We start from the raw sequence: 144,179 nt of genomic DNA, 5'->3' as shown, positions 1-144,179 counted from the left end.
CTTTCAGAAATGAATTATGGGCCAGACACACCTTCACACGGCTACAGAATCTGCACAAACGCACCGAGAGGAAAACTCCAACACTAATTCAGTCGGATGTGTCCTTTGTGGGAGCTCTGGTGAAAGTGTGACTTATTTATTCCCTCTGAAGATGATTTCTCCTCTTCCCTCTCCCTCCCTTTTTTGTGTTGTGAGTGAGGGATGAAGGTGCAGAGGGAAGGAGATTAAAACAGTTTTTTTACCGTCCCTGTGGAGGTATAGGAGGTGTGCTGAGAGGGCAGAGTTTTCACTGAATGCTGTCGCTGTTGCATTATTTATGGCCTTGTGTGCTCCCATTATCTGTGTGTGCACCCTTCACTGCAGCCAACTGCCACCCAGAACACACCTCCATATGTGTGTGTGTGTGTGTGTGTGTGTGTGTGTGTGTGTGTGTGTGTGTGTGTGTGTGTGTGTGTGTGTGTGTGTGTGTGTGTGTACATGAAGGAGGCGGACCAAGATAAATGCATGTGCCTGTTATGTGAACAAATGTGTTGTTGCGGATGTGCACATGCATGTGTTTGTATTGCGTGATTAGGTTGTTTGTGAAGTGACCTACAGACTGTGATTTCCTTGTTAGAACTTGTTTACTTCATATACTCTTGTCTTTGTCTTCTTTATTTTATACTTTATTTGCAACTCCTAAAATCTAATACAGCACATTTGTTTGCTGATTCAAGAACCGTATAATTAAATCTCAGTATCTGTGAGGTCTTTATCCTTAAAGGGATATTTCACCCAAAAATGAAAATTCTGTCATCATTTATTCTGTTGAACACAAAATAAAGATTTTATAAAAAGTCAGTAGCCAACAGTTCTGGTTACCATTGATTTCTATTGTAGTCTAATAGCATCTTCTTTTTTTATTCTGCAAGAAAGAAAGTCAAATACGTTTGGAATGAGGGTGAGTAAATTATGATAGCATTTTCATTTTTGGATGATCTATCACTTTAAGACTTTTATTTTGTTTTCTCAGTAGTTTAGTTTTCAAGGATGAATAATGGTCATAAATTAATTAACTTCTTTGACCAATATTCTTTTTTTCACAAATTATAGTTTCTCTTTTATTTTTCTCATCTTTCAAGTTGAATATGGAATAATTGTATTTGAATAAAACAATTAACATCTCACATTTTAATAAGCTTCAAAAGACATCAAAACACTACAAAGGGATGAAATAAATTAAATATAACCCATATTTGGGTTGGAGACATCAATAAGCTTAAATTTCTTGAGATAAGCAGATGTTTTTCTTTTTACGCATTCAGTTGCTCAGCTTCCCATATCCTTTGATATTTTATCTTTATTTATTCATACAAAATCTTATGTAATTCTGTAAGATGCGGTTTAAATGATAAATTCATATAGTGCATTGATAAACACATTTTAGTAAGCCCATATTCCACTTTTAAACAACAGCTTGTTCAGTTGTCTTTTGTAGTATTATGGGCTCTTATCAAGACATATTTCCACTGCATAGGGTTCTCAAATTGCTTCACGATTGTTTGGAGATTAAAAAGTTTTTTTATGTTAGTTCTTCGGATCAGTTTGGTTTTGAAGTAGTAGTGCATAGATGCTTTTCTACCAAACTAAATAATCAGAAGCTCTTTGTGGAAGGTTCTATGATACGAGGCTGTAAAATCTGTTTTTCTCATCTATGAATCTTTATTTATATGAGTGCAGTAAAAAATGAATCTAAGCCATGTACTAAAGGTTATTACCTTTGCAGGCCTATATGAATATTGAGAGCACAGCTGCCAAATAATACAAGACTTTTACTCTGACAGCTAAGACCAGTAAAACATTCTGTACTCAGGGGAGAGGAGCCGCTGAGTCACTTTAATATTTTGGTCGCTTGCATTTTTAAACACCATGCAAGAGTAAAGGGTGCGGTCTGAAAAGAATCATCAGAAGAACTCTTGGGTTTTCCCAGGTATCCCAGAGTACCATCTGCTAGTGCTGTTCAGTCATAGTCAAAAATAAACATGCAGTCATCCAGCTAAAATACTTTAGCATTAGCATTAACTTTTCAAAGGCTTCTTCTAGGAAGATCCAGCTTTTCGCACTCTATGGTGCATTAGAGGCTGCAGAACTGTTATATATAAAATACAATTTCTCATTTGACAACAACCTCTAACTCTCCTTTTCTCCTTTTTCTTCCCACCCCAGACTTTAACATTTCTAGGAGAGATCCATTATTACGGTTACAAAAAAGAACTGAGGCAGCACAATTCTCCAGCTCAATGTGACCAATTTGACCATTACTCCTTTGTATTCCTCCTAGACCAGGAATACTGGTGCCTGATACATGTTTTGGCCATGTAATATTTTAATAAGCATATATGCATGATAGATACAGATGCATCTCAATAAATTAAAATGTCATGGAAAAGTTCATTTATTTCAGTAATTCAACTCAAATTGTGAGACTTGTGTATTAAATACATTCAATGCACACAGACTGAAGTAGTTTAAGTCTTTGGTTCTTTTAATTGTGATGATTTGGCTCACATTTAACAAAAACCCACCAATTCATAGTGAAACAAATTAGAATATGGTGACTTGCCAATCAGCTAATCAACTCAAAACACCTGCAAAGGTTTCCTGAGTCTTCAAAATGGTATCTCAGTTTGGTTCACTAATGCTGCCTTCATGTGATATGGGAAAGATGATGCTTTCCACTTTCAAATTATCAGTGTGTCGTGTTCAGGTGCTTTTGTTGTCGTAGTGAAGAGAAACATGGCGGACTCGCAATTTGTCCTCACGTGCTACTTTGGTAAAACAGACCAAATAAAATAACATGAGAAAATTGCCTCCTTCAGAACACTGTACCGCACAGCACCCTACTGGAGGCGAGCCACGACAAGCTAGCATCTTCTCTTAACGGTATTTTTAAAGAAAATTCAGTATTTAATTTCGTTGCTGTCCGCCATGTTGAAAGGTCAAAGTTTATCCCATCTCGGCAACTCGGGTATCATAAAAAATTTCGAGCTTTCCAGTGGAAATTACAACGTGAGTGGGTGTTCATGTGCAATTTAGATGCCGGATTTTGGTATTTACCATAATTACGATAGCGCATGAAGGCAGCATAAGCTACACAATCATGGGGAAGACTGCCGATCTGACAGTTGTTCAGAAGACAATCGCTGACACCCTTCACAAGGAGGGTAAGCCACAAACATTCATTGCCAAAAAAGCTGGCTGTTCACAGAGTGCTGTATCCAAGCATGTTAACAGAAAGTTGAGCGGAAGGAAAAAGTATGGAAGAAAAAGATGCACAACCAACTGAGAGAACCACAGCCTTGAGAGATTTGTGAAGCAAAATCGATTCAAGAATTTGGGTGAACCTCACAAGGAATGGACTGAGGCTGGGGTCAAGACATCAAGACCCACCACACACAGACGTGTCAAGGAATTTGGCTACAGTTGTCATGTTCCTCTTGTTAAGCCACTCCTTAACCACAGATAACGTCAGAGGTGTCTTACCTGGGCTAAGGAGAAGAAGAAATGGACTGTTGCCCAGTGGTCCAAACAGGGGCGTAGCAACCGGGGGGGACGGGGGGGGACACGTCCCCCTCACTTTTAGAAACAGGTGATTCTGTCCCCCGCACTTTTTTTGACCTAGCGCCAATATTTCCGCCCCTGGTCTCTGATTTGTTACTTAGATTGGAGTGAAGTAACATTTAGCCAATCACAGCGCGAATCTCTTGGGCGTCTGCCATGAGCTTCAAATCTTGTTGCTCTTGTAAACAGAATGTATTATACTGTATGAACATCACAGTCCCTCCAGTTTTTCGCGATTCTGCGATCGCTGAATTTAATGCAAAATCAACAAAATGTCGCATTTTTTTGCGATCCTGCATAATTTGTCATTTAACCGCAAAATAATCGCAAAAAATTGTTATTCAAATATTTCAACAATAAAACGATTTTAAAATATATATATCATGTTGATAAAGACGCTGCTCACATGATGTCTGTGAGCTGTCTGTCTGCAGGGCTCGCAAGATCGACGTCTCGGGGGCTATTGTGTTTTTCAGTCGAGCTACCAAAATGTTTCACTGGCCTGCCACCCGCTATCGTAAAGTAGAGGGCTTCTCTGTTGTTGCAAATGGAACGCCATAAAAGTTTTAAATTTGAGAAAAGTAAGTTTTAAATTATAAGAAAAGTCTTAATTATAATTTTAAAAGTCAGTTAGGGACGGCAAGACGAATCACGATAGGGCTGGATAAAACTTCAATGATGTCATTGAATAAATATGAGCCCTGCACATTTCAAAGTCAAAACGCAGCACTAATGTCTTTAAATGAATGTATCTGAGTAGAACCGACTGTCCTCAGAAACGTGTCGTTGGCATTTTCATTTCATGCCTGATAAAACAGCGTTAAAGCTGATTTGTATACAGCCGTTACTAGGGAAACGAAAATATTTCAGCGCTCTTAAAGCGCCCCCTTGTGACAGAATTTTTCATTTTAATTTTTTAGAATTTTTTCCAATACATTTTTCAGCTGTTTATGTTTTTATGCAGCAAACACATAGGGTTTTAAATGTGAAAAGTTAATGTGCCTTCTAAAAAATCTAAACAATTAAGACAGTAATATTTATGTTTTAAATAAATATGATAAATTATATACTTGATTTATCCCTTTTAATGGTATAAAGGCTGAAATGCCATTGTGTAAGATATTGTTTTTGTGTGAATCTGTATCTGAATTATAAATCATGTCATTTTATGACCTAAAATTCTACCTTACATTGTCCAACCCCAATCATTCTGTTCATTTTACTTGTGCAGCTCTTAAAAAGGACCATAAATTGCTTTAAATTGATATTTAAAAATTCTGCAGATACACTAAAGAGTGAAATAAAATTCCTTCCTTGATATTTGTTTATATTTGTGTATTGAAAACATATTTGATTGACATTTAGACTCCTGTTTGAATTTCTATATTTAAAAAATAAAAATTAAAAAGCTTTTTTATTTGGGCTAGTTCAATTAATTTTTGGGCTACCAAAATCTAAAGAGTACCTGAGACGCGACTGAAATGAAGTAGGCTATGTACAGTATAAATTTCTACACCTGCTGTTAATGTTTACAAAGGTCACATAAGAATATTGCCCATAGGTGATTTTAAAAGTTCAAATGTATCAGAATAAACAAATTTTATGTTTGATTTGTGTTATGTATGATAATTGAGCCTCTAACATAATACCTAATATGGTAAATGTGATATCCTAATTATTAATAAATAAATTAAATAAATCGCAATTTTTTTTCCGCAAATTTCTAGGACTTGCCACCACAAAATTAATCATTTTCATCGCAAAAATCACAAAAAAAAATCGTGAAATCCTCACCTTTGGGTCACATGACCATACTGTCCCCCCCACTTTTAAATTGGCTGCTACGCCCCTGGGTCCAAACAAAGATAAAACCTTACAGTAATCTCACAAAATCATGTATTCCATAAGTATGTAATCATGTCAGTGCAATTTAGACAAGTCCAATGGATTTATAGACCCAGAAAACATGGGGTTAGACACCAAGGCTAGGTCAAATAATGAAGGAGTTAGGATATTTTAAGGGTTTTCTGCCCATCTTGGATGCCATATTGAAAATGACACCTTTCTAGTGGTCAAACTTTGGTAAACTTTTAGCATGTTATTAAGGATACCTAATACTACAAAAAACAGCTGAGAAACCTTTTGTTAGATTTTTTTTAGAGTTAGGTGTTTTTTTCCATTTTCCATATGCAGCCACCTACTACCATGATACCATGTTCAAATAACCATGTTATAAAAAATGATATACTGTGTATACTATATACTATCATTCTGTCATTAAAGGAGTTGTTCACGTCCAGAACAGAAATTTTATAGATAATGTACTCACCCCCTTGTTATCCAAGTCAGATGTTCATGTATTTCTTTCTTCAGTTGTAAAGAAATTATGTTTTTTGAGGAAAACATTTCAGGATTTATCTTCATATAGTAGACTTCTTTGAACGAATGAATGAGGAATTTATATAGCGCTTTTATTGCGTATGGCCGTACACCCAAAGCGCTTTACAATCATATGGGGGGATCTTTTGTCACTTGCATGATGCAACGGCAGCCACAGTACAACGGCGCCAGTGCGCTCACCACACATAGAGGAGAGAATGATAGAGCCAATTCGATCAATGGGGATTATTAGGAGGCCATGATTGACAAGGGCCAGGAAGAAGGAATTTGGCCAGAACACCAGAGGTGCACCCCTACTCTTTACCAGAAGTGTCATGGGATTTTTTATGACCACAGAGAGTCAGGACTTCAGTTTAACGTCTCATCTGAAGGACGGTGCTTGTTGACGGTATAGTGTCTCCATCACTGTACTGGGGCATTAGGACCCACATAGACCACAGGGTGAGCACCCCCTGCTGGCCTCACTAACACCTCTTCCAACAGCAACTCTCCCATTCAGGTACTGACCAGGCTCAACCCTGCTTAACTTCAGTGGGCAACCAGTCTTGGGCTGCAGGGTGATAAGGCTGATATTCTTTGGTGTCTCCGAGTTTTAACTTCCAAAATGCAGTTTAAATGTCAAAAAATTCATTGATATTTTAAGCACTCATTTAATAATGTACACGTAATGTATTAATCATACTCACAGGTTGTGGTTTGGAGACGCTTGTTGGTCCAAATAAAGAAGGTACGGACTTATCTTTCATGGACAAGCGTTTAGTGTACTAAATGCAGCTCTAAATGATCCCAGCCGAGGAACAAAGATCTTAGCTAGAGAAACGATCAGTTATTTACTTTAAAAAAATTGACAATTTATATACTTTTTTTTACCTTAAACGTGCGTCTTGTCTAGCCCTGCGTGAACTGTGTATTCCAGTTAATGACAGTTAGGGTATGCCGAAAAACTCCCATCTCATTTTCTTCTCCAACTTTAAAATCATCCCACATTGCTGTTTTATCTTTTTTTGTAAAGGGCGTTTGACCTTCTTTTCTGCAGTGATTCGGGACACAGAGCTAGACAAGACGAGAGTCTGAGGTTAAAACATATATAAACTGTATATTTTTTAGAAAATAACCAATCGTTTCGCTAGATAAGACCCTTTTTCCTCGGCTGGAATTGTTTAAAGCCCTTTGAAGCTGCATTTTCCTCAAAAAACATAATTTCTTTATGACTGAGGAAAGACAGACATGAACATCTTGGATGACAAGGAGCTGAGTACATTATCTGTAAACTTTTGTTCTAGAAAGTGAACTATTAACTACTTTAATTACTCACTCTCATGTCGTTTCAAACCCGTAAGAACACAATTTAAGATATTTTTAATTAAATCTGAGAGCTTTCTGACCCTGCAGTCACACAACTAACACGTTCAAGGCCCAAAAAGGTAGTAAGGACATCGTTAAAATAGTCCTTGTGACATCAGTGGTTCAACTGTGATGTTAAACAAAAATAACAAATTTATTCATACATTTCTTCTCTTACATGTCAGTCTCCGCTGCCATTCACAAAAGTACATGACGTTCTTAACTGATCCATAGAACCAATATTCTTTTTTTTTTCAAAGAGCATATGGTATTTTAAAGTGCCTTAATATTGTATTGGTGTTCCCTACAACAAGTTTAAATGCATGTAAAGGCAGAAAACATAGTCATTTTCACAGAATATACATTTAATATTAGAATCATTTTGCAATGATTTCGAAACGATTTGTTCGAAGCATTTCTGAGCCTAATTTTGGCATTGTTCACATTCGCTCTGCATGTATAGTGTAGGCCTACTACTTTGCAAGTTTTCTTATAACTTTTAAAAAGCATGTCTAAATTTAACTAGGGGCAATAAACTAAATTCACTGGGCTACATCAGATTCTTTGGGGACACGGGCTGCTCTGCATCGGTTCTGAAAGGTGTTGTCAATGTGAGGAGTCATCAGGTGGCCCACAGGCTATGCTCAGAAATGAAGCCCTCTTGTCTCCCTGACGGTTTTTCAGCACATTCACAGATAATCCAGCTGCACCTGCCATTTATCAGCTCTGTCAGTGATGCGTGAGCGAGGGAAGTACTGGGGAACAACTGCAGAATCAAGCCACAGAAGGGCACACATCTTGACATGTGAAGCCAAGGAGACACACTCTCATAAGGACACATCACACTACATTCACAGAAAATAAAGGTACAAACTGTCACTGGGCCAGCATTCTTTCAAAGGGTACTATTATGTACTTTTAAGGTAGTAATATGTACCATTGAGGTACTAATAAAAGGGTGCCCAAACTCCGTCCTAGAGGGCCGATGTCCTGCTGAGTTAAGTTTTAACCTTAAAACACCTGCCTGGACGTTTCTAGCATGCCTAGTAAGAGCTTAATAAGCTGGTTCAGGTGTGTCTAATGGGACACAGGGCCTCGGACCGAGTTTGGGCACCCCTGTACTAATATCTTTTATGGGTAAATAAGATCTTTTTTCTGAGAGTGTACCAAATTGTATCCTGCGTCATCTCTGGCGGTGCATCCAATATTCAGCATTCATATTTTGGATGATTACTTTACCCAAAGCATTTTTGAGGTACAATGAAATCAGTCATTAATTATCCTCGTATTGTTTCAAAACCAACATCCAAAACATCCACATCCTGTACAAGGGTGTAATCTTGAAATACCATATAAATAACAAGGTGCATACATTTCAGTACCTTGATATATATATCAAAGTAACATGACATTACAATCAGATACCATAAATGTACCATGGTTGTACTGCAGTGCCTTTTGTTTGTAAGCAAGTTAAGAAGAATTTAAATTATTTAAATTTAAATTTAAAAATGTCTACACTACTGTTCAAAAGTTTGAGTTTTATAAATAAATAATTTTATTCAGCATGGATGCATTAAAGGGATAGTTAAACTATAGGTAAAAATGATGCCATGATTTACTCACCCTCAAGCCATCCTAGATGTATATGACTTTCTTCTTTCAGATGAATACAATAATTTATATAATACAATCAGTTATATTAAAAAAATGTCATGGCTCTACCAAGCTTTATAATGGCAGTGAATGGCTGTTCAGATTGAATAAAGTGCATCCATCATAAAAAGTGCTCCACACGGCTCCAGGGGGTTAATAAAGGTTTTCTAAAGCAAATTTATTTGATCAAAGATTTTGACTAAATTGAATAAAGTGCATCCATCCATCATAAAAAGTACTCCACATGGCTCCTGGGGGGGCCGCCTGAAGTGAGCTGATGCATCCATATTTGAAACTTTATAAACCGCAATCTTTAGTATCCACTTATTTAGTGGTGTTTCAGCGAATGACATTGGACGTTGACTTAGTGTAAGCTCCAATGAGAAGTGACAAATGCAAAAAAACAAAACACCAGTCACAAGTTAGAAGTGCAAAACGAAAATTTGTAAAGAAAAATGTTGGAGGATTTCAACATAAACCGAGAGTAGACTGGTTTTCTTTTGCTGTAAACAAAAGAAACTTTGCTTCCTCCTGCTCCTGGTTTATAAGGTTTTAAATATGGATCTTTTTCTTACACAAACGCATCAGCTCACTTCAGATGGCCCTTATTAACCCCCAAGAGCCATGTGGAGTACTTTTTATGATGGATGGATGTACTTTATTGGACTTTGGACTATTGAATCTCAACAGCTAGGACATTTTTAATATAACTCCGTTTGTATTCGTCTGAAAGTACAATGTTGTATACACCTAGTAGCTTAAGGGTGAGTAAATCATGGGGTAATTTTCATTCTTTGGTGAACTATCCCTTTAAATTGAGTAAAAGTCACAGTAAAGGCACATATAATGTTACAAAAGATTTAAATATGATGTTTTATTCATAAAATAATGTTTTGAGATATGGTTTTGACAAGCATACTAATACTTATACTAAGAATAAGAAATGTTTCTTGAACATCAAATCAGCATATTAGAATGATTTCTGAAAAACCATGTAACACTAAAGACTGGAGAAATGTTGCTGAAAATTCAGCAATCACAGGAATAAATTACATTCTAAAATATATTCAAAAAGAAAGTTATTACAAATTGCAATAATATTTGTCAGTGTTACTGTTTTTACTGCATGTTTTGATCAAATAAATGCATCCTTAGAGAGTGTAAGACTCTTGACTAAAACAATTATACCAACCTCAAAATTTTTAATGGTGTATATAATGGCATATTTATTATAATACATTGACATTCACTATATATAATAATATTCTGAACTGTGGTGAAAATGTCACAAGAGTAACAATATTATGGTGCAGTATAAAAATAATGCTACAGCAATGTGTCCCTTATGACTGCCTTAACATTTGCCTCAGATTTCTATTGGACACTGAGCTTGTATACTTAGGATGGCAAGTATCAACGAGATATTGCTGTAGCAAAATGCATCCACTGTGTCTCACATTTTCCCCCCAAAGACCCAATTAGTTTCCCTCCAAGAAGTATGATATTTTAAGCACAGAGTTTTTTGCACTCTACATTTCTTTCCCAGTAAATTTATCCATCAGTCAGAGTCAAAGCATCTAATGGTGTGCTGTATATATTACTTAACTCCACATTTGGTTCTATATCTGCAACAATTTCAACTTTAGAGGGTTAAAGTCTCTTCCAGAATCAGATTCCAGATTATTTATGTCAAACAAGAATTCAAAACTGCCTTTGGGCCACTGGACTTTAGGGTATAAATAGGTCAAATTATTTTAGACAGATTGTGGATGGCTTCAGGCTAGTTTACAACCATGAATTACACATGTGTGAGTGTGTGTCTATAAAGAAAAACATCTCCGGTCACTAACTCCGTAGCCGAGAGGATTCTAAAATGTCAGTCTTTTCTTATTGGAAAGGGTCATCCGTTGACTGCCGTCCCAGCACTGCGTCTGCAACTCTTTGATTAAGATTGACTTCTCACATCTCAACTGAGTACTTTTGCCAAAACAGACAGACACGCGCTATAGTCATGTTTATTCATAACCACACGAACACGAACATTCCTGATGTTCTAGAATTCTAAATATGCAAATTAATTTTCCCACAAGCACTTTAGACGCACAATCTCAAGGCCACTTCAAGCAAATGTTTCCGGCAGTCTCGCAAAGCCAAGCCTTTAAGTGAGACGCCATTATCGCAAGAACACTATTTCAGACGATAGTCCGGATGTCAAACCAAGCTCTTTCAGCAGACGACACTTCAGGGCCAATGAACTGCAATGAATCCCAAATCGCTGGCAATAATGGAACCATTTAATATCCAGTGAGTGCAAGGTTGCATTGGCCTGTTCAGTAAAGAAGAATTCATATATACTGAATTAACACCTCTAGTGTGAGGCACCAAGACAGGGATGACTTTTACATATTTCTCACTTTTTTTACTGGGTCAGCGAATCCAGTCTTAGGCTACGGTTCTCCCAGCAGGAGCCTTTTTTGAGGACTTCCAGTAGGCGATAAGAAGTGATGACCTGGATGGCCACTGCTTTTAGACAGTGCCACACTTAATTAGTTGCAGTGTCGTCCTACCCTGGGCACAGGAAGAGAAGGGAATGTATATGTGTGGATGTGTGTGTCTTGATACACTCCTACTGCTGTATAGATTTTCCTCGCCTGTGGGGAAAATGATACAGTAATTTCTGAACATACAGTATGAACATGCAGTTCAGTCAGAGTACCACTGAGACAAATTATTCAACCATGAACCATTGCTAAGCCAATATTTACCTTGTTTTTCATTCTGCAGTTAGAACATGAAATAGATGTAGACTTCTGACACTACTGAGGATAAGTTTAAAGGTTTAGTTTACTTTCTGAATACTTATTAATTTATTTCCAGCTAATTTACTCACCCCCATTCAAGATTTTCATGTCTTTCTTACTTCATTCGCAAAGAAAGGTTTTTGAGGTAAACATTCCAGGATTTTTCTCCATATAGTGGACTTCAATGATGTCCAACAGGTTGAAGGTCCAAATTGCAGCTTCAAAGGGCTCTACGTGATTCAAAACGAGGAATAAGGGTCTTATCTAGTGAAACAATTTTTCATTTGCTTAAAAAATATACAAATTTATGTACTTTTTTTTTTTTTTTTACCATTTTTCTCCATATAGTGGACTTCAATGATGTCCAACAGGTTAAAGGTCCATATTGCAGCTTCAAAGGGCTCTACGTGATTCAAAACGAGGAATAAGGGTCTTATCTAGTGAAACAATTTTTCATTTTCTTAAAAAATATACAAATTTATGTACTTTTTTTTTTTTTTTTACCATTTTTCTCCATATAGTGGACTTCAATGATGTCCAACAGGTTAAAGGTCCATATTGCAGCTTCAAAGGGCTCTACGTGATTCAAACCGAGGAATAAGGGTCTTATCTAGTGAAACAATTGTTGATTTTCTTAAAAAATATATACAAATTTATAAACTTTTTTTTTACTATTTTTCTCCATATAGTGGACTTCTATGGTTTCCAACAGGTTGAAAGTCCAAATTGCAGCTTCAAAGGGCTCTACGTGATTCAAACCGAGGAATAAGGGTCTTATCTAGTGAAACAATTTTTCATTTTCTTAAAAAATATACAAATTTATGTACTTTTTTTTTTTTTTTTTACCATTTTTCTCCATATAGTGGACTTCAATGATGTCCAACAGGTTAAAGGTCCATATTGCAGCTTCAAAGGGCTCTACGTGATTCAAAACGAGGAATAAGGGTCTTATCTAGTGAAACAATTTTTCATTTTCTTAAAAAATATACAAATTTATGTACTTTTTTTTTTTTTACCATTTTTCTCCATATAGTGGACTTCAGTGATGTCCAACAGGTTAAAGGTCCATATTGCAGCTTCAAAGGGCTCTACGTGATTCAAACCGAGGAATAAGGGTCTTATCTAGTGAAACAATTGTTCATTTTCTTAAAAAAATATACAAATTTATAAACTTTTTTTTTACTATTTTTCTCCATATAGTGGACTTCTATGGTGTCCAACAGGTTGACGGTCCAAATTGCAGCTTCAAAGGGCTCTACGCGATTCAAACCGAGGAATAAGGGTCTTATCTACTGAAACAATCGGTCATTTTCTTTTAAAAAATACAAATTTATATACTTTTTTACTATTTTTCTCCATATAGTGGACTTCTATGGTGCCCAACAGGTTGAAGGTCCAAATTGCAGCTTCAAAGGGCTCTACGTGATTCAAACCGAGGAATAAGGGTCTTATCTAGTGAAACAATTTTTCATTTTCTTAAAAAAATATACAAATTTATGTACTTTTTTTTACTATTTTTCTCCATATAGTGGACTTCTATGGTGTCCAACAGGTTGAAAGTCCAAATTGCAGCTTCAAAGGGCTCTACGTGATTCAAACCGAGGAATAAGGGTCTTATCTAGTGAAACAATTTTTCATTTTCTTAAAAAAATATACAAATTTATGTACTTTTTTTTTTTTTACCATTTTTCTCCATATAGTGGACTTCAATGATGTCCAACAGGTTAAAGGTCCATATTGCAGCTTCAAAGGGCTCTACGTGATTCAAAACGAGGAATAAGGGTCTTATCTAGTGAAACAATTTTTCATTTTCTTAAAAAAAACATACAAATTTATAAACTTTTTTTTTACTATTTTTCTCCATATAGTGGACTTCTATGGTGTCCAACAGGTTGAAGGTCCAAATTGCAACTTCAAAGGGCTCTACGCGATTCAAACCGAGGAATAAGGGTCTTATCTACTGAAACAATCGGTCATTTTCTTTTAAAAAATACAAATTTATATACTTTTTTACTATTTTTCTCCATATAGTGGACTTCTATGGTGCCCAACAGGTTGAAGGTCCAAATTGCAGCTTCAAAGGGCTCTACGTGATTCAAACCGAGGAATAAGGGTCTTATCTAGTGAAACAATTTTTCATTTTCTTAAAAAAATATACAAATTTATGTACTTTTTTTTACTATTTTTCTCCATATAGTGGACTTCTATGGTGTCCAACAGGTTGAAAGTCCAAATTGCAGCTTCAAAGGGCTCTACGTGATTCAAACCGAGGAATAAGGGTCTTATCTAGTGAAACAATTTTTCATTTTCTTAAAAAAATATACAAATTTATGTACTTTTTTTTTTTTTTACCATTTTTCTCCATATAGTGGACTTCAATGATGTCCAACAGGTTAAAGGTCCATATTGCAGCTTCAAAGGGCTCTACGTGATTCAAAACGAGGAATAAGGGTCTTATCTAGTGAAACAATTTTTCATTTTCTTAAAAAAAACATACAAATTTATAAACTTTTTTTTTACTATTTTTCTCCATATAGTGGACTTCTATGGTGTCCAACAGGTTGAAGGTCCAAATTGCAACTTCAAAGGGCTCTACGCGATTCAAACCGAGGAATAAGGGTCTTATCTACTGAAACAATCGGTCATTTTCTTTTAAAAAATACAAATTTATATACTTTTTTACTATTTTTCTCCATATAGTGGACTTCTATGGTGCCCAACAGGTTGAAGGTCCAAATTGCAGCTTCAAAGGGCTCTACGCAATTCAAACCAAGGAATAAGGGTCTTATCTAGTGAAGGTCACACGTGATGTAGACGGAAGTACCAACCCAGTGTTTACAAAGCAAACGTGCAAAGAAAGTCCTACCTAGGTTCCCTAGGTAAGACCCTAATTCTTTGGCTGGGATCGTGTAGATCTCTTTGAAACTGCAGTTTGAAAGTTCAAACCATTGGGAACCATAGAAGTCCACTAAATGGAGAAAAATCTTGAAATGTTTTCCTCAAAAATCTTTATTTCTTTTTGACTGAAGGAAGAAAACATCTCGGAAGACATGGGAGTGAGTAAATTATAATGAAAATTTTTATTCTGAAAGTGAACTAATCCTTTGAAGTGTAGTTTGATAGATAGTCTGTTTTCTAACATTATAACATAACTACATATATTGAGCAGTATTGATGACTCATTGCAAGTAGATTATTGTCCAATTGAATTCCCTTTAGAAGGACAATGTCCTTCCTCCTAATACACCTGAATATGTCTAGCAAATCATGGTTTTTGACTGTAATGATGTAATTAAAGCATATTAGCTGTTTAAAAAAGGAAGCCTCTGTCCCTCAACATCATGTAAATGTACAGGGGGAAAAGGAATTAGAGCTGCAGTATTCATGGGGTTTTAAGTGCTGAATGGATAGATTTGACATCTCTTTTGTAACTTTTTTATGTCTCTCTATTATTAGGGGCCCAAGCACTGAAGATGCCGGACATTTTCTTTCTTTTCTTCCTTTGACTTTGACTTTGACTTTTCTTCTTCTTATTATTATTCTTTTTCTAATCTAAAAGTAACTGGCCAGCCAAAATCGTAAATCCTAGAAACACCAAATTTAGCAGGACGGTCCCAAATCACTTAACATTTTCAACATTGATATAATAATAAGATTTTTTTCTTGTGCATCAAATCAGCATATTAAGATGATTTCTAATAGATCATGTGACACTGCAGACTGCAGTAATGATGCTGAAAATTAAGCTTTGACCTTTACATGTTAAAAAAATACTAAAATAGAAAATAGTTATTTTAATTTTTTAACTTTTATTTTTTGGTAATAATATTTCACAATATTACAGTTTTTGATATTACTGTATTTTTTAATTTAATAAATTCAGCCTTGTTGAGCATAAATTACTTCTTTTTTAAAAGTAAAAAAATCTTATAGACCCCAAACTTCTATCTATTATATAACTTTTTTTTTTTACCAAAACATTATGTTTTAGCATAGAATTTAATTGCAAGAGTAAACTGAAAGCAAGCTTGTTATTTTATTTATTTATTTATTTATTGACATTACCATCACACATAATTATGGAAGCCCGTTTCTGACAATGAATTTAAAAAATAAAAAATTATTGCAATTTTTTTCTCTCAAAATTATTTTTTTTCTTATATCTTGCAGATCTGACTTTTTTCTCAGATTTTGATATAAACACAATTCTGAGAAACAAGTGAAAAAAGTCAGAATTGAGTGATATAAACTCACAATTTTTCTCACAAATACAAGGTTTTTTTTATTGTGACTTTTTTCATGCAATTGGAAGTTTATTTATTACAATTCTGACTTGTTTCTTTCTTTTGTCTCAGAATTGTAAATAAACAGTTCTAAGAGAAAAAAGAAATATTCTCACAATTGCGAGTTTATATCTTACAATTCTGAATTAATAACTATACAAACTAACCATATTAACACAACTGTGAGTTATATAGTCAGAATTGCGAGATATACTTTTCTGAGAAAAAAAGCCAAAATTTTGAGTTTATATCTATACACTTATTTCTTTATCTTTATAACTCGCAATTGCAAATTTATATCATGCAATTCTAACTTCATTTCTCAGAATTGCGAGTTTATATCTCACAGTTCTGAGGGAAAAAGTCAGAATTGCTAGATGTAAACTCAGAAGTCAGAATTTTTAGATAAAAAGTCACAATTACCTTTTTTTTTTTATTTAGTGGTGGAAACGGGCTTCCATAAACGTTTTTGTTTGTTTGTTTGTTTGTTTGTTTATTTGTTTATTAATTTATTCATTTTGTTGGCAAGAATTGTTGTCAGTTCTAATTTGTTACATGTGTAACTGCTGAAATCTAAAATCATCTCATTTGGCAACAAGTGCATTAACTGAATGCAGATATTTCTCCCTCAAAATTTAGAATTGATCCACTAATGGAATCGCAAAAGACCAGGAAACGTTGCATTGAATTGTAATCAGAGACAGAATCATTACGTTCCTCATGATGCCCATCCCTACATCAGTATCCTCTGTGTTTTCTCTGATCTCAGGCTGGATATCTGCTATAAAAAGCTGTCCTCCAGGGGCTGCCTTTTTTTACTGCAGCAGCAGTAGCAACAGCCGCTGGGTTTCTCTGGTGGCCACTGGTGCAGAGCGGAGTGCACCTGCCCTCCACACAGCCCCGCATCTGCTCCCAACCCTCCAGACTGGGCCTCCGACTGCCAGAGACACACGCACAAGAGGGGAACAGTGTGCCGAAAGCACTCTAACCTCCTATTTTTCCACCCTTCAGCTGAAGATTGAAACTCAAGGAGAACAGACACATGTCACAAGGTCTGGGTGTGCATGTCCTGACTGTTTCTTTTTGCCAGAAGCTTTGTTCGAGAAAAAGCACAGTGTTCCTCTTAAGGAAAAGAATGGAAATGCCCTGCAGGATGATGTTCTCTTTCTCCCTCCATCTCTCAGTGTCACTCAGTCTTTCTCTTTCGTCCTCGGTTCTCCTTTTTGACCTCCTTTTTTGTACATTTCCACTGTCTGTCAGAGTGATGGTCCAAATGAATGAATGGTCGAACTGAATGGACTACATTGTGAAAGTCAGATGGGAAACAATTTATCTTTGCATTCTCAAAAAAATGACCCAGAATCATCTTGCCAGGAGATCATTACTTCACGACACAACATTTTTTATTTTGATGATAAATATTTTCTCCTTTCCTAGCCTAATATCCACATAGGCTTATTGGAAAAGTGTGCAAAATGTCAAAAAAAAAACTATAATTCACTGCAGTTTCCAGCTGAAATGACAGTAAAACACCAGAAATTTGTTTTCACATTGATTATAAGCAAAGGGGCAGATTATTGATAGATTTTTTTTGTGCTGTTTCTTGCACAATACTAAGGTTTGACCTTAAAGGGGTCATCGGGTGCAAAACTAACTTTCCCAAGTTGTTTGAACATTAATGTGTTTTGGCAGTTTGTGTATACAACCACCCTACAATGATAAAATCCATCCAGTGATATTTTTTTGTAATCTTTAAAAGTAATATCGCCTTTTTAAAATAAGTCATTCTTAGCTTCTTGTTCTTGTGACAAAATACATTTGATTGACATGAGCATCTTACCTTAGACCGCCCTCACCGAGCTGAAACAGTTCAAATACGGTCCTCATTGTGTCGACTCAGGTGCAGAGGAAGACTCTAATTGAGCGATTGAGGTGTTCTGTTGTTGGATGTAATAATGAACATAGCAGTAGTCATTACTACCGACATCTGAGCCGCTGAAGACGCAGAGGTTTAATGTTACTTTCGTTTTTAAATGGAAAGCGCCAATCCCGATCTACATAAGCATCTATCTTCGTGCGAATCGTTCCTGATGCAGCTTCATCCACAGCAGAAGTGAGTATAGGGGTTTTTTATGCATCTTTGCAAATGGCCTTTCTTAATAATGTGCTTGTTGGCAAGTTTCGCCGATAAACGCAACTAAATGCAGCTAAACGCAGCTAAATGTAGGGCTGGAAAGAATCGATTCCGAGGCATTGGGAATCAAGAGTCGATTCCAACGTTTGGAATCGATCCCATTAAGGGGAATCGACTCCTCATTCAGAGCCGTTTTCATTTCAGCAAAACTTATAAATAGGTGCCTCCTAAACGGAAGGCTTCATGCAATAAATGCATGCCCACTGCTGAGCTGTGGGTTATGACTAATTTCATTGGCAATGCAAACAAAATTACAATTTTAAATCAGTCAGAGCTACAGAAAAATCATTTTTTTTTTACAAATGAAGCTTCATATTGTGAGAAGGCAACTTTCTACGACCTTTACATCCTGCATTCATTGCGAAATTAGCTTCATCGGATCCTAAAAACAAGAATCGGAAAAGAATCGGAAAGAACAGTGAGGAATCGATTCTGGAATCGATTCCAATCGATTCCAGAACTAGGAATCGGAATCGGAATCGATTCCAAAAATTTCAGAACCGAACAGCCCTAGCTAAATGCAGCTAAATGCGGCTAAAGTAAACATAATCCCAGAGAGGGGAGGGGCGAGTAGAGCTCGCTGGCATTTAAAGGGGCCATGTCTTAAATTTTGCGGAGCTGATTTTGACAAGGTAAAAGGGTGTTTTTTTTTATGCTACTATTGAGAATTTTTAACCAAAGTATATTAGAGATTTTTCATTAAGACCCTGAAGAATCATATGAACTTGTGGAAAATGGGCATCCGATGACCCCTTTCAAACACTTACCATAGTTCAAGATTTGTAAACTAATAAATTTTGACATTTGTATCACATAACCAGCTCCATATCTACAGCTTTTCTGAGGTTGTAAACTTGCTCGGTAGCGCACCTGGTACAGCACTGAACTTGTGATGCCTAGCGCTCAGGAATAAATCAAAATAGCAAGATGTAAACTCGCAAATGTGAGGAAAAAAGTCAGAATTGTGAGATAAAAAAATTGCAATTACCTTCTCTTTTTTATTCAGTGGCAGAAACCGGCTTCCATAAATGTAAGTAACTTGTTTTTCTTTTTGTTTGTTTGATTTTTTTATTTTTTTTTTGGTGCTGTTTTTTGCACAATACTATGTTTTGACCTTAAAACACTTACCATAGTTCAAGATTTGTAAACTAATACATTTTAACATTTGTATCACATAACCAGCTTCATATGTGCAGCATTTCTGAGGTTGTAAACTTGCTTGGTAGCGCAGGGGCGTAGCAGCCAATTTAAAAGTGGGGGGGACAGTATGGTCATGTGACCCAAAGGCAAGGCCGTAACCAGGGTTTGAAAATTAGTGAGGTCCGAAGTAAGGTGTTAAGAATTGTGCTATAATTACACCCACAAAAGCACTAATAAGCTCTGTTACCATGGTAAATTTGCGCGTGTAATTAAAGAGTGCGCGCAACGAGCACAGTATGGCTGACAGGACTGGAATTTTTTTTTTTTTTTTAGGTGAGGGAATTTTAATTTTATAAGTTATAAAAATAATTTTAGAATTTCACGCACATCTTTCAAAATAATAGTCTAGCGTCAGAAAAAAACAGAATTGCGTTTGTTGTTTCTTTGACTGCACACTCCGCGACCCACTCAAAACGTTTTTGCGACCCACCAGTTGAGAAACACTTCTTTAATTAATGTTTTTTGATGACTTAAGGTTAACTAAAGAGCATGAGACGTCTTCCTGCTGGCCAGTAACGTTAACGTCATTTGTCATAGTAGCCTATTTCATTCTGTAACACACAGATTTGTATTATGCTATTGTTTTTTGATAGTGTTATACATTTATTTCGGATATTAACGATGATCACTGCGTTTGTCTTACCGATTGTGGTATCTTCCTGTCAGCAATTAAGTTACAGATTGTCTATAAGCTTTTTTTATGAATGTACAATGTTGCCAGATATTGCTACGAAAAACAAGCAATTACAAAAAGAGAGAAAAAGATATCTGAAATAAGTTCAAAGCTTGTGTTTTGTAAATAATATTAATATATCACTAACACTAACGTTCAACTTTCCACTTTATAAAGGTCCCAAAGTGTCACACTAAATTGGAAAAACGAGTCAAAAAACACGTATAATAGGTGGATCTGGCAACCCGCGCTCTCACTCAACGCGCTCTCAAGCCCCGTTCACTGCGTTTAGCTTCTCGCAGCAACATGAATTGCAAACACTCATGTGATATGAGGTGGTTTAAACGACTAAATAATCAATCAGAGAGCTTAACATTTTATTTTTGAAAAAAAAAATGACCGAGGTCCGGACCTCGGTGACATACGGCCATGCCCAAAGGTGATGTTCATACAGTATAATACATTCTGTTTACAAGAGCAACAAGATTTGAAGCTCATGGCAGACGCCCAAGAGATTCGCGCTGTGATTGGCTAAATGTTACTTCACTCAAATCTAAGTAACAAATCAGAGACCAGGGGCGGAAATATTAGCGCTAGGTCAAAAAAAGTGCGGGGGACAAAATCACCTGTTTCTAAAAGTGAGGGGGACGTGTCCCCCTCCCCCCCCCCCCCCCCCAGGAATAAGTCATGTGAAACACGAGTCACGATAAAACAGATCAAAGACTTGTAGAAGAAAACTAAAATGACATTGATGATATTTCAGAAATGAGTTTTTATCTCACATTTTAGTGAGGGTGGTATGTTATTTTTAAACACAATAGACCATTATCTTTCTAGCACTACTTAACAGGTGTTTGAAACTGCTGCAATACAACAACCAGCATATTAAAACATTGCTAGGTTTACACTGAACACACTTCTACCATTCACTATTGCCTTTCACTGGACATTTCAGTTCGGAAATGTCACCACAGAGTAGTCACATTTTTTTTCCAGGTAGACTTAACATGCAAAGACAACTTGTGTCATCTATTTAAGTGAGATGTTCAAAGCTGTTCTTAGAAATATTATAAAACTTCGTCATATAAGCAGTTTCTTTTTGAGTAAAGTAGCTTGAAGTGCATGTCCACACCCCCTGCCCCATGCTTCAATGCCTTTTCTGTGGTGCTTCACAGCCAAGCCTGCTAAAGCAAAGAAAGCAGAAAAAAAAAACTACAGACAGATGCTGGAGATAATCCACACTCAAACGCACATAAACAGTTCAAAACTGTAAGCCATCAAAGAGTGAAACACGCTTTCACTCAGGCGGATCTTGCTGCGGGAGGCGTTTTTTCTCCATTCTATAGAACTCACTCATGTGGCTTCTGAAGAGCATAATATTTAATTTGCCATTGCCTTCAGAGAGTATGTATGGGATGATGGGTGGAGGGAGACTCAGCATGTGCAGTCACACACACATATCAGACCTCTCAGAAAAGCCTTTAGAGTTTTAACTGGATGGCCTGCATGCACAGTCCATTACTGTGGACACAGACCAAACTAGCTATTTTTGGAAATGCACTTTGAAGAGATAAAATCTGAGATTATTAGCTCTGGTTTGGTGTGTGTTTGTGTGTTTTATTTGGCTTTTATTTGATAAGTGGTGCTTTTTTCACCAAATTAGTACTTTTATTTACCAAGGATGTGTTAAATTAATAAAAAGTGATAGCATAGATTTACATTGTTAGAAAATATTTATATTTTGAATAAATGCTGTTCTTTTTAACTTGTTATTCATCAAAGAATCCTGAAAAAAAATCACAGGTTCCAAAAAAAATATTTGGCAGCACAACTGTTTCCAGCATGGATAATTCTAATAAATCAGCATTTTAAAATGATTTCTGAAAGGTCATGTGACACTTAAGACTGGAGTAACAGCTGATGAAAATTCAGTTTTGCGTCACAGGAATAAATTATATTTTAAAGTATATTCAAACAAAACCATTATTTTATATTGTAATAACATTTTGCAATATTACTGACTTTTTTCTGTATTTTTGATCAAATAAATGGAGCCTTGATGAGCATAAGAGACTTCTTTAAAAAACATTACAAGTCTTACTGATCCCAAAGTTTTGAGGGGCAGTGTATATGCTGTATGTATGGACCGCAGTGTTGACATAAATTATGTCGTTTGGTCGGTGGCCCGTTACATATATAGTGGGAATGAAAATTAAACAACCTATAGTTTCTTAAATTTCAAGGTCACTGCTTAGTCCTATTTGAAGTTATCCTAACAGGAGTAGAAATCAGTTTTTAAGTGTATTTAATAAATTAATTGTATTCTGAAGGTATTTGGAAAAAGGACAAAATTAGAGAACACTTGACAACTCTATTTAATTGGTGTTAATCTGACACTTAATTATATAACAAACCCTATTTAACTGGAAGCACTTCTCCTTTTTCACTGATTGCAAGATGGCAGGCCACTCTAAGGTGACTGAAACCCTGCAACGACAGTTTGTCCAAATGAAGACCAAAGGCATGACACTTTCAGCCATTGCAAGAGAAGTTTGCCATTCCAAATCTGTAATTTCTCAAATATTTCAGGTTAACAATGACAGTAAAATTAATTCAAGACCCCTAAAAGGCTCGTCATCCACATAAAATAAATGCACAAGAACACAGGATAATGCAGAGACTCTCAATGGGGAATCGGTTCAACACTGCAGCTGGAATTGCTTGTCAGTTCAGAGCTGAAAAGGGTAAGGATCTGTCTCTGCATGTTAAAGAGAAGTGAACTGACCAAAAGTGCATTCAGTGACCAAGCCTCTCATCAACAGAAAGAATTAAAAGGCTAAGCTACGCTAATTATTTCTCTATTTGTTTCTCTGTTTCTGCCATGGGATTTCCATCCCGTGGTAACTAGGAATTAAACGAGATTCAGTCTGGATTCAGAAGAAGAGATGATGCCAACCCCTCAGAGGACCTCAGATGATGCCAGCACTGATACAGACCTACAAATGTTGCTACAAGTTTGATTGCAACACATAATCATTACTATTAATAGTGTTCATCGTCTGTTTGATTACATCATTACTGATTCTAACACACATCTATACCATATGTACATCAACTTGGCATACAGTAGTCACCACTAGTAAGCTACTAAATATATTGTAGTAACCAAAAATTTCTGTACAGCTGCTTTGCAATGATTTGTATCGTGAAAAGCATTGTACAAATAAACTTGAATTGAATTGAATTGAAAGAGAGGAGAACTGGTCTAAAGTTTACTTTAGTGATAAGAGCAAGTTTAATGTATTTGCGTCTGATGAGAAACACTTTGTTCAGCATCAAACTGGGAAAAAGCTAAAGCCCAAGTGTGTAAAGAAGTCAGTGAAAGGTGAAGGTGGAAGTGTCATGGTTTGGGGGATGTTTTCTGGTACATGGCAGGGTGAATGTGAATGTTTATCCTACCTGGTCTCATGAAAAAAAACTTACTTGGGGGCACTTTTAAGTAGCCTGCCAATACATTCATAACACTGCAGTTTCCAAAAGAAATAAACACTAGAGGCAGTAAAACTCTGACACCTTTTATTCCTTTTCACGCAACGTATGAATTACAGAGTTTGATAAAGCCAAATTTTCACACAATTACTTAAAGACTATTATATTATGACTTAAAACAATTTTAATATGCTGGGACATTTGAAAGCTGATGCTTTTGAATGCTAGCATGACATATCCAGCTTCATATCTATGGGTTTTCATAGACAGTAGGTTTGTTCGGTAGCTTGCGCAGTATAGAGATGGACTTGAGAGGTGAAGAGCTCCGGTTTGAATCCTGTGTAAACATGGTTAAACAAAGGAGTTTAAATCTATACAAAAGGAAGATTCAAATGACATCAAGAAATGTGTTTTTATATCAGTTTTGCATTTGTTAACACTATCGGATGGTTTAGGGTTGGGTTTGGTGTAGGGCATATTTCTAACACAATAGAGCATTAACTTAGCAACAGTCCCCTGATATTTATACTCTGAACCGCTGCAATGAGTACCTCAAGCAACGTAATAAAAACACAGCAATACGTGCCTACAGTGGGGCAATAAAGTATTTAGTAAGCCACCAATTGTGCAAATTCTCCCACTTAAAAAGATGAGAGAGGCCTGCAATTTTCATCATAGGGATACCTCAACTATGAGAGATAAAATGAGAAAAAAAATCCAGAAAATCACATGGTCTGATTTTTAAAGAATTTATTTGCAAATTCTGTCAGGACCACTATCGTCAAAATGATAGACTTTAGCATACAATTTTGATTTGGCGGGGTAGTTCTGTTCTGGCACAACTCCCTGCCCATTCATGCAGCATGTCGTGAATGAGCAGGGAGAGCAGCAATAATAATAATAACCCCCCAGGGTAAACAGAACAGAACAAGAAGATATCATCAATGTACTTAATGATATTTAAGTGTAACACATATAGATTGAGATAAAAGGAGACTGATTCAGTGGAATCAGTAACCAGGTCCTGACTGTCGCAAAAGGAGGAGTTGGGGATGGAGGAGGGTGTTGCTCCTGAGCAAGCGAAAAAGCTACTGAATACTAATTGCAGCCTTATATAAAAATGCTGTGATAGGATTAGCATTCCTATAGGTAGATGTGATCAGCTGAGAGTCAGCTGATGCGGGCTTGACTCACGTGACCTGCCAGAACTAACGCTAGAAGCTTAATTTCTGTCAGGACCACTATCGTCAAAATGATAGACTTTAGCATACAATTTTGATTTGGCGGGGTAGTTCTGTTCTGGCACAACTCCCTGCCCATTCATGCAGCATGTCGTGAATGAGCAGGGAGAGCAGCAATAATAATAATAACCCCCCAACCAAACGATAGGCCAGAACCTCCCCCAACCGCAACTGATTGCATATCTGAAAGAACATGTCCTTCTGGATAACAGAGACTGAGACAGTGGCCCGTTACAAAGAGGGTAGCAGCATACGGGTGCTCTTCAAGCAGCTACGAAGAGCATCCGAAGGAGTGTAGCAATGAAGAAGAGCTATTATTTTAAACAGCTAAGTACAGTACCTGAAAAATATTAAAAATACCACTATCGTCAAAACTTACAATTAGCGTACATTTTTAGGTTGGGGGTATGGTTCTGTTCTGATTACTCCCTGCCCTATCCATGCAGCTTAGCATGGATAGGAGCAGGGAGTGCATAATAACCCCCCAAAACAACCATAGGCTGAACGCCCCCAACCACATGCTGACAGCAATCTAACTGAAACGCCTTATGGAAGGAGAGTGCAGCGAAGTGATTCTTCTGCTATGAGCAGGTAAGCAGAGAAGCTTGCCCCTTCAGGAGGATTATAGCAGTGAACATGGATATATATACCTAGATGCCCCACTAGCGACTGTTCTATGGGCCTTTATATGTAGCCGTCCACCACTTGCCGCGGTCCACCTAATGTAACTCACTCGTAGATCTATGTAATCACCATAGTAATCACTGAATATTCGAAATATCACAGTCCTGCACAGCCGTTGGTCTGCGAACCTACAGTATGGTGAATGACGTCAAGTGGACCGCTGCGATGTGGCGGACGCATCCACGCGCTTGGAGGGTTCCAATGGGGCATCCACGCATACATATCCATGGCAGTGAAGGGGTGCTCTTCTTTATGAGCGGGTAAGCAGAGCAGCTTGCCCCTTCAGGAGAAGTGTAGCAGCGAAGGGGTGCTCTTCTTTATGAGCAGTAGAAGAGCAGCAAGCCCCTTTAAAGCAGTACCTGAAACTTTAAAGATACAGAAACCCATTAGAATTGGCATTCTAGTTTACAGCAAACACAGCATACTGCAGCCATAAAAGTAAGCAAAAACTTGATCAGATTGTAAATTTAACATGGCCTAAAGCTTCATTTAAAACTATTACAGCATTCATTTAAAACTATTACAGCAAATATGACTCAAATCAACCCAGTTACAGGTTGACCTCCCATGACATTATGCTCAGTACGAGGTTTTTTTTTTTTTTTTTTTTTTTTTTTATTAAACAGCGAGCCCCTCAAAAACAATCAGATAATTTTAAGTAAGCAAATTGGAATACCCTGAAAGCTTAAGCAAAGACAGGGGCAGCATGGCTTTGCAGAAAAGAGCAGCAGCAAAGGGGTGCTCATCTTATGAGGAGTAAGAAGAGCAGCAAGCCCCTTTAAAGCAGTACCTGAAACCTGAAAGCTTAAGCAAAGACAGGGGCAGCATGGCTTTGCAGAAAAGAGCAGCAGCGAAGGGGTGCTCATCTTATGAGTAGTAAGAAGAGCAGCAAGCCCCTTTAAAGCAGTACCTGAAACTTAAAAGATGCAGAAACATTAGAATTGCATTCTAGTTTACAGCAAACACAGCAAACTGCAGCCATAGAAGCAAGCAAACAACTGGATCAGAGATTGTAGATTTAACATGGCCTAAAGCTTCATTTAAAACTATTACAGCATAATGACTCAAATCAACCCAGTTACAGGTTTGACCTCCCATTGACATTTGTGCTCAGCATGAGTTTTTTTTTTTTTTTTTTTTTTTACAATGAGCTATATTTGACAATAATGTTGCATATAGTAACTAGAATTAAATAAGAAACTTAGCTTGTGAAGATATTCAGCGATGAATAAAGGGAATTTTTTTTTTTTTTTTTGTAGCAGCAAGCACATTTCAAGAACAATCAGATAAATCTTCCCAAGCAAGCAAATCAGAATACCCTGAAAGCTTAAGCAAAGACAGGGGCAGCATGGCTTCGCAGAAGGAGCAGCAGCAAAGGGGTGCTCATCTTTAATAGGCAGCTGAGAAGAGCAGTGTACCCCTTTAATGCAGTGCAGCATAGTCAATACCTGAAGTTAGCAACAGGAATGTTTCCCTTATCCGCATAATCATAAGCATTAATTACATCCTTTGTAGCAAATCTGCATGAGAATCAAGCACGTAACCGATACACTTATGGTGCATTCGCAGGCATGTCTAATTAATTTATAGGAAGTTGATCTTAAATGCTCGCATGGTGCATAACGGGATTGAAGCGACGTTGAGAGCGGCTGAGAGCGTCACGAAGGTTGGCATCCTCAACTACGCAACTAGCGCGCTAATGCCAAGCGACAACCAATTGCTGTGAAGAGTAGCAAGGCAATTTTTTTTTTTTTTTTTTTTTTTTTTTGACGTATGCTTCCTAGTATTTGCTGGATTACTGAGCTGAAATCACGTTCATTGAATCATGCAAAATAAATTCACTTGCATGCTTTATAACATGCCAGTGTTTAGTTTGTGAACCGCCTTTAAAGAAGATGGTGATACGCACAGGGTGTAAACATTGTTTATAAGAGGCATGCTCTGCCCTAAATTTGAGCTGTAGTGAAAACACGCCATTAATTGATTGCTTTGACCAACACCTATCATCGCTAATACAGCGTGTTGGAAATAAATATATTGAATAAATGTAATGAAACAGCACCTCCAACTAGATGCCTTTACGCAGCAAGCCCTGTTTTAAATACAACCAATAGCCTAACAGTGGCAGCGTTTCATAACCATAGGGTATGCATTTTAATTTATTTATTTATTTCATTTTTTTTTTTTTTTTATATATAAAATTAAATAAACTGCATTGTATGTGGCTTATCAGACCCTTGCACTTAACATTTTTTAATATGAATGAAAATCAAGCTCAAATTGTAAGTAGGTTTTGACTAGCCAATGGCGGAGATCTGCCTTGTCTTAGAACGGCTGTATCGAGTGCATGGTGTCATATGCTTTATCAACTACTCGTGCAGCTGTATTGCGCATAGTTCTTGTTTCGCTTGCCAAATCTCATGACGTGAACGATGAAGCACCATATGCAAGTATAGAGCGCTGTACTTATTTAAACGTCAGCTATTAATTTACATGATGCCCGTTTTAAGGCTTGCTTGCGTTCTGCCATGGATGATCGATGTACTTGAATCTATATCAGATACTTTATATGCGAGCGGGAGCGGTACAAACATAAATGTCGCGGCAAGAGCGGGACGCGATACACATCTCAGAATCTTGTGTGAGCTGAAAATCTGCCCCACGCAGGTCTCTAGCCTAAAGGTACAGCTTGCCTACCAAATAAACGAAACACGAGCAACATTTATGACAGTATATTTGCCAACATAGCATAGGCAATGAAAATTGAATAAGAAACTTAGCTTAGCTTCCAGCATGGAAGTAGATCGTGTGTAAATGTTGTTGATCCAGGCACATTAGCGTGACTTCAGCGATAAATTGCGGACAAAGTATATTAATATTTATAAAGCGAGAGCAGTGCTTGCACAGGTTACAACTGAGTCTATCGGCTTAAACAGTCAACGCGGCGAATTCTCGTTCAAGTTCACAAGTACTTAAATTTGGTGAAACTGAGAAACGAACTCCTGTTGCAAAAACCTGATTGACGCCTCTAGAGCGGAATTCGCAGACCGTCTTGTTGCTCCTGAGCAAGCGAAAAAGCTACTGAATACTAATTGCAGCCTTATATAAAAATGCTGTGATAGGATTAGCATTCCTATAGGTAGATGTGATCAGCTGAGAGTCAGCTGATGCGGGCTTGACTCACGTGACCTGCCAGAACTAACGCTAGAAGCTTAATTTATGGTGGAAAATAAGTATTTGGTCAATAACAAAAGTTCATCTCAAAACTTTGTTATATACTCTTTGTTGGCAATGACAGAGGTCAAACGTTTTCTGTAAGTCTTCAAAAGGTTTTCACACACTGTTGCTGGTATTTTGGCCCATTCCTCCATGCAGATCTCCTCTAGAGCAGTGATGTTTTGGGGCTGTCGCTGGGCAACACAGACTTTCAACTCCCTCCAAAGATTTTCTATTGGGTTGAGATCTGGAGACTGGCTAGGCCACTCCAAGACCTTGAAATGCTTCTTACGAAGCCACTCCTTCGTTACCCGGGCGGTGTGTTTGGGATCATTGTCTTGCTGAAAGACCCAGCCACATTTCATCTTCAATGCCCTTGATGATGGAAGGAGGTTTTCACTCAAAATCTGATGATACATGGCCCCATTCATTCTTTCCTTTACACAGATCAGTCGTCCTAGTCCCTTTGCAGAAAAACAGCCCCAAAGCATGATGTTTCCACCCCCATGCTTCACAGTAGGTATGGTGTTCTTTGGATGCAACTCAGCATTCTTTCTCACCGTTCTTGTGATCATTTTGACCCACGGGGTGAGATCTTGCGTGGAACCCCTAGATCGAGGGAGATTATCAGTGGTCTTGTATGTCTTCCATTTTCTAATAATTGCTCCTACAGTTGATTTCTTCACATCAAGCTGCTTACCTATTGCAGATTCAGTCTTCCCAGCCTGGTGCAGGTCTACAATTTTGTTTCTGGTGTCCTTTGACAGCTCTCTGGTCTTAGCCATATGGAGTTTGGAGTGTGACAGGTTGTGGACAGGTATCTTTTATACTGATAATGAGTTCAAACAGGTGCCATTAATACAGGTAACGAGTGAAGGACAGAAGAGCCTCTTACAGAAGAAGTTACAGGTCTGTGAGAGCCAGAAATCTTGCTTGTTTGTAGGTGACCAAATACTTATTTTCCACCATAATTTGCAAATAAATTCTTTAAAAATCAGACAATGTGATTTTCTGGATTTTTTTCTCATTTTGTCTCTCATAGTTGACGTATACCTATGATGAAAATTACAGGCCTCTCATCTTTTTAAGTGGGAGAACTTGCACAACTGGTGGCTGACTAAATACTTTTTTCCCCCACTGTATATCAACGTAATAAAATGTGCCAGGGTTCACGCAATGAACCTGTGTTTTAGCGCCACTCATTGGACATTTCTTTTTAAAACTGCTGCGAAACATGCAGTAAGGTACGTAAAAACGGCACCCAGAGGAACATATATGAGACAGGGTTCATGAGAACTTTGTAAGGCAACATGGAGTTCCTTCCCTGCAAGCATCTCCAAATCAGCCTGCAGTTTTTGTGCAGGACAATGCCCCCATCACACTGCAAAACAGGTAAAGGAGTTCCTTGAAGCTAAGAACACTGAAATAATGAAATGGCTTTGTTGACAAAGTTATGGCTAAGAAACTAACTACAGTTATCAAAATATGGAAGAGAGCGGTATAGGACTATGAGTGGACCAAGATCACAGCAGCGCAGTGTGAGAAACAACTGATGTCCTGCAGCCACAGATGTCCAGAAGTCATTCAAAGCAAGAGCTTCTACACTTCCTACTAATTTCATACAGCTGTAACTCTACAAAATGTAAGTTTTAATGTTCTTTAATGCTACAGTGATTACTGTTCTCTAATTCTGATCACTGTGTTTTCCACAAAATAATGTTTTTGTTGAATTTCTCTATTTAGTCAAACATGTTAGTAGCCTACCCACATCTAATATTTCTTTAAATTTTGAGTGATAAAGAAAAAAAATCATGTATTTATGCTGTTTTGTGATATCTTTATGGTCAGTACAATTCTTGTATTTCAGATTCATAAACTAACATGCTCTCTGTGTTGTGTTGCTTCACAGCTCATGTGTGTGATATCTACATGTCCATTCATATGTATCTTTTTGCTTTTGTTTATGTGTGAAGTATACAGTCAGAGATAGGAAATATTGAAGGGTGTTATTTTTCAGCTCAGTGTGCTATTCTTGCTTTTTCCGTGTGTCCTGCTGAGCCTAACCTGAGGTGTGACTGTTTTTGGAGGTGTCTGGCAGACATTGGGCTGAGACAGTGTCTGGGACTCATGCCGGGCCGGGTGCTGGTAGGGAAGCTGCATTCACTCACCCCACAGCGGAGAGAGACAAACAGCCCAGCACAAGCAACTCATCATTCACACATCCCATAATCCATCACTGTGCTGTGTTTAAGAGGACGAGAGGACTGTGTTTTAGTCCTCTAATACCTAGGTATGCACACACACACACACACACACACACACACACACACACACACACACACACACACACACACACACAAATATTCACTCGAAGAAATGCACACATAAACACACATCCACTTGCTTACAATGCGGAGTCAGCAGCAATAGAAAGCAGTAAGCTGAAAAGATATTCAAACTCCACAGTAATTACAGTGAATATACCTGACTGTGGGCTTTTCAAGTAATCTGGGGTTTATTTCTTCTTTTTAACTTTTATAATATTTCCAAGAAGTGATTATCTTTACTTTTAAGCAGTTTTTCTTTTCTTTTATGTGCAGACTTGTGCGCAAACTGAATATAAACTTATAAAGAAATATTTTCTGGCTATGATGACATCCGTCAGTTTTACATATAATAAATATTCTGAAACATCAGGACACTTAAAATGCTAATCAAATACTAATCTATTTTGTATTATGTTCTACAATAATTAATGCAAATGAGTTGATGTTCAATGACTTTGCGAGTTATTTGAACTCATGTAAATATCAACAGTCTGTTTTCTTTGTCAAAACAAAACGGTGTCTCTCAAGAACATTACGACTGTTTCAAAACCATGATGACAGGAACATGTAAAAAAAGAGACCTTTTAATGATTAAAAACCTCGGCACAGATTGCACATGGTGAGAGAATCTGCAGGGAGTCGAGAAGATGAAAAACAATTAAAAGTCAGATGAAGATAAATACTGAACAGAGCAGTCTGGAAAACCTCACAGGTATTGAAATATTTGTTTAGTGAGATTCATTAGAAGAGGAATTTACACTAGGTTTTTTCAAAAGCGATTTGATCTAGTTTGTCAATTAAACATAATAAATTGGGTGAGTGAAGCACAGCTAAGGTCGCTTGAAGGAAATAACGAAAAGCCTTCTGACATTGTAATATAACATAAAGGGACCTGAGAGATCATGATACTACAAACAAGAATTACATTTAAAGGGACAGTTCACCCAAAAACCTAAAAACAAACAGCTTTTAACAATTAACTCACTTTCATTTTTGGTCCCAACTTCACTTTCTTAATTCTGTGGAACAAAAAAAAAAACGAGATTCTTTTTCATCCAAGTACAGTGAATGAGGCTGAAGCTTTCAGAGCATAAAAGCATGATAAAACTATTATAAAAGTATTCCATATACAACTTTTTTTTTTTTTGACTAAATAGACTGATATTTTAGTTTTTATTATTTAACAAAGAATATTAAATTTTATTATTTAACATAAGAACTACATCACTTTTAGATGACTTATTGCATGATTACAAAACTTCAATTTAGGTCTGTTCATCACACAAACCAATTATATGATTTTTGAAATATAGTGCATTAGTCATCTGAACTAAAGTCGTACAGTTTGGAATTACAGAATGGTATGGAAGCCTGTTTCTGCCACTGAAAAAAAAAATGTTAAAAGGTAATTGCGACTCACAATTCACAATTGCAAGATAGAAACTCACAATTCTGAGAAAAGCTCAGACTTGTGGGATTTGAACTTGCAATTCTGAGGAAAAAATTCAGATTTGTTAGAAAAAAATTAATTCTGAGAAATAAAGTTGAAATTCTGAAAAATAAAGTCAGAATTGCAAGAAATAAACTCGCAATTCTGACTTTATTTTTCAGAATTTCAACTTTATTTCTCAGAATTAATTTTTTTCTAACAAATCTGAATTTTTTCCTCAGAATTGCAAGTTCAAATCCCACAAGTCTGAGTTTCACTTTGTTTTTGTGAGTTTATAACATGCAGTTCTGAAAAAAAGTCAGAATTGCGAGTATTATAAATGTGAGTTTATATTTTCCAAATATTATTATAATATATTTCTCATAATTGCTTATTGTTTATATCACACAATTTGCAGAAAAAAAGTCAGAATTGTGAGTTTATATTTTGCAGTTCTGACTTTATTTCTTGTAATTGTGAGTTTATATCACACAGTTAAAAAGTCAGAATGGTATGAAAGCCAGTTTAAAAAAGATAAATTAAAAAAGCTTATCTTATAAATAAAAATAAAAATGTCTCACAATTGTAAGTTTACAGCTCACAATTCTGATTTAATAACTCACAATTGTGTGGTGTAAAGTCTGAAATGCAAGATGTAAACTCAATTCTGAGAAAAAAGTCAGAATTGGGAGTTTATCTCTTACAATTCTGACTTTATTTCTCAGAATTTCTACTTTATTTTCTCAGAATTAAGTTTTTTTTCTCGCAATTCTTACCTTTATTCTGAGTTCTACTTTGTTATTGTGAGTTTATATCATGCAGTAGAAAAAAAGTCAGAATTGTGAGTTTATATATTCCAAACATTATATTTTGCAATTCTGACCTTATTTCTCGTAATTCCTAGTTTATAACACAATTCGGGAAAAAAAGTCAGAATTGCGAGTTTATATTTTGTAAGTCTCACATTATATCTCATAATTGCGAGTTTATACGCAGTTCTGAGAAAAATAAAGTCTGAATTGCGAGTTTTTATTTTTCAATTTGGACTTTATGTCTGGTTATTGCAAGTTTTTATCCCGCATTTCTGTCTTTAAAATTCGCAATTGCAAGTTTATATTACATAGTTCGGAGAAAAAAGGTCAGAATTGCGAGTTTATATCTAACAATTCCAACTTTATTTCTTGCAATTGCAAGTTTATATCACACAATTTGAAGAAAAAGTCAGAATTGCGAGTTTATATTTTGCATTTCTGACTTTATTTCTCGTAATTTCAAGTTTTTATCACACAATTTTGGCATTATATCTCGCAATTCTGTTTTTTTTTTTAACTCACAATTGCAAGTTTATATGCAGTTCTGAGGAAAAAATCTGAATTACAAGTTTATATATTATAATTGTGAGTTTATATATTCCGAATATTATATTTTCCAATTCTGATTTTATTTCTCGTAATTGCAAGTTTAAATCACACAATGTGAAGAAAAAAATTCAGAATTGCGAGTTTATATTTTGCAATTCGGTCTTTATTTCTCTTAATTGCAAATTTATATCACACAATTTGAAGAAAAAAGTCAGAAATGTGAGTTTATATTTTGTAATTCTGACTTTATTTCTCGTAATTGCAAGTTTATCAGTTTTGAGAAAAAACTAATTCAGAATTGCGAGTTTATATTCTGCAATTCTGACTTTATTTCTCATAATTGCAAGTTTAAATCACACAATTTGAAGAAACAATTCAGAATTGCGAGTTTATATTTTGCAATTCGGACTTTATTTCTCTTAATTGCAAGTTTATATCACACAATTTGAAGAAAAAAGTCAGAATTGCGAATTTATATTTTGCAATTCGGACTTTATTTCTCTTAATTGCAAGTTTATATCACACAATTTGAAGAAAAAAGTCAGAATTGCGAATTTATATTTTGCAATTCTGACTTTATTTCACATAATTGCGGGTTTATATCAAGCAGTTCTGAACAAAAAAGTAGGAATTGCAAGTTTACATCCTGCAATTCTGGCTTTATCACTGTCATGATCTGGGCTGTGGGGTTTCCCTCAGCCACCTGAGGTCGCTGTTTCCCTTTCCCTTGCACTGCACTTCCCTGATCATTTACACCTGTCTTCGTTGTCTGTCTCTGTGTTTCTGGCTCCTGGATCGTTGACCGTGTTTTCAGTTCTGTTTATTTTGTATTGTTTCAAGTTGTGTTGTGCCGTGTTGGCCTTTTGTTCTGTTTATTTGTGTTTATTTAATTAAAACTTCACTTACCTGCATTTGGACCCTGACCTCATCTCTCATCACTCTCAACGTGACAGAATGCAGACAGCACTTATGGGTCCAGCGGGGAAGTTTTTTTCGGAAGCACGCTATGCCCGAGTGGATGGCGTCCATTTACGCTCGTCTGCCGGCGGTGGACGCTCGCTCGGCGGCGGCGGCCGCTCACTCTGTGCCTAACGCGGCGGCGACCGCTCGCTCTGTTCCCGAGGTGGCGGCGACCGCTCAATCTGTTCCCGAAGCGGCGGCGATCGTTCACTCTGTTCCCGAAGCGGCGGTGACAGCTATCTCTGTTCCGGAAGCGGCGGTGACCGCTATCTCTGTTCCCGGAAGCGGCGGTGACCGCTATCTCTTTTCCGGAAGCGGCGGTGACCGCTATCTCTGTTCCCGAAGCGGCGGTGACCGCTATCTCTGTTCCGGAAGCGGCGGTGACCGCTATCTCTGTTCCGGAAGCGGCGGTGACCGCTATCCCTGTTCCCGAAGCGGCGGTGACCGCTATATCTGTCCCAGAAGCGGCGGTGACCGCTATCTCTGTTCCGGAAGCGGCAGTGACCGCTATCTCTGTTCCCGAAGTGCCGGTGACCGCTATCTCTGTTCCGGAAGCGGCAGTGACCGCTATCTCTGTTCCCGAAGCGGCGGTGACCGCTATCTCTGTTCCCGAAGCGGCGGCGACCGCTATCTCTGTTCCTGATGCGGCGGCGACCGCTCACTCCGTGCCCGATACGGCGGCGTCCACTCACGCTGCGCCCCAATGGATGGCGACCGTTTACGCTCATCTGGCGACCGTTTACACTCATCTGGCGTCGATGGACGCTCACTTGGCGGCGGTAGCACGGGAGCGCTCACGTTCCTCTGACGGCGGTGATGCCCGCTGACGTTTCTCTGGCGGCGGTACCCGCGGACGTTACTCTGGCGGCGGTGCCCGCTGATGTTCCTCTGGCGGCGGAGCCCGCGGACGTTTCTCTGGCGGCGGTGCCCGCTGATGTTCCTCTGGCGGCGGAGCCCGCGGACGTTACTCTGGCGGCGGTGCCCGCTGATGTTCCTCTGGCGGCGGAGCCCGCGGACGTTTCTCTGGCGGCGGTGCCCGGTGATGTTCCTCTGGCGGCGGTGCCCGCTGACGTTCTTCTGACGGTGGCGATGCCCGCTGACGTTCCTCTGGCGGTGATGCCCACTGATGTTCCTCTGGCGGCGGTGACCGCGGACGTTCCTCTGACGGTGGTGATGCCCGCTGACGTTTCTCTGGCGGTGGTGCCCGTGACGTTCTTCTGACGGTGGCGATGCCCGCTGACGTTCCTCTGGCGGTGATGCCCACTGATGTTTCTCTGGCGGCGGTGACCGCGGACGTTCCTCTGACGGTGGTGATGCCCGGTGATGTTCCTCTGGCGGCGGTGCCCGCTGACGTTCTTCTGACGGTGGCGATGCCCGCTGACGTTCCTCTGGCGGTGATGCCCACTGAGGTTCCTCTGGCGGCGGTGCCCGCTGATGTTCCTCTGGCGGCGGTGACCGCGGACGTTCCTCTGACGGTGGTGATGCCCGCTGACGTTTCTCTGGCGGCGGTACCCGCGGATGTTCCTTTGGTGGCGGTGCCCGCTGATGTTCCTCAGGCGGCGGTGCCAGCGGACGTTTCTCTGGCGGCGGTGCCCGGTGATGTTCCTCTGGCGGCGGTGACCGCGGACGTTCCTCTGACGGTGGTGATGCCCGCTGACGTTTCTCTGGCGGCGGTACCCGCGGACGTTCCTTTGGTGGCGGTGCCCGCTGATGTTCCTCAGGCGGCGGTGCCAGCGGACGTTTCTCTGGCGGCGGTGCCCGGTGATGTTCCTCTGGCGGCGGGGCCCGCTGACGTTCTTCTGACGGTGGCGATGCCCGCTGGCGTCCCTCTGGCGGCGGTGCCCGCTGATGTTCCTCTGGCGATGATGCCCGCTGATGTTCCTCTGGCGATGATGCCCGCTGAGGTTCCTCTGGCGGCGGTGCCCGCGGACGTTCCTGTAGCGGCGGCGACCGCGGTGCCCACTGACGTTCTCCTGGCAGCGGTGCCCGTGGACGTTTCTCTGGCGGCGGCGCCCGCTGACGTTCCTCTGGTGGTGATGCCCACTGAGGTTCCTCTGGCGGCGGTGCCCGCTGATGTTCCTCTGGCGGCGATGCCAGCTCACGTTCCTCTGATGGCGGTGCTCGCTGATGGTCCTCTGGCGGCAATGCCAGCTCACGTTCCTCAGACGGCGATGCCAGCTCACGTTCCTCTGACGGCGGTGCCCGCTGATGGTCCTCTGGCGGCAATGCCAGCTCACGTTCCTCAGACGGCGATGCCAGCTCACGTTCCTCAGACGGCGATGCCAGCTCACGTTCGTCTGATGGCGGTGCCCGCTGATGGTCCTCTGGCGGCAATGCCAGCTCACGTTCCTCAGACGGCGATGCCAGCTCACGTTCGTCTGGCGGCGATGCCAGCTCACGTTCCTCTGGCGGCTGTGTCAACTCACGTTACTCCGCTGCACGGGCCTGGCCCGCCATCCCTCCCCCTGATTCACCTTCCTCCGTTCCTCCTCCCTCCAGATTGTTTGTTTTGGAAACGTCTGGAAGCCGTTCCCTTGAGGGGGGGTACTGTCATGATCTGGGCTGTGGGGTTTCCCTCAGCCACCTGAGGTCGCTGTTTCCCTTTCCCTTGCACTGCACTTTCCTGATCGTTTACACCTGTCTTCGTTGTCTGTCTCTGTGTTTCTGGCTCCTGGTTCCTGGATCGTTGACCGTGTTTTCAGTTCTGTTTATTTTGTATTGTTTCAAGTTGTGTTGTGCCGTGTTGGCCTTTTGTTCTGTTTATTTGTGTTTATTTAATTAAAACTTCACTTACCTGGATTTGGACCCTGACCTCATCTCTCATCACTCTCAACGTGACAATCACATAGTTCTGAGGGTAAAAAAGTTTGAAGTCTGAATAATCCCTTAAACTTTTTTTTTCCACCAGAACAAAAAGAAATTTTGGAGAACGTCCTCATCGCTGTCTTTCATCCAAGTACAATGAATGGAGACCAAAGGTTTTAGGCATCTGAAGGGAAACAAAATCATTATAAAACTGTTCTAAAAGTGGTCCATATGCAACTTGTTCACTATATCACAGATCTTCCACAGTCATCCTTCTGCAGTCATCAGTCTACTTCTCACTCAAATGTTATTGAACAGACTGAAATTTAAGCCGTTATTCAGTGAACTGCTGCAACCAGATCATCGAATCAGAAAACTGAACTCACTGGATCAGTTATAATACAAATCATTCTGATTTCCCTGCTGAAAAAAACAGCTAATACCAGCCTAGGCTGGTTGGCTGGTCTTAGCTGGTTTAAGCTGGAAGTAGCTGGTTTTAGCTGGTGGTTTCCCAGCCTGACCAGCCTGGCCAGGCTGGAAAAGTGGCCAAAACCCCTCTAAAACCAGCCTGCCTTCCAGCTATGACCAGCTAAAACCAGGCTGGTTGACCAGCTAAAACCAGCCAACCAGCCTAGGCTGGTTTTAGCTGTTTTTTTCACCAGGGTTATGGACTGAATCAACTTGTCTTGAAAATGGACTTGAAATATAGTGTATGAGTCATACAGTATGAAATACTTTTAGGGTGCTTTTGGGTCCTTTTTAAAGCTTGAAAGCTCCTATTCACTGCAAATACAAAATATAAAGCAACTAGCACATTCTTCAAAACGTCTCCTTTTCTTTTCCACAAAAGGAAGAAGGCATACAGTTTAGAATGACATGATGGAGAGAGTAAATAATGACACAGTCTTCATTTTTGTCCACATGATCCCTTTAACTATAAATAACACCCACACTAGGGCTCCCAGGGTATTTGTTTATGGTATCAGACGAACTTTTACTTTGACAGTATTAGTATTTATATTCCCATTGATTCTCAGTCTCGTATTTGAAGATTCATAATGTTGAAAGAGCCCTGCAACTTGTGACAAAGGATTCTCAGCATGGATTTATGAAGACTGGCCTGTCTCCAAGGGTCTAGTGATCAGGCAGAACCAGGGTTTGGTCCAGGGCAAGACTGATTTAGTGAGGAAGAAGGAGATGTTGGCCCCAGGCCTCCTGGTCTCTCATGTCCACTGATCCAGGATAACTATGAGGATTTATGTGCACAGCCGCCTGACTAGTGCAGCTCAGTGTAATAATGAGATCACCTTCAGGGGCCGCAGCTAGCACTCTTCTTTTTACACACATCTCTCTTTCTATGTGTTTGGCTTGAGCGGTTCTCCAAATAGATTCTCGAACTCTTGACAAATTAGCATGTTTATTGCCTAAAGCCAATCCTCTGATACGCACTCGCTTTATTCTTTCAGTCAATGCTCTCCAAGTTAATGCATCTCTGTGTTTATTCCTCATTTTATCAATAAGGAAAGTCATATTGACTGAGTTTCTTTCAAATGAATAAATATGCTAGTTTTTTTATTAGAGGAAATATAAACTGTAATTTGATAAATTGTGATTTATTGAATTTGCCTGGTCCTTGTATAATAATGTTGTAGACGCCTGCAATGCGGTGACACTTTCTTAAGTATCTTTATCAATTTTCATTTGTGTACAATAATTGGGCCTCATTGATCCGAGACAGTTAACATAGCTAAGTGTTTTCCAATGTAGACCCCTCACTTTGTCACATCCTGCTGCATAAAGTGCTACTTACAGCTGAGAGCTTGAACAATGTAGCCTGAGGAGAAAGTTTTTTTTTTCACTGTGCATTTTAATCATGGTAATAAATCTGTGAAAGTAAAAAATAAATGCTTTTTTTTTTTGGTAAATGAAAACATGCCTTACATATTTATTTACAGCTGATTATTTTTTTTAATTATCAATGTTTCTTATAGATACACGACACTGCACCAACATATTTACATCTCTGCACTTTTCAAGTTTCTGGGCTCTCTGAAAAAAAGCCAATTTGTTGTAAAAACAAAGAACAGAAAAGCATTATTTCAAATGTTATGAATCAATATGTGTTAATTTAAGGTTGTTTTTCATTGAAAATGCATTGATCAGAGGTGGACAGTGAAGTGAAGTATTTTTACTTTACTCAAGTACATTTAAAAAGTATCTGTAGTTTTTCAGAGTTTTTTTCTTTAATACTTAAGAACATTAAAAATGTAGTACTTTCTTGTACTCACGTAAATCTTTAAATAACTTTTACTTGAGTAAAAGTAAGAAACAATTATAGATTTCTAATGTAATTAAATGTTAAATGATATTTGCTATGAAATGTAGTGCAGTAAAAAGTACAACATTATGCTTTGGAATGTTGTGAAGTGACGATTTCTATAGAAAAAAAAAACAGTCTTATAAAGTACATACACTTAAAAAGTACTTTTACAACAGAGTAAAAATACTTAACTCCTGTCCACCTCTGCATTGATGCATCATTTTTTATTCAGAACAGGGAAGATTATTAGTTAATATTGATTTAAGTTTCAGTCTGTTCCTCACATAAAGTTCTCATATGACTTTTTAGGATATGAGATATAACACACAAGTTGTAATATTTAAACTGTTTTATATTGTATAGCCCATGGGAACAAGAAGCACATTGAAAGTGTTGTATTGAAAGTGCATTTGTAGTGTACCTTTAATAAAATTGTATATACAAAAGTGCACATTTATGACTGTTTTACTTTTCAAAAGTGCACTTTGAATTAGTTATATTATAAAATTTACTTTAAAGTACATTTTAAACCATTTACTGTCATGTTTTACACAAGTGAACGTATTTTTACTAACATACTAAAGCACATTTTGAAAAGTATTTCATTAAAATGTGTAACACTTTACAATAAGGTGTCATTTGTTAACATTAGTTAATATAACTAACATGAATGAAAAATTACTGTATTTATTAATCTTTGTTAATGTTATTTAATGAAAAACAATGCAGTAATGCATTGTTAGTTCATGTTAATTCAAAGAGCATTAACATTAACAAACACAAATTTTGATTTTAATAATGCATGGGTAAATGTCGAAATTAACATTACCTAAGATTAATAAATGCTGTAGAAATATTGTTCATTCTTAGTTCATCTTAACTAAAGTAGTTACTTTACTTGTAAAACTTTATAGTAAAGTGTTACCAAAAAAGTACATTTAAGTTTATGCAAAAAATAATAATAATTTGTCAATACATTTGTCAGTGCTCTTTAATTGCAAATACAACATAAATATGAATTTGCATATAAAGTCCCACATTAGTGAGCCAAAAAACACTCTATTGAAGTTCACATAACTGTTCCTAATATAAATTTAACCTCCAATAATTTGTATTTGCATTTAGTTGCCAGAAAACGTTCCATTGAGTTTGCAATTTCTGCAGTAAGTACTCTATATAAAAGTATGCTAAAGTGTACTCCTTTTATTTCCTGAAATATGTGACCCTGGACCACAAAACCAGTCTTAAGTCGCTGGGGTATGTTTGTAGCAATAGCCAAAAATACATTGCATGGGTCAAAATTATTGATTTTTCTTTTATGCCAAAAATCATTAGGAAATTAAGTAAAGATTTTTTGTAAAATTCCTACTGTAAAGGTATCAAAATGTAATTTTTGATTAGTAATATGCATTGTTAAGAACCTAATTTTGACAACTTTAAAGGTGATTTTCTCAGGATTTTGATTTTTTTGCACCCTCAGATTCCAGATTTTCAAATAGATGTATCTCGGCCAAATATTGTCCTATCCTAACAAACCATACATCAATAGAAAGCTTATTTACTGAGCTTTCATATTCTATATGCATCTCAGTTTTGTAAAATTTAACCTTATGACTGGTTTTGTGGTCCAGGGTCACATATATGGGGTCTGAACTGTCCTTGAATGTTAAAGTGCATTTTAGGATTCTTCACCATTTCATTTTTGGTTTGCACAGAAACAAAACAACATACTGCAAAAAAAAAAAAAAAAAAAAAAATGCTTTTCTTACTTAGATTTTTTGTCTTGTTTCAAGTCAAAATATCTAACAATTCTTAATTCCAGACGAGTAAAAATTATTGTCTAGTTTTTAGAAAAAGCAAGTCAAAATTAAGTGCATTTTTGCTTGAAATGAACAAAATAATCTGCAAATGGGGTAAGAAAAATTTTGTTTGAAGTAAGATTTTTTGCTTACCCCATTTTTTTACTGAAAACAAGAAAATAATGTTTACTTGTCTAGAAAATTCTTTTTGATTTAAGAATGTTTAGATATTTTGGCTGGAAACAAAACAAAAAATCAAAGTAAGAAAAGCATTTTTTTTGCAGTGCAGCACACAGATTTAGAACAAACAGCATGACGAAACTTTCAGTTTGGGTGAACTATCCCTTTAAATCCAAGCCCTGGAAGTTCATCTAAAAACACCCAATTATAGTATCAAAGTCTGTCACTCAAACTGATGGCTCACGTTGTCATATCTGGGTGCCTGGTTGTGAGTGCCTCTCATAACTAGGAAAACTAGCACCATGCTTTTGTGATATCTGGCACAGCTGGACCGTCTCCCTGTCATATTTCTCAACTATATGCTTACAGTGTGCTATCTCTTGTGCCACCTTGCTGGCTCCACATGAAGAGAGACAGATAAAGAGGGAGGTGGGGAGCGAGGAACGGTGTGAATTTAATTTTATGGTTTATTAATAAAGACGTATCACTTTCTCTGTGCCCACACACCTCTGTTGAGTAGCTGCACCTCCCTCTTCTGCTATCTGGATCTCTCTTTATTAGGAAGACACAAAGCCCTGCTTGCAGGGGATCCAAAGATAGACGTCTGTGTGACAAGCAGTCAACTCTCATTCTGGAGTACGGTAGAGGCTGGTCATTAGCATATGCTGTATAATTGAATCAGCAAATTAGAAACCGCATTCACTGACGTGCCTTCCAAAGTGCTTTCGATGGTTATCTTGTTATTTCGCAAATGATACATTGAAGGCTTGATTAGCCAAAATTAACAAGCAAACTACGTGGTCTACGAGGTTGCTTTTCATCAACAAACATGCGTATACAATAGAAAATGAGAACAGCCGGCATGGTATAATTAAATGAAGTCTAAAGGGGACTTAATCTGTATTTAATCTTAATTACTAGTTGCCTCTCTAATGCTCCAAGCCACAGTAGTACTGTCAAGTGTATAGCCACAATTATGTAGGACTGTTATTGATTAGATGTATGAGAGCGTTGGCAGGCTTAAATAAATATGCAGGAGAACAATTCAGATTTCTATAAATATTCCTAAAGCCTGCCTTCCTTCCTTTGTCTGACTTTATGACTCTGAGAATCCACTGTAGGGCGTAAATGCAAATTTGATCAGATTTAAATCTTTCAAAATGTAAATGACTTTCTTTCTGTAGAAACGCAACTACAGGGTCAGATAAGTACAGAAAACTCATTTCTGTGTAAACAATAAGAGCTGTGTGGCCGCATTGTTACCGAAACATATTGCATATGCCAGATATAGGAAATTCTTGGGGTCACGGCTTACCTTTTGAAACTTGGCACTGATAAATGGTCCTGTATTATTTTCCCATTCTTTTAAACTGCCAAGCTACACAAGATCAGGTTTGATGCTCCTTAAATTAGGAATTGCTGGAAAACTGTAAACCACTGCAGGAAAACTGACATCAGCAGCACTGGTAGGGGTTGCAGATGTGAAGACCTCATGCATTTCATTATTTCACATCACACTAAACTAAGCTTAGTCGCTATTTTTCTATGCATGGAAATGTAAACACACTGTCTCAAGAATGTAATGAAAATCTTTCTGTGTGGCGGCTCTCCTCTGGGGCCCTCGCTGAGTTAATCCAACGTTGCCCCCAAGTGTTCATTGAAAGCAATGCAAACACTGGAGCTGTGCGATAATTTATCGCTACCTGCTTGCAGAGAATTGAGTGCAGGTGCCGCACACTCTGTTATTGCGTCACATTCAATTTGTGCCAAGCCGAGTGCATTAATGGAGTCACAAGGCTGCAAAGACAATCCACTGTGAGCTCCGTATTGCCACATTCAGGGCAGAGAAAATGTATAGGGTCAGGAAGAAATAAAGAAAGAAATAGTGATATAAAAGAAAATGTAGGCCATATCCACGTCCAAAAATATTGAATTATCCACTCATTTTGTGATTGGACCTAATTATAAAGCGATTATATGCAATATTTTTTCAACATAACTATACAGTTGAAGTCAAAAGTTTACATACACCTTGCAGAATCTGCAAAATGTTAATTATTTGAATAAAAATAAGGGGGATCCCTACAAATGCATGCAATTTTTTATTTAGTAGGCCTACTGACCTAAAAACATATTTCACATAAAAGATGTTTACATATAGTCCACAAGAGAAAATAATAGTTGAATTTATAATTACCCTGTTCAAAAGTTTACATAGTTGTTCATGGGTTCCGTGTTCGTCCTGAACAGTTGTTCCTGCTGTTCTTTAGAAAAGTCCTTGAGGGCCCACAATTTTTTTGTTTTTTAAGCATTTTTGTGTATTTGAAATATTTCCAACAATGACTACATGATTTTTAGGTCCATCTTTCACACTGAGGACAACTGAGGGACTCATATGCAACTATTGCAGAAGGTACAAACACTCACTGATGCACCAGAAGGGACATTAAGAGCCAGGGGTGAAAACATTTTTAAATTTGAAGATCAGGGTAATTTTGACTTATTTTGTCTTCTTATATATATATATATATATATCTTAACAACTCTTATTTGTAGTATTTAAAATAACAGTTTTTTTATTATCAATATTTAAAACAGTTGAGTACATTTTTTCAGGATTTTTTTATTTTATGAATAGATATTTGAATGATACTTTTGTTCTTTTTGTATTCTATCTATTTTTACGCCTCTAACACTAGCTTGTTTTTTATTTTCTCTCTCTCTCTCTCTCTCTCTCTCTCTCTCTCTCTCTCTCGCTCTCTCTCTCTCTCTCTCTCTCTCTCTCTCTCTCTCTCTCTCTATATATATATATATATATATATATATATATATATATATATGAAGTCTGAAGTAAAGGTAAAAACGTGTTTCAATAGTTTTCATAAATATAGATTTCTTATAGTTTTTTCTGCAGTTTTGTAATTGGGAAGAAGTGATATAATTATGTTTGTGTTAATATTACTGGGAAAATTCCATAGGCTATAGCCTACATAAAAAAGACATTTAACATGACTTTAAACAAATATATTATTAAATTTCATATTGATAACTAAGTGAAGCAACATATCCTAATAAGCTCATTTTTCTTTACAATATTTGTATATTGTGTACTGACAAGCGTATTTAGCAATATAGTCCATGAAATATTTGGGGGAGAAATATTATCCTGGAAGATTTATAGTATAGGTTATTTTCCTAATATGTAATTAAGTACTAAATCACTCAGACCTTAGAAAATAAAAATATTAGAACGATATAACAGAGATGTAATATTATGTCCGTTTAACTTCTGACACATCCTGATGACGATACGCTCGAGTTCTGCTCGATTCCTCAGCGTTTCGTAGAACACAAATTAGAAACGCTGTCATTAAGTTTGTCTCCTTCGGCTCTCCGTAGATCACCGACATATTGTTTGTGACGAGCAAATTCTGGAAGACAAGGAGAGTGTTAAGATTACAGCGTTGATATAACAAGTAATCAAAGCGTATATCAGTAAATAAAGCACGATGGGTGAGTATCCATCCTATACTGTTTTTTGACTTGTTAGTTTTGTTATTTGCGGTCTTCAGGGACCAAATCTGTAGCTGAAAACCCGGGAGAAGCCACATCATGTCAGTTACAGCATGAGTGTAAAGGGCCAGTTAGCTTAGCACATTGCTGTACTCGACATATATGTTTACAAGTCAACCTGAGAACAGATATTTGAAGCTAAAACGCCTTTAGAACAGGCGCTTGTGAGATTTATTAGGAGTTGACTGAGGTGGAAGGAGGTTTTGAGTCTGTGCCGGTGTAAACGCTTGGTCATGTTCAGCATGTTTAGACAGGGGTTGTGAAATCGTCTCGTGTTTTGAGTCTACACAGTTAATAAAGAGGAAATGCTCTGACGTTACACGTTGAAGAACCTAGTGAACTGTCATTGTTCACATAAACGATGGGAATAAATACTGTTTAGGTAGACACCTGACTTGATTTAACAATTACTTGCCTCCAATGTCAGTGAGTTCACCAGTCAGCTGTAACATGTGACCAACCCTGATAGCTGATAGTTTCTGTTTTAAATCCATTTATCAGATGTGTACCACACCAATTGAGTTGGGCTTTTCTTGCTGTAACCCCTTGGTTATGTTGTCAAGAGCAATAAAGCCTCACTCACTGTACGTGTCTGTTAAATATTACTTGGGTCCTCAGTGTTAGAAAATACTATTGAATGGGCTGTTTGAAGGAAGGAAGAGGTTGGGACAGGAACCATACAGACAGGACGATCAGATAGGGTGTCAGAATCAGACTGCTGCTGACTTGGTTTTTCCGGTCTTATAGGCTTCTATTTCAATGAATCATCACAGTGGAAATTAATGTGATATCTGACAGCTTTTTCATGACAATTTAGAAGTTTTCACACACTGTGGCATTTCAGCTTGCAATTTGAGTACGTTGAAACCAGCAGGTCATTTTAGGCTACAAGTTAGGCTTCTCATGGCTTTCCATGGTGCAAATTAGCAGAAAATATCAATTTCTTTTACTGTAGGCTCAATGCTAAGGAATTGTCTTGGAATTTTTATTTGCTTTTCTAAAATAATCACAAAAAAGCAACATTTGTTGTTTTTGACCCATGTAACCCTGAATTCAAATGAATAATGTTGTTACAACACCAACATTTTAGTTAATATGTTCTCAAATCTATATTTCAATGCCACATTAATAAATACTTCAACTTTTCCATAAGTCAGAAGTTTTTAATGTTTTTTTTTTTTAAGAAATCTCTTTTGCTCAACAAGCCTCCATTTATTTGATCCAAAGTACAGCGGAAGCTGTACAATTTAGAAATATTTTTATTATTTAAAAATGGCTGCTTTCTATTTGAAAATATTTTAAAATGTATTTTATTCCTGTGATTTCAAAGCTGAATTTTAGCATCAGTAATCCAGTCATATGATCCTTCAGAAATGATTCTAAAATTTAGATTTGCTGTTCAAAGTACATTATTATTACTATATTGAAAAAAAAAAAGCTGAGCAGATTTTTTTTCAGGTTTCTTGGGTCAGTAGAAAGAAGAACAGCATTTATCTGAAATAGAAATCTTTTGTAATATTATAAATGTCTTTATTATCATTTTTGATCAATTTGAAGTATTCTTGCTAAGTAAAAGTTGTTGTTTTTTGTGTATTTCCCCCCCCAAAAACAAGTGTTTCAGATAAATGCTGATCTCTATCTTTTTGATCTTTCTATTCATCAAATAATACTGAAAATAATGTACCCAACTGTTTTAAATATTAATAATTATAATAATGTTTTTTTGGGCAGCAAATCAGCATATTAGAATGATTTCGGAAGGATCATTTGACACTGAAGACTGGAGTAATGATGCTGAAAATGTAGCTTTGATCACAGGAATAAATTACATTTTAAAATATATTTAAATCGAAAACAGTTATTTTAAACAGTAAAAAATATTTAAAGAGTCTACAGAGTACAGTAAAAGTCTTATTGTTCAAAAACCTTTAACTGGTAGTGTATAAAACAAGTAAACAGTCAAAAATGAAATAAAAATAAATTACAAACAGAACAGATACATTCAAAGGTACGTATAACAGTAGTATTCAATGCATGCTAAATACTACAGAAATTGATTCAAATTAAATGTAAAAACACAGATAGTACTGTGTAAATGAAATGTAGATGGATTCTTATTCAAGCTACAAAAGCTGTTTAGTCAAGTGCAGTGAGTGATTTTGCAGATTGAACTTTGGATAGTCTACGCCCTGATCCCGTCTGCTGTTTGTCCCCAGCGCTCCGTCTTTAAGCCGTAGCAAACACACTTCTTTAAAATAGTTCTGCGACAGGGGCCCAGCCCACACTGCTATTTGTGAGGCCCATGTGATGGACAACTATGTAATGGAGCCACAGCTAGCTTGTCATCCCATCTAAATTTGTAGAACAGAGTCACTATGATGCTCTTTCACTTTTAGAGGAATAGTTCATCCAAAAATGAACATCCTACTCATCCTCAAAACCGCCTTTCTTCCTTGGGGACTTTAACCTAATGTAATGAAAGTGAACCGGGGCTGTCAAACTCCAGAATAACCACAAACATGCGTTCGTTTCTTATGAGAAACGGATGGATCCATAATCTGGATCATTTGGTCTGAATGTTTGATTTTTCAAATATGATTGAGTTCTCAAGTTTAGCTTATGATTTAAAAATATGGTCTTGATTTTGTCTTCTCTTAAAAGCTTTAATTACCACTCCCCATTTATTATAGTTATGGAAAAGAGCAACCAGTAACGCTACCATTAATACCATTGGTTTTTTTAATAAATAAATGAATGAATGGAATTGTTGTAAAATTGTAATAATATTTCACAATATAACTGATCTCACTGTATTTTTGAGTAAATAAATGCAGCCTTGGTGAGCATATGAGACTGCCAATGTACACTACCAGTCAAAAGTTTTTGGACAGTTAAATGTTTTTTAAAGAAATCTCTTCTGCTCACCTAGCCTGCGTTTATTTGATCCAAAATACAGCAAAAGTAATAATATTGTGAGATATTTTTACTATTTAGAATAACTGCTTTCTATTTGAATATATTTTACATTTTAATTTATTTCTGTGACAAAGCTAAATTTTTAGCATCGTTACTCCAGTCTTTAGTGTCACATTATCCTTCAGAATTCATTTTAATATGCTGATTTGCAAGAAACATTTTTATTCTACATTTCAACATTTATTATCAATATTTAAAACAGTTGAGTACTGTTGAGGTATCTGGGATAAAAAGCTTTTGGGGAGGAAATGATAAAAAAATAATATTTGTATTTAACAGTGATGCTTTAAATTGTTTAAAAGTGATGATAAAAACATTTATAACGTTACTACAGATTTCTTTTTCAGATAAATGCTGTTCTTCTGAACTTTCTATTAATCAAAGAAACCTGAAAAAGTTCTACTTGGCTGTTTTCAACATAATAATACATGTTTTTTGAGCAACAAATCAGAATATTAGAATGATTTCTGAAGGATTGTGTAACACTGAAGACTGGAATAATGATGCTAAAAATTCAGCTTTGAAATCACAGGAATTAAAATAGCAAAAATAGTTACTTTAAATAGTAAAAATATTTAAAAGTTGTACCATTCTTACTGTACTTTAGATCAAATACATGCAGGCTTGGTGAGCAGAAGAGACTTCTTTAAGTCTACTGTAAATTATTCAGTCCTTCTCATAATGGGTTTGGAACAACAGTAAATTATGTCATATGCCATTCTTGGGTGAACTATTCCTTTAGGCCATGGCCTATATTGCTCATGAGCAGTTAAATTGGAATGCAACCTTCCATAAATTGGGAAGAAGTCCTCACCCATCAAACCCATCAGGAAGCCTCATTTCTAACAGCAGTCAAGTTGAAACTTGCGGAAGTTCTTTGCTCCAGAACTGCAGATCTTTACTGTCTGAAGGTTACGGAGGCCTTCACATGGTGCCAATGCTGATTTTGGGGATATTTTCCTCCTTTGAGACACTGTACTATAAGATCATACAGAAAGGATGGGAGCAGATCCAAGATCAGAAACTGTACCCTCAGGCGCTTTGTTTGTTAGTGCCCTGATGTGCTTTCGGTAGCATTAGCCAGTCATCATTCGTAGCCTCCTCTGCTCTCTGTGCCGCACAAATGCTGAGACAGGCTGCTTTAGCTGCTTGCTCATGCAAACAGCGTTTAGACACCCTCAATAAAAGTGGTTTTGCTCACTGACTCCGGGTGGCTCTGTTCAAGTGTGTTGTGCTCAGCACAAACAGACCAAAGTGAGTAATGAAGGTGGAGATAGCTGCTGAGATTGCTGAACAATTTCTCCAACGTTCATTGTTATGCTTTGAAGGGAAGGGTTTAATAAGCTGTGCACTTCCACATTCATTTTCGTCTCGTTACTGACGACATGTGCACTCTTGCAGATGGCACACCAATTGAAATTGTCACTGCAGTTTTGTTTTTCCTGTCAAGATGCTCAAATACATTGGTTTATGTGTCCACCATGGACAGTTTGTGCATGTCTTGCACTTGTAGTTTCCCTACCAGCAACTCATTGACAGAAAAATGTACTTTGCCATTTTTATTGACCATGTGAAAACAAACTCTGCATCCCAATTTACAGACTTTAAAACAAGACCTTTTTTTTTCTTATAAGACAGGTGCGACAAGAAGATTGTTGTGCTGGGTGGTTTGACCAAAAATTTGTAACCCAAGTTTTTTTATTTTTTTTAATGTACAGTCAAACCTGAAATGATTCATACCCCTGACAAATTCTGACTTAAAGTTACTTTTATTCAACCAGCATATTTTTTTTATTAGAAATGACACAGATGTCACCCAGAAGATAAGAAGGCGATGTACAAGAGGCATAATTGTGGAAAAAATTATAACTTATCTTTTATTATTCCAAAATTATTCATACCCTTCTCAAAAATCACTAGAAAAGCCTTTTGGCTATTACAGCAATCAAACTCTTCCTATAATTGCTGACCAGCATTTTGTATGTCTCCAATGGTTTTTTTGCCCATTCATCTTTAGTGATGAGCTCCAATTCTTTCAGGTTGGAGGGTCTCTTTGCCATCACCCTGATCTTTAGATCCCTCCACAGTTTCTCAATTGGATTTAAGTCAGGACTCTGGCTGGGCCACTGCAAAACGATAATGTTTTTGTCTGCTTACCATTTCTTCACCACTTTTGCTGTGTGTTTTGGGTCGTTGTCGTGCTGAAATGTCCACTGGTGGACAAGGCCAAGTTTCTCTGCAGACTGCCTGATGTTGTTGTTGAGAATTTTGATGTATTGCTCCTTTTTCATGGTGCCGTTTACTACGATTAGGTTCCCTGGTCCACCGTAGGCTTGCCACGATAGACGGTGTTGACGGTGTTACCGGTTTTAAGACGCAACACCGGTGACATCACTTTTCCACCGTGACACCGTCTCCACTTTTTTTTTTTTTTTTTTAAGTATTCGTTTTTTTTATTAAATATTTATTTGAATTGAATGGAAAATATCATTCTAAATAATTTACTTAAGACGAGAGCATGCAATATAATTAAAAACTGAACATAGCTACAATGCGTCATATTTCATTTATCACGTGAGGAGTTCGCGCTTACATATAATAAACAGCGTAAAAGTTAAGCATGTTTGGCCGAGCCCGGGGCACTCCCCCTGCCCAGGGAGAGGGATGCTGAAAACAAGAGATGATGAAGGTAAGACTGCTTGGATATTTAAAGGGATTCTCTTGTAGTGCTTGGATACGGAGTGTGATTGCTGATGGTGAATTGGCCGTGTTAATTATCTGTGCGAGGAGTCGAATTTACAGAAAGAGAATGGCGGACGATTTAATGTCCAAAAGCACCTGTTTGGCAATATTTTGGGTTCAAAGTTTTTTTTTTTTGTAGTTTCGTTGTCGTCCATTAAAACAATTGACGCAGAATTGCCAATTCCCGCAAAACTGAAAGTGAAAGTATAATACGCATGTATTTACAAGCTATTTAAAAGCAGAAAAAAAGAGCAAACCCCCACCCCCACGGTGATACCGGTATTACCGGTGTTGTCACGTGCCGATTAACCGATGGGGAAATTTCCTCATCGTCACAACCCTAGTCCACCGGGTAAAAAACAAACAAACAAAACATTAGGTTCCCACCACCATGTTTGACAGTGGGGATGGTGTTCTTACGGTTGAAGGCTTCTCCTTTTTTACACCAAATGAAGGCTTCTTCATTGTGGCCAAACAATTAAATTTGTTTCATCTGACCATAAAACAGAAGACCAGGAGGCGTCTTCTTTCTTAGATAAGCATTTGCAAAGGCCAAGCAGGCTTTTGTGTGCCTTATCTGAAGAAGTGGTGTCCTCCTTGGTCTGCGCCGTGGAACCCAGCGGTGTGCAGTGTCCTTGGGACTGTCTGCCTGGAGATGTTGCCACCAGCAGAGCCCAGATTCATCAGGATGGCCTTGGTGGTGATCCTTGGATTCCTTTTTTTTTTTTTTTACCTTTCTCACTATCCTTCTGGCCAGCACAGGTGTCACTTTTGGCTTCCAACCACGTCCTCTGAGATTTTTCACAGTGCGGAACGTCTTGTATTTTTTTAATAATACTTTGCACTAGGGGTGGGAGAAAAAATCGATTCTCCGATGCATCGCGATTCTCTCTTCAACGATTCTGAATCGATTCCTAATATTTCAGAATCGATTCTGAGCTTGTTTTTTTTCCGCATATGTGCGCGCTAGAGACGCTGCCGGCTTCATTGCACAGCATTTGCACTGTGAGACTCGTGCGCACTGCTTGACATTGATTGCTTCCACCCGCCGTGTTTTACTTAAGTTATGCTTTCATTTCTGCCGTCTGGAATGCAGTACTATTAGATGCACTGACAGACTTTCAAAGCGTGCGCTTTGTGTTTGTTCGTTCTAAAGCTCGATTGCAGATGCGGTTAAATGCACTTGCGTTTTCAAATAGTTTTAAACGAAACTGTACATACAGTCAGTTATGTTTTCAGAGCAGGACAAAACATCTGATATATCGAAATAGATCTGTGCAACAGTGGCGTTCCGTCCATATAAGCTGCTAATGCTCCGCATACCCAGGCTGTCAGAGAGACTGCGTTCACGTGTTAAATAATATAAACATGCTTATAAGTTGATCCCTTATTTGAGATTGAATCTTCCGGGCAAGCAGATTCTCCGCATCTTCCTCGACTCCTCAGAATTGATGCGCATTCTCTGTTTTTCTGTCATGCGCATGACTTTATTCGCGGGGTAAGCTGTCCGCGAAGCACTCGCCCAAGCGGAAAAACGCGCTGTTGCTGCCAGATCCTGATTGCCGAAAATCATAATGCACAACTTACTCGACTAAATCAAATGAAAAACAAAAAACATCCTAACTGTATATTATCATAATTTCTAAACAATTCAAAATGTGAAAGTCCACTGAAAAAAATAGCCTATATAAAATGTCTATAATTTTTTTTAAATGATAATAAACAGGGAAAAGAGGAAATATTAAAATATCATTTCGTCTTTGATTTTATTGGTTTCTAAATAATCTAAAGATATAATTATTTTTGGTATTACTGGTGGTTTTAGCACTAAGCATGCCTGGTTAAAAAAAAAAAAAAAGTCACTGTTCGCCACTGCTGTGCATTAGTTTGTTAAAGCTGCCTGTCTATGATCTCATCAGTAATAATAAAACGGCAGTAATGCTGAGGAAAAAAGAAAAACTATTGTCTGTAAACTTTCAGATACCTAAAGAACACTTATTTTAAATAAGTAATTGTTTTAAAAAGTACCTTGCTTATATAGTTTAAAAAATAAAGTAAAATTGGCACAAAATAAATTTGATATAAAACATATGAAAATGTAGCCATGTGCAGTTCTATTGAAAACTAAGAATGTGAGCATCATGATATTTAGTTAATAATGAAAACGGTAATTAAATTAAATTGAATCTTGAAACCAGTGAAGATTGACACACCTACTTTTACAGAGATTTCAACTATAAACAAAAAGCATATGAACTGCAATTTTACATGTTTTTAAAATTGTAAAGTTGTATTTGCACAGCAGAAGAATTAATTGGGGAAAAAATGTAGATCAAGAATCGTTTTGGAATCGGATCGTGACTCCCAGAATCGGGATCGGATCGGATCGGATCGTGAAGTGCCTGAAGATTCCCACCCCTACTTTGCACTGTAGCCACTGGAACTTCAAAACATGTAGATGTGGTCTTATAGCCTTTTCCTGACTTGTGACTTGTTTTTCACTTGTTGAGTTGATTAAAACAGCTGTTCCCAATGAATCAGGGTAATTAGGATGTTTTAGAACAGCTTGGACTATTTGGAATGGTATAGAACTTTGGATTTTCCCATAGACTGTGACAGTTTGCAAAGGGTATGAATAATTTTGGACATGCCACTTTTTGTTGTGTAATGTAAATAAAAGCTGAGAAATATTTTTTCCACAATGATGCCTCTTGTACATCGTCTTAATATTTTTTTTTTGGAGAAACCATTTCCATTGTTATTTCCATTTAAAAAAAAAAAAAAAAAAAAAAAAAAAAAACTTGCTCATTGAATAAAAGTAACTATTATGTCAGAATTTGCCAGGGGTATGAATAATTCCGGGCTTGATTTTATATAGGATTCTGGATTGTAGAATTTAAAAAAAAAAAATAATTCATTCATACCAGTTTCTTCACATGTCTAGTAATTTATTGTGCAGTTAATTTTCATTGTATTTTTTAGAAAGTTTTGAAATATTTGTGCTTGCTGCAAATTTGTCACTGCGGAAAAGGTACAATAATTTAATTAGAAGGGTTATATTGACGATTTTGCTTACATCTACATTGTAAATTTGTTTTTTGTTGTTGTTTTTTGCTATTTTATGAAAAAAAAAAAATTAAATACAATAAAAATTACATTTAACAATATTTCAAGTGCAATTCATGACATTTGTTGTATTTTGAACTAAATTGTTCTTTGCAAAAGGCAAGAAGTTTTCAAAATTTTCAGATTTCAAAGTTGAGGATTTATTAGTTTGAATATACTATGAAACAAAAAAAATGTGCATGACTGTACTAAAATTGTGATTATTTCTCCCAAATTAAAGGATTATGTTTCAAATTAAGGGATTATTAAATTCCCTTTTGTCACTACCGAAACCTTGATGACATGTTTCGGTACTGAAACACCACCAAATGTTTCTGTAGTGATTGTTTCTGTAGTGACAATTTTAGATACTTCTGAGCCCAGCTCAAAGATGCTAATCAGCGCATGGTTGGCTAGCACAGTTCTGAACAGTTTTACACATATAAAACCTAAATGTTATGGATTAAATCCTAAAAAAAGTATGTTTATATAAATTAAGCTTACTTGCTTGCATTTTATCTTGGATCAAAGCAGACTATTAACTGTCAGTTTTAGAGATGTATATCATTTCTTACTAATTTATTCCATTCTGCAGAGCCTTCAGGAAGTCCTGCCAAGGATAATTTCAGGATGAACCGCTACAAGAACAAAGCCCTCAACCTGGAGGAGATGCGTCGGAGAAGGGAGGAGGAAGGCATCCAGCTGAGGAAACAGAAACGAGAGCAACAGGTGACTGTCCACTTGCTTTTCCTTCTTTGTTTCATTTTTTTTTTTTTGTTCCCTACATGGCCTCTTCTTTAAAGGTAATCTGAAAATATACCCCATTTTTTTTTGTGCAGTTTGTCAGTGTAGTTATTCCAAAGAAACAAAAAAACATATTTCTTCATTATCATATACTGTTCGTATGAGTTATACTACCATTCAAAAATTATTGTGAAATATTATTACAATTTATAATACGTTTTCTATTTGAATGTATTTGATATTGTAACTTACTCCTATAATGCGAACCTGAATTTTCAGTGTCATCACGGCAGTCTTCAGTGACACATGGTCCTTTAGAAATCATTCTGATATCATTTCTTGCTACTCAAGAAACATTTCTTATTATTAATGCTGAAAACTGCTTCTTTTGGATCCTTTGAATAGAAAGTTCAAAAGATCAGCATTTACGTGGATTAAGAATATTTAGTAACATCCCATACGTCCTTTTTCTCATTGACTATCCTGTTACAGAAGTTAAATGGTCTGTGAATGCTGTTTCATGTTAACTTTAACTGTCACATCAATTGATGCAATTTGCACCATTGATTCTTTCTTTTTCTCTTGGCAGCTGTTTAAGAGGAGAAATGTGGAGCTGCTGTGTGAAGAAGGGGGAATGTTTGACAGTCCACTTATGGATTCCTACGTCTCGTCCTCCACAGCACCAGTGAGTTCAAACCCAAATGCATTTTGTTTGCTTTCTTCCGTTATGTCACATACAGGGTGAGGTAACTCTGGGAGTGTTGTTAGTAGTGCATTATGACCCCTTAATTCAATAAGCATTATTGATTTGAACTTCTCAGAGGTGTAAACCAGTGCTGAAAACAAATTAGGCCATTGATCTAGACCAAGTTTGTCCTATGTGTTTTTTAGGATGGAGTAATTACAAGAGACATGGTTGAAATGCTCTTCTCGGAGGATCATGAACTACAACTGGTCACAACACAGAGGTTCAGAAAACTGCTGTCCAAAGGTATCTGACACAAACACATGTTTGGAGTTGCCTACAAGCGTGTGTGAGTTTTAATAATTCTAAATTTGTGTTGTTCAGAACCAAACCCACCTATTGACGAGGTGATAAGCACACCGGGAGTTGTGAATAGATTCGTTGAGTTCCTTCAGAAAAGTACAAATTGCACATTACAGGTGAGATGTGATGAAATAGAACTAAACTTGTACAAAAGTTCCAAAGTCAGATTCTTGAACATGTCCTTTATTCCATTTCAGTTTGAGGCCGCTTGGGCATTGACCAACATCGCATCTGGAACATCTCAGCAGACGAAGTTTGTGATCGAGGCCGGTGCCGTACCTGTCTTCATTGAGCTTCTCAATTCAGAGTTCGAAGACGTGCAGGAGCAGGTACAAGTTATAAAGCTGCAAGGGATAAGTCACCTTGTTTTGTTTGTGCTGAATGAGTATAAATCCCATGCGAGTATGTTAATGAGTCTTCGTGTCACAGGCTGTTTGGGCCTTGGGGAACATTGCGGGAGACAGCGCCGTGTGCAGAGATTATGTGCTAAACTGTAATATCCTTCCTCCTCTACTAATGTGAGTGCTCGTTTTTCTGTTTATCTGACATGGCAATGAATTTAGCATCGTCTGCGGAAGAAACAAATATTTTTTGCTTAAGATAAGGATTGATTGTTTTCTTGATGCTTTTTTTTTTTTATCCCCCTAGGCTGCTGACCAAATCAACTCGTCTCACAATGACCAGGAATGCTGTGTGGGCCTTGTCCAACCTCTGCAGAGGCAAAAGTCCACCCCCAGACTTTGAGAAGGTCTGTACTGCTTATGTCCCTTGACAACACTCTTGTTTTCTTTGTTTAAAGGGATAGTTCACCCAAAAATAAAAATTACCCAATGATTTACTCACCTTTAAGCCATCCAAGGTCTATATGACTTTGACTGTATTCTTCTGAAAGAATACAGTCAGAGTTATATTAAAAAATGTCCTGGCTCTTCCAAGCTTTATAATGGCAGTGAATGGTTGTCGAGATTTTGAAGAAAAATAAAGTGCATCCATCCATCATAAAAAGTTTTCCATATGGCTCTGGGGCCTAAAAATGGCCTTCCTAGTATAAGCTCCGATGAGAATATGCTAGTCTCCAGAGAAGCAATTTTTATTTAAAACAAAGGAAAACCAGTCTCCCTTTTGGATTATATCAAAATCCTCTTACATGTTTCTTTACAAATCCTCGCTTTGTACCTAATTATAATTCATAACTGGCATCCTATGTCAACCGCTGGAACGCCACTCTCTAGTGAATGCATGTACGACAGTTAGCGGAAGCTATAGATAACCATTTGTAAAGTTTTAAATATGGAAAATTTTCTTACACATTCATCAATTCATTTCAGAAAGCCTTTATTAACCCCCCGAAGCTAGGGCTGGGCGATAATGTTATTATTATTTTTTTCTTCCCACGGTTTTGAATAGAAATGTTACCAAACGTTAGAATTAAACACTTTGACAATATGCCAATGATAACAGTAAAGAGAAATGAACGATCCAGTCGCATGTTGGCGCACGATTAACCGCGACGTGGGCAGTGGAATAGGAAAAGCATGCAAAAAGATGGGAGTGAACTTTTTAACTTGCTGTTTAATGCATGAGATGTAAGTGCAACAGTAAAAAAAAAAAAAAAGGAAAAGTAGTGCAATCGAATAAAAGAACTACTATTTTATGCCTGATATTTCACGTTTGCTTCATGGTGACAGCCTGAAAGCTGCTGTTAATTGTTTTTACAGGATATTTATAGTTAAGTCTACTGGTGTTTTACCTTTAGTCATTTTGAATTTGGATTACCTTGACTTTTGTCCTTGTATACTCCTTGTATTATTGATGAACATTAAATATAAGACTTTACAAGATGTAGTTATAGTTCATGCATCTTTTCTGCAAAGATATTTAAGTGATTTGAACATTTAGATCATTTTGACAACTTCATGTGTGGTCGACTTGGAATAGAATTTTCGTTAACTACTTTCTTTAAACTTGAATTGTTACATTTTCAAGTTTACTAGTTAAAAAAAAAATACAAAAAAAATTGAGAATCGGTCATACGTTTAAAAAAAATAATTGAGATTTTAATTTTTTGCCATATCGCCCAGCCCTAACCGGAGACATGTGGAGCACTTTTTGTGATGGAAGGATGCACTTTATTTTTGCTTCATAATGTCAACAGCCATTCACTACCATTATAAAGATTGGAAGAGCCAGGACATTTTTATTATAACTTTGTCTGAAAGAAGAAATCATATAAATCTATGGTTGCTTGAGGGTGAGTAAATCATGTGAATTTCATTTTTGGTAAACTATCTCTTTAAGAAGGTGATTTCCAGGCTGACTGAGATGTCAGAAGTCCAAGCAAATAGATACCAACGTAATATTAGGCACCTATACCTATTTAATTGATCAAAAGATACAGTAAATACATATATAATGTTACAAAATAATTTCTATTTCAAACTGAATGTTTTATTTTATTACTTTTAATAACTTCATAATTACAGTGCAACCAATGTGTGTGTCTCAGTGTCTCATATGACATTGAAAACTGAAGTAATGGCTGCTGAAGGAATAATTGCAGGAATAAGTTGCACTTTAAAAATGTTCAAATAGAAAATGGTTTAAATTATGATATTTCTGAATATTATTGTTTTTACCATTTTTTTATAAAGAAATGCAAATAATCGATGACTGCTTTTTAAACTGTAGTGTACATTTAAGTAATATCTCAAATATTATGTATTAATACTAGGGCCGGGACTTTAACGCGTTAATTTAGATTAATTAATTACACAAAAATAACGCGTTAAATTTTTTTAACGCATTTTAATCGCACTTAGTTTTGCACCGCGGAACGTTTCTCACTGGATGAGATTCGGCGGACCGATTATACTGGAGCACCAACTAGCGTTCAGACAAGCTGCGTCCGTCCTAAATAGTATTGTATGTCCCAAATCGTAGTATGTTATATAAAAGTATGAATATAAAATATTCATATAATAGTATGAATATAAAAGTATTCCAAAGATTCCCGGATGGTCTACTACTTAACGATCAATGCACACTCTAATGGCTAATATTGCCCACAACACACTGCGCCGTGAACGAGGATTCCATTGGAACTACAAACACGCATAAAAAGTGTTAAACTACAAACATGGAGGATATGCGCGACCAACGGACAGGTAGAGAAAGGGGTTTGAGTGATAAATAATCAGTGTGTAACCTGATAAAAAATATTTTTTAAATGTTATCCGCGTTATATTCCATGTGCAGCAACATTTATAATGATAGGTTTGGTCATTAACGTTTAAATGCATAATTAAGCAAACACAAGAGCATGAAAGACTCGTTAAAGAACGTGCCTCTTAATTTCTCTCTAATACGGTAGGAAATTAAATTAAACGAAATGTAGATAATGTTAACTGTGATGATTGACAGGGCAGTTTAAACAGTGACAGGATTCAGGTAACTAAGCAACAGAGCCTCCGTTAAAGAAGCAGTTATGACGAAGTAGTATGTCCCAAAGCTTGCCTACTATTCTGCTACATACTCAAAAGTATGTACTTTTCTTCACAAAAAGAGTACATACTTATAGGGCATAGTATAAGTAGGCGAATTGGGACGCAGCAAAACAAACCACAGTGAACATGGACAAAAAAGCTGATGGGACCGCTTTGGTTGGCCCTGTGGATGGGAAATTTTGTTATAAAAAAACGAATGGATGGAAGCGTGGATAAGAGCATGGTTGTGTGCAAGCTATGCAACAAGGAATTCACATCTCACTGTAGCACATCGAGCCTATTGCTACACTTAATGGCAATATTGCACTGGTCTGTTGGACTTGGTTGAACAAAAATAAACAATATTTTGTTGCTTAAGCTTATGTATTCAGTCATTATTCAATGGTATACTAAAAATCCGTATAAAAAAACTTCTCACTGTTCTCAGGTCAAATATTTATATGCGATTAAAATGCGATTAATTTCGATTAATTAATTACAAAGCCTCTAATTAATTAGATTAAATTTTTTAATCGAGTCCCGGCCCTAATTAATACATAATACTTATTCCATGGACTAGTATTAGCCAGTAATCAACAAATAAACTTTTTGAAGTAAATTCTGTTGTGGGAACTTCTTTAAATCTAGGCATGACCAAGTTGTGTATACAAGGTGTCATTTAACTTATGGACATTTATTGATTTGGTGAAGAAGCACCAAAATGTCAATATTTTGGGACTCACTTGACGCTGAAGCATGTCCTTTTGGTCTGCCCAATATTTAATGTCATGCGACAAAGATTATTATCAGGACAAACTTAAAGACTTGTTTTATAAGATGGGCCCAGAAAAACTTTTACAATGTCTTTCAAAAGTAAATTTAAAGAATCTTTTATAGGATTTTATGTACCCTGTTTTATAATTGCTATATTAAAATTTTTGTATTGTGTACTACTTTATTGTTTTTTTTTTTAATGTATATTCTTTGTTTGCAATAGAATAGCTTTTTGAAGCTGATGTGGCAATAAACTTAAATCTAGGCAAGTATCCAACGGACTTCATATTGAAAGCTGTCTTTTGTATTTGTAGGTGTCTCCATGCCTGCCTGTGCTGTCCCGTCTGTTGTTCAGCAGTGATTCAGACCTGCTGGCTGATGCCTGTTGGGCTTTGTCCTATCTCTCTGATGGCCCCAATGAGAAGATCCAGGCAGTTATTGATTCAGGGGTCTGCAGGAGGCTGGTGGAGCTGCTAATGTAAGTCAGCTGTTATGACTACATTGTCATTTCTAGGTCATATTAAAACTGCTACACTTTCAAGTTGCATAATAACATATTTCAAAGAGAAACTGAATAATCAGCAGGACAAAACAATGGGGGTGTGGGCTTGAATAAATTCTCAAGATTTGACTGTAATGAAAGGGGAAGTATGACATGACTTCTGAGAAACTCAAACATCTTGAACTGCTAAAATCACAAAAGGAGTCATGGTTCATTCATTGTATGTCAGTCCTCCCAGTTTGTTAAGTCTAAATTGGCAGCAATACAGAAAATATCTTAGTCATGTTCCACGCCGTTATATAACTTTAAAACGGATTAAAAAAAAAAAAAAAAAGCATGTGAGGAATAGACTTACAGTCTTTACAATGTCATGCACTGTATAAAATCACATAATTTTAACAACTTTTATAGAGTTTTTGTTTAGAAAAGTTATTTTTCAGACATACATTCATCAGCTAATTAGGATTGGGGATTGTTTAAATTTTATAGATTCCGATTCTTATCAATTCCGATTCCAATAAGATAAAAAAAAATCAATTAAAGTCATTTAGATGTCAAAAATATTTATTCTGTCTTTTGCCTATGTTTTTACTAAAAAATACCACAGGAAAAAACAACTAGACTAATATAAATTTCAAACATTAAATTAGGGCTGCTCGATTATGGCAGAAATCCTAATCACGATTATTAAACACGATTATGACTGGCTCCAAAACTTGTGATTAATTTAAAGATAGCAATACAACAGAAAAAAGATACAAATTAATAAAAAAAAAAAAACACTTTTATGCAAGTCTAAAGTAGTCTAACAGCCTACTACAGAAATTGAATGTAAAATAAAACAGTCTCTTCACTGTAAGAATTAAACATGCTTTGTTTCTTATTTAAAACTACAAAAGTCCTTCATTCAAGAGCAGTGAGTGATTTTTCTCTTTATTTTTTTATGTTTTTTTTATATTAAGCACAGAGATGGCAGAAGGAATCTTATTTGTTGCCGCTTATTTGAGCCACACGGATGCAATATACTGTTACACGTATTTTCAATCTCAACGGGTTGATCATTTAAGACATAACTGACAAGGGTTTACATGAATAATCACCAAGGGCCTCATTTTGAAATATTTTTGTGTGTATTTGACCGTTTAGGCACACACCCTGAGCTCAAATAACTTTACATGTTACATGTCTCTGAGCGCATACATAGAACAGCGCAAGTTGTCTTTCTCGCTTTTAAAAAAAAACAAAAAACATAAAAGAAACATTAATAAATCAAGCACGTCCCGTTTTATGAAAGTCACATTACATCATTACACACAAAGCAAATAGTGCGCAAGTTCTTTTCCTTTCTGCACTTAAACAGTTTAAAAATCACATTAAAATGCGAACGCGGGAATCGTTAAGCAAAATCGAAATGCACGTGTCTTATCGAATACCCGGTTATTGGAGATTTGGAACCGGTTCTAAAATGGAACCGGTTTTCGATACCCAACCCTACAGCTAATCAATCGGTATGTTGTCAAACAACAGTACAATCTATTGAATGCTCTGTACACACAGACTTGTTTTCATTCCTGTCAAAAATTGAATATGGCACTACCCTGACTAAGGTCTATATCAACGGGCCTACAGATATTGTGTTGGACAACAGGGACCTTTTGAGTCATCAAGGTTGAAAAGTACTGGTCTTGATAAATGCCCTGTTTCCTCTTTTCTTGAAGGCACACTGATTACAAGGTAGCCTCTCCTGCTCTGAGGGCCGTTGGAAACATTGTTACAGGGGATGACATTCAGACACAGGTGTGTTTGTGTTTATTCATCTTCATGTATGATTATCTCTGGTTTCCAACAGGAGATGGATAGTCTCCTTATGCTCCTATTCTCTCTGCCCTAGGTGGTGTTGAACTGCTCTGCTCTCCCCTGCCTCCTGCACCTGCTCAGCAGCGCCAAGGAATCCATCAGGAAGGAGGCATGCTGGACCATCTCCAACATCACAGCGGGAAACAGAGCGCAGATTCAGGTACACCCTGACCCACACTCCACATCTGCTGCACAGTGGCACACTCGCAGGGTTCAGCTTGTTTATCACGTGTGGCAGGGTTACGGCTGTGCCCTTAAATCTTCAAAGGAGTTTGTTTGTAGTGTCTACTTGGGATTTATTTTTGGATTTAAGGATGACTTTAATCCTCTGTTCTTTTTCTCACCCGTCATCGTCGTCTTCTGCAGGCCGTAATAGATGCAAACATCTTTCCGGTCTTGATAGATATCCTGCAGAAAGCAGAATTCCGCACCAGGAAGGAGGCGGCGTGGGCGATCACTAATGCCACGTCAGGTGGCACACCCGAGCAGATCAGGTGAGCTCTTAGCGTGCGCTTTCAAACGCCTCATCTTAAGTATTCAGACTTGTCGCCAAGACTGGCATACCATTTGTCATCACTTTAATCAGGTCATTGATATAGAGTTCATTTTTGGCAAGCTACATGCCAAAACATGCAGCTCAAATAACAAGATAGGAAGTGATATCATGGAGAGGACCACTGCATACCCTTATGACTGTGTGTCAAGATTAATAATTCACCTAAAACTACAGATATATGTAATAACAATGTAATGTAATAGACATATGTAATAAGCAATACACGTTTTTCAAAAATGAATAAAAAAAAATCATTTAATATTTCTATATTCAAAATTTTATATTTAAAACATTAATCTCAACATGAATTTATTAATTTATTTGCACTCATGCTATCTCTGAGCCTCATTAAATGTCTGAAAATGCACCTAAAAGCCACTTTTGTGTTCTTCTGTGCCTCGTTTCATACATTTTGCAATCATTGTAATGGATTGTACAATAACTAACAAACTAATAAGATTTTAAAAGTGTTTCATCTGTTTTTTGCCATAATTATTCATGTGGTGAAATACCATCTAGTTTGAGCTTGCCACTTGTTAGCAACTGCTTTCTTCACAGAAGCTTCCTGTTCAAATATTTAAACTCCGATCAAAAGTTTGACTTATCACCTTTTTATTGTATAAAACTGAAGGGCTTTATTTAGTTTATTTCTTTATTTTAAATTATCCCTTCCGTAGCATTAAGCAGATGTTTTCACAAATTTGTCTGAATAGTCTTACTTTAGCTTTGTGAAATTATGCTACATAAAATAAATGCAGAAAAAAACACAGCAGATGGGCTTCATTATAGTACAAGTTCACTGCCAGAACAAAAATGTACAGATAATGTACTCACCCCTTGTCATCCAAGATGTTAATGTCTGTCTGTCTTTCTTCATAACGTTTTTTTGAGGAAAGCATTTCAGGATTTTTCTCCATATTGTGAACCTCTATGGTGCCCCACATTTGGGACCGTTTGAAGCTGCAATTATACTGTATTTTGGAAGTTCAAATTTGGGGCACCATAGAAGTCAATTACATGGAGAAAAATCCTGAAATGTTTTCCTTAAACATAATTTCTTTATGACTTATCTGTAAATGTTTGTTCTGGAAGTGAACTTCTCCTTTAAAATGTAAATTCACTTTATGACCGTAGATGGCGCTTCTGGAACAGAAGCAATACCATAACAAAATGCCATCTAAAATTTCCAGTCAGTGCCCTTCAGAGATGCCTTTATATAAACCTCCACCCCTATTTCTGCATGGTACAATATTTGCTGTTCTGGTGTGTCTGTGCTTTCGTCTTTGTGTCCTATCTTTGTCCTCTGTTAACATATTTCTATACAAACTCTGAGAAATGATTGCAGTGCCGTTAAAAAGATAAAATGAAAAAAAATAATAAAATAAAACAAAAATCAGTTGCGTGTTCGGACCAATTAAAATATCCTACTCAGATTGATGGCCGGTTGACTGGTGCAGCTCTAATATTACATGCATGTCAGATAGCGTCTCTTTGTCTGTGTGGGTGATTCAAGGTCAATAAGCAACAATGCACATAACCTGCTGATCATTAATGTGTCTGGCTTTTTTAGACTGAGACAGGTTGATGGAGAACAGTGATCCACACTCATCAAGATCTAATCGAATTGGAGCTAGCCTCCGAAATAAATTCTCAGGATAGCTGTTTAGAAATTTAGCATGAGAGTCATTTAAAGTGCTCCCACAAGTTGGGTCTTCTCAGAAGGCTATTAGCATGGCATAGCACAAGTGCTAATATTGGAGAAGTTGTCCTGATCACCAGGGAGCACTTGTGATGTGTTTATCCAGATTGAATTGCAGTGTGGTTTTCATGCTGTCTAGTGAGATCACATGGTCTAGAAGTAGCAGTGTGCTTAAAGTGTTTATTACTTACAGCAAATGGCATTAGTTTTTATCAGACATGCACTTATGGTATTTTGCTACAGCCAAACAGTGCGTCATTAAATGCATCAGCCTATAATGTGTGCTTACAGAGTGCTTCCTTTGGCATTAGCATAGCAACAGCTTACCATCTAATTTCACGTTCTAATCGTATTTATAATGTACCAGACATGTTTTTAACTGGAGTGTTACATAAGTGTGGTGTAATGGCTTGACATTATTATTGATGTTTTGAATAAGCCTTAGTTTTGGATTTTGTTGAAGGAATTTTAGTTTATCCTTTATTTAAGGTGTTTCTTAGTCTACTTTTAGACTGAAAGATAGTTTGGCTATAATGAAAATTGGTGTTGCTTTCTTGTCAATCCAGGGTTCACATTGCTTAAATGTTTTCTAGAACAAGAAAGGAAACTGGGGTCAGTTGCTAGCCTGATGTTCACTTGCTGACCTTGGGATGTTTGGCTCGTGTTCATGGCATCATTGTGTGTCTAAATCTGAAATGCAGATTCTGTTTCGCACAGTGATTTGATGGGAAGGGCTTGCCAAATATATTCCCTCATCTTGGGTTATTTGTATTGTGGGAAATTAAATTATGATGTTTATTTTCTGAGAAATTAAGTACTGAAGGACAAATATTGTCCCAGCCGTACTGGTGCATGTCTAGTTTTACAAATTGATTCATTCCACAAATTACACAAAGCGGCAGAAGAGGGAATACATAATATTCTGTGCCAAAAATAAATCAGTTATTGAACTTTATTTTCAAGGGCTTTATTCCAAGTACAGTGTTATTTGGATTGTATTTCCTGTTGAATTGAGACAGAATATGGTGACACATGCTGTTGCTTATTATTTCCCTATCTGTTTCTTTTCTGTAGGTATCTGGTGAATTTGGGCTGTATTAAACCTCTCTGTGATCTGTTGACCGTGATGGACTCCAAGATCGTACTGGTGGCTTTGAATGGTCTGGAGAACATTCTCAGACTGGGCGAACAAGAGGCCAAACAAAATGGCAGCGGCCTCAATCCTTACTGCAGTCTCATAGAAGAAGCCTACGGTAACATTATTTCCACCAGACCACCTCTTACATCAGTATTGTGCTACAATTGCATGTGTGTTTTTTTCTGAGACATCATATCAAAAATATGATACAAAATGGCAAATTATTTGGCTTTTCCAAAGGATCTGGAAAACAGGCACTATTTTTGGAATCAGCAGCCCAAAATTAGAATCAGAATCAGAAAGAGTGTTATTGCCAAGTGTGTTCACACACACAAGGAATTTGTCTTGGTGTTAGGAGCTTCCAGTACAGAAAGTACAAACATAGTGCAGACAATACATAAAGTTAAGGTAATAAAAAACACTAATAATAAAAAAGAAATATACAATAAATTATAAATAACAGTGGCAAGAAAAATATACAGATAAAAAAATTGTAAGAAACTTAATTTAGTAAGCACTATTTACTTTTAACTAGTTATTTATTAGCATGCAATTGCCAGCATATTGACTTTTATTGATGCTTTTAAAGCACATATATGACCCTGAACCACAAAAACCTGAATAAATAAGCTTTCCATGGATGCGTGGTTTGTTAGTGTAAAGGAGGCCAGCTAGTAGGAGCTGCACAGGTAAACCTCACTCCCCTGATCTCAAGAGACGCACTAGCGACAGACGCTAGAGGTTGCAGCCTTTAGCCTCCTTGTTAGTGCATCCGCCTCCCGTGCCGGAGACCCGGGTTCGAGACCCGCTCGGAGCGGGTGCGGTAGGACCCGGGTGTGAGGGGTTACATTAGGTTAGGACAATATTTGGTATTGAGAAAATAGCCTTTAAAGTTGTCCAAAGTTGTCTCCACGTCACCTCCCCTGAGCCCATTGAGTTTTAGCAGACTCCCTAAAGCATGCAGTGGGTTTAGTGGGGGGTAATTGAGAATGAATAGGGAAAGTCACATGAGAGGAGGCAATGCCTGATTATGCCTCCATCACCATATGATTGATTTGCAAACTCAATCTGAATCAACAACACAGGGTGTGTTCACACTTGTCATGTTTGGTTAGATTAAAACAAACTCTGGTGCGATTGCTGTGTTAGTGCGGTTCATCTAAGTAAGTGTGAACGCTGCCATCCGAACCCTGGTGCGCATCAAACAAGTGGACCGAGACCTCAAAAAAGACGGGTCTCGGTCTGCTTCCAAACAAACTCTGGTGCGGTTCAAATGAAATATGAACACATCCTGGACCACATACTTCTAAACCAAAAATAGGAAGTAATGACGAGATGTGACGCTGTGCGACATGATTTCACAAAGACAACAAAATGAGCAGAGGGCAAATGTGGAGCAATCAGTCGAACAGACCTTTGGTGTTTGGTGAGTTCCATCACAAAGTATACGTCATTCAACCTAACCAATCAGGTATTGAACGTATCACTATGCCTTCAGGTTCAGTATCTTTAGGTTTGCTGTTAAAAATGTCAGTGTGAACGCTAAGCGGACCAGGACCAAATGTATCATTTTCTTTTTTGGTCCAGACCACATGAACCAAACAAAGCAAAATACAAGTGTGAACACACCCTAAAAAGGCCGGTCTTGGTCCGCTTCCAAATGAACTCTGGTGCAGTTCGAATGAAATATGAACACAACACAGACCAAATATTTCTAAACGAACCAAAAATAGGAAGTGATGACAAGATGCGACGCTATGCGACATGGTTTCACAAAGGGAACAAGCCGCTTTAAGTCAAGTACACCTAATGCCGTCTGCTGGAATTGGCACTTTAAGTCGAACGCAGCTTTTCCTTTTGTTTGGAGTTTGGCATTGAAGCTGACCAGTCAGGTTGTGAATGTATCACTATGCCTTTAGGTTCGGTATCTTTAGGTTTGCTGTCAAAAATGCCAGCGTGAACGCTAAGCGGACCAGGTCCTTTTTGGTCCGGACCAAATGAACCCAACAAACCAAACTACAAGTGTGAACACACCCATGATGGCATTAATGGGAAGGATAATTAAAAACAAACAAACAAAAATAATTAAACCACTCACACACTTGGATATAACTACTTTGTAACATGAAAATAATACTTAAAATGGCATTAAACGTGATCTGTGAGAGTTTTTAATGAGTAATCAGCTTATTGAAAATCAAGGTAAATCTCTGTGTCTGTGACTGATATTTACCAAGCTTCCAAAAAACGAACAAATTAAATATATTGTTTTAAATTGTTAATGCCTTGAGTTATTATTTTGGAATAAATGTAAAACGCTTAAAAACACTAACTTGATGAGGTTCATATTCTGCTTTTATAAATAGAATATTTGTTACATTGTTAATGTTAAAAAATAATAATAATAATGTTTATTTAACAAAAGAAATCTTTATAAACTCTCTCTCCTTCTCTTTGCCAGGGTTGGACAAGATCGAGTTCCTGCAGAGTCATGAAAATCAGGAGATCTACCAGAAAGCCTTTGACCTCATCGAGCACTACTTTGGAGTAGAGGAAGAAGATGCCAATCTGGCACCGCAGGTGGATGAGAACCAGCAGCAGTTTCTTTTCCCGCAGCAGGAGGCCCCCATGGAGGGCTTCCAGCTATAACCAGCCTTCAGACTCTTCCCGGCTGCCCCCTTATCCTTACACCCATCCCTGAACCACATACCGGTACAAAAACATACGTCGGAAACACTCAGAGCGCAACCACTGATATCTGAGGAAAAAACAAATTTCAACCTATGACCCAGACTGATTCATTTTACACACTGAGGTGTGTTTCACGCAGGGGAACATATCCACTGCCCCGTCACACACGAGAGAGCTGGATTTTAGTTTCTTTAATTTCCCCCTCAACGATGCAGCTAAATAATCATCCCCCTCAGGTAGAAATCGTGGCGCTGTGTCCTTTATTTAGTTTTTTTTTTTCTTTTAAGGGGTGGTATGCTACAGTTTCCCCCTTTCACTGAAAGATGAGATAATTGTTTTCTCATTTATTTAAAATGAGAAACTCCTTTACTTTTTGATCCTGATTTGTTTTTCATCCTCTTGCATTTATAGAATCTTTTTTTTTTTTTTTTTTTTTCCCATTATTCATATCCTGGATATTAAAGCCTGGTTGTGTTTAATATGACCATGCTTTATACATATCTCCAGATGTGTTTCATAAGCATTTAAGCACTCTTCAAAGGCTTTCTGAAGCAGTTTAATTTCTCTTAGTGTTAGTATTGATCATTTCAAACCATGCCGGGTGTGGAGTTCATTTAGAGTCTATTTGATGTGCTGGTGGTGGTGGGTGGTGTTGAAATAATCCAGGTATTTTAGTAAAAGAGAATCCTAACTTAAAGTCATTACTGTTAAAAAACAATGACTAGGGCCTGAAGAGCCCATTTAGTAAAGATAATGCCCAGTTTTCTTTTTGTTTTGTTTTTGTTTTACTTAACCAGTCAAGAGGTGAACTATCTAGTTGTAGGATGTTCGTGGTGTGCAGTGTTATGAATAACTCTTCTTTTGATCAAAAGGCTTTAACTCTGAGGAAATACGCACTTATCTGAGGGCCGGATTGATGCACATGATGGAGTCTTAATTCTGCTCTGTTTTTCTCGTCATTACTTGGAGCATAGGAAATCTGGCTGGTTTATTTGGCGCAGCCCTCAGTATGTGCATGTTGGGGTTTTGCATGGTGTTCTGTTGGTATCAACAATCATTTTGTATCCCTTGCCAGATCTTCATTCAACAATTAGCTCGCGCTCATTAGATCGGTTTCTGTAGTTTTTGCCGGCGCTGTAGGTATGGCAAGGAATACTTATTTAAATAATGATATGTATGGGCAAAAAAAATCTATATAGATATGTTCTATTTGCACACACCTTGCACACATGCATACAAGACCAGCATACACTTCATAAACATGTACACAGCATAAAACTGAGAGGAAATGACTTCCATAATCTCCAGTTACGTTCATATTGATTTGGCACTTGTTTGAGTTGATGCACTAAAAGTTAAACACATCGGGTTTGGTCTTAGACTGCTGTGGATTTTAGATGGAGGTAATGAAAAGTTGATCAACCTGTCGTCCCGTACGAAACTTACTGTGGTTTGCTTTAAAACTGTGAGTAAACGTTTCACGTCATTATGGAAGCATTTTTCCTCCACTTCCATCATACACTGACCGAAGGGTGCTTCTCTGAGTGAATGCTAGGGGTCTTTTGATTTAGGACGGGCTTGTATCTATGAAAACATATCGGATGACTGACGGATGATGTGAAAGGAAGTGATCAGCAGCAGCATCCTGTTATAGAAGTCTTCTCCTTCTATAAATGTCAATCCGATGCGATTCCTGATCAGAACCGACAACCGAAAGGCGGTTTCCATACTAATTCTTTAAAATTGAGACTTGAATTTAACTTTGAAAATACCTCTACACAATCCGATGTACTTTAACAACAGTATCAACCGGGTTTCACTTTAAATCGGTTCAAGTACTAGTTCTGATGACATTTGCTGGAAGTCCATTTCAGAATGAGGATGCTGTCGTCATCCAGATCACATCAGAGAAATAGGAAAAACAAGACTGAGATCATGGAGGGAAGTAAACTATGCTTATTAAAATATATCTATGTTGATCAAAAACGAGAGAAAAAAAAAAAAAAAAAGCAAAGAAATTATCTCTTAATGGAAATGCACTCCTATTCACTAAAGTGCCAATCAGACCAACAAAGACAAGAGGCTGATGTGTATCGATCTGTCTTTGATTTTGTTTTTCCTTTTTTTATTTACTTGAATGTGCACATGTTGTGCGAATATTGCTGCTCTATTTTCTTACCGTACAAATTAGAGGTTACATTGTCTGCCACAGGTTTATTAGAGATGTGATGGTCTGCTATTTGTACACCAAATTGGTAAACTCAAAGGTATAAAGATAAATGCATAATTTATTGTGCTTTGATTATTCTTTTAACCAAGGCCAATGCAATGTTGAAATACTGTCTCAGTGTGTACTGTTTGCTTAGCTTGTGTTCCTTTTGGACGTAATTCTGTTGGCATAGTGAGAAGGATGCAAACGATTGAAGGAGAAACTCTGTAAATTCTTTTCTTGCCCTCGTTGAGTGTTTTTTTTGTGTGTTTGTGTCTTATGAGCGCACTAGCTGACCATGTAGACCCAACTCTGTTGTTTCACTTCTAATTTCCCTGTGTGACTAACCGTAGCACAATTACAGCAAATCCAAATCAGTTCAGGCCTCTTTCGCAGATGTTTTGTTCTCATTTAAGGTCATTCGCTTTGAGAAGCCAAAAGTGGGTGTCATATGATCCGTGTATCTCTGTGAACTACATTTAAACCAGAAATTGAACCGTTGTATTGGTATATTGGCACAATTTAAAGTTGCAGTGCTTGCACTGCTCTTTACTCGTTAAAATAACTTCTGAGAAGTTCAGAAAACAGTGAAATATTTACAAAAGGCCACAAATGAGTGAAATTGGGTCTTTATGGTCTTCCGTCCTAGATCTTGTAGATGTTGACATTTGGAGACTTTTTGTCTCTTCCAAACCTGGAGCCGATGCATATGGCTGTGTCTAGTAATGCTGACTCACCTGTGTTTACAGTGCTACATGTTTAAGTACTTTTCATACACAATATTAAGACTTGCCCAGGTGGATATTGTATCCTGGTTTGGTAATTTCTTTCCTTTTAAATGTATTTATATTTAAATCTTCTTTTTTTTTTTTCCCTTTCCTCCTCTGCCTACAATTGCCCATACTGTGACTGACTTGACTTTACCGACGATATGAATGAGTGACGGATACACAAACTGAACATGTCGCACAAACATATACATGAACAATTCTGAACAAATGTTTAAGAGTTGGTTTTTTTTCTTTCTTTCTTTCTTTTTTGTCCAGATACAAATAAAATGTTTAAACACCACCTGGTTTGTAAACATATTTCTTTAAAGCCAATATAAGGGTGATGAATACAGCTGTGCAAGAAGGAAGGAAGCATGTTTAATAACTCAAGCACTGCGATAACATTTAAAAAGAAAAAAAAAAGCTGTTTATTTAGCTGTTGATTTATCAAGCACTTTCTGACATTTAAGCACATAAAGAGAAAGATATACCCCGGTTTCACAGACAGGGCTTAAGCCTAGTCCAAGACTAAAATGCAAGTCTAAACTGTTTCAGCTGAAAGAAGTTGCATTGACTGATCTTTAAATATATCTGTGGCTTTTTGTCTCAAGATGCACATCAGTAATGTTTGTTTCTAAGGCACATTTATAAAAATTACTTTAATGTCCTGATTTGGAAACTATGGCCTAATCCTGGTTTAGTCTAAGCCCTGTCTGTGAAACCAGGCCGTAGTGTATTATTTAACAAGCCTGTAACCAGCTAATTCAATGATTAAAGGGCATTTTTGGCTCTTCCAGGTAATTTACCGTGTTAATATGATGTTTATTAACATTGATAGCTGTTGTAGCGCCACCTAAAGTTCAATCTCCATGAAACTTTGCATGCGTGTTTAGAATTATGTCACATGTCCTTACCTAGTTTTGGGTTTGAGTTTAGGATTTATAGGCATTTCTGTAAATTTGGACACGCCTTTTCTAAACAATCCCGTTATAGCTACCCAAAGGGTAAAGTTCAACATTTATTTTTGATGATTATTGATCGAGAGAGTCCAGAGAATTCACAGACAGGGCTTAAGCCTAGTCCCAGACTAAAATGTAAGTCTAAGCTGTAAGACCTTTAACCAGCAAATTCAATGATTAAAAGGTGCGTTTTTGGCTCTTCCAGGTAATTTACCATGTTAATATGATGTTTATTAACATTGATAGCTGTTGTAGTGCCACCTAAAGTCCAATCTCCATGAAACTTTGCATGCTTTTTTAGAATAATCTGCCACATGTCCTTACCTAGTTTTGTCAAGTTTTGAGTTTTTTTAGGATTTATAGGGTTTTTGGTATATTTGCGCACACACTTGTTCTAAACGATCCCGTTATAGCTACCCAAAGGGTAAAGTTCAGCATTTATTTTTGATAATTATTGATCGAGAGAGTCCAGAGAATTGTGTTGAACTGCTTCTTTTGAGGGTCAGAAAAAATAAATAAGCTGTTTATTTAGCTGTTTGATTATTGGGTTTCAAGCGCTTTCTAACATTTAAGCACATAAAGAGAAAGCTATACCCCTGGTTTCACAGACATGGCTTAAGCCTAGTCCCAGACTAAAATGTAAATCTAAACTCTTTCAACTGAAAGAAACTTGCATTGACTAATCTTTAAATATATCTGTGGCTTTATTTTTTCTCAAGGTGCATGTCAGTAATGTTTGTTTCTAAGGCACATTTATAAAAATTACTTTAATGTCCTAATTCAAAACTATGGCCTAATCCTGCCTTAGTCTAAACCCTGTCTGTGAAACCAGGCCATAGTGTATTATTTAACACGCCTGTAACCAGCTAATTCGATGATTAAAAAGAGCATTTTGCATTCTTGTTTAGAATCATGTCACATGTCACATTTCTTTAGAATTTATAGGCTTTTTGGTATGTTTGGACACAACCCTTTTCTAAACAACCCTATTATAGCTACCCAAAGGGTAATGTTCAACATTTATTTTTGATAATTATTGATCTAGAGCAGGGGTGCTCAATCCTGTTCTTGGAGATCTACCTACCTGCAGATTTTAGCTCCAGCCTTGCTCCAACACAGCTGTCTGTAATTATCAAGTGCTGCCTATGAGAATAATTAGCTGGTTCAGGTGTTTAATGAGGGTAGGAGCTGAACTTTGTAGGATGGTAGATCTCCAGGACCAAGATGGAGCACCCCTGATAGAGTCCAGAGACTTGCACTGCAGTGCTTATATTGAGGTTCAGCAAAACAACAACAACAACAAAAACTCTAGGACTAGTTTGCAAAAGTAGTTTTTTACATAATTGAAAATATTTAATGAATGATTTGATTAATGGCAGTGGTTCTTGAGGCAAAGTTGCTCAGCATGAGGAGGTCTGTCAAATGATATGAGTGTTGTGTGGATGTGTGGAACACCATGTGATTTTAGAGGCATAAAACTCGTTAGCGCCACCTAGTGGCTGATTTCTTTTGAAAGCCACAAGTTAAAAATGCCCACAGAATTTTGTTCTGATTGGCCTCCATTAACCTTGCCTCAAAAGTACTTAAACTTTATTGGCCAATGGTAGCCATGTTTTTTTTTTTTTTTTTTCCAAGACAAGTTTTCCATTTTCAAGTCGATCAGACTAACAGGTGTGTAATTATAGCATTTTTTTCACGTTATAGCACCACGGAGAGGTCAAAGCTCTTACACACTTGTTCTGAGTTCGCTAGAAATATCTTTCCATTTAAGTTATTCACCTTTTCCTAACCAATGAGCGGTGCAATGATGGATTCTAACTTCCATTTGGGTGCTTTCGTGTTTAAAAAAAAAAAAAAAGATAGACTGAATTGAAACTTTTTCCATAAAACTAAATATAATTTATGGAGATTGTTGGAATATTACTACATTACATTATTACTACATTTTCAGCTACTTTTAACTGGCCTTATTGTTCTACTGATATACCAAAAATATACCATAACTAGTTTCTTATGAAACACCATGCAAGTGCATGCGATACACTTCTGAAATTAGATGATAAAATGCTCTCTTAATTTAGGTCCTGAGTTGAATCAGAGTCATGTTCTATTAATTTTTTTAACACTGTTTCCATGTTGAATATGGAATGTGATAATGTCTTCAAAAGAGCATGTCCAAAATGGCAAGTCTTGTGGGGGGTTCCTGGTATGCAGTGTTTAGTTACATAAAGTGGTGCAAGGAAGGACAACCGCTGAACCCGCATCAGGGTCATGGACGCTCAAGGCTCACTAATGCACATGGGGAGCGAAGGCCTGGTTTGATCAACTGTAGCTTAAATTGCTGAAAAACATGATAGAAAGCTGTAAGTACACAGTGCACCAAAGTTCGATGCACATGGGGTTGCGTAGCTGCAGACCACTCAGAGTGCCCACAAATGGGCATGTGGTCTCTAGGTGAGTTTAGCTCCATCCCTAATAAAACACCAGAACCAGCTAATCAAGGTCTTCACATTAGAAACTTCCATGCAAGTGTCTTGGAGCTGGATGAAGCTAAACTCTGCAGAACGTTGGCCCTCCAGAAGCAAGATTTGACACCCATGTTTTAAGTCCTACAAGATACGAGGTTGGGGCTTCCTTGGGTCAGACTTGTTGATCCAGGATAGATGCTCATCCAGATTGAGATTTGGGGAATTTGGAGGCCAAGGCAACACATTTAACACATTGAACAGTGTGGCAGGTGCATTATCTTGCTAAAAAAGGCCACTGCCATGACGGGGTGTATGTGGTCAAAGTAACATCCACAAGGATACCAAGACTTAAAGGTCCCATATCGTCAAAATCAAAATTTCCTGGCTTTTTTCATGATAACTAAGGTCTAGGGGCTATCTAACTACCATATGAGTTTCAAAACAGTCAATCCACAGTAAACTGCACACAGCCTGCTTAAAGTAGCTGTTCATTTTCACGAGCTGCTGTGACTTCCGTAACGATGTGACGTCCGATCGACTCAAGTCACCGCCTTCAGTCACAAACCAACGTCCCACCCTCCTTTTGTCAAACCCCCAGACAACAACGCATCCATTCCATTGATCAACAACAACAGGAAAACAAGTGGAGAAAACCCTGTTCAGTTGATAGATGTCAAGCTACGATCATTACACAGGCTTCAGAACAACGTTAATATAAGAGACCAGCGGCACGTCAACTTCAGCCTCTTTCACACAGCGATTCCGGTAAATACACGGATAATGTGTCCCACGATTTGTTCCGGAATTGTTTAATTTGGTTCATTCACAGTTGTTTTCCGGAATCTGTGCATGCTTTGCACACAAACCATAAAGACATGTGACATTTGGATGTGAGATGTAATGCGACGCGTACGTTTCACTAAACTGAAACTAACCTGAACAAACTGTGCTTCAGCGCTGATAGTGAGGAGCTGGCTCTGCCTGATGATCGCTGCTTCATTCCACTTTGCACTTAACGTTATTTTTCGTTGTGAAGAGTCGCTTGATAACGTGCATCATTACTACAACACTGCCTTTAGGTTCTGGCTTTGGTTCACACAGTTCCCGTAATTTTCCAGAATCAGCGCGAATTGTGAAAGGGGCTTTACTAAAGCAACAGTTATGTAGCCTACTGCATTCGGTGTTTGTAAAAGAAAAAACATTAATGATCATTCTAAAATATCCTGTTGAGTATCAGCTCTCTCTATTGCTCTGAGCTCGCTTACGCTTACAGCATACATGACCGTAGTTACCTGTGATTGGCCTGGTTGTGCGTCACTCAGAAAACAACAGGCCAATCAGAAGAGAGGCTCATGAATATTAATTAGATGGGCCAAAATCGACCTGTTTTTGACAGAGCTCCTAAAAAAGGAGCTGTAAAAATATATTGAGATGGATTTTGGCACTTATACCGCAAATATATATTCTTAAGGACATCAACAAATAAAATAAACCTCCAGAAATGTGTACGATATGGGACCTTTAAGGTTTCCCAACAGAACTTTGTCCAGAACATAACACTGCATGAATTGGCTTGCTGACTTCCCATACTGCATCTGCTGCCATCTCTTCCCCAGGTAAACAACACAATATGTCACCCTGGACCACAAAACCAGTCATAAAGGTACATTTTTTAAAATGCCTAAATAACCTTAGGACTTGCCGTTTTGGAGATGTTCTGACAGTCGTCTAGCCAACACTATTTGGCCCTTGTCAAAGTCACTCAGATCTTTTTACTTGCCTATTTTTTCTGCTTCCAGTTTTTTTTTCAGCCGCTTTTGCTCATATTTATCAAAGGTTCCAATATTACTGGAGGGAACTGAATATAGAATAGGTTCTATATATGTACACTATATTGCCAAAAGTATTGGGACACCCCTTTCTAATGAACAGGTTTGACTACTTTAGTCATTTCCATGAAAACAAATCTTAAAGTTTAAGCATATAAAGATATTCTAGGCAATTGTGTTCTTTTAATTTTATAGCAACAGTTTGGACAGGACCCTTTTCTAGTCTAACATGACAATGCCTTCAACTTGAAATGATTGATTCAGTCAGTGTGGAAGAACTTGACTGGTCTGCATAAAGCCAAGTCCTAATGCCAGCTGAACACCTCTGGTGTGACTAAAATGCAGACCTTAAACTAAAAACTCATCACCAAACACTAGTGACTTGTACAAATGGGTACAGTCATTTTAGACAAACCAAAAACTGTTGAATCAGAGATAAAAATACAGTTTTTAAATACATTAATTATGTTTCCATATTTGTTGCCACAGTTTTGGAATTGCCTTTTTCTGTTCTAAAGAAGGGGTGTTCCAATACTTTTGTCCATCTAGTGCATGTACAAGTCATTGGTGTTTGGTGATGAGTTTTTTTGCTCAAGGTCTGCATTTAAAGTCACACCAGAGGTGTTCAGCTGAGATTAGGACTTGGCTTTCTGTGGACTAGTCAAGTTCTTCCACACTGACTGAATCAATCATTTCTTTTTGAACCTTATACACTGAGGCACTGTCATGTTGAAATAGAAAAGAGTCCTGTCCGAACTGTTGACCTAAAAATTGAAAGCACACAATTCCCTAGAATATCATTATATGCTTGAACTTTAAGATTTGTACTCATGGAAATGACTTCGGTAGTCATACCTGTTTATTAGAAGGGGGTGTTCCAATACTTTTGGCAATATAGTGTATATGCGAGGAAAAAGTTTTCCATTGCTTGTTATAATGCCATATAAAGTACTGTTTGCATACACATATTTCCTGAAACATATTTCTCAAAATTACAAAATTATAACTCCCATATCTAAACTCAAAAAGCCATCAAATGCACTGAAAACCCATGTCACTATTTTTCTCAAAATCTAAGAAACTACAGCAGTACCTGAATGTCAGTTCAATGCTAACTGTATTACAGTAAAGCAGTCAGAAAAACAATATTTTGAGAAAAACTGCACCCTTTAAATATTTTGTATTAGACAATATTATTGAAATATTTAATACAATATATGTTTTTCACATTTATCCATTTCTGTACAAACAACTAAAAATAAACACATAAATGCATGACAAGGATATGGCTGACAAACTATGTCACAAAATAAATTAATTCCCACAACACTGAAGACTAAAGTCTTATCCCACCAAAGCACTGCACTGGAACTACAGACAAATCATATATACATATCAACATATCTAACATCATTTTAAGGCCAGATTTGGCATCCATGGAACTTATCTGCTATACAGCTCTCAACTTTTTATCTTCATTTTCCCTGAGTAGAAATTGAGCTTGTGTTTCAACTCTTCATTTATGAGTTTTTTTCCATCCAGGTCTTCTAGAAGAGCAAGCACCATGTTCTTTGCCCTTTGTTCCCGTTTCTTCACGTTCCTCATGTCTCGCTCCAGACTCTCCACTCTAGCCAAGGCTTCGCTGAGTCTGGCCTTTAGATTAGTGGGATCTGCAGGCAATGCATAGGAGTGGTCCTATAAGAAAGAAGGATGAAAATGTTTCTATTATGATTATATCACGGTCATATCTGTTTGGTGCATAATCCATACAAATACTCACTACATTAGGCAGAGGTTTAGTCTCTTGTGACTGCTGAGGACAGTCCACTGGTGGGTTCTCTACAGCTTTCCTTGATGTTCTTATTTTCCTGGGTGTCACTGGCTAAAGTTAAAGAATAAAATATATAACGGAGCTAAATGACAAGCTATCAAAAACATGTCATCTAATGGTAAACCTACTCTTTGGTGCATAATTCATACAAATACTCACTACATTAGGCAGAGGTTTAGTCTCTTGTAACTGCTGAGGACAGTCCACTGGTGGGTTCTCTACAGCTTTCCTTGATGTTCTTGTTTTCCTGGGTGTCACTGGCTAAAGTTGAAAAATAAAATATATAACTGAGCTAAATGACAAGCTATCAAAAACATAGATCTAATGGTAAACCTACTCTTTGTAGATGAGCCGGGAAATTAAAGACAGATGGTTTAGCTCCTTCTCGAATCCTGACAATTTGACCTGTCCTGTCCACGTCCTGTGGTTTGAAGTGCTCACTGCACAGAACAGAGCAGTCACTGGCAGAAAAACCTTTTCTTCTTGTAGCTAGTTCCCACTGCCTCCTCAATGCTTTCTCCCTAGGAAACCTTCAAAGTGTCAGAAAAGTTAGATAGCCAGCTAACAACAGTGCAATTTTTTTGCAAATTGTCAGACACTCACCTGGAACAAATTGCTTGTCATAAAAAATCAGTTTAAAGAAAAATGCCAAAATAGATAAAAAGCAGTGATTATGGGTAATTTGGTTTACAATTTAAACTAGTACTTCAAGTTCCAAGAGGCTCATTCTATAATTATACCTACAGTTAATAACTGTCATAGTGTCAGTATACAGTACAGCTAAAATTATTAGACATTTTTCATGTTTTCAGTCACTTGAATGAAAGAAAAGGCTTTTAGCTGTTCCTAAAAGGCTGGGATGTCACATTAAAACTATGAATATTATCTATAGTATTTCTCTAATATACAGTTTAAGCCAAAATATACACCTCACAGAATCGGCAAAATTTTCATTATTTTAACAAAGAGGGATCATACAAAATGCATGTTATTTTTTTATTTAATACTGACCTGAATAAGATAATTTTTTTTACATAAAAGAGGTCCACAACAGAAAATAATAATTACATTTATAAAAAAATTACCCTGTTTTTTTTTTTGTTTGTTTAGTGATAGTCCCTTGTTTGTCCTGAACAGTTAAACTGCCTGCTGTTCTTCAGAAAAATCCTTCAGGGCCCACAAATTCTTTGGTTTTTCAGCATTTTTGTGTATTTGAACCCTTTCTAACAAGGACTGTGCCAGTAACTGATTTTGAGATCCATCTTTTCACACTGAGGACAACTGAGGGACTCATATGCAAGGTTCAAAAGGTTCAAACACTCACTGATGCTTCAGAATGAAACACAATGCATTAAGAGAAAAAACTTTTTTTAATTATGAAGATCAGGGTGAATGTAACTTTTTTTGTCTTCTGGAAAACATGTAAGTATCTTCTGTAGCTTCTGAAGGGCAGTACTAAATGAAAAAAAAAAAAAAGATTTAGGGGAAATAAGAAAAATGTACACATCATTCCGTTCAAAAGTTTTCACCCCTGGCTCTTAATGTGTAGTGCTTCCTTCTGGAGCATCAGTGAGTGTTTGAACCTTCTGTAATAGTTGCAAATGAGTGACTCGGGGTGAAAAGATGGATCTCAAAATCATACAGTCATTGTTTGAAAGGGTTCAAATACACAAAAGTGCAAAAAAAAAAAAAAAAAAAAGAATTTGTGGGACCTGAAGGATTGCTCTGAAGAACAATGGGCAGTTTAACTGCTCAGGACAAACAATGGACTCATGAACAACTATCACTAAACAAAACAAAACACACACACACACACACACACACACACACACACACACACACACAGCTGTGGATCATTCAGGTAACAACACATTATTAAGAATCAAGAATCAACTTTTAAACAGGGTAATTTGATAAATTCAACAATTATTTTCTCTTGTGGACTACATGTAAACGTCTTTTATGTAAATTGCTTATTCATGTCGAAACATGCATTTTGTACAATCCCTCTTATTTTGGTAAAATAATTAACGTTTTGCAGATTCTGCAAGGTGAATGTAAACTTTTGACTTCAACTGTATATTACTTATTATAGAATGCACTAATCAATATGAACATCAGATCAATCTGTTATTTTTTAAATAGATGCCAGCAATCCAGTACATTTTCTAAATTCAGAATATGTTTTAATGGAATTATAGTTTTTCATAGCAGACAAATGCACAAAGTTTAACTTTGCACAATTTAGTAACAGATGTAACGTTAGGTACACAGCTACGTGGCTTGGTGGCGCTGCTCAAAACAGTGAGATGGGTTGTAAAAGTCGAGATGTGTCGAGCTGATTGGACCAATATAATAAATCCATATATAAACTATCATACAGCCTACGACTTTACCGCTAAGATCTCTTATACAGTCTCAGCTTTAATAGTTAGCGACTGATATTGTTAGCCATTAACGTTAATAGTCCGGCTCTGCTAACATAACGTTAAATGACCAACCAGAATGAACTGCTCAGTCTTACTTGTGAAAAGTAATTCCCCGGTATTTGCTTTGGATTGTGCGGCGGTTTTTACAGCCCCAGGCTGCACACGAATCAGGCATATTTTCTCCAGACCAGTCTTCTGACAAAGAGCTGCCCGGTCCAATATGGCGGCGACGCAGATACAAGATGAAATGCGCTTTCGAAACATTTTGTTCGAATCTTTTGTTCTGAATCTTTTGGCTCGGAGCTTGTGATTTTATAAATGGGGCTTTTGTTTTGGAAACATTTCAAACTTGTAATCTCGTGTTTAGACATAATTTTCGTTGCACTTTTTAAAACCATTTTGACTATCAGGTTCAACTAACGTTAGGCTGCTGTGTTTTCAGCGCTTCGAATTTGTGAATCATTTCGAGGAGCGATTGATTCAATTGATTCGAAGCTTCGAAAAGCATCGGTTCCTCCATCACTAGCGCCAAATTCGGCGCTACTGAGAAATATTTTTGAGAAATATTAATTCAAAGCTAACATAAAAACAAAACAAGGGGAAAATAAATATATAACCGCTGTCAGTACGATACAGTAATAATAAAATCATAAACACCGGAAGTTCCAAAGGTTCGACCAATCATCTTCGATTGTTTCCCTGGCATTTCCTGTGTCAGTTGGAAGCAGCGGTGGGAAGGGTAAAGAGTGCTGACAAACATTAGAAGTGGTTTCTTGGACCAAACTAAATTACTGGTATTAATTTAAACGTTATTAGCTGAAAGCACATATGCTTTCAATGTGTTTGTTTTCTGAAACCATAAAACGGTAGAGCGCGTCGATTCGCTTAACGTTAGCAGATGTTTCACTGAGCGTTTGGTTAGCCATGGCTGCTAAACTGGTCGAGCGAGATGTTAAACAGCTACTTCTATGTTTATCTACAGTTATAAACAGTCAGTTAAAAGTAACACGTGTTCTTTGTTTTGGACGTCTGTCAGTTGACATTTTATGATTGACAATCGACTGAATGTCTTAACTGTGGTCTCAAGTCGGTGTTTAGTGATTAGCGTGGATATGTATTATAATGTGTACATGTAATGTGTTAGCCAAGTCATCTTTGTTTGTTTTGCCAGCAGATTCATAAATGTCCAAGTGAACTGAAACCGAAACTGTTCAAGCTATTAATTGCAATATGATGTCTTGTAGTCGTTTACCTGTGTTATTGTTCCTTTTAGTATTTGTAGCAATGCAGAAGAGTGAGATGGAGGATCCAGTAGCTGATAGCACTCCAGATGATACAGAGGAGAGCACTGTTGCATCTGAGATGACCAACAGCCCTAAAGAAACTGTAACACAGCCGGGCGGTACTCCAACCAACAATTCTCAAGCAGAGGAAGGCTGTAAGCGTGCAAAACCTTCTTGTATCTACATATCATTGCCCTATTTCTTCTAGCTCATCTTCTGTTTCTTGTGTTCAGTGGCAGAGGCTGGAGCGCGTGCTTCCTGTGACATGGCTGAGGAACTGAGTAGACAGCTGGAGGACATCCTCAGCACCTATTGTCATGTGGATGGTGGTGTCGGCGGCGAGGATGCAGCGGTGGCCAACGGCCAGCCTGATGGTGTGGAAGTGAACGGGCTGTCTGAGAAGGAGGACGGCAAGCAGGAGGAGGCCAAACTGAATGGCAATGGATGCACGGAGAAGGAACCGAAAAAGCTGCAGGAGAAGAAGAAAGTAAAGGGACTGGGTGAGTCAGTGTGTTTGCTTGAACGCGCAACACATGCTCTTTATGGCGCGGTTAAACAGTGACAGGACACTGATAATGATACAAAAGGTTTCTGCTTCAAATGGTTACTCTTCTTTAAACTTTCTTTTCAGCAAAGAATCCTGGAAAAGTTTTATGTTTTTAACTGACAATAATAAATGTTTCTTGACCAGCAAATCATCATATTAGAATGATTTCTGAAGGATCATGTGACACTGAAGACTGCAGTAATGATGCTGAAAATTTAGCTTTACATCACAGGAATAAGTTACATTTTACAATATATTAAAATAGACAAAACTTAACTTAAATTAAAATGTTACTTTACAAGCTTTTACTGTATTGCTCTGCAAAATGTCATGCATGAAATCTAGTCATTTACTATAGGTATTAGGAGTTTTGCAGGCACGAAAAACTTCCCCTTGCAAGTTGGCCACATGAATTCCCCGCCTTCAGCCAACAAAAAACCTGCATGTTTTTAAAGTGACATCTGTGTAAACAGTGTAATATGGCAGAACTTCAGGGCAGTTTGTATCAAGCCTCTTTCTTTGTGATTCTATGCAATTCAAAGTAAACCCACACACTTGATCTGAATGCAGTTGCTTTTCTACCTCCATTCACAATGGAGTATTGTGATATACAATCAAAATGTCAAATTATCCAATAATGTGTATTTAAAACAAGAGTTTATGCTTTAGTATTGTTAATCGATTATTACGCTTTATTTACTTAAAGCTTGGCTGAAAATATTGATTACCAGATTTCAGTATTCATTTTAACAAAACAATATTGATTCTTAAATTCCAAGATCATTTTTGTAGTTTTCAGTTGATGCATGAATAATGATTTACCAAACATAATTCCTAGTTTGCCTCCCAAAACAGGTTTTATGACAGTTGCTGTTTAAACGTTAAACAATTAATTTTAACGGTGAATTGGAGTAAAACATAACTATATAATCAGACATTTTTAATTTGCTGTTCAGACATGAACTTTTTTTATTTGAGTGTTGATTTCAATGATACCTCAAATTAATAGCAGCTGAATTTGGGATCCGTTGTCAGTTTTAACCAGTAGTGTTTTGTAATGTAGTTGTAGTTTGCGTAATTTAGAATTTCTATTCCTGAAATAATTGTAATCATGATCTGAATCAATTGTGAAATGTTAATAACGCTATTCTTTACCTAAAATCTGTGTTCTGCTTGTGTGTTTTAGGCAGAGAAATCACCCTTCTAATGCAGACCCTCAACACATTGAGCACTCCAGAAGAGAAGCTGGGTGGTCTCTGTAAGAAGTATGCTGAGCTGGTAAGACATGATGATGATCAAAAGATGTCAACATCTTAAATCATGTGTTGTATAAAGAAAAACAATATCACTCTTAGAGTAGGGATGCTCATTTTAACTGGTTATCCATAAACCGACTACAATCAGTTGGTTTAAAAGGTCATTTATTTGTTTTTTATTTTTTTTATTTATTTTTTCTTCAGTAGTTTATCAAAATATTGTAAAATAGTGTTGTCAAAAATATCGATATTTCGATAAATACTGAAATATCTGAACGATACCAATACTAATTTCCCGAAGTATCGATACTAGCCGAGCTGTCACTTTCACTTCTCTGCAAAGGCGCGTTGACAAACACCACACGTGACCGCAGTGCCTGTCTCGTCTCTTTCAAGTGAAGCGAATAGAAAGGCGAGTGCGGCGCCCCCGCGACCGGCTTTGTTTGATAAAGAACACAGCAGGAGTGCTATCTGGAAATATTTCGGATATAAAACAAATGAACATGGAAAGCCGAAGTACACAAGCAAGCCAACATGTAAGAGTTGCTACAGAGCAGTGCTAACAAAAGGCGCTAACACCACTAATTTCGCAAAGCACCTGAAAGACAGACACCCGGATCTATATAAAGAAGAACTGTTCTCATTTTAACATGACTGAATCATTAGATAAGATTGCCTATTATTGTTGCTTGTATGAGCGTTGTCCCGTTTTTTTACCGTAGTTCGTTAATATAATCAGATTGAGGAATCTTAGACGAGTAAATACCTTAACTGCGGTCAAATATAAATTAACTGCGGTTATTTAACTTTATTTAAAAAAATGATTACTTAAATTCTGCAATTTGTCTTAATGTCAGTCCAGTGAGCAACTGAGCATTGTGTGTGATGCACGCATGTTTGCTTGCGTGGATCAGTGATTATGAATCCGGCATTAAAATCTGTTCATCAAATAATGTTAATCTATTAACCAGCATTTATGAATGATGAGTAGGGATGGGAATTGATAAGATTTTTACGATTCCAATTCCATTTTCGATTCTGCTTAACGATTCGATTCTTTATCGATTCCCTTATCGATTCTCATTTGGAAGAAAAGGGACAACAAATTGTTGATTAGCATCACCATCACCATTCACCAATGAAAAAATTTATTAAATAATAAAATAAATATTCTTCTGTAAAATTAACAAAATACAACATAAATTATTTTGTGGCAATTCTACAAGAATGTCCAACATTTTCTAATAGAAATTAAAATTCTCCTTTTTAAAAGGATATATATGAACTCAAAAATAGAACTGTCAGCCAGTGACGCTCCTGGGTTGAGAACCATAGATATACGTTGAGAACTGTTAGTCCGGAGCAGATCGAAAATGCAACATTCTTTTATTGTTATTGCATGCTGTGTGCGCAAATGTTTTAGCATGTTAGTGGTATTTCCTCCCTTTGAGGAAATATCTACGCTGCAAGTATTGCAAGTTGCTCTATTTTCGTCTTTTTTGGTGAAATACAACCGCACTTTAGAGCGTTTGTTCCGCTTAGGCGCCATGCTTACTATTGACTGAGCGTAAGCTACGCAACGTGCGTAAGATACGCAATGCACGTGATGACGTCATTCGTGCCCACTGGAATCGTTAAGGGAATCGTTTGCAAATTTTGCAAACGATTCAAAGGAATTGAAACACTGGGAACCGGTTCTCAACAAGAACCGGTTTTCGATTCCCATCCCTAATGATGAGCAATGCATTTGTTACAGTATATTTGAATCTTTGATAATGGTAGATAATAAAAATACAACGGATCATGTTAGCTCTGGTCCAATAAAAAATATCAACAGATAGAACTTTGGATTTTAATTAGTTCATGTATTAGTAAATTATAGTTTAAATGAACTGTTAACTAAGATTAATAAATGTTTTGGAAGTATTTAGAATTGTTTATTCATGTTAACTAATGTTAACAAATATCTTTTACCATTAACTTAAGTTCTAAGATTAGTTAGTTCAGTTAATTTTAAAAGTGTGGTCTAAAAAGAAAAAAAAAAGTTTACAACCTACACTACCAGTTGTATTTGAACAGCAAAGAAAGTATGAAGCAAACTCAAATGAAGCTAAGAAGCTGAACAGGGCTGTAGCAGTGTACATATGCATATACCTCATTGTCATGTTCTAGACTTGTTATATTTATCTTTAAATTAAAACAGAAATTTACCCCCTTAATAATTCCAGCATCGTGGCAACACTATAGTAAAATAATTGCTGCATGATTAAAGTAAAATAAAATTTGTTTTTGAGAGGAAAAAAAGATAAATTACATACAGAAGTAAGCACTATAAACATAGCTAGACTAGGCTATTTTACTTTGCCTTACTCCACAACAAATCCTTTCAATTTAACAGTATTCAGAAAAAAAAGCAATAATGAAAAATATAAGAAGCTAGGCTATATAAACGACAAGCCAAAATTAATTAATTTAGGCTGAAGCAAAACTGAAACTATAACATTGGGTCTCTCATTCTACACAAATCCGAATGTTTCTGTATTCGAGATGTATTTGAATGCCAAAGTATTATTTATTATTTTAACCTGTTTTTGCTACTTCACTCGCATTCTAATATTCACATTAAACAAATTGTTTGGCATAATATCATGGCAGTATGCTGATAACAATTAACGGTACAGATTATTCAAACTGAGCAGTGTTTTTTCCATATGTTTTGGATGTATTTTATTATGATAACGAAAGGGCTGCTTTGTCAAGTTAGCGATGCTTAACTGTGCACGCACCTGCGGTGCAAACAACTACTTATACAGACATTCGAAACTGTAAAGGTTTGATTTTATTTGAGTACATTCACAATAAAAACAAATCTTTGTGCTTTTGTAAAATAAAGAAAAATGTGATGCCACATTCAGCCGTCTTTGTTTCCATTCACGCACCAGAAAAATTAACCCAAAAAATACTAGCTACTTGTTGCACAGTGTTTTTCTTTCATTTTTTTAAAATTAAGTAAAAATATTTATCGTGTTGGCCCATTCATTCATTATATGTATCCTAACTTTACGATATTTTTCTCCGCCCACAGAAGCACTGCAGGTGCGTGATGTGATGTGACCATGTGAATCATCACATTCTGTTGTTCCCCGCTTTTTGCGCGTGTAAAATTAATCCCTGGAAAACAAATGCTAGTATTTTTAACGGGTCACAGACATTTATCCTTTCTAATTTAATTCGATTCTAATTTAAAATAATTTTGTTGGTTTACAGTTAATAATCGGTTAATTAGCGTTGGCTGTCGATTAGGAAAAATAACCGAAATGAACATTAATTGCAGGAAGAACCGTTTTCATGTAGTGCTAGAAAAGTTGCCGGTGTGTCCTGACTGAGATTAGATGAGCTGATTAAGGGTTCTTGTCATCAGTGCTGCCTACAGCCTTTGCTGAACAGTGTGTTGCCATTTCGGCTTCAGCTCGTCTACATGAATACAATAGCAGAAAATGCATTTGTGTTTCAGCCCACATTTCAACATCAAGAGCCTTATTCATTTATACATTTATGAAGATTCACATCTCGGTGCTATTACTACTGTAAGTACTAGGGATGCACCGATGTATCGGCTTATAATTAGTATTGGGAGTTGCTGTAATATGTACTATTGACCATCTGTCACAAAATGCAATCAATTAGGGCCATTGTCGCCTCTTTCACACAGTAATGCCAGTAAATTTCAGTAAAATTAAAGGAATGACTTTACAAGTAAATAGAAAAATGCAGTGTTTACACAGGCGACAACATAACATCCTTTTACCGGTAAAGCACCATTCACACATCAGTTTCAAAATACCTGTAAATTCTGTAACATCATCAACCAGAAATGTCATCTAAACGGCTTCTCCTCCTGGTGTTGTGTTTTGTAAACATGGAGGGGTAAACGTGGTCAGTGTTTCTGTTGATGTTTATTTTTGTGCCAAGCATTAATAGCATTAGCATTAATTCAGCTGATTTTGGCCCAGAGACATTGTAATAGACAATGGAGGAAATGCATCATTGTGTTAGATTGTTATGATTGGCCCAGACTAGATGTTTAGCTCGTTCTGAACTTGTATGTGCTCATACCAGTAAACTCGTTCTGCATTCACAAAGCACATTACTGGTAATTTACTGGTGATGTTACATATTCTCATACTGGTAAATTGGCAGAACAAATTTACCTGTTCACACATGTTCTCTTAACGGTAATTTACCAGTAAAGACTCTGCGTGAAAAGGGCTTTTGATGCTTTTCAATGTGGTTTGACAGATTTACTTTGTCTGGCTCAGTTCAAGCAGCAGCACAAAGCCTCTTCCACTTTAATACAAGTTATAGCAGGAAATAAACATGAATGAATATCAGAAAGTATGTTGGAAAATACAGTACAACTTACTGAAAAGTATCATGTCACATGTAATCAGTGTTTTAATCACAGAAAAGCTTTTAAGCAACATGTTCCTTAACATTGCATTTATGTCAAGATGTTCAGTTGGTTAGTTAGCTATTAAAACACTGGACTTAATTTACCATTAGTTACATGTTTGTTTGAATAAATCTGACATGTTTTTATAAAAATGTGCTAGTTATTTATGATTTCAGTTTTTATTTTAGTTTTTTAAAAATAGCAATTTAATATAATAGTTTGTTTTCTTAAAAAAAAAACGAAGGTATCGGTATAAGGCATTCTAATGGCATTCTAATCTGTATCAGTGCAGACATTACCATCTTGCATCCCTAGTAATTGACTAAAGCTTGTGAGATTGACTACCTAAATATTGCTGTTGTGACATCCTTAATTTAGAGAAATGCTAATAATGCTTCCGTCCTGCTTCAGCTAGAGGAGCACCGTAATGCGCAGAAACAGATGCGGTCTCTGCAAAAGAAGCAGACGCAGCTGATCCAGGAGAAGGACCACTTAAGAAACGAGCACAGCAAAGCCATCCTGGCACGCAGCAAGCTGGAGAGTCTCTGTCGGGAACTGCAGAGACACAACCGCACACTTAAGGTACACTAACTTGATATGAATGCAAATAACTTCATTTCCATTATTTACGCTCGGAGAGTTTAGCGTAATCCATCATGTGTGTGGTGCCTGCCTCATGCAAAATTACATTTCAGAGGTGATCAGAGTCCTGCCTCAGCATTTTCCCTTCCCTGCTGCTCAAAGTATTGTTTCATCAGTCTGCTCCAACTCTACTTTTCACATAACCAGAGGCTTGTTGCATTATATGTTCCTTAATGAGATAAATGGATTGATGTTTGCTGTACTCGGCAGGAGGATGGTGTGCAACGTGCCCGACTGGAGGAGGAGAAAAGGAAGGAAGTGACCTCACATTTCCAGGTGACTCTGAATGACATCCAAGCTCAGATGGAGCAGCACAACGAGCGTAATGCAAACCTAAGGCAGGAGAACATGGAGCTGGCTGACAAACTGAAGAAGCTTATTGAACAGTACGAGCTCAGAGAAGAGGTGAGATATATAGAAACAGAGAATGAAGATTTGCAGATGGCACGTGGTTTGATGTTTTATATAATGTAATGACTTTTGTTGTTTTGGAGCTACTGTACCTATGAGAGTTGTTTTCTGTCTCAGCATATTGACAAGGTGTTCAAGCAGAAAGATCTGCAGCAGCAGCTGGTAGATGCAAAGCTTCATCAGGCACAGGCACTGCTCAAGGACTCAGAGGGTCGGCATCAGAAGGAGAAAGACTTTGTGAGTTTCTACATCCTTTATGCTGTACTGCAGCATGCAGTCAACTGAAATTACAGAAACATAGAGACTTGCATTGTATATCCATCCAGTGTGGTTATGTCTTCTGGGCAAGAGCTGCCAGTCACTAAATAAGATTAATATGGTTTGTCATTTCTTTCTTTCACAGCTCCTGAAAGAGGCAGCTGAGTCCCAGAGGATGTATGAGCTTATGAAACAGCAGGAAGTCCATCTGAAACAGCAGGTGAGGAACACAGGATAGATCATGCATCTATAAGACAGCTCAACTTATTAGATTATTATTAGATTTTTTTTTCCAAATAAATTAATACTTTTATTCAGCAAGGCTGCATTCAATTGATCAAAAGTAACAGTAAAGATATTTATAATGTTTAAAATATTCAAAATAAATGGTGTTCTTTTGAAATTTCTATTTATCAGAGCATTCTAGGGAGAAATGTGTTGTTGTTTTCACAAACATATCAAGCAGCACAACTGTTTTCAACAATGATAATAAATCTTTCTTGAACAAGAAATCAGCAAATTAGGCTATGTTCACACTTGGCATCTTTTTGACAAAAGAAAGTTGACAAGGGTGCCTTTTTAGTAAAAAAAAAAAAAAAAAAAAAATCTGTCAGCTTTGCAGCTGAGGGAGTTTTTTGTTGCTATAACAACAGCTGCAACAGTAGCCTATGTGGTGCAGAAATGTCGAGAAAAGAGGAAGCTTGCTCTTTTCTTTTTTTGGATTTTCTTTTTTATTTAATAGGACGGTGTTTAGACAGGCAACAAAGTGGGAAAGAGAAAGAGGGGACGGGATCAGGAAAGGTATGCGACTTGAAAAGGGACACTCAAAGTGCAACGGCGCTACTGTACATGTCAATGTGTGGCTCAAGAAGCTATCGGCACTGCACGTCGGTTTTTCAAGTTAACGGGGAGGCAAATGTAGGTTCACAATAAAATAAAAGTCTATCTACCGGCACCTTTCCCATAGTTTCTTGTTGTTAAAGGGGTCATCGGGTGCAAAACTAAAAATCCACCCAGTGGTATTTTTTAATCTTTAAAAGTAATATCCCCTTTTTAAAATCAGTTCATTCTTAGCTTCTTGTCATTGTGATAAAATACATTTGATTGACATGAGCGTTTTACCTTAGACCCGCCCTCATAGAGCTGAAACAGTCCGAATACGATCCTCACTGTGTGACTCTAGTTGAGGGATTGAGGTGTTCTGTTGTTGGAGGTAATAATGAACATAGCAGTAGTCATTTACTACCGACATCTGAGCCGCTGAAGACACAGAGGTTTAACGTTACTTTCGTTTTTAAATGGAAAGTGCCAATCCCGATCTACATATGCATCTATTTTCGTGTGAATCGTTCCTGATGCAGCTTCACCCACAGCAGAAGTGAGTATAAGGGTTTTTTATGCATCTTTGCAAATGGCCTTTCTTAATAAAGTGCTTGTTGGCAAGTTTCGCCGATAAACGCAGCTAAATGCAGCTAAACGCTGCTATATGCGTCTAAAGTAAACATAATCCCAGACTGGGGCGGGGCGAGCAGAACTCGGTGGCATTTAAAGGAGCCATGTCTTAAAATGAGCTGAAATGTTGCAGAGCTGATTTTGACAAGGTAAAAGGGTGTTTTTTTTACTCTACTATTGAGAATTTTTAATCAAAGTATATTAGAGACTTTTCATTAAAGGTGCAATGTGTAATATTTAAGATGATCTCTAGACAGAAATGCAATATAGTATACATAACTATGTTTTCAGGGATGTATAAAGACCTTACTTAATGAACCATTATGTTTTTATTATCTTAGAATTATCAGTTTATATCTACATACACCGCGGGTCCCCTCACATGGAAGTCGCCGTATTGTTTCTACAGTAGCCCTAAACGGACAAACTGCTCTACAGATCGCGTTTCATCACTGTTGTTCTAGCGGAAAAACACTGACACAATGATGAACATGTAACTGTAATATTCACAATAACACCGTTTTATTGAATTAAGTAAATATAATTCCTTAATTTACATTTTAAAAGAAACCTAATTACTCTTTGCTGTCTAAAACGACGACATCTTAATCCCGTGTGGGCCACCGTACCTTCTGTAAAGGGAGGGGTGAGCGGTGGACGGGAGCCGTTGGTTGGAATTCACAATCTCACCGCTAGATGCCGCAAAAATCTACACACTGCACCTTTAAGACCCTAAAGAATCATATGAACTTGTGGAAAATGGGCATCCGATGACCCCTTTAAGGAAATGACAGGTCTAGCTACTCGATTGGTCAGCTGTCAAAAAGGCGCTTGGCGTAGGGTGTTTTCCTCAGAAAAGTTCAACTTTTTTTCAGCTTGGAAAGACACTCTGAGCTGCAGAAAAAGGCACTGGCGTTTAAAAAAGAAATTGCTCAAGTTTTTTTTTTTTTTTTGAAAACTGTTTACTCCATAGGATTATGTGTAATGTAAAACAGACGCTGACAGTTTTAAAAAAGACGGCAAGTGTGAACATAGCTTTTGAATGATATCTGAAGGATCATGTGACACTGAAGACTGGAGTAATGATGAAAATTAAGCTTTGCATTATGGGAATAATTAGCATTTTAAAATGTTAGAATAGAAAACAGTTCTTTTGATTATTAACAATTATCACAGTATTACTGTATTTTTTGTCACATAAATGCAGTCTTGGTGACAAATACACTTCTTTCAAAAACATTAAGAAATCGGCCTCAAACTTATGAAAAGTAGCGTGTGTCACACTTGGCATAGATTTACATTGAATCTGGGATCTACCAGAATTCCCTTGCATTATGATGGTGTTTTTACAGTGGCATTTAGAAACATGCGTTACTGTTTTGTGTGTTTAACTTAAAGGGGTCATGGCATGGATTTTTCTCATTTTAATATGTTCCTTGAGGTTTAGCTATAATGTTAATACATTTTTTGCACTGGATACAGTTTTGTGTACTGTATCCAGTGTAGACAATATAGTGGCAGCATTGCAATTTCTATTAGCTTTTAACGTGACACTCGCATTCAGCGTATTCAATTGATCAGCTGTTAAGCAACTGAATGCCAGTGGGTGAGAAGACCTCTTATATTCCAAAAGATCAAGGCAAATTTGATTTCTTATGTCATGACCCCTTTAACATACTTATTTCATCTTTTATAGCTCTCACTGTACACAGAGAAGTTTGAAGAGTTTCAGAACACACTTTCCAAAAGCAACGAGGTGTTCACAACATTCAAGCAAGAGATGGAAAAGGTAAATGACTGTTTAATAACTATTGGAGATTAGTGTGGACTTCGTGTCCTAATAAAGACACTTTTAGTTTGCAAGGTCTGTACTACATAGAATGTAGGTCATCTTGGGCGTTGTTACAACTTTTCACAACACGAAACATAAATCTCTAAAGCTTGTATGTGAAGGTGATTCAATCTGTATTTGCATTGTGCCGCAGATGACAAAGAAGATTAAGAAGCTGGAGAAGGAGACGACCATGTACAGATCGCGATGGGAAAGTAGTAACAAAGCCCTGCTGGAAATGGCAGAGGAGGTGATTGTACTCAGATCTTTGCAAATTCCAGGGTTTGTAGAAGGTGCTTAAAGTGCTTGAAGTACTTGAGTTTGACTTTTTGAAATTTAAGGCCTGGAAACCCTTGAAAATAGCTATATTCCTGAAGAGGTATTTGAAAAGTTCTTGAATTATTGAAAGACAGTGCATCTATGAAATAAATGAAATGAGCACATATCTTTTCAAAATCACGCCTTTCTTTCGCTTATTTCAGTTACCCCCAATTTCACAGACAAGGCTTAAGAGCCTAGTCCCAGACTTAAATGCAAGTCTGAGCTGTTTCAACTGAGGAAAAAAACAAAACAAAACTTGCACTGATTGATCTTGAAATATGTCAGTGCCCTTGTTTTGATTTAAGATGCACACCAGAATTTTTTTTTTAAGGCGTGTTTAAAAAAAACTACTTTATTGTCTAAATTGAACTATGGCCTAATCCTGGCTTAGTCTAATCCCTGTCTGTGAAACCCAGCCCTTAATGTCTAGCGAGCTAAGCCAGTAGTAATACTGACAATGTCATGTATGGCTGAAGACACGAAAGGATGGTTCGTGATCATTATTCAGATTGGCTTCAGAGCATGGTTCGTGAATCAATTGACTTGGATCGAAACTTTGCGTATCGCAAAGCGAGTTGAGCCGGTTTGCGAGTCTTTCGCTTTGAAATCAGAACTTCGGAGTGTGAAGGTTGAATCATTTGATTCAGTTTGAGACTTTAGAGAACCTATTGCAAATATTTTTTTTAGATCAGGATTTCGGTGCGGTTTTGCTAATCTTTTTTTCTGAATTTTTCTGAAACAGTAAACATCAAACTATTAGGCAGTACAGTTGTAAAAACAAAAAAAGAAAGAAAGTATACACAAAAACAAATCCTTTAAGAAAATTATGTGTGGTTTTACTATAGTAAAAGTGTAGTATATAATACCTTCTTTTGCTTATTTTAGTTAATGTCTCGTGAGCTAAGCCAGTAGTAGTACTGACAATGTCTTTTAAACATGGCTAAAGACATGAAAAGGGGAACAGGTGAACCAAATCAATTTGGTCATTTATGCTGGAATCACTCTGATAGATTCAAACTCGATCATTCGTTTCAAGAGATTCACTAGCAAAAACCAGATCAAATTAAAAGAGCCATTCATCTTCAGATTTTTAACATTGCTCGTAATGATTTAGAAAGCACTTAGTGATGTGTGAAATTAAGCTTTTCGAAACTCTGAATCAGTTAAACTATTGGTTGCAAAACGATTCACGGTTTCAAAGCGCTCCAATCTGTTGGCGCATTGCAAATCATTTGCTTTAGATCTGAATGAGTTTGTGAATCATTTCGTGAATTGAATGATTCAAATCAAATGATCTGTGATACGTGATTTGAAGTTCAGATCAAAGTCAAATGATTTGCGCTCCAAGTCCTGATCTGAAAAGATGGTTTGTGAATCATTATTCAGATCGGTTTCAATTTATTTGAATATTTGAATAACAAATCATCTTATTTTGATCTGAACTGTGGAGCGGGTTCGCAAATCATTCGATTCATATCGGGACTTCACAAAAGCATATCGCAAAACATTTGATTTAGATCGGAACGGGTTCGTGAATCATTTTGCAAATTGATTCAAATCAAACGATTTGCGATATGTGAAGTTCCGATCTCAGTCAAATGATTTGCGCTCCACACTCCAAGTTTTGATCTGAAAGGATGGTTCATGAGTCATTAAGTTTGGCTTTAGAGCATGGATCGCGAATCATTTGATTTAGATCTAAACTTTGGAGCGGGTTCACAAATCATTTGCTTTAGATTGGAACTTCGCCTATCACAAATCATTTGATTCATATCTGGATTTCAGAAAGCGTATCATGAAAAATTGATTTAGATCGAAATGGGTTCATGAATCATTTCACGATTTTAATCATTTAAATCAAATTATTTGTGATGCATGATTTGAAGTCCCGATCGAAATTAAATGTTTTGCGACGCACAAAGTTCCGATCTAAGTCAAATGATTTGGAATGATGAACTCCTGAATTGTAATGATGGTTCGCAAATCATTATTCAGATCGGCTTCAGAGCGTGGATCGCAAACCATTTGATTTAGTTTGAGACTTCGGCGCATGTTCGCGACTCTTTTGCTTTGAAATTGAACTTCGGAGTGCGGAATGCAAATTATTTGTTTCAGATAAGGTTTCGGAGCGATTTTGCAAATCTGCTTTGTTCTGAAATGGTAGAAAACATCAATATACACAATAACAAACCCCTTTAGAAAATGATTTGTGGTTTTACTATAGTTATAGTGTAGTATACTTTGTAATACTTTAGTAATACTTTGTATGTGCTTCACATAATTTTTCCCCTTTTTGTGCATTTAAAAGAGTAGACATTGTTGGATAAGTAAGATCCCTGATTGAAGTCCTTGAAAATCAAAAAAGTAGTGCTTGAAAAGTCCTGAAATTTCATTTAGCACCATCTGTACGAACCCTGAAATACTGTTCTCTGTTGTATTTGTCACCAGCTTAAAATCTGAAATATCTTTTCTACTGTAGAAGACACTACGAGACAAAGAATTCGAAAGCCTGCAGGTGAAGGTGCAGCGACTGGAAAAGCTCTGTCGCGCATTACAGATCGAACGCAACGAGCTGAGTAAGAAGGTTCAGGGCATCTCCACAGGCGTTGAGAGTAAGCCAGAAACAGGGGCGGGGTCACCATCAGAAGCCACAGACTCGGAGGGCAGCCCCATCCATCAGAACAACCCAGAGACTCCACAAACCGCCTGTAGCTCTGCCTGCCACTGCTCTCCAGATCTAGAGGCCGAGACTCACAGAGAGGTGTGCTCAGCCCAGGATTGAGTCTCACTGTTTCTGGGCGGCCAGGACACACACAATCCTTCCCGCCTCTACCAGAGCCCCGACCCTCCGTAGGCAGTCAGTGTTGTTGTTGTTTTCTGCATCTGCATCCACAACAGAACTGCTGCTACTGGGGGGTTTCATTGTGTCAGGGAAGATTGTGCCTTCAACATGATTCCTATGCTGCGTTTATACTCTTTTGGTTTTTATGTGGCTTGCTTTATCCCACCCTATTCCCAAGAAAAGTCCATATTTGCATTTAGAGGGGCGTCTATGTTGCTGCTGTGTCGGAATGCTCAGTGTTTGTCCACTAAATGCTTGTCTCTTTTCAGTTGGGCTGAAAAAACGTAAAGAATCTAAACAGGCGGCTTTGCCAGGAAACAGCAGTTGTGAGGTGATGCTATTTCTTTAGGTGTTTTTATTTAATTTCTCGCCTTAAGTCGTGGTATCACGTAAAATCTGCTTGTACGCCTTCCATCTTTGGTTTAAGTCCCACAAATCATAGTTTGCACCAAACAATGAATGTATGATTTGTTATTCCTCTTCACTACTCAGAGTTTAGAATTGTAGAAGTACAGTTAAGACTAACATTGTTTTTTGAGTTTAAGGTTTTGTGTAACCTGAACATAGATTTTCTTTTACGCTTTCTCTTACGCACAACACTTGAATTTGTCATGTATCTTTTAACTCAAGTTTACACCACTAGCTTCTTTAAGTTAATATGTTCTGCATTGTAGATGCATTCCTTTAACATTCCATTCACTTCTAATTCGGAATATGCACTTAAATGATGTCATGACCAATGGGGAATAGTTTCCTCATTGTAAAAAGCCCAGTTGCATCAGATTAAACCAGAAGATTCAAGTACACTATGCAATTCTAGCTCTGTTTATGTCATCTCAGTGTCGAGCATGTGAGCAAAGCACTGACATGCTGAGAAATGAATGTACGTTCCACACAAAGTGACTTAGTTTTGTGATGTCAGCACACTCTGATTTTCTCACATCCATTTTTGTGCCCTGCTTAGTGGAGTGCAAAAGTATTAGTAAAGTGTTGGGCCTCAAGTGCATCAAATCATCAGTTGGCCATGTGAACCCTTCCATATTTCATTGCAGTCAGTCAAGGTTTCTGCACAGATTCAGATTTAGTTTCAAAACGTTTTTCAATGGGTATGTGTGTGAAAATCAGACTTTTATTTGCTGGTCATTCAAATTTGACATTCCCATTGTACAAGAAGGTACCAAAGATCTTTGTTGGTTATTTTCCCCTCCACACCCTGTATACATTTATTTGCGAATTAAAAAACTAAGAAAATTAAAAGGTGATTCCTGTATTCATTGTTGATAGACTGATATTTCAGTGTATATATATGTATACACACACACACACACATCAGAATGAAAACATCAACAAAATTCCTGAATTTTATCATCATTATTTCAGTCACATGATCCTTCAAAAATCATTCTAAACCTATAAACTAATATTATGTTGAAAACAGACGAGTAGATATTTTCAGGTTTCTTTGATAAAGTGCAGAAGAGCAACATTTTAAAAAATACTGTTTTAAATATTGATAATAATTTGTTTTTAAAGGAGTCTCTTTTGCTCACCAAACCTGCATTTATTTAATTCAAAGTACAGCAAAAAAGGTTAAAAAAACTTGTTTTTACTATTTAAAATAACTGTTTTCTATTTAAATATATTTTAAAATGTAATTTATTCCTGAGTTAAAAGCTGAACTTTTAGCATCATTACTCAAGTCACATGATCCTTAAATCATTCTAATAATATGATTTGCTGCTCATAAAAAAAATGTATTAAGTTTGAAAACAGCAGAGAAGAAATTTTTTCCCCCAAAAAATACTGACTCCAAGCTTTTTAATGGTATAGTGTATAATGTTAAAAACTTTTTTTTTTTTTCAGATAAATGCTGATCTTTCTGTCTCTTCTGCTCAACAAACCTGAATTTATTTTAGCCAAAGTACAGCAAAAACTGTAAAAATTTAAAATATTTTTACTATTTAAAATAACTTTTCTATTTGAATATATTTTAAAATGTAATTTATTCCTGATTTTAAAGCTGCATTTTTAGCATCATCACTCCGGTCACCTGATCCTTCAAAAATCACTCTAATATGTTTTGCTGCTCAAAAACTATTATTATTATTTTATGTTGAAAACAGCAGAGTAGGTTTTTTTTTTTCAGGTTTCTTTGATAATGAAAGTTCAGAAGAGCAGCATTTGACTAAAGTGGAAATCTTTTGTAACATTATAAATGTCTTTATCATCACTTTTGATCAATTTAAAACATCCTTTCTAAATAAAAGTATTAATTTCTATAATTTCTTTCCCAAAAAAATTTAAGAAAAATACTGACTCCAAGCTTTTGAATGGTATAGTGTATAATGTTAAAAAGTATTTTTTATTTTTTATTTTTTATTCCAGATAAATGCTGATCTTTGGATCTTTCTATTCATCAAAGAATCCTAAAAAAAAGTATTGTTGTAAATATTGATAATAATAATTTGTTTTTAAAGAAGTCTCTTCTGCCCTCCAAACCTGAATTTATTTTATCCGAAGTACAGCAAAAACTAAAAATGAAAATTTTTGACTATTTAAAGTAACAGTTTTCTATTTGAATATATTTTAAAATGTAATTTATTCCTGATTTCAAAGCTGAATTGTTAGCATTGTTACTCCAGTCACATGATCCTTCAAAATCATTCTAATATTATGATTTGCTGCTCAAAAAAAAAAAAACATTAATTATTATGTTGAAAACAGCTGAGTAGATTTTTTTCAGGCTTCTTTGATAAAGTTCAGAAGAACACCATTTATCTAAAATGGAAATCTTTTGTAACATTATATGTCTTTAACATTTTTCGATCAATTTAAAGCTTCCTTGCTAAATAAAAGTAATCATTTCTATAATTTCTTTCCCAAATCAATAAAAAAGACTTACTCTTTGGAATGGTGTAGTGTTAAAAAAAAGATTTTTAAAAAAGTTTTTTTATTTATAAATGTTAATATATATATATATATATATATATATATATATATATATATATATATATATATATTTTTTTTTTTTTTTTTTTTTTTTTTTTTTTTCTCAGATAAAAGCCGATCTTTGGGTCTTTATGTTCATTAAAGAGTCCTAAAAAATATACTGTTTTATACTGATAATAATAATTAATGTTTTTAAAGAAGTCTTTTCTGCTCATGAAACCTGAATTTAAGTACAGCTAAAACTGTAAAAATGTGAAATATTTCTACTATAAAAAAAAATACTGTTTTAAGTATTGATAAGAATAATAATAAATGTTTCAAGGATCATGTGACACTGAAGACTGAAGTAATGATGCTAAAAATTTAGCTTTGATCACAGAAATAAATTACATTTCAAAATATTTGTAAATAGAAGCAGTCATTTTAAACAGTAAAACTATTTCTAAATGTTGTTTTTGCTACTTTGGAAATAAATGCAGGCTTGGTGAGCAGAAGGGAATTCTTTAAAACATTAAAAATCTTAACTTACCGTTGAAAATCTTTTGACTGGTAGCGTACGTATTATTATTAAAGTAAAAACAAACGTTTATACTTTGTGAATTAAGTATTAATTTAGTATATAAGAGCGTTATTTATTTTATTAGTAACACTCAGTATGTGTAAGTGTGAATTTGTGCTGTCGAGTTGTAACAGCACTTAATGTGTAGGACAAATAATTATAATAAAACAAAACCATAAACCTTTCAGTAACTGGCCATTCTCATAAAACTGACATGTTGGTTATATGATCTCAATTGTAAAACTAAAGATATCAAAATTACCTTGTTCGGACCGTTAGAATTGTTTATTGTTCAACGGGGAGCTGTTTTTGTCTGTACAGGAAGTGAAATCCGTCTTTTCCGTTTGTAACCGGGCGCAGTTGAGCACGCGTACCGCGTACTGTTTTTTTCTACGGCAGGTTTAAATATAATTTCGATTATATTCTGTCGATACAAAACCGGAGATAATGGTAAGCCTAAGTCTATGCATTTTCTGAGCTGTTGAATGAATTGCAGTCACACCGGAAGTCTGTTGACCAGTGTTTCGTATTAGCTAACAGATGCTAAGTTTCGCATTTGGCCAAATTTGAGATCCTAGTATTAGATTAGTATCTGTATTATGACATTTTAAGGACATTAAGAGACAGTAATGCATAAATAGTTGTGTAACTACAGTTAGAATCACTTTCCATGAAATGAAATCAACGTAACGTTACGTTAACACACTTTATGCTTTATATTTCGCATAGAGACCTATTCTTCTCCAGGGCCATGAGAGGTCCATCACTCAGATCAAATACAACAGAGAAGGAGATCTTCTGTTCTCAGTAGCCAAGGATACAGTAAGTGCTGAACAATAGTGAAAAAAATCCCAGTCTTTTTTTGTTGCTGCATTTTTGTGATTATGTTGTACATTGTGATTGTAGGTTGCGAATGCTTGGTACTCTGTCAATGGAGAAAGGCTGGGCACTTATAATGGACACACAGGTGCCGTCTGGTGTGTGGATGTTGACTGTATCCTTTCTAGAACATCTGCTGTATTGATTTACTGTTGGAGCAATGCTGGATCATATCATGTCTCATTCATTTCCTTTTTACTAATCATTTTGGTTTATGTGAATATTTCATCTGCCCTTATCTTTACTGTGAGGCATTTGTTTTGGAAAAGCTTTTCTTAACATGTTTCTAAGGGGACACTAAGAACGTGTTGACAGGATCTGCTGATAACAGCTGCAGGCTCTGGACTGTGAGACAGGTTGGCAAATTTAGTACAATGTCAAATACACAACTACCTCTCTATTTTGATCCTTTCTTGACACATGACAAAAAAATTGAACAATTGTTTAGTTTTATTGTGTTAAAATAAAGAATTTTAGCCTTTTGATGTCAAATATTAAAGTGGTCGTTTGATTGTGGATCATATGATCCTTTAGGGTCTTAATGAAAAGTCTCTAATATACTTTGATTAAAAATTCTCAATAGTAGTGTAAAAAAACACCTTTTTGCACCTGAAGACCCTTTAAATGTAGTTGTTTTAGATATTAATATTTTAAAAGTAAACTTCAATAGCACGCCCTTCTTCTTTGCAAACTATTGAAATATTATCTGTTTTTTGTTGTTGTTTGGTTGTTTTTTGGCCAATCCCCAGATGGTCGCACTCACATCATGTATTTTTTTTTTTATAATTTAATAATAATTATAATAATAAAACTCTTCTTTATTTTCTCTAATTTTAGCCTTTTGTTTTTAAATATTCATTTCAGATGGTCACGACATCTACATATTGTTTTTTTTATAATGACAAAAATAAACAAATTATCAAGTATTATTAATATTCTCAATTTGAGCCTTTTAACTTTTTTGCAATCTCAACAGTCACACCACCTGCATATTTCTTTTGAAATAATAATACCTTAAATGTAAATTACAGGGGCCTATTATTATTATTATCAAACTGTAAACTAATCTTAATTTTCTCAATATTTTTTGCTTTTTATTATTTTTGTTTTTCACTATTTCCAGTCACACTACCTGCATATTGTTTTCAAAATATTTATATCTTAAATGTAATTTACAGGCCTATTGTTATTATCAAAGAGTAAATTATTCTTCATTTTCTCAATATTTTAGCTTTTCATTTATTTCTTTATTCTTCACAATTTCCAGTCTTCCAGTTTTTTAACATTAATATCTTGCATGTTAATTACAGAGACCTATTATTATCATTCATTTTTATCAAACTGTAAACTGTACTTCAGTTTTTCTGTTTAGCCTTTTTAGTTATTTATATATTTATTTATTTTTCACAAGTACCAGTTACTCCACCTGCGTATTGTTTTTTAAAACATTAATATCCTAAATGTAAATTACAGAGGCCTATTATTTTTATTATCGTCTTTATCAAACTGTAAACTATTCTTAATTTTCTCAATAGTTTAAGCCTTTTATTTTTTTACAATGTCCAATTAGTCACACCACCTGCATAGTGTTTTAAAAATATGAATATCTTAAATGTAAATTGCAGAGGCCTATTATTATCAAACTGTAAACTTTTCTTCATTTTCTCAATAATTTGATTCTTCTATTTTTATTTTTTAAACAATGTCCAATCAGTTACGCTACTTGCATATTGTTTTTAAAATATTTATATCTTAAATGTAAATTACAGTCCTATTATTATCAAACTGTAAACTTTTCTTCATTTTCTCAATGTTATTAGCCTTTTATTTATTCTTCACAATTCCAGTCACACTACCTGCATATTGTTTTTAAAATATTTATATCTTAAATGTAAATTACAGTCCTATTATTATCAATATCAAACTGTATTTTATTCTTAATTTTCTCAATATTTCTAGCCTTATTTATTTTTACAATTTCCAAATTAGTCACAACCACCTGCATATTTATTTTTTTTATTAAATAATAATATCTTAAATGTAAATTAAATGTTTAAAATATGTATGTCTTAAATGTAAATTACAGAGGCTTATTATTAAACTGTAAACTATTCTTAATTTTCTTATTATTTGTAGCCTTTTATTTAGGTATTTATTTATTACAATTTCAATCAGTCACACCACCTGCATATTGTTTTTAAAATATTAATGTTAAATGTACACTTATTATTAGTATCATCATCAAACTCTAAACTATTCTTAATTTTCTCAATGATTTGAGCCTTTTATATTATTATTTTTTTTTTTTTACAATTAGTTATACCACCTGCATATTGTTTTTAAAACATTATTATAAACCGACATTTTATCAATTTCACCCTTTTTTAACAATCTCCAAAGTCACACCATTTGCATATTTTTAAAATATGAATATTTTAAAATAATATTAATATAATTCTGTCTTTTCCAGACAGTCAAAAACACCTACACATTACAATTTAATATAAAATGTTTTAAGTCAAATTTAATATAAAAATATATATTTAAATAATAAAAATGTTCATCAAAAAACAGGTGAAGATTTTTTGTATGAAATGTCTTTGTGTTTGTCGGAACTTTCTTTCACCAACCTAAGATTTAATATCAGTTTAAATGGTTTGTCAACAAAGCATTGTTTTACAAAATGTCAAACACACACTTTTTTTTTTAGTCTTCTTGAATGACATTTCTGTGTTGACTTCCTCAGGAAAGCAGCTGGCTCTGCTGGAGACAAGCTCGGCGGTGAGAACATGCGGCTTTGACTTCAGTGGGAACATAATCATGTTTTCCACAGACAAGCAGATGGGCTACCAGTGCTTCCTCAACTATTTCGACCTGCGAGACCCTCAACAAATCGGTTAGTATTTGACCACAGATTAAATCAATACTAATGTTGCTTAAAATGTATTAAATATTTAGTCTTTCCTCCACAGAGGACAACCAACCTTATCTGTCGGTGCCCTGCAATGAGTCAAAGATCACCAGCGCTGTCTGGGGTCCGCTGGGAGAGTTTGTGATTGCCGGCCATGAAAATGGAGAAATTAACCAGTTTAGTGCTAAGGTCTGTGCCTTTGGTTTCTTTTACACATTTGGAGTCAGAAAGTTTTTTTTGGTCATGGTTTCTACAAAACAAATATTATATAGAACAACTTTTTCAACATGATAATTAGAAATGTTTCTTGATCATCAAATCAGCATAATAGAATGATTTCTGAAGGATTATGTGACACTGAAGACTGGAGTAATGATGCTGAAAATTACATTTTCAAATATATTAAAAAGTAAAACATTTATTTAAATGTGTAATATTATTTTACATATTACTGTTTTTACAGTATTTTTGATTTAAAAAAAAAAAATGCAGTCTTGGTGAGCATACGTGTCTTCAAAAACATTACAAATCCTACAGATTTAAGAGATGTTAATTGTCTATCGTGTGACTCTTCAGTCAGGGGAGATTCTGAAGACTGCGAAGGAACACACCAAACAGATCAATGACATCCAGACGTCTGTGGATCTCACGATGGTCATCAGTGCCTCCAAAGACTGTACTGCCAAGGTTTGTTTTTGAAAACTGAATGGTAAACTGTGTTGGGAATGATGCTGGGTTACTCTAACTCACATACCGCTTCCTTCATTGTGCAGTTGTTTGACTCCGCAAACCTCGACCACATCAGATCCTTCAAGACAGAGCGGCCTGTTAACTCCGCTGCTATTTCACCCATCATGGACCATGTAAGTCTGAAATCTACTCTAGTTTCTCTCATGCTTCAGTTAATTTGTGTACCTGCCAGCAAATCCTTTTCCACATGGGTAATAGCAGAAATGTCTTGTGTTGCTCAGGTGGTGATGGGAGGTGGTCAGGAAGCCATGGAAGTCACAACCACCTCTACAAGGATCGGCAAATTCGAGGCCAGGTTAGTGCTGTTACAGCTGTGATTCTGCATAGAAAATAATTAGGAATTTTGGTAACACTTTGCAGTAAGCTGTCATTAGTTAATGTATTAACTAGGGCTGCACAATATTGGGAAAATATGAGATATGCGAGATTGTTGTTGAATATTGCCATAACGATATTTCTTGCGATATAACATTTCCCTAGAGAAATGCTTTTTTAAATTATTATTATTATCTATTTTTTAAAATCATTTATATATGTAATGATCATACTAAAATAAACAGGTAATAGATATTCATCTGTCATCCGAATTAAATCTAATTCAGGCTAAAAAAAACTATTTCAAGTAAGTTGCAAACACTTAGACTTTAAAACACTATGAATGACTTACAACCTCAGCAGATATTCAGATTTCTGGTTTGCTGTTACCACAGACCTGCAAACAAAAAATCAATTGCTTTCAAACATTACCTTTTTTTTTTTCTTTTTTTTTTTACACATAACATACACTAAACATACACTTTTTTTAAGTGTTATTAAACAAAAATTAAATAATAAATTACTATTAAACAAAGTTTACCATTAAACTTTGAAATGTTAGGAGTATCAAAAATAAATAAATAAATAAAATTAGGAGCACCCAATTTCTTTTTAGTAATGCACGATCTTGATTCTTCATGGCCGATTCTGATTGCAGATGTTTTACAAGCAAATGGGCTGATTCTGAAAACCTTTTTTTATATATTTATTTTACGCCCTAAGTAAGGGATAAGAATGAATGAAAGTGCATGAACAAGATGTTTATTTTCTCTATTATAGGTACAGCCATTTAAATTAGAGGCAACCACTGCATTTTTAAAGAATACAGTAAAAATAACAAAAAAATAAATGAGTTTTTTCTTAGTAGTTTAGACAATAAATGCAGCTATAATCAAAGTAGGCTACTCTTTCAATATTCAAAGTGCAAATAGAGACTAAATTTTTCAAGCATGATACAGAGTTATAGACAACTACAAAACTTAATGTATGCCCACATATTGATAACAGCCTAGATATTTTATGTAGCCTAATTTGCGCGCATTGTTGGGTCGCTCTCTAAACACGGGGTATTAAAATTGCTTTTGAAAGCATATGCGCGTTTTACTTTTGGTTTCGTTTTAACGACCATGCGAAACTCTCAAGAGCGCTGAGCGTCCATTCTACAATACAAGAGATTACTTTAACAAAACCATTTGAAAGTGGATGGACACCAACAGGATTTTGAAAAGCTTGTCCCCAGTGGAAATTACGCCCCTGTGTGAGTGGAACTCTGTTGCTGAGTTATCATCTGATGTGAATGTATGCCGCGTTGTACAGTAGCCTATATTGAGACTGAGGCGCCAGAATTGTATCTGACACAATGTGCGTGTAACACAAAATATAGTAGATTTCTTCAAAAGCAGATTGTGGAGACCTTTTAACTGTCCACAATAAAAAAATCATCATATCACACACTCCTAATTGCAATGCAGTTTGTGCAGATCTGGAACAGAGGTTAGTTGAGAGAAAGAAAGAAAAAAACGGCCGGTTCCTAGTTGAGCGGAGCTCAGTGACGGAGTGATTGACGGCTAATATCTCAAATCTTCATTAAAGGTAATATAAAGATTAAGTTTAAATGGTTGTAATGTTGGAGAGAACGCGAACTTGTCACTGAATCAGCTCACAGCAGTCTGTGAAAAGTTTTGTAAAGAAATTAAACCAATTAAATGTCATTTATCGCAACTCTCTGCGATACCAATATCGCGTATACTGTTATCACGAAAACGATAAGTTTTCGATATATCTCGCAGCCCTAGTATTAACTAACATGAGCAAACAGTGAATAATACATTTATTACATTATTTATTCATCTTTGTTAATATAAAATAGTCGTTCATGTTAGTTCACAGTGCATTAATTAATGTTAACAATAGGGGTGTGTGATATGACTATTTTTGATCGTGGACGATTAAAATGATTTTGGCAAAAACATAATCACGATTATTTTGGTCAATATTGTAATCACGATTATTTTGCATGATTATGATCATTTAAGACATAACTGACAAGGGTTTACATGAATAATCACCTAGTGCCTCATTTTGAAATATTTTTGCCGTTTTGGAATCGTTTAAGCGCGCACCTTGAGCTAAAAGGTAACTTTACATGTCCATGTTCTGCTCCGTCTCTGAGCGCATACACAGAACAGCGCAAGTTTTCTTACATTCTATTAAAAACATCAAAGAAACATTAATAAATCAAGCACGTCCTCTTTTATGGAAGTCACATTACATGATTTTGCTGATTTGCATGTGAAATTAGGCTTTTATGGAGGAGTGAAAGTTTCATCTCAATTACTGCATTTTCATGATTGATTGAAGCAGAGATCGAAACCGAATTTCGATTAATTGCACAGCCCTACAATCTACTTTTGAAAAATATCGTAGTATTATGCTACAGTGTGCCTTTGTCTCAATATACTGTACAACATGAGATACATTCACTGATGGGACACTGCATTTATTCGTATTCACAATCACAAAGGTAAATTTTTTGCATGTGCTTCAAAGCCATGCCGGTAAAATAACGTAAAATGACAGACTGCATGATTTTAGCCCCGATTTTGACTCGCCGACAGGTTTTGAGAAATCGCCGACAAATGCCCGAAATCACAGGCAAATCGCTGCTCGTTCACGCGAGTGACAATCACACAGTGTGAACTATCAAAAACGCGATCTGAGAGAATCGCCGACGTGTCGCTGACACCAGTGAGATATTTGGCATGCTAAATATCTGGACCTGTCTGCGATTCAAAATCATGCCGTGTGAAAGGTGATCTGACTGAAAATCACATCGGCGATTACCTACAGCCAATGAGACAGCAACATCCAGGCCAGTGGGAAGTTGGGGGAGGAGTTACAAAGGTATAGACCACAATATCAACAAGCATAGCTTCGGCTTCTTTTCTTTTCGCTGCAAATGAGTGCACATGCAATTTGTACGACAAGCTTCTTGCAGGCTACCATTTTTGTTTTTTTTTATAATAATCCCAGTCTCACGTGAGAACTTGCATGCCTGACCTCACGTTGTTTCCATGTCACTTCTCGCGTGTGTTTGGTTATGAGACGTAGTTTGCGGACCGGGACAAAGTTGTCGGCGATTCTTCCTATTGTAAAGTCATGCAGTGTGAAACCCCCTGTCGCCGATCCATCGTGCAGTGTGCACACAGCAGTGACGGAATGCTACCCCAGATAGTCATGCAGTGTGAAAACATCTGTGACACGATTGCTTTGAAAATCGTGCAGTATGAACTCGGCATTAGACAACTTGTAAAATAGTAAAACCAACATGACAAAGAATCGTGATAAATCATGAATCGTGATATTTCTGGGAGAAAAAGGGATATATTTTTGCCATACCGCCCACCCCTAGTTAACAAATACTACTTGTGATTTTAATAGTGCATTAGTAAATTAAAAATTAACATTAACTAAGATTAATAAATGCTGTAGAAGTATTGTTCATTATTAGTTAATGTCAACTAATGTAGTTAAAGGAGAACTCCGGTGTGATATTGACCTGAAGTGTATTGAATCATGATACCGAGTGTGAACGTACCTTGCATATCTCATCTCGTCTTGTCCACTGCTGTCCGAAATCTGGGGTCAGTTAGCCGATGCTCACAACAGCTTGTCAATGAGAGTCAATGGGGCATCGAAGGAGTCATGTAAATAAATCACTGTTTTACGCCATTTACGAGGCACAAAGTAGCGCCACACTTCATTGGTAGACTTCCAAGGGCCCCGACATTTAAAACGAGACATTGAGAACTCAGAAAAAGCACCGGTAGTTTATTTACGAGAAGATTTATACAGACAGTAACTGCAAGATGTTAAGCGATCGCCGCCATCTTGAATGTAGTCACGTTAAGTCGAGTGACGAGCAGGAAGGAAACTACAACCTGATAAGTTGAAAACCTGATACGTTCCTTCCTGCTCGTCACTCGACTTAACGTGACTACATTCAAGATGGCGGCGATCGCTTAACATCTTGCAGTTACTGTCTGTATAAATCTTCTCGTAAATACACTACCGGTGCTTTTTCTGAGTTCTCAATGTCTCGTTTTAAATGTCAGGGCCCTTGGAAGTCTACCAATGAAGTGTGGCGCTACTTTGTGCCTCGTAAATGGCGTAAAACAGTGATTTATTTACATGACTGCTTCGATGCCCCATTGACTCTCATTGACAAGCTGTTGTGAGCATCGGATAACTGACCCCAGATTTCGGACAGCTGGACACAAACCGAGATGAAATATGCAAGGTACGTTCACACTCGGTATCATGATTCAATACACTTCAGGTCAATATCACACCGGAGTTCTCCTTTAAGTAATGGACCTTAATATAAAGTGTTATCGTAACCTTATCCAATATTGCCACGCTTTTCTAGGTTTTTCCATGCGGCTTATGAAGAGGAGTTTGGCCGTGTAAAGGGACACTTCGGCCCCATCAACTGTGTGGCGTTCCACCCAGATGGTAAAAGGTTAGTCCCTGCATTTATATTGATTTATCAGCCATGTAAAATTAGGATGTCTTCACACTTGTCATGTTTGGTTTGATTAAAACAAACTCTGGTGGAATTGCTTTGTTAGTGTGGTTCATTTGAGTAAGCGTGAACGCTGCCATCTGAACCCTGGTGCGCACCAAACTAGTGGACCGAGACCGCTAAAAAGATGGCTCTTGGTCCGCTTCCAAACAAACTCTGGTGGGGTTCGAATGAAATATGAACGCAACATGGACCAAATACTTCTAAACAAACCAAAAACAGCAAGTAATGACAAAGTGCGATGCTATGTGACATGATTTCATGAAGGGAACAAGCGGTGTATCCAAAACTAAATGAGCAGAAGGCAATGTGGAGCAACGAGGAGGTTAAGTGCCTTTTATGAGCTCTTTGTATGTTTGCAGGGGGTAGAAATAAAAACATACACGCACAATGAGTGTTAGGTATTAGGTATATTCGACTTAAAGTCGTGTACCTTCCTTTAGTTTGGAGTGTTTGTTGAGTTTCGTCACGAAATATGTCATTCAACTCGACCAATCTGGTTGTGAATGTATCACTATGCCTTTAGGTTTGGTGTCTTTAGGTTCGCTGTTAAAAATGCCAGTGTGAACGCTAAGCGGACCAGGACCAAATGTATCATTTTCCTTTTTTTTCCGGACCAAATGAACCAAACAAACCAAACTACATGTGTGAACACACCCTTAGTTTAAAATATTTATCCTTCATTATTTTAATTAACAATTTCACTCTTTTGCATCTACAGTTACAGCAGTGGAGGAGAGGATGGTTACGTCAGAATTCATTACTTCGATCCCTCGTATTTTGATTTTGAGCTTGAGGTGTAATAACCAGTGACTGTTGGCGTTCCTAACATCCAGGAGAGATCACCATTTGAACACAGTAGTAACACCTAATTGACTGCACAAGGCTTAACATGGACATTGTTTTATATGGGCACCTACATACAAATATTGCATTTAAAGCATTTCATGCAATGTGTATTTAATGCATTGAACATTCTGAATAAACAGGGATTGAGATATAAAGTGGCCTTTGTTACTGCTTGTCTTTTTACAAATTAGTGCCATCACTGTAGAAATACTGAAATGGATGGTTTTTTCCCCCCACATTTTTTCTAGAATTAATTGAGGTTAAAGGGATAGTACACCAAAAAATTAAAATTCTGTTATAACTCACCCTCATGTCGTTCCAAACCCATAAGACTGTTCATCTTCGGAACACAAATTAGGATATTTTTGATGAAATCTGAAAGCTTTCTGACCCTGCGTAGACAGCAATGCAACTGACACGTTCAAGACCTAGAAAGGTAGTAAGAACATTGTTAAAATAGTCCATGTGACATCAGTGGTTCAACCTTTAATTTTAAATACCTTCATGAACACATGTCAAAGACTTTGGAATTGTTAAAGAAAGAAATTATTTTTGTTTTCTTTGTGCACAAAAAGTATTCTTGTAGCTTTATAAAATTATGGTTAAAGCATTGATGTCACATGGCCGTTTTTGGGTCTGGGATCATTTTAGTTACATCACTCTCATAAATTCTATGGAGGGTCATAAAGCTTTCAGATTTCATCAAAAAGATCTTAATTTTTGTTCCAAAGATGCACAAAGGTGCTATGGGTTTGGAAGGTGAGTAATTAATGACAGTATTTTCATTTTTGAGCGAACTATCCCTTGTTGTTAACATTAAAGGAACCGTATGTAAGAAATGTATTTCAGTTAATCATAAAATGGCCCTGACATGTCACTAGACATTAAGAAATCATGTTCATTTCAAATACTTATATCACTGACAACAGTGGTCCGGCCAGGATATTGTCATTTAAAAGTGACAGTTGCATATGGGCTTATTTTTGTGCCAATAAGAATGAACGTAACTTCATTCTTCAAGCGTCCCCCATGGATTTCATGAACATTCTATTTATTTCTCCACCGTAAAACATCACAAATTTCTGGAGAAAATGTGATGGCACGCAAAGTTGGTCCAAATTCATGACTTCTTTATTATAAGTAAAATTTGACAGAAGTCGTTGTTAAGGTGCGCTAAACCAGGATAAGCTGAGTCCTTACAATGGACTTCTATGGGGAACGCGTAATTTGATATTCTTTTTATGCATGTTCTTTTGACAGCAGAAAGTGTTTTTTTTTTTTTTCTATGGGGAATAACGCGTAACATATTATTCACTATACACTGAATAAGAGCTCATTCTTTTAACAGCAGCTAGTGTTTATTATGTAACATTTGACAGAAATTTGGTTTTCCCCAGTCGCTGTTAAGATACGATAAAGCCACATTAAGTTATTTCCTTATCTATGGGGGACGCTTAACGTGATACATTCACTTTATATGTGGAATAAGAGCTCATTCTTTTGACAGCAGAAAGTATTTATCATAAATTAAATTTGACAGAAGATTGGTCTTCCTCAGTTGAACCACGTTAAGCTTTTTCCTTAATGAAGTTTTATAGGGAGAAAAAGCTTAACGTGATATTATTTACTTTATGTGCTGAATGAGATCTCATTCTTTTGACAGCAGCAAGCACTTATAAGTAATATTTGACATAAGTTTGGTTTTCCCCAGTCGTTGTTAAGATACGTTAAACCACGTTAAGCTGTTTCCTTATGGACTTCCATGGGGGACGCTTAACGTGATATTATTCACTTTTTATGCTGAATGAGATCTAATTCTTTTGACAGCAGCAAGCACTTATTATAAGTAATATTTGACATAAGTTTGGTTTTCCCCAGTCGTTGTTAAGATACGTTAAACCACGTTAAGCTGTTTCCTTATGGACTTCCATGGGGGACGCTTAACGTGATATTATTCACTTTTTATGCTGAATGAGATCTAATTCTTTTGACAGCAGCAAGCATTTATTATAAGTAAAATTTGACAGAAGTTTGGTCTTCCCGGGTCTCTGTTGAGGTAAATTAAACCATGTTAAGCTGTTTCCTTATAATGGGCTTCTATGGGGGAGAAAACGCTTAACGCGATATTATTCACTTTATCTGTGGAATAAGGGCTCGTTCTTTTGATAATAGTTAGTGTTTGTTACAAGTGGTTTGACAGAAATTTGGGGATTCCTGGTCGTTTTTTAAGTACGTAAGCCACGTTAAGCGTTTTCCACGTTAAGCGTTTTAGAACGTCCCCTTCAAGCTGCCCTGAGGGACAAGCTGAGGAGGAGGAAGATGATGCCGCTCCGTGTCTCTCCTGGGAACTCATCTTTAGAAACTAAGAGACGACCGTAGGTGAAATACTAATAACATTAATACTTAATATAAACAAAGCACAACGTATTGCACACCGCAGCAACTTTCCAATATGCGCGCCACTGATGTCACCGTCTGTGCATCCAGGTCAGAGAGCAACTGTCCATCAAAAGCTCATTAGCCAATCAGAGTAGATCGCTGTTAAGCCCGCCCCCACGAGAGGTTTGTGCCAAAACAGCAAACGAAAATTTGCAAAGCGAAAGCTGTGGCAACGCATTCAGAATCCATGATTCGCGAAAACGATTCTTTGAGAATCATTAACAAAGAATGAAGCATATTTGAAGAGCGTGTTAAATTCGTGCGCCTGAGTTCATTTTTTCATTTTCACTGTGTTTTTCTTCTTTTGCAGTGGCATATTTTTGATCGTTTCTTGGAAAGTTACGTTCGGTTTTATAAAGGTACGTTCATTCTTATTGGCACAAAAATAAGCCCATAGTTGCAGCCCACGACTGATGTTATTGTTGTCATTTTGTGTTTTGGTCTGAGGCTCCACCCTCCAGCTATCTACCAATCACGAAGTCAGTAGAGTTTTGTCATCCGGGTTGCCAGCTCAGCTGCAGCTATGAACGTATCGGATAACACATGTATAAAGTTACGAAACCTAAAAGCCTCGTTATGAATCCGAAATACGTCGTGACAAAGTCCGAAATAACACAAGGATTTGTATAGGAGATGCCTTTGAAAGATGCAGACGGCTGAAAACGGAGAAGAATTTGAAGACAGACGCCATCGTTGCTAATTTTCTCCTGGACAGGTAATTTTTCCACGGTCGGCCGTGCTAAATGTGTTCATTAAAAGCGTTATAGCACACCACTAGCAGGGTATGAAAACAATCTGTTCCGACTGAAATGTGGTATTACAGTACATCTTTACGAAATATTTCGCTAATCGCCATTAGTACATTTTTGCGATACATAATTACTTCGCAAAACATCTCTCGTGAAGCATAAACATAATTAACAGAAGAAAAAAATTACTGTGTAGGACTCGTCACTTGCCATTGGAAGCTCCTTGTAGCAGCCTAGGTTCCTGCTGAATCCTGCAGCTTAGCTGGCAACCTCGAGTCAGGGGGGAGCGGGAGGGGATACACCGTTCTACAGTATTTTGGCCACAATCCTATAGATACAAATTTTTCACACATTTACACACAAAAAAACTAAATGTTATGGAATAACACCCCAAAAACGTGTGCTCAATTGCAAAAAAAAAGGTGTTCGGTAGTGACATTCTTTAAAGATACACACAAATTTGTCATACTTTTGGACACATTTACCCCAAAATGACGGGGCATATGGCAAGCCGTTTTAGCCTAAAATAAGTATTAGCCACTGATCTATATAATGACTGGATTGCTCATTGCGTTCTAAACCATAGATATATATACGTAGATGCCTCATTAGCGACTGTTTCTATGGGCCTTTATACGTAAGCTGTCCGCCATTTTGCTGCGGTCCACTTGACGTCATTCACCCATAGATCTATGTAATTCACCATAGTAACCTGAATATTCGAAATGCCACAGTCCTGCACAGCCGTTGGTCTGCAAACCTACAGTATGGTGAATGACGTCAAGTGGACCGTTCCAAAATGGCGGACGCATCTACGTGCTTGGAGCCATAGATATATATACGTAGATGCCTCATTAGCGACTGTTTCTATGGGCCGTTATACGTAAGCCATCCGCCATTTCACTGCGGTCTACTTGACGTCATTCACCCATAGATCTCATAGTAATCACTGAAAATTCAAAAAGCCACAGTCCTGCCGTTGGTCGTTGGTCTGCGAACCTACAGTATGGTGAATGACGTCAAGTGGACCGTTCCAATATGGCGGATGCATCTACGTGCTTGGAGCGGTCCAATGCGGTATCTATATATATATATCTATGCTTGGAGCGGTCCAATGGGGTATCTACGTATATATATATATATATATATATATATATATATATATATATATAATTGATTTGCATGTAAACCAATGACCTAAAATCACCCGATTTGAAGAGTTTCATTCACACAGGATTAGTTTTTAGGATATGTGTTTGTAAATAAATTATACCTAAGATGTTATCTGGAATGTTTATGGTGCTTTCTTTTCGGGCTGGATAAGCGATATATTGAAATCGTTTAGGTGGGTGTGTCAGCCGCGCATTTGCAGACACAGGTGAGTTAACTGATCCAATACGAAAATATATTTCTTTATGTACCTAATTATGCAGGAAATAATACACAAAACCATGTATATGGTATTAATATCTGAAATTGTTTCGATTATACAATAAGTAATACAAAACAAGCCTCTGTTGCTCGTTATACTGAAATTCAAATCTTTGAAATAAAGCTTCATGTCTTAAGTCCTTACCATATGTAGTCAGCGGTATAGTTATGGTGTGCATATTTTTAACGAGCAACATCTATTTCAGACTCTTCAAATCAGCGAATTCTGTAATGATTTACTAACATTATCGTTTCCATTTAAGTAAAATGCTGTGTATATATGTTGAATTAATTATTAATTTAACGAACAAATCATTACCTGCTTCAAAATTAATACTGTTAATAACAAATAAAATAATAAACGAATTAATAACGAAAGTATTGTTGAAACAAGCAGTTCGCCTACTAAATGACATAAACCGTGAATAACTGTACTAAGATCGTACAATGTTTGTTTATCTGATGTACGTGACTTTAAAGTAGACTATGAACGTTGTACATTTTTAATAAGCAGAGGGAATTCCCGACATTAAACAAATAACCGTTTACATGCTTAGGACGTTTGCATTGTGAAAATGTACAGTGAGACTTCAGATATAAAAACGCTCACTTATGTTTTTTTTCTCAATAAAATCGTATAGTTTCCTATTCGTTCAATAGAATGTATGCGAATACTAGGGAATACTAATATGGCGGCGCGGTGGCTTCACTTTTATGACGTCATGAGCAATCCAGTTCTCTATTATAGATCAGTGGTATTAGCCTAAAAATGTGTTACTTGTCTATTCTAATTGTTACTAGTAACAATTCTAAAAAACATTCTAAAAATGCTATTACAGAGCTCTACAATTCAATTTTTACTAGTAAAAACAAAGATATGTTTAATTGCAGAGGTCTGTAATTGAATTAAATAGCTCTCTAATGCAGAGAGAGCTATCTAAATGGAATTCTTACTAGTAACAAATGAATTGGAGAGCTCTCTAATTGTAATTGTTACTAGTAATAATTCAGGAGAGCTCTCTAACTGAAATTCTTACTAGTAAAAATTCTGTTGTAGAGCTCTGTAATTAAAAATGAATGGAAGTCAATGGAGACATATGACTAGTTAAAATTCATTTGCAGAGCACTTTAATTGGCATTGTCACTAGTAAAAATGCAATTATGACAAGTAACGCTTAATATATTTTAGGCTAAAATGACTTGCCATATGGGGCATAACTATGCACCTTTTAGCTATGAGAGAGTAACATGCATTATTCCTGATCATAAATATAGGGATGTAAATCAGTCTCAGCCAAGGAAAAAAGATAAAATACGGGACTTTTTTTTTTTTTTAAACAAAGTTTAATAATTTACAGAGAAAATCAAAAATTTTAAACTTAACCATTTTTTTTTAAACTATTACGGAATAAAATGTAACGATTAAATATCATTTTCGTTTTATAAAATAAATAAAGGTTAGGCTTTGGGACAGCCACCTTTCAATTGAAAGCACCCACTAAATGATGTTATATATTAAGCTAATTAATATTTCAAATGCTACTGTGGGCTCTAATAGATAATAAACAGATCTTAGTAAACATCTAAAATTTTAATACTTATACTTTAAATGTGTTTTTTGGTTGTGGGACAGCAGTTTGGATCAGTATTTATACACACGCCCACTCAACAAATACTATATTTAAAAATAAATGTATAAAATTGTAATATATGCACATTAATCCAATGTTAACTATACTTACCATGTTATTTTAGAATAGTAGGAATTAAAATTAAATGCTGTTAAACCTACTGTACTAAGCAGTGTGAATGAACTGAGCCTTAATGTGAAGTCTTACTAATAATTGATTAAATGGTTTCATTTGCAAACGTACAACCTAATTTGGCCTCTTATCACACATACTTATGAAGTTGCTTTTAGACAAGCTGTAAACATGAAATGGTGTTTGTGCAAGATGAATGAAATCCACAAAATGTCAGAATTTTTCTTTATTTACCAAAGTCATTGTTATAATAAGGACATTTCACAAGCACTGAACTCTTGAACTCCAAACGGCTATGTCCAGTCAGCCGTGTGACTGACGTGCTAGCGTAACCACAACAGAAAAGAATCTGGAATCTAACAGCAATACAGCAAGCCTTTGCCATGCCCCACCAGACAGGGGGAAAGTTCAATACAGAGCCATCAAGACAGACACCTTAATAAAAACAAACATTTAACGCTTAAAAACGAGGTAAAGGACACCGTACGCAAAACAGCATCCGCAGAGAAAACCCAAATAATAGCGGCCAATAAGTGTATCAATCCATGATTTAAAACAAACTCGAGGGGAGAGTTTCCCATGATGGGAGAGAAAAGATATGTGCTATCTCTGGTCCTGTTTGAGGTAAACAGTAACATAAGGATTAACAGTGGGAGGCAAACAAACAAACAAACATGGTTTCAAAGGTACGAGAGAGAGAGAGAGAGAGAAAGAAAGAAATAGGAACATCTGCCATTTCACACTTGTAAATGTAAAAACTTTTATACCGCTTCATTAGATTACAAATAGTAAAACGAGTCTTACAAAATAATTTACAGTCCTTAGCTCAGGACTAGAGCTAACATCTAGCGTGTGTGTAGGTTTGACATTGAGGATGAGGGTGTATGACAAGTTCATGCATCCAGGAGGACCACGTCCTTTCCTCAGACTGTTTTTAATTCTTCTTTTGGCCTGTTAAAAAAAAAAAAAAAAAAAAAGGAAAAAAAAAGTTTTAGAAACATTTAAGAAAAAGGCTCAATGGGTGCAAGCAAACATTCATAGTCAAATACACAAAAGTATAGGGTTTGTAAGATTGTTTTGAGAAATCTGATGCTCACCAAGACATTGATTTTAATTTAATTTATTTTTTCAATTTATTCACTTATCAAATAATGTTTTTCAAATTCTAAAGATGGATAAATAAATTAAAAAAAACACGCAAAGTATTACTACTAAAGGATTATAAAGTACACTACATTTGCTGTAGTAAAACCATGGTTAATTTTTTGAAATCGCTCCAAAATCCTAATCCGAAACAAATGATTTTCTCCATGTGCACTCCGAAGTCACAATCTGAATGATTCACGAACCATAATTTCAGATCTTGCTTACATCGCTAGTTATTACATTAAACAATAAGTGAAAATTATATTTTTGAATTACATGAAAAGATGTGCTTATTTAAAAAATTAAACACTCATTTACTAGATACATTCTTTCAGTAATTCAAGAACTTCCTCTTTAGGAATATTGCTACTTTAAGGGTTTTCCAGGCCTTGAATTTCAAAAAGTCAAGTACATCAAGCACTTTAAGCACCTTGTATGAACCCTGTTGATAATGTTGAAAGCAATTCTGCTGCATTTTCACAGAAACCATATTTTACAAAATTCATAATTCTTTGAAAAGAATGTTCAAAAGAACAGCGTTTATTTGAAATAGTAAGACATTTTATAATGTTACAAAATGTACATATTTATGTACTTAAAGTATACCAGTTTAGTATACCAAAAGTTCAAATGCAGGGTATTTTTATTAAGTCTGCTAAACTGAAACAACTAATTTTGTGCTTAATGCACTTTGTGCAAAAGTACTGCTGAAATCCAACTAAAGATATACTGAAGTATATTTGATTGTGCGAAAGTGGAACTACTGCAAGTATAATTCAGGTACACTTTAAATATCTTTTAAAATATATAATATTATATGTATAATAGCATTTAAAGACTGCTATTATACATACAGGAGATCATACAATCCTTAAGTGATATTAAAACACTTTAGGCTTAATACTAAGAAATTTGCATTGTGCAGTAGTAGTACTGCAAATAAAGTTTAATTATAATTTTATATCAGTAAGTCTTATGCGATGTCAGTAAATAAATTAATACATTTAAACCACTATATATTTGATATGAAATATCAAATAAATGTATTGTAAACATTACTTTTTTACTAGGGAATCCATGAGAAGGATAACTTACCCCTTTGTGTCCATTTTTTCCTCTGAAGCCTTCTCTTCTTCTTTAACATCTGGTATCAAATGGGAGAGACGATGTATCAATCTCTCATCTCTTAACTTAACAACTCTTTTACTCAATATGTAAACACAACCAGCCCAAACTCACTTCAACACAACCTCAAAAAATGTACAACTACTGTTCTTACTAATAAGAATAAGCCTGAAATAAAAGAAACCAGCTGTACCTGTTGGCTCACCTTTCTTCTCTTCTCCATCCTTCTCTTCTTCAGTCTTCACTCGCTTAGGCTTCTTGTAATTGGCTGCATTTCTCCGGCCACCCTGACCTTCATCCTCAGAGTCTGAGAACTCCTCGTCGCAGGCTATCCGCTTGTCATGGGCACGGACTGAAGATGAGGAAAAAAAAAAAAATTATGAACTTAGATCTCAGACTAAACATTTGTTAGTATCAGGGTCCACAATGACCAATCAATGAGTTACCATGTTTAGGAGTTTGTGAATAAAGGTGGCACTCACTGGAAATGCGTTTGTCAGGGTCGTCCTCCTCATCACCGCTGTCTTCCTGAACAGCATCCTCTGGGATCGCCTGCATCTGAACTCCTGGAGCGTGAGGCAACATCCGCAGATTCTCAAACAGACGCTGTCTGTATAGACGAGAGAGAGGACAGAAACAAAATATTTAGAAGAGAGAAACATCAAACCAGTTCAATGCAGTCATGTTTAAAATAAACATTTGAGACTAAAACTGGTCATTCATCCAACTTACTTGATCTTTTCAAGGTAGTCGTTTGTATTCTGATTGGTCATGTTGGAGGGGCTGATGTGAAGCTTGAAATCAGGTCCGAAATACTCAAAGTAGTCATTGTATGGCAGCTCTGATGGACAAATAAATAGGTTAAATGGTGTTAACCCTGGAGAGTACAGAACATGTGACAATATAATAAGAGTGCATCTCACCATTGGGAATGGTGCTGTCCAGCGCTACAGCTGTCTCATAGGTCCAGCAGCGGGCCACGTTCCTGATGGTGTAGCCTCCACCTCCCAGCATGAGCAAGGGTAGGTTAAAGCTCTTCATGTACTCCACACACTTAGCATGACCTGAGGAACCCACAAGGGTTTGGTTAGACAAATACCAGTCACTTTAGAAATGCAATCGCAGTTTGATTAAGTTTGATACCTTTAATGGTGAGGTTAAAGCAGCCCAATCGATCTCCAGACAGAGAGTCAGCGCCACACTGGAGCACCACAGCACTGGGCTGGTACATCTCCATCACTTTGGCCATGATCTGTAGACATTCAGAAACATGACACTGCAATTTAAGACAAGCATGTTTTCACCTTTTTTTTTTTTTTACACCTGGGAATGGTTTACAGACTTACAGGTTTGAATATGGCTTCGTAGGACTCGTCATCTATACCATCCCGGAGCGGGTAATTCACTGCATAGTATTTTCCCTTGCCTGCACCAATATCCTGCAAAACGAAGAAAAAGTGCAGGATTTAGCTTCAAGTTCTGTTTTAACCAAAAACTTATTTAACTTGCAAGGACTTACTCTGAGGTCTCCAGTACCAGGGAAATACTCTCCATACTTGTGGAAGGACACAGTCATGACACGGTCTGTTGTGTAGAAAGCTTCCTCAACGCCATCCCCGTGATGAATGTCGATGTCGATGTAAAGCACTCTTTGATGGTACCTAGAAAGATTTATGAGGACCTCAGTTAAACTGTGAAAGTGTTTTTGTTTTGTTTTAAGTAATTATGAATGTTAAGTAATTATGAAAGTAATTATGAATGTTTTTTGTCTAGGAGCACACCGATACATTAGGAAATATACAATATCAGTCAAAAGTTTGAATTGTTTTTGTGCCTTTAAAGCCATGCCAGCTTCTGTGGCCATTTTCATGGCAAGAAAAACGTATGGGTAAATTACACAGTTTCTACACTTTATTTTCACTAAACTATAAAACTGTATATGGTTAAATGGTATAAAACTGTATGTTAAATCTCTTCAAAACTACATGAAAAAAAAAAAAAGTTGGAACAAATTAAACATGCTTCAGGAATACCTGACACAACCTATCAATCTAATATAATATTTTATGGAAACCATGACACTCCCATTTAAAAATTTGGCTAAGATTTTATTTTTATTTTTTAAGTGAACTATTCTATTCAAAGAATTCTGAAAGGTCCTGCCATGACAACCCTCAGAGCGATTGGCATGGTAATGTACATGACAATGTTAATGTGTTTGGTCTTGGTGGAAAAGATGTGCTGCTTTGCTATTGCCAATACATCCACAATATGCTGCTGTGAGCATGCAAGAAATACTGCTGCATATATAACACATGAAATAACTCCCATACATAACATGCATTAAATCACACCATAACAGATCTACACAGGTGGAAGGTTTCTAAAGCACGCTGCAACATTTGAATGTTGAACAGCGAGCTCATTGGCAACATGGCATGTGATAATTACGTCATCATGTCAGATTGAGTTAGACCTATCAGACTGCACCATTTAGAGTTTCATACCAGGACTCTGTATTTTCACAAAAATATTAAGTAGCAAAAACGTGTGCGTCTAGTTCAACATTGAAAAATGTTTCTTAATCAGAACATCAACATATTGGAATGAATTCTGAAAGATTGTGTGACACTGAGGATTGAAGTAATGTTGCTGATAATTCAGCTTTTCATCGGAATAAACTAATTTAACATATTCCTGTAACACTGTATTTAACTAATGCAACTAACGGTGAGCATAAGTGATTTCAAAAACACCTTAATCCCAAACTGCTAGCAGTGTGTGTGCGTATATGAATAAAAATTAAGTAACAGAAGTATTGTTATTAGTGTTGTCAAATCGAATAATTGCATCCAAAAATAAAAGTTTGCTTACACAATATCTACATGGTGTAAAAACATTTTGTACAAAATCAATATGACTGCACTAATTGTTATCTTTTATCACTAATTATCTTTAGTTTAGTAAAGGGCATACTTGAGCAACTCCAGAATTGCGAGCACAATGTCGTTGACATAGCAAAATCCAGATGCCTCAGATTTCTTGGCGTGATGAAGGCCTCCTGCCCAGTTAATGGCAATGTCTGTCTGCTGTTTGTTGAGTTTCACAGCCCCAGCTGAAAATTATTAGAATACATGCTTATGAAAAAAGGTACCACACTGTGAGAACATTCTGTAAACTGGAAGAAAAAACACTTACCAACAGATCCACCTGTTGAGAGCTGACAGAACTCAAATAAGCCGTCAAAGACAGGACAATCCTCTCCTACGTTAACTGCAGAGACAATTAAGTGTTCACTGTACATCCGAGACAAAGAATCAAGTCCACAGTAAAACAACTTGCATCACGAAGTACATTTCCATTACAGATTTGCAGAAAACTTTGGCAATGTTTTATAAATATTGATAAAAATAGTACTGCGAAATGACAGCGTTTCCATTAACCTTTGTTTTTCCTCTCACGAAAAGTCATGGCAACAGAAATTGGTGGGATTTTGGATACATTCAATTGAAAGAGGTGTATGCATGCATCTTTACAGAAGCAGCGCAGAGAGCCGCTTCAGAAACGTGCGCAGCACAGCTGCTTTAAACACAAGCATTGATTAGTGTGGCTGCGATCAGCTCCAGTGGACGTGTCGCCAATATTGGTCAATATTGTAATCATGATTATGACTAGGTCCAAAACTTTATATTAGTGATTAATTTGAAGATAGCAATACAACAGAAAAAAGACACCAAAAAAAAAGTGCTTTCAAAAAAATAAATAAATAAAATACTGAATACTTTTATGCAAGTCTAAAGTAGTCTAACAATACATAAATTTTAATGTAATTAATGTAAAATAAAACAGCATCTAAAGTGTAATATTAAACATGCTTTGTTTCTTATTAATACTACAAAAATCCTTCATTCAAGAGCAGTGAGTGATTTCTCTTTGTATTTTTACATTTTATTAATATTAAGCACAGAGACGGAAGAAGGAATATTATTTGTTGGCGCTTTAGAGCCACACAGATCCAATATACTGTTTCACACGTATTTTCATTCTTAACCGTTTATGATCATTTAAGAAATAAATGACAAGAGGTTACATGAATAAGCACCTCATTTTGAACTATTTTCACTTGAATTTGACCGTTTAGGCGCACACTTTGAGCTAAAAGATTACTTCACATGTCAGTGTACTGCTCTGTCTCTGAGCGTATACACAGAACAGCCCAAGTTCTTCGGCGCTATTAAAAACACAACAAAATTAATAAATCAAGGACGTCCCGTTTTATGAATCATTCATGTTACATGATTTTGCTGATTTGCATGAGAAATTAGGCTTTTATGGAGGCGTATGGCGCAATCGTTTCATCTCGATTACTGTATTTTCATTAATGTATGAAGCCGAAATCGAAACAGAATTTCGATTAATTGCACAGCCCTAGTGTAAACAGTCTTAGCAATAATGGCAGGGAAAGCCCCTTATACTTGAGGGCAGCCATTTAAGAAGTGTTTCTTATAAGTTATAGTACACTGAAAAATGATCATATGACTTTTTACATGCGCCATGTGACCTGTTAATGTGAAAAGTTTTACAAAATTGTTCGATTTGCCTGAAATAAACTAACCCATGCAAGCGTAATAACTTTTTGTGATATGACGGTTTTTGCAAAACTGACGCATTTCTGTTAGGCACATTTTTAATTCGCAACTTCAATTTTGAGTAATTTCAAGGGTAATGGAAACGCAGCTACAGTTCAATTTTACTCTGGTCTTATTGAAGACCTCACATTTGAACATCTGAAGCAAACAAAAAATAAACTTACATCTCTGCATCTGCTTGCTGTACTCAGACATGTTGTCTGGGCGGATGGAACGAAGGAACTTGATGTAATCGTCACTGTGGTACTTGGTCATTTCTTCAGCATTGGCTTTATGAGGCCGCTAAACAAGTGAACAAATCAGCTTAGCCAAAAAATAAATGATAATAAAAAAGTTGAATTACTTAAACTTACATAAATTTCCATTTTCCTATACAGCCCATAGTTGAGCAGAAGGTTGTGGGTCATGCGGATTCTGTGGGGTTTCATGGGATGGCCCTGGCCATAGTAGTAATTCCCAACATCCCCTGGGAAGCAAGGAAGGAAAAAAGATAGATAGACATACATTATAAATAAAATAAAAAAATTATATAAAATGAAAAAATAATAAAGAATATTACTAGAGACTTTTAAAGAGCTAAGCTATAAAAAGTTAATTTCATGAACGTATGCTTTTAAGAAAAAAAAACTGAATTATTGCTGAGTTTACGGACCTATCAATTTTTGCAACAGGCCTTGAACTAGACACAAAGCCAGGTGTATCATTCAAGCTGCTATTTAATATATCAAAAACATCAACATGATGTTCATGCGTGACTATAAAGGCAGATGAGAGCAAAAAGCAGGAGAAAACAAAGACAAAACAGCTCTCGCTAGAAAGTAGAGCATCATCCAGACACGCTCGAAGTGATGATACTGCTGCTAGCAGTGAAGACATGAATAAAAGCAGCAAGCTCAATTCATCTGAACTCTTGCGGTCCACAATGTGAAGCTAATTTTATCGACGTTATAGCGGGAGATCAAGAATACGTGAGGGAATGTGTACGCATATATACTGCACTTGGAAAAAAGTGTGTGAATTGTGCTGGTATTCGCTCCATGCTGTGGTTTTGATGCTAGCACTGAATAAGAAGAACAACAGGATGAAGAGCAGCTAGCACGCTAAGCTAACACTAGCATTAGCGCCGTGCGGCTAAACCCGGCTAACAATTAGGCTGCACTCAGGAACTTAAGCGTTATGCAGAATTTATCCAAAGCAGACGGCGCGTTTCATTTCTCTGATAATAACGGCTCGATATTTCACCGGTAAAAATGCATTTCTTACCATCATAATAATAGCAAACTTTCTTCTTTGTTCCTTGAGAACTCAGCGCCATTTTACCCTCCAATTACAGCCTGCGCCTGCCGGGCTTTCCGCGCACTGAGGAACTTCAATAGCAACTTGTCTCCGGTAGCTTTGAGCCAATCACAGTGCAGATTCCATAACGATGGGCGTTGTTCTTGCGAGTCTCAGCCAATCATTTTTCTTGCTGTCTTAATCATGTATTTAGGACTTGTTCTATGGTTCTATTTACTTCACAGCTGTTTAAGCGTCCGCTAATATACATATAGACCGAAAATATAACAATCGCGGAATACGTTTGATAGTTTACTTATGAATTTTTGTTACCTTGTTATTGAGTCATATTCGACTGAAATTTTAAAGTTTTTTTCCTCAGCAGTGATAACTGGTAGAAACGAGCTACTACTACCAGCAGTTACATTACTGATTACAAATTACATGCTGAAACTTGTAGATAATAACATAATCCATTACATTATACATTTTAGGTAATATAATCAGACTACTTCTAGATTACTTTTAAACTAACTCGTTTATCACTTTGATTTAAATAGCATAATCTTGTACCATATTATTGACAAAAAAATGCAAAGTAAGAACACCGAAACAGCTGTAGCATCCATAAGACATGAAAAAATAAAAGTAAAAAAATAAAGACTTCATTGTTCATATTTCATAAGCAAGAAGTAAAGCAAGGCCTTGAAAACAAACTTTTCTATAGCCATCATTATATCGATCCCAAATAAACACTTTGACTTTTAAAACAATACTTATGCAAGAAATAAAGCTCAATACATGAAGCCACACCACCAAACCAAGAAGCAGAAGGAAAAAAGCAATAAGGTGAGGTTTCAAAACAGTTAGCAGAGAATAAATTGCAGGCAAAAACAAAATCATTTTCTCATTCATCTTTAAAGTCATGATTAAAAGATACATGATTTTGTTTTCTCAAATGTCATCTGACCATAACAAATGAACATGCAAATGTGATACCTAATTATTATTATTATTTTTTTTTTTTTTTTGTTAAATCCCAGGGGTACTTCAGATAAATACAGTACAGAATATCAAAGTTGTTTTATAAAAACCAAAACAATACTTCTTCTTGTCTTTGATTAAGTCAAAGTCAGAGTCAGTTTTATTGTCAACTTTGTTGATCCCCTTCAAATGCTGACTACTATATATTAGGTGAAAGAGGATCAGATGAGAAAAAGTTGAATTTGTACATTTTAATATGTTTGAAAGACAAAAGCCTTCCAAAGAAATGAATGGTTAAATAACCTACAGAGTGATAATATAAATAAAAATCAATCTGTTCATAGTTGATCCAGTGTTGCAACACTTCTTAAACCTGAAATGATTTTTGTGAATCAGTGGTCAGATGCTTTTTCGACACCTGACTAATGACTGATCTTTGTGTGCATGTTCACTAAATTTGAAAACTTTCTAAACGTATGTAAGCCATAGCCATCTGACAAAGCAGAATTAGGGAGAATCAATAAATTATGAATAATGAATATTGTGTAAATAATATGTATATAATATGTAATGCATAAAAAGTAACTGTAGTCTGACTATTTTAAAATGTAATTTAATCTGAAGTATACTAATTTTTGTAATCTAATTACGTAATCCAGATTGCATGTAATTAGTTACTACCCAGCAAAGTGGGTTGATTAATTACAAATTGTAGTCCAAAACTAATTTCGAATTATATGACGGAAATTGTAGTTAGTAATCTATAGGATGAGTATTTTTAGTAATATTATAACTACTTTTAGATGACTTTGTCCGCATTTAATATAGGATTATTTTGTACTACACAGATGTAAAAACATGAAGAGAAAGAAAATCTACATATGACCTTTATAGGGTTCTGTCATTTATAACTGACTTTGTCCCATTAGAGTAAATTATTTTTTGACAAACTGTCTGAAACTTCCCCAAAAACTGCTTCAACTGCTTTTTCATCTTAAAAATTTCTTACAGTTTCAAAAAATCATTAAAAATATTTTATTTAGAACTTGTGTGATAAAACCTGACAAATATTCAGATGCAATTTCACTGCCTAGAAACAGTGGCGGAGCCAGCGGGTGACTCAAAACTGCCTTTTTTTTCTTAATAAGAAGTGCATTTATTAAGATTCGGATCTCTTTATGACCACATAAAACGGGAGACTTTTGAGACACATACTTGAGCACCAGGCGTGAGTCAAACGTGCGTGGAAAAGGTACAGTTGTTAGGCCATATGTCAGTAAAATAAACCTTTCTGTCTTGTCAGCAATTTCTCTGTGCTCACGGCGCACACTCTTTAACTTTACGTGAATAGGCCACGCATATCGCTTCATCATAAATAAAGCACACAAGAAACTACAAGCATAGTTCTGTCGTCATTTAAGTCATGAAATTACCAAAAAGGCGATTAAAGCTGCAAACTGTGCATGCACGTATATGCATCACATTAAAGAACATTTCTTAAATGCATATGCTAAAATATATTCTGCAATTCAAGATCACAATACAGGGCGCAAGCTGATCGATTTTTTTTTTTTTTTTTTTTGCACAAGTAAATGTGAGCACAGTGCATTTATATTTGAAAATATGTGCTAATTTATTTTTCTCTCATTAATTTGTAAAGTACAAACAAAAATCAAACAATTCAAATGCATAAAATAACTAATTTTACATTCTGGCATTTATGGGCTGTTTGCCTTTTTCACATTCTCATCACTATTTGCACGTCTCATCCATGAGTATGCAATGTTGGAGAACAAGCTTTTGGGGGGGTTTGAGAACCATAACCAAGCTGACTGCGCAATAGTGAGCCCCTATAAAAATAGTCAAATTCACTTAGTATTACTTGATCTAATTCAAAAAAATATCTCAATTACAATTAAGCAAAAATTAATTGTATTTAGTTTTGTTTTAGTTACTAAAACAGTCCAGTACTTTGTGGTCAAACAAACCCCTCCCTGGGCACCCCTATGAAAACATCCTGGGTCCGCCACTGCCTGGAAACCAAGTTTTAGTGTTTCAAATACATTAAATTGAGTTTGGAATTTAAAATCAATTATCGTAGCACAAGTGAAAGTCAACAAGTTTTTTTTTTTTTTTTTTTTTTTTTCAGTGTACTACACACATTCCACACGTAACTAGATGTCGACTTGTGCAGTGATCATTACAGCATCCCTGTCTGTCAGAATAGTAATGCAAAAAGACATTGGCATCTTTCCTGATCTCTGGTTGTTGTTTGGATCACATTTTTCAAACCTAAATAATGTACCTACATTTCTGACTTTCACAACAACCTACAGTTGAGGTCAAAAGTTTACACCCTGCAGAATCTGCAAAAATGTTAATTATTTTACCAAAATAAGAGGGGTCATACAAAATGCATGTTATTTTTTTTAATTTAGTACTGACCTGAATAAGATATTTCACATAAAAGATGTTGACATATAGTCCACAAAAGAAAATAATAGTTAATTTATAAAAATGACCCTGTACAAAAGTTTACATACACTTGATTCTTAATGCTGTGTTGTTACCTGAATGATTTTTTGTAGCTTCTGAAGGACAGTACTAAATGAAATAAATATGATATTTAGGCAAAATAAGAAGAAATTTTACACATCTACACATGTTCAAAAGTTTACACCCCTGGCTCTTAATGTATTGTTTTTCTTTCTGGAGCATCAGTGAGCATCTTTTGTATTAGTTGCATATGAGTCCCTCAGTTGTCCTCAGTGTGAAATGATGGATCTTAAAATCATACAGTCATTGTTAGAAAGGTTTCAAATACACAAAAATACTGAAAAACCAAAGAATTTGGTGGACCCTAAAAGATTTTTCTGAAGAACAGTACGCAATTTAACTGTCAAGGACAAACAAGGCTTTCATGAAGTACAATCGCTAAAAAAAAAACTAAAAAAAAACACAGCTGTGGATCATTCAGGAAACAACACATGATAAAGAATCAAGCGTATGTAAACTTTTGAACAGGGTCATTTTTATAAATTCAATTATTTTCTCTTGAGTAAACATCTTTTATGCGAAATATGTTATTCAGGTCAGTATTAAATAAAAAATAACATGCATTTTTTTTATGATCCCTCTTATTTTGGTAAAATAATTAACATTTTTGCCGATTCTGCAAGGTGTATGTGAACTTTTGACCTCAACCTTTGTCCTCAACAACTTATTTTATTATTACAGCCTTATTTTCTTTTTCTTTTTCTTTTACAAAATATGTATACCATAAAAGGAATTTGTCATTTACGCCTGACGCACGAGTTATTGTTTTTATAAAAGTTCATTAAAAAGGACAAAAAAACTTATTTGGGTGTGCGATTTTATTTTTTGTAACTTGAATTTATATGTATTTTCTAATCTAAAATTAGCTTACTTTGAAGCCTGGAAAGCATGTGACCTAACATGTGCTAATGTCTCCTTTACTACACTGTTACCAAAAATGGCAAGCACTTGGCAAATAAATTAAAATTTGACAGAATATAATATCACTAAAATTAAATTTTGTTGGTTGAAAATTAATAATGTATTTTATATGCAATTTTCTTAGTGTTATTTATAAATGACGATGTCCCATAGAGGGATACAGTATATTCTTTGTTATCAACAATATAAAGTTCATTGAACATTAAATTACACCAGGGTTTTCCAAACAGGGTTTGTGAAGCAACCGCAGGGCCTCATTATTCAATGAAAAGCTTATACTTAATTAAATCACAAAAAATGCTTTTAAAATTAAAACAATCGATATAAAGTACTAAAAAGATTTTATGTCAGTGTGACCATTAACTGACATCAGAAAACCGTGACTGTACAAATGTGTTATGTATGATTTTTAGACTTAGTAAATAGTGAAAGTCACTGGATATGATGATGACCTAGTGTTTCACAGCTATACATCGGTTTAGTAACTTGTGTGGTAACAGATCAGACCAATTATGTTTCTGTAAACAGTCTAAAAACTAAAATTAACTACTGCAGTCGGTCTGGCATCCATGTGTGGATTACACTGTACATTTTGTGCATAATGTGTTTAAAAGACAAAAGCCTTCTAAACACATAGTAATGCATTCTTAAATGACTCATTGACTGCTAATCCAAATAATAATTCAAATGTGTTTGTCAGGGGTTGATTAGATATGCAATATTGAGAAAACAACGAACTCCAAATGTTGTTGTTATTGTTGTTTTTAGACTTATTGTGTAATCCTTTGCAGTCAATAAAGAGTTGCACAGGCGGTTTATATGGTAATGTTTTTGCCATATGTCTCCTTCAAAGTATAACAATTTCCTAAATCCAGTGGTCATCTCTCAGTGTCTACTATGTGCAATTCGAAAAAACTGTAAGATACACTGTAAACAAAAGCTTTTTTAAGAAAGAAAAATGTGAAAGAGGAAAAAAAGAAATCAATAAATTTGTGTCAATACCATGATAATCAATAAAAAAATATTTATTTTGGAATCTGATTATGTAGCCTAATACTGAAATAAGATAGATCTCTAAGAACATTAGATACAATACTACACTACTGGGTATAATCTAGCTAAAAGCAACTGAATAAAAAAAAAATGCATTATAATAAAACCAGTAACACACAACATTAATCACATTAAAAGCAACCATAAAAGGTGTTTTTTGGGTAATTTGAATTTAGTCAAATCAGTATATGTTTATACATTTATAGAAGCAATTATTTTAGAGTGAATTCAGCCAGATGATGTGTAGACCTATAATATTATGAACTTAATAACATAGGAGGAGGAAGATGAAAAGTAGAGAATAAAGTGGCAAAAAATAAGGAGAGATATGTTTTGATTCAGTTAATTTGCTTAAATAAGACCTGCACCAAAAAAGCACAATCAACAGCGTGACATTCAGCTATTTATTAGTAATGGTGCCTCAATACACATAAGCTATGACAGGAGTGTCTGTCAGAATAGAGATACAATAAAACACCCTTTTTCAGAAACCCATGACTAAGTGCAATAAACATTTCTAAACATTTGAACTTTGTCCATAGGCCACATTGTTGCTCATGTCAAACTGGAAAATGTTACTTGTGTTACTGTAATACTTCAATTCAACGCAAGATGGCGCCATATGTTTATATTTGGTTCCCCAATCCTCAGACAAATCTGTTGCCATTCCCATCCAGACACAGACGAAAAATAAGACGAATACGATAATATTTTTTTGTACTGAAAATGTGCTGGTTATTCATTCACGGACGGGTAAGAAAAAACGCACAGTAAGCAACTACTCATTAATTTACACGTAAATGAATCGGTCTATCAAGAGATGCAGATACCATACCTTTCTTTAACAAAATTCAAGCTAATTGCGATTTAAATCATTCAACTGATGCGGACATCATTAATTTAAAAGAAAAACAAAAAATGTGCTGCCAAGCTAAATCGTTTAAGCTTCAATGAACCGTGAATGAAATGTGAAGTATGAGCATGTAATGCAATACAATAGACTATCGATTATTTAATTAGGTGTTTTACTCCCTAAATTGGGAGCTTTGGTCGTTTCTGAGGTGGAATTTTGCATTTTCTTATATTAAAGTATTTTTATTTGAAGTGAGGTAAATTTCATACATTACTGTATGTAAACACCGCCACATACTGATTAGGTCTAGCGTGGCTTGTTTTAATGTATCTGTATGTTGTAAAGTATGACTAGGATTAATTTGATATGTCTAAATGTAGATAAAGTGGCTTATAAGTGACTTGTGACCAAACATGAATATGTTCTGAGGGCTTTAGCCACTGTGAAGAAGGACAAACACAAAGTGAGCATCTGTAGGTAACCAACATTTATTTACCATTATCAACTTTACAATAAAACCAGTAACATCTTTAAACATTAGCAAAATAAAGAACAAAATTGGTCAAATGTATTTACAGAGACCAAAAAGCAGATCAAGGCTCACATTTAACACATAACAACTCTGCTTCCTTTTAAAACTTCAAATGTGAACATAGCAAGCTCAAATGTGTTTTTATTCATTTTTGTTTTTTTTAAAGCCAAGATGAAAATTAAAATGCGATTTCAAACAAACGAGACAAAGCCTTCTGGATATTTAAAATGGTTCTCTATACACCACAAAATACTTAAATTTGGGTTAAAATATAGGAATGTAGAAAGTTGGCAAGTCTTTTTCGATTTCCTTTTTTTTTTTAACAGTCATTATATGTGGTGATGTTGATCTTGCACAATTCATCGGTATAGTTGCATCTGTTCGGTGGTGGGCTTGAAAGATGCTCCTCTCCTTGATCCCATCCTCAACTCACTCCTGCGTTGACATCCCGCTTCCAAAAGGTTTTCGGCCTTAGCTCGGAATTCCAGATCTTTGAGCCATTATCAGGGAAGTGAACTAGTGAATCTAGTCTGTCATTTGTTATTAATCTTGAAGAAAGTGGCACGAGGAGTCTTTTTTTTCACATACATGTGTATATATACATATACATATATCCATGTATATATACATATGTATACATATACACATATATATAAATATATATTTTTTCTTGGAAAAACAGTTCACAAAGTCCTTTGTGAAGTACAATCACTCCTTCTGTTCGGATGGTGCAGGTGTTGAGCTGGTCTCCTCTGTTGGTTTTGTAGGCTCTGCAGCAGGCGCAGCAGCCTCTTCCTTGGGAGCAGCAGGCTCCTCAGCCTTGGCGGCGGGTTCCTCGGCTTTGGGGGTCTCGGCAGGGGCGGGTGTCTCCTCGGCCTTGGCCTCCTCCTCTTTCTTCTCCTCAGCGGCCGCCCCGTTCTCCTCGGGCTTCTCTTCGGCAGCCGGAGCGGCATCAGCAGCCGCCTCTTCCTTCACCTCAGCGGCCTTCTTGTTCTTCTTCAGCGAGATGCCCTTGAATTTGAAGGAGTTCTTCAGGGAGAACTTCTTCTTCTTCTTCTTGGGGGTCTCCTTGGTGGCCTCGCCCTCAGGTTTAGCAGCCTCTCCCTCAGCGGCGGGTGCGGGTTCGATGGCATCGCCGGCTCCAGCCTCAGATTCCTTGGCTGCCTCCGCAGAGCCGTTGGTGGTGGCGGCGTCTCCTTCTGCCTTGGCAGAGACATCACCGTTGGTCTTAACGTGGCCGTTCTCCTGAGAAAGGAAAACGAAAGTGTCAGTTTAATAATGCAAGACAAACCAATACGGATGAATATTTACTACAGGGCTACTATATATGTGCCAGGGCATTCCTTGAATCGTCGACGGACACATCAGTGACTCGTCACGTAAATAATGCATGTCTTCGAGGTGACGCCTTGCAGTACCGCACAACGCCGAGCGAGGGCGATAGAGCCGCGCACAACTCACACAATGCGAAGCGAGACGGCAGCTTTGGAACAAAAGACTGAGATCGAACGAATTTCACTGAGCTTCATTCACTATTTATCCATCGACGATGGAATAGCTACAAACGTCGATTTGAAATAGTATCACAAAATATAAGTACACTCATTGATAAGAACGGGTTTTAACAAGATAAAACCTCAAAAGCTTGACCAAGTGTGGACTCTCGCCTCAGTGTCTAGACTTTAAAGCCCGAGCGTCTGCAAATCAAACCTCGCTTCACAAAAAAAAGAAAAGAAAGAAAAACTCAAGCAGAATGTGATGCAATCACATATTTAGAATGCAAGGTAAATCAAAAACATAGTAAATAAATGATAAAATAAATAAATGAACGGAAAACATAATGTATCCAGTTGAATTTATGAAATACTATAAAAAATACGATGAAATGACTTAAAAACAACATATTATCTTCTCAAATGGCAATTACAACCAAATTTTCCAAACTGATCGAAACCCCCTGCTGTTAACCCATGCATAGTGAATACGTGCAGCATCCTCCTACACGGGGATTCAGTGGAGATCGCATGGCAACAACACCGACCGTCTCCAAGCGCAAAAAACGGACTTTACAGATAGAAATAAATCATCATTTAAAAAAACATTCCTTTTTTAAAGCGAGTCTGAGCAGCCTAATGTATTTTGCGTGATGCCTCTTGAATCAAATCGTTCGGTTTTCCCGCTTGCCACAAGACGTGAAATGATAAGTCAATGAATAAATAATACACGGATATTTCTTTCTTTTTCATCACAAATCAGCAAATCACCGCTTGATCTTTTGCATCACACTCAGAGTGATGGTTAAATCGCTGACGGTGGTTTTGCAACTCTCGCTGAAGCACTTGTTGGTCAGATGTGGGTGTGTCGCAGATGGGAGATGAATTACCTGTCCGTTAGTCTTGACGGCAGCCGGGTCAGCATCGGCGGCTTTCCCCTCCACAGCCACTCCTCCCTTTGATGCCTGGGATCCCATTATGCTTAATGTGGTTTTAAAGTAAACGAAAAAGAACTCAAATTCAAGTAGGTGGGGAAAAAAAATTAATCCAGACCAACGGGCGTAACGTGCATCCAAAGGCGCGAGGAAAGTTGTTGATTTTTTTCCTTTATAAGGAAAACTTGAGATGATCCACTCTTGTCTTCCACCCGTGAGCGTCGAGGGCGACCTACTACTACCAGTACTAGTGTACAGCGCTTCAAGATAACCTAAAGCCCCACCCATGGGCGTGCCTCGGCAACGTCAACCAATCGAAAACGCGGCCCCGCCCACTATTTTACATCCATGTCCCACCTCTTTTGATTTCGCATTAGGTCCATAGAAATAAAAAATGGCATCAAACTGGAAAGAAGATGAGATGGAACCGACAGGGTGACTTGTTGAATTCTCTGGTTACTGAGAGCAGTTTCAGTTTAATTGAACCCATTGAACTACACTCTGAAACGAAAGCATTTAGGGCTGGTGAATGTGCCTGTAGTTTATTATACTCGGCTGTGACTGTCTTTAAGACGACACTGCCATTTAATGATTGATATCAGTGCATACTTTCACTCACTTCTCTGATAAACAACCTGTAGGATTCATTATAGTTACTGTTCATGGTCAGTGGTGTATTGTTTATCTCTATATATTTACTACAGAGCTGAATTAACTTAGATTACGCTGTATGCTAGTTTTTCTTTTTCTATTAATTTTTTGTTATAGATTGTGTCTAATGGAAATGCAAACACAATATTTATACCTGTGGTAGTTATACATGAGCTCATTCCTCATTCTGTGTCGAATTAGAAATGAATGCATGTCAAAAATATTTTTGCTTGAAATGTTGAAATTTAATAAAATACATAAATACTTTTAAAATACATAAATAAATGTTTTACCGACCACAAACCTTGCAAGCATTTATTTTATTTTACTAACCAATTATTTTATTTTATTAGCCAATAATAATATTTTACTAACCAAAATTCTTTAAACTAAAAAAAATGTTAAATAATAAATAAATAAATGTCTTACTGACCCCAATCCTTGGTAGCATTTATTTTATTTTATTGTATTTTATTAACCAAAAATCTTTAAAACATGAATGAAGTAAATATAATAATGTTAAATAAAAAAAATAAATGTATTACTGACCCTAAACCTTGGTAGCAATTATTTTATTTTATTTTATTAACCAAAATCCTTTAAAACATGAACAATTTTAATAATAATACTGTTAAATTAAATAATAAAAAAATAGACAAATGTCTTACTGACCGCAAACATTGGTAGCATTTATTTTATTTTATTGTATTTTATTAACCAAAAACCGTTAAAACACAAATAAAGTTAACATAATGTTTAAAAAATAAACATAAATAAATAAAATAAATAAATGTCTTATACTGACCCTAAACCTTGGTAGCAATTATATTATTTTATTTTATTAACCAAAAATCTTAAAAACATGAATGAAGTTAATATAATAATGCTAAAAATAAATAAATAAATAAATAAATGTCTTACTGACCCTAAACCTTAGTAGCAAATATTTCATTTTTTATTTATAAACCAATTATTTTATATTATTAACCAAAATTCTTTGAAACATGAAAAACGTTAAATAAATAAATGTCTTACTGACCCCAAACATTGGTAGCATTTATTTTATTTTATTTTATTTATTATTTGTTTTATTTACCAATTATTTCATTTTATTTATTAAAATTCTTTAAAACATGAAAAATGTTAACAATGTAAATAAATAAATAAATGTCTTACTGACCCCAAACATTGGTAGCATTTATTTTATTTTATTTTATTTTATTAACCAAAATTCTTTAAAACATGGATAATGTTAATATAATAATGTCAATAAATAAATAAATAAATAAATGTCTTACTGACCTCAAACCTTGGAAGCATTTATTATTATTATTATTATTACAATGAATTGCATAAATATGAATAAACAGCAAAAGTGTGCTTTCCAAGTGCGACACATGGAATAAATCCTGCACCAAATAATGTTTTCGTGTCACAGTAATAAGTAACACATGAATTTGCGAGCTACCATAAAGTTTGATTGGACTCGTGACCTTTGGCATTAAGAAAAGATATGAGAAGAGACGTCTCATCCGTTTGAAAAGTTGATAATCCGATTCATTTTATGATTCTTTCTTTGTGTGATTTTATGGTTATTTCATTTTATGATCTGCATTTAGCATGAGAACAAACCTGTGACCCATTTTGAGGCTGCGATACATCAGTTTATCGGTTTTCACTGTTTATACTGATAATCAGATCTTCTCAAAGTGCCACCAAGGATTCCCTGAAATATTGTATACAACATATTAATCTTGATCCCATTCTCTTCACGTACCCCTCTTGTTTTTTTTCTCTTCGGCCTTGTAAATGACATAAAGTCTAAACTGTTTGCGCAGGAATGCGAGGCATGCAAACACTCATGAAGAATGTTTCACCGCATCTGCATCTCACCACTTTCTCAGAAAGACCACAACCTCAGGGAGGGGGACCGGGGCAGAATACGTTTTTTGTGCGTGTCAGATGAGAGAATGCAATGAATAAGCTCATATATTGAAACAGTCTCCTCTTTTTCTCCAGGGAGAGAGTTGAGGGGGTTGGGTGTGATGGAGTGAAGAGAAGGAGGGGGGGGGAGTTTTCTTGTGCCCGGAGCTTTTGTGATGTGGTTCATTTTCTTGATGACGGGTCAGGACACATCACCTCATCATCCATGCGTCAGACTCTCGCTTTCCCCTTTCCTAATGGCTGAAAGGCCTTTATTGTCACCAGATCATCGGAAAGTTGGAGGGAAGAGTAAATGGCCGGCGTCCTCCACAGTGAGGCCTGCAGTTCGCACCTTCCATCCAGCAGAGGCTCTTCTTTGGCCCTCGTGTTTCGATCCCTGCGGAGATGCACGACCAGACAAACAAATAGCTCCTGCAGAGCAACATCTCGCATATGAATGTCAATGGACGTGTTGATATGCCAGTGATAGGCCCATCAGACCGGGCAGGGCAGGTGAGAACTGGTTCTCAGTCTCCGTCCATTTCTGTGACTGTTTTGACCACAGCAGGGAGCGAGAAGAGGAGGATGGTGATGGTGTGAATGTGGGGGTTGGTTGCCCTAAAGCATTATGGACTCGACTGAAACTAGATGCTGACTTTACAGAGTCCAGTGCAGGGACTGCTGGGGGAAACTTGCCAAGGAAAGAATAAATGACACATTCAAGTCTCATAGAATTGTTCCCAACCAAAGCAATGTTTTTTGGGTAGGCTCAGTGGTTACCACTGTGACCTTTAGGTCAAGTGAGCAGAGTTCACATTCCTCTGAGTTTCCCAGATCCCCCTTGTTGCCTTTAACAGGCTTCTGAGCTCATGTGCTGCCCATCTCAGTGGCGATATCTCAATATTTGTCAGCCTTTTGTTTCTGGTTTGATGAACTAAAACACAATCACTGCATGTTGTCGCATATTGGTGTTACTTCTTTTAATTTATATACACTAATAGAGCAATACATAATATTAAACAACAATTAATCTACATTCTAAAGTCTTTTCTGCTTACCAAGACTGCATTTATTTGATTAAAAATACAGTAACAGAGTAATATTGTGACTACAACTGTTTTCTATTTGATTTTTTTTTAGCACATGATACTTAAGATATCATTCTAATATGCTGATTTAGTGCTCAAGAATCATTTACTATTATTATCAATATTGAAAACGGTTGTGCTGCTTAATATTTTTGTGGAAATTCTGAAAATCTTTTCTTTATTAAAAGAACTTGCAAATTAAAGCTATTAATTTCTTTAATTGAAATAAATAAATAAATGTTTTACTGACCCCAAACCTTGGTAGCATTTTATTTAATTTTATTGTATTTCATTTATTTATTATTAACCAAAAAGAGCTTTGGAACAATAATAATGTAACAAACGAACAAACAAACAAATAAATGAAAAAAAATATTTTGTCTGCAAATTAAAACTATTAATTGTTTAAATAAAATAAATAAATAAATGTTTTACTGACCCCAAACCTTGGTAGCATTTTAGCATATTTTATTTTATTTTATTATTATTATTTTTTTATTAACAAAAAACAAACAATCATTTGAAACATTAATAATGTAACAAACAAACAGACAAATAAATAAATAAATATATAAATAAATACATAAATAAATGTCTTACTGACCCTAAACCTTGGTAGCATCTATTTTATTTTATTTATTTATATTTAACCAAAATTCATGAAATTCATTCCTTGCAAATTCAAATTATTAATTTAAAAAAAATAAAAAAATAAAAAAATAAATGTCTTACTGACTCTAAACCTTGGCAGTGTACATATCTTTAACTTTTTTTTTTTTATTACCAAAAATCTTTAAAACATTTTATTTTATTTTATAACTAAAAATCTTCAAAACATGCATAATGTTAATGCAATAATGTTATGTTAAAAAATAAATAAATAAACAAATACATGTCTTACTGACCCCAAACCTTGGTAGCATTTTTATTTTATTAACCAAAAAACTTTGAAGCATGAATGATTGTATAAATAAATAAATAAATAAATAATTACAAAGATAGATAGATAGAATGAACATGAATAATGTTGAATTTAAAAAAAATATATATTTTTTTTTATTTTGTTTTATTTTAAACCAAAACACTTTAAAACAAGAATAATGTTAAATAATAAATTATAAATAAATAAATGACCCCAAACCTTGGTAGCATCTTTTTTATTATTATTATTATTATTATTATTATTATTATTATATTTAACCAGAATTCTTTAAAACATGAATAATGTTGAATTAAAAAAAAAAAAAAAAAAAAAAAAAATATATATATATATATATATATATATATATATATATATATTTTTTTTTTTTTTTTTTTTTTTTTTTAAACCAAAACACTTTAAAACAAGAATAATGTTAAATAATAAATTATAAATAAATAAATAAATGACCCCAAACCTTGGTAGCATTTTTATTTTATTAACCAAAAAACATTGAAGCATGAATGATTGTATAAATAAATAAATAATTACAAAGATAGATAGATAGATAGATAGATAGATAGATAGATAGATAGATAGATAGATAGATAGATAGATAGATAGATAGATAGATAAATAAATGTCTTATTGACCCCAAACCTTGGTAGCATTTATTTTATTTTATTATTATTTTATTTAACCAGAATTCTTTAAAACATGAATAATGTTAATATAATAACCTTAAAAAACATTGATTAATTCTGTATTATATTTGAAACCAAATAACTTTAAAACATGAATAATGTTAACAGAATAATGTTAAATAATAAATACATAAATAAATAAATACATTTTAAAACATGACTAATGTTACACAGAAAAGTGAAATTCTTGAGCAATGACAAAGTTGTCACTTGAAACTGATTCATAGAAATGAAACAAACAGTTGCAGTTTTTCCTTCTAAAGTTTCATTCTGAAATGCTATTGAAGCATCCTCTCACACTTTGGAGTCACGAGACAAGAAAGAACTGTGAAACCATAGTCTAATACTGACAGGGCCTACGGAAAAAAAGTAACTAAAAACACAGTAAAATATTTAGTTTTGATACATTCTATATTAGCAGCAAAATCACAAATAAATGATAAATATTCTGCCCCAGTGACCTTTTTTAAGCTAAAAGGCGTGTTCCTATGCACCCAGGATTTGTAAAATCTTCATTTAGATCTTGGAGAGCCTTGTGGAGAGAATCATTCCATCCACAGCGAGAGATGGTCAGATAACTGAAAACATGTCTGTGTGTGCACATTCTGTATGTGTCACATTCTCAGGAGCATGTGAGCTCTAGCGTGTGATCGGTTCGGCCCGTGATAATCATATAGGTAATGTTATTTTGTATAGGACCACCGGCTCAATGACTCAGCAGAAGAAGACACAGCGCTCAGGGTCTCCTCCGGGTGTGAGAGGCGAAAGCTTTGAGACAGAGTGCACTTTTAAACTTTAAACTCAGCTGTCTGGAAGAGAAGTCAGCACATGTTGTTGCTCCGGTGTCCTCTGAGCAAACTTCACCCCCGATGGAAGTGAGAGCACGGGGGAGGACATCAAGGGGAGGTGTGTGACCCACTCCAAACTCGCTCTATTTCTGATGCTTAATAGCATATCTCTCTCTCTAAGAAACGGCCTAGAGGCAGTCGACTGGTTTCTGCTATACTCAACGTGGGGCATCTTATCTCTTTCTTGTTTTTTTCTTCACAACACTCAATGGCCCTTTTTGTTTGGTTGCCCAGATTTCATGCCTGAACACAGAGTGAGATTTATATCCTCAAAAGGCCCTATTGTTCTCCATTCAGAAGGCAACTGATGAGCATCACAAGTTGGGATGAGGGGAGGGAAGGGAGAGAGAGAGAGAAGGAGTCAGAAGAGAGATGTAACATTGTATTGCTTAATAAATCGACGTATCACAAATTACTCAGTTTCACACATCGACAAACTTTACACAGACATCCCTTTTTTCCTCTTCCTATTAACCGAAAGATTTGACTAAACACTTTTGCCAGCTGTGAAAATTTCTGTGTTGCAAAAGAACGGTGCCATTCTACAGTACTACTGTTTTTTTCTGGTTTTCGTGAGTTTCCACACCAGAGGTGACTTTTAGCTCATTAAACGTACTCTGTTATCCAAAACATGTTCGCTGCTTTAATCTGGCCGCCGTCATCGATCAGTAAGTCGAGATAAGAATCTCCGGAGACAATGGCAGCATATGGCATCGCTTTTTAAGAGACAGATGTTCAACTCAGGCAAAGATGAAGGCAAGAAAATAATCTTGACTTTAGCTTTGAGCCTTAGTGTGCTGGAGGGTCAAAAGGCCAAGAGGTCACTCAGCTCTGGGACGTTTTCTTAGATGTTTCGTATAAGGCCTGACTAGCATGTCACAATAATAAACTATCTGGTCTGGAAACAAAGTTTAGAGAGCTGCAGAAAACGCCGCTCATGCTCCAGTTCTTTTTAGTTTGTCGCATAAAGAGTTTTGTAATCGATGGCAATGCGCTAAGTTTGAATATGCAGAAGTGGACAAGACGGTTTAACCAAAAATACAAATTTTGTCATCATTTACCCTCATGACGTTGCAAAAATGGCATTTTGGAAAATGCGGGGGTTTTTGGTTATACAGTGAAAGTCAGTGAGGTTTAATATTGTTTTAGACCCTATTGAGTGTTATTGTGATAGAAAAACATTTTTCAAAATTGTTTTGTGTTCAACAGAGCAAAGTCGCACAGTTTTGGTATGAGATAAGGGTTTTCACTCTTTTTTTTTCTTTAGATTTTGGTGTGCTCCTCACACAAAGCTAATTTTTAACTACCTTCATATAACTTGTTTTGAGCTTAACAGTCTGTTGTCACTATATGCTTTTTGTTCGGTGGAAAAGAGCAGCATGAACATTCTTTAATGCCAAATGAGGACAACAGAAGCAATTCAAACCAACAAAAGAGCAATAATATGGCTGTGACAAGTTAGTCTAACGCAGTAGACGTAGCAAGTATTTTTTTAATTTTGTTATAATAAATACATTTTTATAATAAATAGAAAAAGGATAGAGAACGCTAGTGTTGGAGGATCAATTTTATTATATATATATATATATTTTTTTTAATAGATAGAGGTTCCTTTTTTCATAATAAATAAAAAGAAAATAACTATATAGAATAGAAAAAGAATAGAAAACGCTAGTGTTGGACAATATATATTTAAAAAAAAACAAGTAGATAGAATAAAAAAAATAGAGAATGCTGTTGGAGGATCAGTTTTTTTTTAATAAAAAGAAAACAAGTAGATTGAATAGAAATAAAATGGAAAACACTAGTGATAGAGAGTCATTTTTATATTGAATAAAAAGAAAAAAGTAGATAGATTAGAAAAAAAATAGAAAACTGATAGAGGGTAATTTTTTATAATAAATAAACAGAAAAGATATCTAAAAGTTGATATCTAATAGAATAGGAAAAGAATAGACAACGCTAGTGTTGGAGGATCAATTAGATTTGTTTTAATAAAATAAACTAAGTAGATAGAATAGAAATAAAAAATAAAATGCTAGTGATAGAGGGTCATTTTTTAATAATAAATAAAAAGAAAACAAGTAAATAGAATAGAAAAAAAGAAACTGCTAGTGATAGAAGGCCATTTTTATAATGAATAAAAAGAAAGGATATAGCTAGAATAGAAAAAGAATAGAGAACACTATTGATAGAGGGTTATTTTTTATAATAAATAAATAGAAAAGATGTAGATAGAATAGAAAAGAATAGAGAACACTAGTATCGGAGGATCAATTAGATTTGTTTGAATAAAAAAAGAAGTAGATAGAATAGAAATTAAAAATAAAATGCTAGTGATAGAGGGTCATTTTTTATAATAAATAAAAAGAAAACAAGTCAATAGAAAAAAAATAGTGATAGAGGGCCATTTTAAATAAAAAAAGATGTAGATAGAATAGTAAAAGAATAGCAAATGCTAGTGTTGAAGGATCAATTTTATTTTTTAATAAAAAGAAAACAAGTAAACAGAATAGAAATGAAATGGAAAACTCTAGTGATAGAGGGTCATTTTTTACGATAAATTAAAAGAAGACAAATAAATAGAATAGAAAAAAAATAGAAAATGCTAGTGATAGAGGGTCATTTTTATAATATATAAAAAGAAAGGAAGTAGTAAGAAAAAAGATCAGAAAACGCTAGTGACAGAGGGTCATTTTTTATAATAAATAAAAAGAAAATAAGTAGGTAGAAAACATCCAAGATGTTCATGTCTTTCTTTCTTCAGTCGTAAAGAAATTGTTTTTTTGAGGAAAACATTTGAGGATTTGTCTCCATATAGTGGACTTCTATGGTGCCCCGAGTTTTTTAAATGCAGCTTCAAATGGCTCTAACTGATCCCAGCTGAGGAAGAAGGGTCTTATCTAGCGAAACGATCGGTTATTTTCTAAAAAACGTTTACAATTTATAAACTTTTTAATCTCAAATGCTGTGTATTACAGTTCAAGACAGTTAGGGTATGTCGAAAAACTTCCATCTCATTTTCTCCTCCAACTTCAAAATTGTCCTACATCGCTGCAGACGTACCAACCCGGTGTTTACAAAGTGAACGTGCAAAGAAGTCCAAACACTCTTTACAAAAAAAGGTAAAACAGCGATGTAGGGCAATTTTTCAAACTCAGGGGCACCATAGAAGTCCATTATATGAAGAGAAATCCTATAATGTTTTCCTCAAAAAACATAATTTCTTACGACTGAAGAAAGAAAGATATGAACATCTTGGATGACAAGTGAGTGAGTACATTATCTATAAAAAAACTAGCCTACCTGGATCTCAATACCCAAAGCTACAACAACTATCTTACTTACTGTCAGTAAGCAGCAAATTAGAAATGTGTTGAGGGAAAACTCTTAAACAATAGCGAATGTGTTTCCCAATTTAAAGAGTTTTGGTGAACTTTCCATTTAAGCCAGAACCTTTGATCATCACCAACAGTAAAGTCCCTAAACAAGGGACTTTAATCCATCTAAAATTCCCTTCAGTTCCAAGTCAGCTGGAAAGGACCATGGTGCATTTCAATGCACTAGAACTTGGCACCTAGTTCCGTATTGACACTGACCCTGGAAAACACCTGCCGTCCCAACACCTACAATGAGAAGTATTTGTGATTCTGTGATACGGCCCCCACCTGCGTTTGCCAACTTACTAGCACGTGGTTAAAGCCT

General features: G+C 36.2%; 5 protein-coding genes and 1 pseudogene across 7 annotated transcripts; 3 read left to right on the top strand and 3 right to left on the bottom strand.

The window, feature by feature from the left end:
* The first annotated feature begins 45,341 nt into the window (after nt 1-45,341).
* Nucleotides 45,342-72,119, top strand: LOC141305377 (importin subunit alpha-7). Its single transcript, XM_073832477.1, has 14 exons — nt 45,342-45,475; nt 54,954-55,087; nt 55,692-55,787; nt 55,994-56,093; nt 56,172-56,266; nt 56,348-56,479; nt 56,580-56,668; nt 56,799-56,898; nt 60,721-60,884; nt 62,627-62,705; nt 62,800-62,925; nt 63,132-63,259; nt 66,095-66,273; nt 68,620-72,119. The coding sequence occupies exons 1-14, from the start codon at nt 45,472-45,474 to the stop codon at nt 68,805-68,807; spliced, it is 1,614 nt and encodes a 537-aa protein (XP_073688578.1). The 5' UTR covers nt 45,342-45,471; the 3' UTR covers nt 68,808-72,119.
* Nucleotides 72,120-78,258: 6,139 nt separating this feature from the next.
* LOC141305428 (THAP domain-containing protein 6-like) lies at nt 78,259-81,559 on the bottom strand. The gene is made up of 5 exons (XM_073832529.1): nt 81,440-81,559; nt 79,253-79,445; nt 79,075-79,176; nt 78,865-78,966; nt 78,259-78,779 (listed from the first exon to the last, which is right to left on the bottom strand). The coding sequence occupies exons 1-5, from the start codon at nt 81,517-81,519 to the stop codon at nt 78,546-78,548; spliced, it is 711 nt and encodes a 236-aa protein (XP_073688630.1). The 5' UTR covers nt 81,520-81,559; the 3' UTR covers nt 78,259-78,545.
* Nucleotides 81,560-82,061: 502 nt separating this feature from the next.
* Nucleotides 82,062-97,891, top strand: LOC141305385 (alpha-taxilin-like). Of its 2 annotated transcripts, none has more exons than XM_073832483.1 (11): nt 82,062-82,138; nt 82,618-82,782; nt 82,861-83,127; nt 84,361-84,452; nt 89,295-89,465; nt 89,736-89,930; nt 90,054-90,173; nt 90,340-90,414; nt 93,343-93,435; nt 93,632-93,727; nt 96,278-97,891. In XM_073832483.1, the coding sequence occupies exons 2-11, from the start codon at nt 82,629-82,631 to the stop codon at nt 96,578-96,580; spliced, it is 1,566 nt and encodes a 521-aa protein (XP_073688584.1). In that variant the 5' UTR covers nt 82,062-82,138; nt 82,618-82,628; the 3' UTR covers nt 96,581-97,891. The 2 variants fall into 2 exon arrangements, with proteins under 2 accessions (XP_073688584.1, XP_073688585.1); XM_073832484.1 differs by having other exon boundaries at nt 82,068-82,083.
* A 2,581-nt stretch (nt 97,892-100,472) lies between these two features.
* On the top strand, nt 100,473-110,592 carry LOC141305391 (eukaryotic translation initiation factor 3 subunit I-like; annotated as a pseudogene).
* A 6,438-nt stretch (nt 110,593-117,030) lies between these two features.
* LOC141305369 (probable histone deacetylase 1-B) lies at nt 117,031-125,104 on the bottom strand. Of its 2 annotated transcripts, none has more exons than XM_073832470.1 (14): nt 125,003-125,104; nt 124,093-124,205; nt 123,904-124,021; nt 122,289-122,363; nt 122,067-122,205; nt 120,610-120,751; nt 120,437-120,529; nt 120,234-120,342; nt 120,014-120,154; nt 119,823-119,931; nt 119,573-119,700; nt 119,284-119,442; nt 119,061-119,109; nt 117,031-117,770 (listed from the first exon to the last, which is right to left on the bottom strand). In XM_073832470.1, exons 1-14 carry the CDS (start codon nt 125,052-125,054, stop codon nt 117,743-117,745), a joined length of 1,455 nt encoding a protein of 484 aa, XP_073688571.1. In that variant the 5' UTR covers nt 125,055-125,104; the 3' UTR covers nt 117,031-117,742. The 2 variants fall into 2 exon arrangements, with proteins under 2 accessions (XP_073688571.1, XP_073688572.1); XM_073832471.1 differs by having other exon boundaries at nt 119,296-119,442.
* A 6,749-nt stretch (nt 125,105-131,853) lies between these two features.
* LOC141305393 (MARCKS-related protein 1-B-like) lies at nt 131,854-134,588 on the bottom strand. The gene is made up of 2 exons (XM_073832493.1): nt 134,297-134,588; nt 131,854-133,158 (listed from the first exon to the last, which is right to left on the bottom strand). The coding sequence occupies exons 1-2, from the start codon at nt 134,381-134,383 to the stop codon at nt 132,622-132,624; spliced, it is 624 nt and encodes a 207-aa protein (XP_073688594.1). The 5' UTR covers nt 134,384-134,588; the 3' UTR covers nt 131,854-132,621.
* Nucleotides 134,589-144,179: the final 9,591 nt, after the last annotated feature.

Source organism: Garra rufa, unplaced genomic scaffold (assembly GCF_049309525.1).
Source record: "Garra rufa unplaced genomic scaffold, GarRuf1.0 hap1_unplaced_002, whole genome shotgun sequence".
Classification (NCBI taxonomy): Eukaryota; Metazoa; Chordata; class Actinopteri; order Cypriniformes; family Cyprinidae; genus Garra; species Garra rufa.
Note: the sequence above shows the minus strand (reverse complement) of the source record. Positions and strands in the feature narration are given on the sequence as shown.

Excerpts from the sequence above, each read along its gene's own strand:
- LOC141305377 (XM_073832477.1), top strand. Across the intron at positions 56,669-56,798 it reads ATCCTTCCTCCTCTACTAAT|GCTGCTGACCAAATCAACTC; the intron begins GTGAGTGCTCGT and ends TTATCCCCCTAG. Across the intron at positions 63,260-66,094 it reads GGCACACCCGAGCAGATCAG|GTATCTGGTGAATTTGGGCT; the intron begins GTGAGCTCTTAG and ends TCTTTTCTGTAG.
- LOC141305428 (XM_073832529.1), bottom strand. The coding sequence starts at position 81,519 with ATGCCTGATTCGTGTGCAGCCTGGGGCTGTAAAAACCGCCGCACAATC. Across the intron at positions 79,177-79,252 it reads TCCCGGCTCATCTACAAAGA|CCAGTGACACCCAGGAAAAC; the intron begins GTAGGTTTACCA and ends TTTCAACTTTAG. Across the intron at positions 78,967-79,074 it reads CTAAACCTCTGCCTAATGTA|CCAGTGACACCCAGGAAAAT; the intron begins GTGAGTATTTGT and ends CTTTAACTTTAG.
- LOC141305385 (XM_073832483.1), top strand. The coding sequence starts at position 82,629 with ATGCAGAAGAGTGAGATGGAGGATCCAGTAGCTGATAGCACTCCAGAT. Across the intron at positions 82,783-82,860 it reads TTCTCAAGCAGAGGAAGGCT|TGGCAGAGGCTGGAGCGCGT; the intron begins GTAAGCGTGCAA and ends TCTTGTGTTCAG. Across the intron at positions 89,931-90,053 it reads AGTACGAGCTCAGAGAAGAG|CATATTGACAAGGTGTTCAA; the intron begins GTGAGATATATA and ends TTTCTGTCTCAG.
- LOC141305369 (XM_073832470.1), bottom strand. The coding sequence starts at position 125,054 with ATGGCGCTGAGTTCTCAAGGAACAAAGAAGAAAGTTTGCTATTATTAT. Across the intron at positions 124,206-125,002 it reads AGTTTGCTATTATTATGATG|GGGATGTTGGGAATTACTAC; the intron begins GTAAGAAATGCA and ends CTTGCTTCCCAG. Across the intron at positions 119,701-119,822 it reads GACTACCTTGAAAAGATCAA|ACAGCGTCTGTTTGAGAATC; the intron begins GTAAGTTGGATG and ends TCGTCTATACAG.
- LOC141305393 (XM_073832493.1), bottom strand. The coding sequence starts at position 134,383 with ATGGGATCCCAGGCATCAAAGGGAGGAGTGGCTGTGGAGGGGAAAGCC. Across the intron at positions 133,159-134,296 it reads CCGTCAAGACTAACGGACAG|GAGAACGGCCACGTTAAGAC; the intron begins GTAATTCATCTC and ends TTCCTTTCTCAG.